The 144,179-nt window shown below is 42.9% G+C and overlaps 5 protein-coding genes across 12 annotated transcripts in view; 2 read left to right on the top strand and 3 right to left on the bottom strand.

The window, feature by feature from the left end:
• zgc:123321 (Protein YIPF5-like) overlaps positions 1–1,953 on the bottom strand; it is a 4,286-nt gene extending 2,333 nt beyond the window's left edge. The window contains exon 1 of one of the 3 annotated variants that reach the window (XM_042325352.1): positions 1,636–1,953. Coding sequence is in view for 1 of the 3 variants with exons in the window: in XM_024400180.1 (XP_024255948.1) it covers positions 802–828 (27 nt within the window). In the remaining 2 variants the exon portion in view is untranslated. Of the gene's footprint in view, positions 1–16; positions 123–801; positions 886–1,635 lie in introns of those variants that run through there. The other 2 variants (XM_024400180.1, XM_024400181.2) reach the window with 2 other exon arrangements.
• Positions 846–4,176, top strand: lamtor3 (late endosomal/lysosomal adaptor, MAPK and MTOR activator 3). Its single transcript, XM_024400182.2, has 7 exons — positions 846–987; positions 1,272–1,309; positions 1,428–1,462; positions 1,981–2,039; positions 2,149–2,282; positions 3,680–3,743; positions 3,844–4,176. Exons 2-7 carry the CDS (start codon positions 1,301–1,303, stop codon positions 3,915–3,917), a joined length of 375 nt encoding a protein of 124 aa, XP_024255950.1. The 5' UTR covers positions 846–987; positions 1,272–1,300; the 3' UTR covers positions 3,918–4,176.
• An 11,659-nt stretch (positions 4,177–15,835) lies between these two features.
• Positions 15,836–57,420, bottom strand: LOC112232903 (phospholipid-transporting ATPase VD-like). Of its 5 annotated transcripts, none has more exons than XM_024400186.2 (22): positions 57,258–57,420; positions 57,090–57,128; positions 51,393–51,784; positions 50,921–51,115; positions 44,629–44,833; positions 44,155–44,240; positions 43,940–44,046; positions 41,406–41,537; positions 39,458–39,570; positions 39,119–39,371; positions 35,145–35,350; positions 34,782–34,955; positions 30,478–31,290; positions 30,184–30,310; positions 22,579–22,763; positions 22,226–22,481; positions 21,882–22,084; positions 21,582–21,782; positions 21,373–21,453; positions 21,086–21,190; positions 18,219–18,406; positions 15,836–18,084 (listed from the first exon to the last, which is right to left on the bottom strand). In XM_024400186.2, the coding sequence occupies exons 3-22, from the start codon at positions 51,674–51,676 to the stop codon at positions 17,841–17,843; spliced, it is 4,158 nt and encodes a 1,385-aa protein (XP_024255954.1). In that variant the 5' UTR covers positions 51,677–51,784; positions 57,090–57,128; positions 57,258–57,420; the 3' UTR covers positions 15,836–17,840. The 5 variants fall into 5 exon arrangements, with proteins under 5 accessions (XP_024255954.1, XP_024255955.1, XP_024271178.1 ...); XM_024400187.2 differs by having other exon boundaries at positions 57,090–57,114; positions 57,227–57,420; XM_024415410.2 differs by having other exon boundaries at positions 57,227–57,420.
• A 12,975-nt stretch (positions 57,421–70,395) lies between these two features.
• On the top strand, positions 70,396–77,763 carry LOC112246814 (COMM domain-containing protein 8-like). The gene is made up of 5 exons (XM_024415361.2): positions 70,396–70,541; positions 71,507–71,662; positions 75,510–75,662; positions 75,958–76,113; positions 77,360–77,763. Exons 1-5 carry the CDS (start codon positions 70,497–70,499, stop codon positions 77,378–77,380), a joined length of 531 nt encoding a protein of 176 aa, XP_024271129.1. The 5' UTR covers positions 70,396–70,496; the 3' UTR covers positions 77,381–77,763.
• A 13,704-nt stretch (positions 77,764–91,467) lies between these two features.
• Positions 91,468–144,135, bottom strand: LOC112246804 (gamma-aminobutyric acid receptor subunit beta-1-like). Of its 2 annotated transcripts, XM_024415341.2 has the most exons (9): positions 143,394–144,115; positions 143,209–143,300; positions 143,013–143,080; positions 124,512–124,732; positions 112,960–113,042; positions 105,166–105,300; positions 104,768–104,920; positions 95,054–95,307; positions 91,468–94,880 (listed from the first exon to the last, which is right to left on the bottom strand). In XM_024415341.2, the coding sequence occupies exons 1-9, from the start codon at positions 143,471–143,473 to the stop codon at positions 94,506–94,508; spliced, it is 1,461 nt and encodes a 486-aa protein (XP_024271109.1). In that variant the 5' UTR covers positions 143,474–144,115; the 3' UTR covers positions 91,468–94,505. The 2 variants fall into 2 exon arrangements, with proteins under 2 accessions (XP_024271109.1, XP_024271110.1); XM_024415342.2 differs by lacking the exons at positions 104,768–104,920; positions 105,166–105,300 and having other exon boundaries at positions 143,394–144,135.
• Positions 144,136–144,179: the final 44 nt, after the last annotated feature.

Raw genomic sequence — 144,179 nt, forward strand, 5'->3', positions numbered from 1 at the left:
AATTCAGATTTCAAACCTTGAGGTAAATTCTCAGCAAGACCTCTTATTGTGTCGTCAAGGGAGAGTTTGGGAAGAAAAGTTGACACCTATGTGGGGATGTACTATAAATAGTTTACTATATTTAAACTGGGGGAATGACAAACCCTGAGAAGCAGACTAAGTAGCCCACTTTCTATTTAATTTATTTCTTAATTGCTCTCTTTTTTCTTTTTTATTCAGCTAGGTTTGGTAATAGGTATAATGCACATTACATCCATTCGCAGAAATGCAATGGTTTTGGATACTCGGTGCTACAGAACAGAATTAACCATTTCCACTGTTGACAAAACTCTTATTTTGAAACATTTTCGAACAGAGTAACCCGAATGTTGCTGGCTCAACATGGGTCAAGTCAAAGATGATCTATTATATTGACAAGATAGTTAAGTGACCGCTCTAACAATGGCAATACATGTCCTCAAAGATGGAGGAGTCAATGCTATCCGGAATCCTTGGGACGTCCCTAACCCATTGAAGTTTACATTTAAAATGGTTATGGTTATGGTTAAGGTTAGGTTTAGAGTAGGGACGTCCCAAGGGTCGCAGATGGCACTGACTTGACCAAGATGGAAGGCAGGCGGCGAGATCAGGTGGGACCATTCTAACCAATTAGAGGGAAGATACCCGTGTTAACCACATGCACAACTAAGTTTTTATTTTATTTGATCAAATATGCCGAAATTCAATTTGCATCCACTTGTATTAGTACATTTGTAAGAGCCTAAATATTACGAAACGTATATTCGATCAAATAAGCCTTACGTAATTCGGCACTCTCTCATAGACCATACAAAATTGCTTATCGCACGCAGTAAGGATTTGGGCTGAGTAAATCCTCTCGCTTCGCCTCTTCCTAGCTGAACAAGTCAGTCATGTGATTTCCTTGTGCTCAAGCGGAGTCAGAAAAGCATCGAAGATTTTGTTTCAAGTAAAAAAAAATACAATAAGGTAACTAATACAGTGCATTTTAAAAGTATTCGATAAATATTGTCATATCTTGTAGCTAGTGAAAATGACAGTAAGTAGATACATATTGAAAACAACCAAGTTCAGTTAGCTAACATTACGTAACCTTCCTAAACCCAGTAACGTTATCAGCTGGTTATAGCGTACTGTAGCTAGCTAACGTTAGCTGTCAACAAGTCAGGGGAAGCTTGGGAGAGCACAAAAAGACCTGCTGATATTCTTTAGCTTTACAGACACCCTTGCCATAATTCAGTTCTCTATTTTAGTAATTGACGGTATAAAAGAAATTTCCACCATGGCTGATGTAAGTATCAATTCTTTGAGCACTAATTAGCTATATCCATCTAGCCAGATGAAACTATAGCTAGCTACACTCGTGTAGCAAATGGCTTTGGTCTAAAACATTGACACATTTGTTGCAGGACTTGAAGAGATACTTGTACAAACAGCTACCAAGGTATGATTGTGGTGTAATTTGACTTAACGAATTGTCACGTGTAGCAGAGTAAACTCTACAGTGAAGGATGTTTCTCAACTCCACCAACCCAGTGGAGCAGACTAGGCTTTGTGCAATTCAGCTCCAATTACATTGATTTGACCAGGCCAATACTTAAATAATGAAATGCTTACCTTGTATTTTTGTTTGTCCTCTGTTGCCTGTCTTTGAAATCCATATTTTTCAAGAAACGTTGATCAAATACAGCCACCGACTTTGCAAATGCACATGTGCCAACAAGGAAATAGTTGGTGGTTATATTTGGTTTTAAGTATGGAGGACAAACATAGGTACAAGGTAAGTGTTTCATAATTTACATTTTAAGTATTGAGCTTGGGCGACTCAATGTAGGCTGAGCTGAATTCCATAAAGCCTAGTCTCTGCTCCACTCTGTTGGAGTTCATTAGAAATGTCCCTCACCATGGACTGGCGTTAAGTCGGCTATGTCAAATGCTGCTCTTTTTCTCCTTATCCACCAGTGTTGAGGGTCTTCATGCAATTGTAGTTACAGACAGGGATGGTGTCCCAGTTATCAAAGGTAGGTCTCACAACTGTGTTCTGTTCTAAAAACTAGATAATTTAGTTGACCTCTTCTTATCCATGTTCCAATGTGTTGTGCTCAATGTACCTGATATTTTATCCTTCAGTGGCAAATGATAACGCACCAGAATATGCGCTACGGCCAGGCTTCCTCTCCACCTTTGCATTGGCCACCGACCAGGGCAGTAAGCTAGGGCTCTCCAAAAACAAGAGCATCATCTGCTACTATAACACATACCAGGTAAGTTAAATCTAGAACTAACAATTGACATTGTTGCCTGGGGTGACTTGGTGATTAGTTGAGTCAGGTGTTAGTGCTGGGCTAGAATGAGTGTGCATTCCCTGGGGCTCCCCGGGAATGGCTTGAGAAACACTGACCTACAGTGCATTCGGAAAGTATTCAGACCCCTTGACTTTTTCCACATTTTACGTTACAGCCTTACTCTAATGGATTAAATTGTTGTTTCCCCTCAATCTACACACAACATAATGACAAAGCAAAAACAGGTTTAGACATTTTTGTAAATGTATTAAAAATAGTGGATATTACATTTTACATAAGCATTCAGACCCTTTACTCAGTACTTTGAAGCACCTTTGGCAGTGTTTACATCCTCACGTCTTCTTGGGTATGATGCTGCAAGCTTGGCACACCTGTATTTGGTGTTTTCCCCCCCCATTCTTCTCTGCAGATTCTCAAGCTCTGTCAGGTTGGATGGCGAGCATCCCATCAAGGATCTCTGTACTTCGCTCCATTCATCTTTCCCTCGATCCTGACTCGTCTCCCAGTCCCTGCCACTGAAAAACATCCCAACAGCTTGATGCTGCCACCACCATGCTTCACCGTAGCATTGGTGCCAGATTTCTTCCAGATGTGACGCTCTGCATTTAGGCCAAAGAGTTCAATCTTGGTTTCATCAGACCAGAGAATCTTGTTTCTCATGGTCTGAGTCCTTTAGGTGCCTTTTGGCAAACTCCAAGCGGACTGTAGTATGCTTTTTACTGAGGGGCTTCTGTCTGGCCACTCTACTATAAAGGCCTGATTGGTAGAGTGCTGCAGAGATCGTTGTCCTTCTGGAAGGTTCTCCCATCTCCACAGAGGAACTCTGGCAGTGACCTTCAGGTTCTTTGCCACCCCTCTGTCAAGGCCATTCTTCCCCAATCCCTCAGTTTGGCCAGGTCTAGGAAGAGTCTGGATGGCTCAACTACTTCCATTTAAAAATGATGGGGGCTACTGTTCTTGGGGACCTTCAATGCTTGGTTTTTGCTCTGACATGCACTGTCAACTGTGGGACCTTCTATAGCCAGGTGTGCCTTTCCCAAATCACGTCCAATCAATTGAATTTACCACAGGTGGGCTCCAATCAAGTTGTAGAAACAGCTTAAGGATAATCAATGGAAACAGGATGCACCGGAGCTCAATTTTGAATCTCAAAGGGTCTGAATACTTATGTAAATAAGGTATTTCTGTTTTTTTATTTTTTTATTTAATACATTTCTAAACCGGTTTTCACTTTGTTATTATGGGGTATATTTAATAAATTTTAGAATAAGGCTGTAGTGTAACAAAATGTGGAAAGTTGGAATATATTCCAAATGTGAGGTTGTGCCTTGTTTGATTGCCTCTCCTTTTGCCAGATTGTGCAGTTTAACCGGCTGCCGTTGGTGATCAGTTTCATCGCAAGCAGCACTGCTAACACAGGTAAGATAAAGATCTCCCCTTATCATCTCCTCTGAATGAATGAGGATGAAAAGTATAGAATTCTGAAGGGTTATTCAAGCTTAACTGATGTTGTTTATAGGTTTGATCATCAATCTGGAGAAGGAGCTCGTACCGCTAATCGAAGAGCTACGGCAGGTAGTGGAGGTTGCTTAGGAGTGTCACCTTGACGACAAAAGGACTGTTCTATGACAGAATCACAAGTTTCATTTTTCATGATCACTCATGTACATGCACCCTCACACAAGGATGGCTCTGTTGCAGAAATACTGATACATGTTTGATAGTGTCTTGATGCTGTATTCTTTGTCCTTCATGTTCTAATACTTTAATGTTACCCCTTCCTTGCTTGTTTTTTGTAATCTGACTCATGTAGACATTTTCTTAAAATAAATATTAACAGAAGTCACCCTCATACTGTGTTATCTTGCGTAAAATTAAGCTCAAGTGAATGTCAACCAGTGAAAGCTATCGGTCAATTTAGAAAAAGGAATTCCTGGAGGAACTGAAGTATCACAAAAGAGAAATCTCTACAACAGGCCAGGGCAAAGGCCGGGCCATATGCGGACCGCGACTTGATTCAATACGGAATCATGCGCAGGTCAAAGAATTTGCAATAGTAAAGTTTTTAAAAATTAAAAGCCCAATGAATACACTCCATCGTAATGATTTAACTCCCACCGCTTGTGGGATATTTATTTTGAAGGCAATTACAACAAATGCACGAGGACAGGCAGTGGCTGACACGTCAGTTACACGTCGTAGCAAGCTAGAAATTGCGCAAAAATGAAATTTTCAATTAAAGGTAAAGTAGACGATGAAGGGTTTTCCAGCAAGTGTGGACATCGAGATATTGATTTGAGGTATCCGGGAAAGCTGTGTGCAAAGTGGGCGTCGCTGTCTCGAAGGACTACAACTTCCAGACAGCATGCAGAGAAATATAGGAATGTCTTCTGAGCGAAGTGCATCGAAGGAGTTGCTTTCTCAGTTGCAAAAGCAGTAAGGACTTTTCACAAAATTGCATTCAGCAAACGACGGAATTGTCCAACAAAATAGCTAAACGAAGCAAGCCATTCGCTGAGGGCGAATTCTTTAAAGAATGTTTAATTGAGACTGCAGCAATACTTTGCCTCGACAAGAAAGAGCTGTTTGAAAATGTTTACCCGTCAAGACGAACAGTGACCGCGTGTTGAGGACATCGCAGAGAATATGGAACAACTGACAGACGAGGTAAATTATTTCTCGTCCCTGGATGAGAGCAGTGATGCACATGACGCGGCGCAGTTGTTGATATTCTTACGAGGCATAAACCCAGACTTTGACAGTACGGAGGAGCTTGCTTCAGTGCAGTCAATGAAGAGCACAACCACAGGGAAATATTTATTGGAGGAGGTTAATAAGTGTGGCAAAGCTGGGACTGAGTTTTGAAAAGTTATCCAGTGTGGCCATTGTGTGCCCAAACTTGACAGAAAAAAACGTTGGTCTTTTGAAAAGGATACAAGATCAAGTAGCTGAGCAGAACCCAGATCAGAACATTATTTTCCTGAATTGCATTATTCATCAGGTGCTCTATAAATGTGTACTGAAAATGAGTCATGTTGTAGATGGTCACTGAATGGGTAAACTTCATAAGAGCAAAATGTTTAAACTACAGGCAGTTTGTCTCACTGTTGGAAGAGCCATCGGGTCATGCAGATCTCCCCTACCACACAAACTTCAGATGGCTGAGCTCGGGGAAGATGCTTAAGAGTGTGGGACCTGAAGTCGGAGATTGCTGAGATTTTGCAAATGGAAAATATGTGGATTTCCCTCAACTGCAAGATAAATGGTTGTCTGATTTTTGCCTTCACTGTGGACATCATTGCCCTCATGAATGAACTGAATTCCAAACTGCAAGGAAAGGGCATTTTTTCCCCCACATCAGATGTACAGCCTTGTCAAAGCCATCAAGGGAAAATTACACCTCCTGACCCACCAAGTAGAAGACAACAATCCCACCCACCTTCCGACACTACTAGGCTGTTCCCTATCAGATGACCAATGGGAGAAGTATACATCGCTGCTGCATGCTTTGAACGCTGAGTTTTCTCATCATTTTGAGGATTTCAAAGTGTTGGAAAATGACATGCTGTTGGTTTCCTCTCCTTTCACCTTCAATGTGGATAACGCTCTCACTGACCTGCAACTTGAGCTTATCGATCTTCAGTCTGATGCAGTGGAGAACTATTCAAAAGAATGTCACTGACGAGGTTCTATGAATCTCTCGATGAACAAAACTTTCCAAAGATTGGGAGACATGCTCAGATGTTTGTACTGTTTGGGTCAACCTATGTGTGTGAACATTTTCTGTTGTGAAATATAACAAGTCAAGGCACAGAATCTCTTACTGACTCTCACCTCTCAGCAATCCTGCGCATAGCGATGTCAAACTATACCTGACCACTGCTCTAGTGAATGCACATCAGAGACCTCACACCGATTGAGTAGTTTAAATGTAATGTTGAGCTCTCATTTTTGTGCATACCTGCATACATTTTGTGCAAGAGTTCTGTCCGTGGTGCTGAATGCACAGTGTACCTTTCCCTCCGTGTAGTTCATAGCATTTTTAATCATGAAAATACCTACCAAAAGGAGAACATGTATGTGGTTTATTTCTGTGCATATTAAAAAAGTAAAATATGTAGCATATCTGCATGTGATTTATAGTAGATATGTCAACACAGTCATACACATGATGTATAATCCTGTAACATGATTCTGGCCTGCGATGGAAAAAATATATTCTAATGTGTCCCTCCATGGAAAATAATTGCCCAGGCCTGATTTACAACATTGTCATTGTGCATGTTCTGGAAATTGCATGGTAAAAATGGATATCGTTTAGATGTTCAGAGCCCACTTGTATTTTGTCTTGGGTTACCAGCCAGTCATCTAATCTATGTGGAGCAGAGAGGATCTCTGTGGCTAACAGGAGTGACAAGCTAGCAGTCTTGAGGTTAAGAACTTTTAGTTCATTGTGGAAATATGCCTATTTTGGTTGTTCACATCTGTCACAGCTACTTCTCTTCTCTCATCCGCTTCATGTTGTCATCTTCCTTTTATCTGTGACTGAAAACGATAAACATTCATTTGTTAGGCTATTTTGCTCTGATTCTAACCCCATTAATTAAGCATTTGGACTAAGAGGTAGCCAGTTCAAGCTTTGTTTCTGTTGAATACATTCTAATGGTGGAATATGGGCTCACCAATTTCCATCTTGTTATCGTGATCCATTCATCCACTTCCACACCACTCTTGGTACACAAAATAAAATACATAAAATGTCCTCTTGGGAAACACCACACAGACAGAATTATGATTATTGCACATTTTAAAATCATTAAACTTAAATAATACAACAGCTACAAAAAGAGACTCAGCAAGAAGAGAAAGTAGCTGCCATTTTTCCATTAAAAAAAACTTAATTTGTGTGCAAATTTGTTTACATCCCATTTAGTGAGGATTTCTCCTTTGCCTAGATAATCCATCCACCTGATGGGTGGCATATCAAGAAGCTGATTAAACAGTATGATCATTACACAGGTGTACCTTGTGCTGGGGAAAACAAATGTGACAATGCCACAGATGTCAAGTTTTGAGGGAGTGTGCAGTTGGCATGCTGACTGCAGGAATGTCCACCAGAGCTGTTGCCAGAGAATTGAATGTTCATTTCTCTACCATAAGCCGCCTCCGTCATTTTCGATAATTTGGCTGTACGTCCAACTGGCCTCAACCGCAGAACTTATGTAACCACACCAGCCCAGAACCTCCACATCTGGCTTCTTCACCTGCGGGATTGTCTGAGACCAGCCACCCGGACAGCTGATTAAACTGTGGGTTTGCACGACTGAAGTATTTCTACAAAAACCGTCAAACTGTCTCATGGAAGCTCATCTCCATGCTCATCGTCCTCACCAGGGTCTTGACCTGACTGTAATTTGGCGTTATTACTGACTTCAGTTGGCAAATGCTCACCTTTGATGGCAACTGGAAAGCTGGAGAAGTGTGATCTTCATGGATTAATCCTGGTTTCAACTGTAGCGGGCAGATGGCAGACAGCGTGAATGGTGTCGTGGGTGAGCGGTTTGCTGATGTCAACATTGTGAACAGTGTCCCATGGAGGCAGTGGGGGGTATGGGCAGGCATAAGCTACGGACAATGAACACAATTGCATTTTATCGATGGCAATTTGAATGCACAGAGATACTGTGGCGAGATCCTGTGGCCCATTGTCGTGCCATTCATTCGCTGCCATCACCTCATGTTTCATCATGATAATGCACAGCCCCATCTCGCAAGGATCTGTACACAATTCTTGGAAGCTGAAAATGTTCCAATTCTTCCATGGGCTGCATACTCACAAGACAAGTCACCACCCATTGAGCATGTTTGGGATGCTCTGGATTGACGTGTATGACATTGTGTTCCAGTTCCCGCAACTTCTTACAACCATTGAAGAGGAGTGGAACAACATTCCACAGGCCACAATCAACAGGCTGATCAACTCTATGCGAAGGAGATGTATTGCGCTATATGAGGCAAATTGTTGTCACTAGTTACTGACTGGTTTTCTGATCCACACCCCTATCTTTTAAAAAAAAGATATGTGAACAACAGATGCATATCTGTGTTCCCAGTCATGTGAAATCCATAGATTAGGGCCTAATTTATTTATTTAAATTGACTGATTTCCTTATGAACTGTAAGTCTTTGAATGCATGTTGTGTTTATACAAACACAACATGTAAAGTGTTGGTCCCATGTTTCTTGAGCTGAAATAAAGGATCCTAGAAATGTTCCATACGCACAAAAAGCTTATTTCTCTACATTTTTGGCACAAATTTGTTTACATGCCTGTTAGTGAGCATTTGTCCTTTGCCAAGATAATCCATCCACCTCCCACGTGTGTCATATCAAGAAGCAGCATGATAAAACAGCATGATCAGGTGCACCTTGTGCTGTGGACAAGAAAAGGCCACTCTAAAATGTGCAGTTTTGTCACACAACACAATGCCATAGATATCTCAAGTTTTGAGGGAGCGTGCAATTGGCATGCTGATTGCAGGAATGTCCACCAGAGCTGTCGCCAGAGAATTGAATGTTAATTTCTCTATCATACACCACCTCTAACTTTGTTTTAGAGAATTTTGCAGTATGTTCAACCGCCCTCACAGCCGCAGACGACGTCCAGCTTCTTCACATGCGGGATTGTCAAATCAGACTGATGAAATTGCGGAGTATTTATTTCTGAAATTAAAACCCTTTTGTGGGGAAAACCGTATTCTGATTGGCAGGGCATGGCTCCCAAGTGGGTGGTGTTTCAAAGTGTTGGAAAATTACGATTATCTGCCTAGTCGTGAAATCCATGGATTTCCTTATATGATCATTAACTCAGTAAAATCATTAAAATTGTTGCATTTTGTATTTATATTTTTTTATTCAGTATATACAGTATATACTATCCAAGAAGATAGATCTGATTTCAATGTATACATAGTTCTGATGACTGTTGAAATTAGCTTGATGTAACAACCTGCTCAGTCAGTTTGTCAATCAATTTAATTTGACGTTTTATCCTAATTTCAATGTTCACAACGCTGGTTGATTACTTTTTTCAAATCTCATGTATTTTCCACATTGATTCCACATTGCTGACAAATTGCAACAACATTGATTCAACCAGTGTGTGCCCAGTGGGTTACTAATTTCACACTTTAATAAACAACGCCTCTACCATAATAGGTACAACATAATTGAATTTAGTGAGAAATGTAATATTTATTTTTTACCTTTATTCAAAGGGGCAATCTGGGATTCAAACAACAAATAAGCCACTCCACAACTTTTTTTTTTTGGTAAACACCGGAGGGATGTGGCTAGCTAACTACCTTTAGCGTCTATGAATGAAGGTTTCTTCTGGACGGGGGAGTTTTGTTAAAACCTCTTTGGGCTGCAATCCTGTTCACGGGATGATATGACAACAGCCAGTGAAAGTGTAGGGCACCTAATTCAAAACAACAGAAATCTCATAAATAAAATTCCTCAAACATACATGTATCCTATACAGTTTAAAGGTAGTCTTGTTGTTAATCCCACCAGTGTCCGATTTCAAATAGGCTTTATGGCGAAAGCACCATAAACGATTGTTAGGTCACCACCAAACTACAATAAAAACAGCCATTTTCCCAGCCAAAGAGAGGAGTCACAAAAAGCACAAATAGAGATCATTTTCAAAAAACAAAAGGTTAAATTAATACACACCTTTTATAGGGTTAGTGTTCCCACACAGCCATATCTCCATGTTACAGTGCTTTTTTTACTGAAAACAGACGGAAGACAGGCGTCCACCTGTGCTAATTTGCTATCTAGTGTGTAAGCATAACCTGGAAGTGTAGCGAAAGTAGTTTCACAGATGGTGTTACCAAAAGCTGTGTGGATCTGTGCTAAACTGCTACAGTAAGTGTATTTTTTTCTATTTGAAGGATTCTTTATTTTTTATTTAACCTTTATTTAACTAGGCAAGTCAGTTAAGAACAAATTCTTATTTACAATGACGGCCTACCAAAAGGCAAAAGACCTCCTGCGGGGACAGAGGCTGGGATAAAAAAATTAATTCAAAACAAAGAAAAACATAAATATAGGACAAAACACACATCATGACAAGAGACAACACTACATAAAAGAGAGACCGAAGACAACAATTTAGCAAGGCAGCAACACATGACAACACAGCATGGTAGCAACACAACATGGTAGCAGCACAAAACATGGTACAAACATTATTGGGCACAGAGAACAGCACAAAGGGCGAGAAGGTAGAGTGTCCATGATTGAGTCTTTGAATGAAGAGATTGAGATAAAACTGTCCAGTTTGAGTGCTTGTTGCAGCTCGTTCCAGTCGCTAGCTGCAGCGAACTGAAAAGAGGAGCGACCCAGGGATGTATGTGCTTTGGGGACCTTTAACAGAATGTGACTGGCAGAATGGGTGTTATATGTGGAGGATGAGGGCTGCAGTAGATATCTCAGATAGGGGGGAGTGAGGCCTAAGAGGGTTTTATAAATAAGCATTACCAGTGGGTCTTGCGACATGTATACAGAGATGACCAGTTTACAGAGGAGTATAGAGTGCAGTGATGTGTCCTATAAGGAGCATTGGTGGCAAATCTGATGGCCGAATGGTAAAGAACATCTAGCCGCTCGAAAGCATCCTCGCCTGCTGATCTATAAATGATGTCTCTGTAATCTAGAATAGGTAGGATGGTCATCTGAATCAGGGTTAGTTTGGAAGCTGGGGTAAAAGACGAGTGATTAGGATGGAGGAAACCAAGTCTAGATTTAACTTTAGCCTGCAGATTTGATATGTGCTGAGAGAAGGACAGTGTACTGTCTAGCCATACTCCCAAGAACTTGTATGAGGTGACTACCTCGAGCTCTAAACCCTCAGAGGTAGTATTCTTCTTACCAAACCACATTACCTTTGTTTTGGAGGTGTTCAGAACAAGGTTACGGGTAGAGAAAGCTTGTTGGACACTAAGAAAGCTTTGCTGTAGAGCATTTAACACAAAATCTGGGGAGGGGGCAGCTGAGTATAAGACTATCATCTGCATATAAATGGATGAGAAGGCTTCCTACTGCCTGAGCTATGTTGTTGATGTAAATTGAGAAGAGCGTGGGGCCTAGGATTGAGCCTTGGGGTACTCCCTTGGTGACAGGCAGTGGCTGAGACTTATACACTGCACTCTTTGAGAGAGGTAGTTAGCAAATCAGGCAAAAGACCCCTCAGAGACACTAATATTCCTTAGCCGGCCCACAAGAATGGAATGGAAGCGCTGTTGCTCCTTCTTCACCACACTGTCTGTGTGGGTGGACCATTTCAGTTTGTCCATGATGTGTATGCCGAGGAACTTAAAACTTTCCACCTTCTCCACTACTGTCCCGTCGATGTGGATTGGGGGGGGGTGCTCCCTCTGCTGATTCCTGAAGTCCACGATCATCTCCTTTGTTTTGTTGAGTGTGAGGTTATTTTCCTGACACCACACTCCGAGGGCCCTCACCTCCTCCCTGTAGACCGTCTCGTCTTTGTTGGTAATCAAGCCTACCACTGTAGTGTTGTCTGCAAACTTGATTGAGTTGGAGGCGTGCATGGCCACGCAGTCATGGGTGAACAGGAGTACAGGAGAGGGCTGAGAACGCACCCTTGTGGGGCCCCAGTGTTGAGGATCAGCGGGGTGGAGATGTTGGGGCGGCCCGTCAGGAAGTCCAGGACCCAGTTGCACAGGGCGGGGTCGAGACCCAGGGTGTCGACCTTAATGAGTTTGGAGGGTACTATGGTGTTAAATGCTGAGCTGTAGTCGATGAACAGCATTCTTACATAGGTATTCCTCTTGTCCAGATGGGTTAGGGCAGTGTGCAGTGTGATTGCATCGTCTGTGGACCTATTGGGGCGGTAAGCAAATTGGAGTGGGACTAGGGTGTCAGGAAGGGTGGAGGTGATATGATGTTTGACTAGTCTCTCAAAGCACTTCATGATGACGGAGGTGAGTGCTACGGGGCGATAGTCATTTAGCTCAGTTACCTTAGCTTTCTTGGGAACTGGAACAATGGTGGCCCTCTTGAAGCATGTGGGAACAGCAGACTGAGATAAGGATAGATTGAATTATGTCCGTAAACACACCAGCCAGCTAGTCTGCGCATGCTCTGAGGACGCGGCTAGGGATGCCGTCTGGGCCGGCAGCCTTGCGAGGGTTAACACGTTTAAATGCTTTACTTACGTTGGCTGCGGTGAAGGAGAACCCGCAGGGGCCGTGTTGTTGGCACTGTTTTGCCCTCAAAGCGAGCAAAGAAGTTGTTTAATTTGTCTGGGAGCAGGACATCGTGGTCCATGACGGGGCTGGTTTTCTTTTTGTAGTCCGTGTTTGACTGTAGACCCTGCCACATACCTCTCGTGTCTGAGCCATTGATTTGCGACTCTACTTTGTCTCTCTACTGACGCTTAGCTTGTTTGATTGCCTTGGAGGGAATAGCTACACTGTTTGTATTCGGTCATGTTTCCGGTTGCCTTGCCCTGATTAAAAGCAGTGGTTCGCGCTTTCAGTTTTGCACGAATGCTGCCATCAATCCACGGTTTCTGGTTGGGGAAGGTTTTAATAGTTGCTGTGGGTACAACATCACCGATGCACTTGCTAATAAACTCGCTCACCGAATCAGCGTATTCATCAATGTTATTGTGCGACGCTATGCGGAACATATCCCAGTCCACGTGATTGAAGCAATCTTGAAGCGTGGAATCAGATTGGTCGGACCAGCGCTGAACAGACATGAGCACGGGCATTTCCTGTTTTAGTTTCTGTCTATAGGCTCGGAGCAACAAAATGGAGTCGTGGTCAGATTTTCCGAAAGGAGGGCGGGGCAGGGCTTTGTATGAGTCGCGGAAGTTAGAGTAACAATGGTCCAGGATTTTTTCTGCCCGGGTAGCGCATTCGATATGCTGATAAAATTTTGGGAGTCTTGTTTTCAATTTAGCATTGTTAAAATCCCCAGCTACAATAAATGCAGCCTCAGGATATGTGGTTTCCAGTTTACATAGAGTCCAATGAAGTTCATTCAGGGCCATCGATGTGTCTGCTTGGGGGGATATATACGACTGTGATTATAATCGAAGGGAATTCCCATGGTAGATAATGCGGTCGACATTTGATTGGAAGGAATTCTTGGTCAGGTGAGCAAAAGGACTTGAGTTCCTGTATGTAATGATCACACCACGTCTCGTTAATCATAAGGCATACCCCCCCGCCCTTCTTACCAGAGAGATGTTTGTTTCTGTCGGCGCAATGTGTGAAGAAACCAGGTGGTTGTACCGACTCCGATAGCGTGTCTTGAGTGAGCCACGTTTCAGTGAAACAAAGAACAATCTCTGCTCTCTCTGTGGAAGGCAACCCTTGCTCTGATTTCGTCTACCTTGTCAAGAGACTGGACGTTAGCGAGTAGTAAACTCGGGAGTGGTGGGCGATGTGCCCGTCTATGGAGCCTGACCAGAAGACCGCTTCTTCTGCCCCTCCTGCGGCGCAGTTGTTTTGGGTCGCCGGCTGGGATCTGATCCATTGTCCTGGGTGGTGGACCAAACAGAGGATCTGCTTCGGGAAAGTCGTATTCCTGGTCGTAGTGTTGGTAAGTTGACGTTGCTCTTATATCCAATAGTTTTGCCCGGCTGTATGTAATCAAATTTAAGATTTCCTGGGGTAACAATGTAAGAGAAAGCACATACATTTAAAAAAAAAAATACTGCATAGTTTCCTGAGAACGCGAAGTGAGGCAGCCATCTCTGTCGGCGCCGGGGTCTAGCCTCTAGCCTCCGGTAACATGAATTCAAAGCCAGTGAGAGGTGTTTAGAAACAGCAGTGCAGCAGGTAACAGGAGTAGGTGTCACCCACTTGGGAGAAGCTTTTATTTCTGGAGGCAGATTTCTTGTAGAAAATGCCAGTGGGTGGTATTTGAACAGCAGGAGGGGGCTTCAAGGCCTCTGGATCTGGGTGGGGTAGCCTGCCATTTGTTGAGCTCAAAGGCTTCAACACCTCTTGCTTCACACGAGGGCTAATTGAAGTTGTATCTCTTTGTCCTAGCAAAGCTTGGTAGCCTGAGTATTCAGTCCTTATTAAGTCAAATATATAATTGTCTTTTTTTTTTCTTTGCTTTTGAAAGTAAAAAGATTGCTTCAGACTAAGCATTACTCAGCTCCAGGTTGGATGTGGTTTTCAGGCCTCTGCTTGTTTGCCAGAGCATTTGATGTATAGTTTGGGAATAATAATCCTTGAGCGTATGAAGCATTCCAAGTAATTCCATCCAAAATCAGGTTGTTGGTTTGCTGTTTCAATTTGGAATGAAGGATATGTTGTTTAGGGTAGCATCCTATAACTCTTATCTATTTTAAAAAACATGCTGAAAAATGTGGGAGCTCATCTGCTCATGACCTCTCTCAAGTACCCTCCTTTCTAGCTGATTAAAGATTAGGGCCGTATGTTTCGAAAGCCGTATCGCAAACGATGATTATTGACGTTTTTAAACATTAAACAGCAGGATTATAGTTGACATGAGCCAGTCATGGGCGATGCTAACCACTGAAAACTGTAGGGATAAGGCAGAATTCCGCCAAGTGTTTGAGAGCTATGGGTAGGGTAGACAGTTGAACTATGCTCATGAGGCATTTCTGTTCTATTCTTCAAGATTCAATGGCTATATATCACAGGAGGTTGGTGGCACTTTAATTGGGGAGGATGGCCTCATGGTAGTGGCTGGAGTGGAATAAGTGGAATGGTATCAAATACATGGTTTCCACTGCTATATATAATTCATTTAAAAAGTCAGAAAATGGATGTACCAATCCCAGATTGTCCCTTTTTTAAATGCAATATTTAAACAATTAATATATTTTAACAATTAAATATAAATAGGCTAATTACAATACTATGATGCCTAGTGAAGGGATTCCCTTGTCTTGAAGCCTTTCAGATAACATTCCTAAAACTCACTGCCCAGGAGGAGAACTTGAATTTTGTTTGATCAGGTAGGCTATAAGATCAAATGTACAAATAGGGACAAGAATGACATTCTTACCCTAATGTCTCCACCTCATTGTCGACACTTGGCGTGTCACTGTAGTAGCTCATCGTGAAAACGAAGGCAATTAATCACCTGTGCGATTCTCCACCTGTCAGGCTACAGCGTCGACTCAACATTCTAAAAGCACCAACCGAAATCCTACACACACGCTGACCAAACGGAAATGATGAGGAAGTTCTAAGCAGACAACAAAAATGTAAAACTGTAGGACTACTGTAGTAATGTCTGTGCCATAGTCATCTGCCTACTGTGATCACCGGGTCCACAGTTTGTAGGATTAAACTGTTCTTTATCCACATTTTAAAAGAAAGATGGGAGGTAGAGGAGGGAGCTAGCAGGGTTGACTCAGGCCCCATTTACCCTTGTTTAGACTATTAGGCTAATGAAGTAGTTTGTATAATAACCCTAATTATCGTACACAAATTAACATCAGATGTTTAATAACACTAAACTCAAATAATTAACATGATACAGAACACATGAGTTGCTAATGTATTTGTACCAATATCTGATACAGTACACACATTTGGAATTAAGTTGATATAAAATAATGACTTCTAATCATTGCCTTGAAACTTTTCCAATTGGACTATATTCAAATCAGCTGCCTTCGCCATGTTGTACAGGATTTGATATGCAGGATTGTACTGTAAAAATCTATTTTTTTTTAAAAATTACATCAGTCTAATGTTACCACATAAAATACTGAGGATGATCTGTCTAAAAAAGACCAAACCAGGTCAGAATTGCATGTGGTAGAGAAAAACGTCACTTCTCAGAAGTAGATATGAATCCCAATGCCTTATCCAGGCAAACTCAAGAGAACATTTGTAAAGCCTATTTCCAGTGGTGGAAAAAGTACCCAATTGTCACACTTACTGATACCTTTATAGAAAATGACTCAAGTTAAAGTGAAATTCACCCAGTAAAATGCTACTTGAGTAAAAGTCTAAAAGTATTTGGTTTTAAATATACTTAAGTATTAAAGGTAAATGTAATAGTTAAAATATACTTATAATTTCAAATTCCTTATATTAAGCAAACCACAATGTGTTTTCTAATTTACAGATAGCCAGCTGCACACTCAAACACATAATTCACAAACAAAGCATTTGTGTTTAGTGAGTCTGCCAGATCAGGCAGTAGAGATGACCAGCCATACCTGAATCCTCCTCCTGCACTTAGGCCTACTAAGTTGCACTTTTGGTTGTCTTGCTTTAGAAGCCCCAGGCCCTCAGTCAATTCCCACATTTCATTTTCATTTTGTCAGTGTGTACATAGCATTTTGGTTCTTGTCTTGTAACTAAACATGCGCTGCCACTTTGGTCAGGACTTTCTCAAAAAGAGATTGTATCTCAACAAGGAAATACATGTTAAATAAATATATCCCATGTTTTAGTGGACTGCTTTACTCAACTAAAGATCAGAGGAAAACAGTGGTGAGAAAGGTCAGGTCCATGCCAAATCCATTTCAACTCCAGTCAAAATGAATTCAAGTGTGATTCAGGAGGAAAAGGCCACTTTACAGCATTTTGATTTGGTCTAGCCCTACAATGGGACCTCTGTGTCCAAGGTTCATATGCATCATTTACAATGTTATTTTGGAGTGTTTGTGTAAGACACGCCAACATCGAAGAGTTGTGCCTAAACACAAAAGGAGTCATAGCTTGATGCTAACTTTAAAAATAAGTGTACGCAGCTCAAGGATTGTAAAAACATTCCAAACATTACACACTCCTGCATATAATTCCACCCTTCTCAACAAAGCAGCGCTTTGATAACTAATAATGATAACGAATAGCCTTCTGTTCTCTACATGCTCAGTGCACATTGAAGAGGGCCAGAGTGGACCACACCTAGCAGTGTTCGGGTAAGGTGCACTATGAAGGGGCCTCTTCACCAGGGACACTGGATTGTGTCAAAGTCCTACCACACAGCAGACACACATTTATGAATGTGTCCACATCACCAATCTTTTCTCAAGGGACCATGACTCCATCTTAATGCAACTCTAGGCACATGTGAGAAACATCCATCTCTTTGCCCTGGATAGACAGCATGGTGATCTTAACCAACACTAGTGAGCAATGCATGCAAGCCAGCTAGCTTTGAAGGGTGTTAGGGTTGAACCCTGTAGCCACCATGTAAATAATGAATAGCACAGGCTTGGAACCTCTAACCCTTGCAATTTGACTGGTAAATTATGCTAACTGATGTGGCTCATGCAATGGAATGTATTTTTTGAAATGTCAGTTGAGTTAATTCAACAAATCACAGCACAAATTGATGGGTAAAACTTCCAGCTTTTACTTCCTTCTTTGCTCCTAAGAGTACACTCACAATGGCTACCAATTATGCCATCAATGACTTGAATGGGGACTATCCTTTTCTTTCTATTGTAGCCACCTCCTGTAGCCTCTGAGGTCAGGAGAGCACAGAGCCAGTGGCAGCTCTGCATTCCTTCAGCTCTTTAGGGAGTATAAAGTCAGGGATCTTGATGTCCAAGTCTTCCACGTTGATGATGAGACCCCTGGCTTTACTCTGGGCCTGGGTCTGGTTCCAGTGCTGCATCCTCCTACAGTAGTTGTCTGGGTTGAGCTGGTCCATCAGAGCAGCTTTCAGTGTGTCAGAGGGGGAGATGCTGTTGCGCAATGCATGGAACAGGAATCTGAAAGAGTGACAGTGAGGGAAGGTAGAAAAGGTTTAAAAAATGATTTACAAAAAATGTTTTTTTTGACATGTGTCTCAAATCGAGCAGTGATTCTGTCTGAAAAGGATTGGCACTACTGTTGGTGTGTATACCTTGGTAGCAGTGCCAGCACGGTGGTGAGGGCACATACTCCATAGAAGAGTGGTTGGGACATCTGTAGCTTGTCCACACCAAGGGGATTGGTGGGGGGACTACACGTCACACACACCACACTGAAGACCAGGGTGAAAGAGAAGTAGAAGAGAGCACTACCCACCAGCACTAACACATGTAGCCATGTCTGTAACACAGAAACATAGCACAGATCAACATAGGAATATAAATAGAGTACATAACATGGAACAGGAATATTCAGACACGATCCCAGGTGCACTAATTCACAACTTGAACCCATGAGTTGCCCCCTTCAAAATGTGAATGCATTGAGACCTAGTCGAAAGTGCTAAATACAGTGCATTTGGAAAAAGTATTCAGGACCCTTGAATTTTTCCACGTTACGTTACAGCCTTATTCTAAAAAGGATTCATTTGTTTTTCCCCCCTCATCAATTTACACACATTACCCCATAATGACAAAGTGAAAACAGGTTTTAGGAAATGTTTGCGAATGTATAAAAACAAACAATTACAGCCTCAAGTCTTTTTGGGTATGACGCTACAAGCTTGGCACACCTGTATTCTGGGAGTTTCTCCTATTCTTCTCTGCAGATCCTCTCAAGCTCTGCCCGGTTGGATGGGGAGCGTCGCTGCACAGCTATTTTCAGGTCTCTCCAGAGATGTTCGATTGGGTTCAAGTCGGGGCTCTAGCTGGGCCACTCAAGGACATTCAGAGACTTGTCCAGAAGCCACTCCTGCATTGTCTTGGCTGTGTGTTTAAGGTCATTGTCCTGTTAGAAGATGAGGTCCTGAGCGCTCTGGAATAGATTTTCATCAAGGATCTCTCTGTACTTTCCTTCGTTCATCTTTCACTCGATCCCGACTAGGCGCCAAGTCCCTGTCGCTGAAAAACATCCCCACATTATGCTTCCACCACCATGCTTCCAGGTAGGGATGGTACCAGGTTTCCTCCAGATGTGACTCTTGGCATTCAGGCCAAAGAGTTCAACCATGGTTTCATCAGACCAGAGAATCTTGTTTCTCATGGTCTGAGACTCCAAGCAGGCTGTTATGTGCCTTTTTCTGAGGAGTGGCTTCCATCTGGCCACTCTACCATAAAAGCCTGATTGGTGGAGTGCTGCAGAGATCGTAGTCCGTCTGGAAGGTTCTACCATCTCCACAGAGGAACTCTAAAGCTCTGTCAGAGTGACCTTCAGGTTCTTGGTCACCTCCCTGACCAAGGCCCTTCTCCCCCAATTTTTACAATTTTGTTTTATGTATTTCACTTTTATTTAACCAGGTAGACTAGTTGAGAACAAGTTCTCATATGTAACTGCGACCTGGCCAAGATAAAGCAAAGCAGTTCGACACATACAACAACACAGAGTTCCACATGGAATAAACAAACATACAATCAATAATACAGTTGAAAACTCTGTATACAGCATGTGCAAATGAGGTAGGATAAGAGAGGTAAGGCAATAAATAGGCCATGGAGGCGATGTAATTACAATGTAGCAATTAAACACTGGAATGGTAGGATGTGCAGAAGATGAATGTGCAAGTTGAGATACTGGGGTGCAAAGGAGCAAGATAAATAAATAAATAACAGTATGGGGATGAGGAAAATTGGATGGGCTATTTACAGATGCGCTATGTACAGGTCCAGTGATCTGTGAGCTGCTCTGACAGCTGGTGCTTAAAGCTAGTGAGGGACGTAAGAGTCTCCAGCTTCAGAGATTTTTGCAGTTCGTTCCAGTCATTGGCAGCAGAGAACTGGAAGAAGAGGCGGCCAAAGGAAGAATTGGCTTTGGGGGTGACCAGTGAGATATACCTGCTGGGGCGCGTGCTACGGGTGGGTGCTGGTAAGCTGAAATAAGGTGGGGCTTTACCTAACAGAGACTTGTAGATGACCAGGAGCCAGTGGGTTTGACGCCGAGTATGAAGCGAGGGCCAGCCAACGAGATCATACAGGTCGCAGTGGTGGGTAGTAATATGGGGCTTTGGTGACAAAACAGATGGCACTGTGATAGACTGCATCCAATTTGTTGAGTAGAGTGTTGGAGGATATTTTGTAAATGACATCGCTGAAGTTGAGGATCAGTAGGATGGTCAGTTTTACGAGGGTAAGTTTGACAGCAAGAGTGAAGGATGCTTTGTTGTGAAATATTGCTCAGTTTGGCAATGCAGCCAGCTCTAGGAAGAGTCTTGGTGGTTCCAAACTTCTTCTATTTAAGAATGACGGAGGCCACGGTGTTCTTGGGGACCTTCAATGCTGCAGAACTGTTTTGGTACCCTTCCTCAGATCCTGCTTTCCCTTTGTCATTATGGGGTGTTGTGTGTAGATTGAGGGAAATTAAAAATATAGATTTTTAGAATAAGGCTGTAACAATAAAATGTGGTAGAAGTCAAGAGGTCTGTATACTTTCTGAATGCACTGTACGTAGCCTACTGTAGGCTCCACTACTTTTTTAAAGGGGAACATATGTTCAGAACAATTAACTTGAAAGCAAAAGAATGTTGCTCTCAAAAAGTATCAAAAGAAAAGTGAAAATCGAAGTTTCAGGGAAGAATGGACAGAGAGATGTTTTCACCTTACAATATTTTCCCAATGCCAAGCCAGTGTGTATTATTTGCAATGAAAATGTCACTGTTTACAAATAATTCAATCTCAGACTTCATTATGAATTTAAGCATGGAACTTTAAAAGTGGCATTCCCATCCCCAAAAATAATTGTATCCATATTAGAATAAGGCTGTAACGTAATAAAATGTGTAAAAAAAGTCTGAATACTTTCTGAATGCACTGTAAATGCATTGTCATTATCAACCTATGGGTGTGTCAGGTAAGGTGTGTTTCTCACCAGTGTGCGGCTCTCGATGACCTGGTGTAGTAGGATGATGAGGAGGGCCGAGGCGTTGATGGGAGACCCAAAGGAGAGCATGTCTGCATCTGACCCTGCATATGCCTGACCAGAAATAAGGAAGTCCTGTCATTTTTCAAAGGCAGGGTATGACATGATGCCCTATTCAACTTAAACTACTCCTAGACTAGAGAGAACAACACCACATCACTGACCCCTCCTCAGGGTATATGTATCATAACACAATAGATCAATGGCAATAACACTATTTGTGGAAATCTACTCACAAAGTAAGGAATGAAGAAACAGACAAGGCTTTGGTAAAGAGCGTCCAGCATCGTCAGCCAGAAGGTAGAAGGGAGGTAGGCCTGGACAGATACATAAATAAAACAGATCAATGAGTGTTTGTGTTAGTGCTGGGCTACAACAAAAATATGCTCAAGGACCAGATTTGGAAATCATTGTCCTAATACAACCAGATTCCGCCTTAACACACCTTGGAATTCTGTCCGGATTTGTAGAGCTCCGGTAACTTAATGAGGGTATCTGCAGACACGTCTTTGTCCAGGATCCCGTAGAGAAGGGGAGGGGCGGAGGTGAAGAGGAGGTTGAAGAAGATGAGCACCCAGGAGTTAGTCATGACGCTCCCCGAGAAACCACAGAAGAACTGGTACCAGAACAGCAGATTCACATACATCTACACACACAGGAAGAAAGAGACAAAGGGAGGGAGGAAGAGAAAATAAAGACAGAGATGGTGAGTAGTGTGCCTGGGGTGAGTGAGAGATGTTCTTACCACATTCTTGTAGAAGAAGTAGAGAATCATGTTGGCCAGGCGTGTGTAGCACCAGTGGCCATGGACCAACAGCAGCTTGCGGAGGTGTTTAAACCTGGAGATGGCAAAGTCACTGGACATCACAGCCTGCATGCCCTCCTGGCCAGATATCCCAATGCCAACATCTGCCACCTGGATCATACTGACATCATTGGCTCCATCACCTGGACAAAAAGGACGCCCCAGACTTAAGAAATCTAGATTGGAAGCACTAAGACAGGCCTATTCCTACTGCCTTATAAATGTGCATAAATGTTTATATCCTGGACTTATCATTTATTTAAGTGTTACCGACTTCCACTGACCTATGGCGAGGGTCATGACTCGGAGCTGGTCCCGTACCAGTTGTACCACATGGCTCTTCTGAAGTGGAGTGGAGCGGCAGCAGACCACGGCCCTGCAGCGCCGGCTCAGCTCCAGGAAGTCCCCTTTCAGGTCCTCCTGCAGGGCGAAGTCCAGCGTGCGCCCGTCCACCACCAGGGTGAAGCCTGACGTGCCCTCAGCTGCCTCGCCACGCTCCACCTCCGCCCGCAGCTCCAGCAACAAGGCCTTGCAGGCCTCCTGAAGAGACACAAGACAGGATGAGGAAGACTGATAGCAGGATGACAGGAACACATTTTGAAGGACAAATAATTTAGAATAACAGGATAACATTCACCTTGCTATCACAGTTAGCAGTCAGCAGTTGGTCTGTGGTCCTGAGCAGTTTGCAGGCACAGGCGATATTTATGGCAGTCTCTTGTTTGTCCCCTGTGAGGACCCATACTTTGACCCCTGCTCTCTGTAGTGCCTCAATTGTCTCTGGCACTTCTTCCTGCAGTCTATCCTCAATCCCTGTTGCCCCTGGCGACAGAAACAGTAACACTACAGTCAGCCATTGCAATTGGTTGTTGCTAGCCCCTAACCAAGTTTAGGGGTGACCCCATTTAGTTGACTGGTCGATTGTTTGGTCGATAGGCTTTTGGTTGGCCGAAATGTCTTTAGTCGAGCAGTAGCAAAAAAATTATATATCCAGTACCAGTCAAAAGTCTGGACACACCTACTCATTCCAGGGTTTTTCTTAATTTGTACTATTTTCTACATTGTAAAATAATAGTGAAGACATCGAAACATTCCATCACTCCTCTTCTTGGTCATATAGCCCTTACACAGCCTGGAGATGTGTTTTGGGTTATTGTCCTGTTGAAAAACAAATGATAGTGGGACTAAGTGCAAACCAGATGGGATGGCATATCACACTAGAATGCTGTGGTAGCCATGCTGGTTAAGTGTGCCTTGAATTCTAAATAAATCACTGACAGTGTCACCAGCAAGGCACCCCCACACCATCACACCTCCTCCTCAATGCTTCACGGTGGGAACCACACATGCAGAGATCATCCGCTCACCTACTCTGCATCTCACAGACACGGCGGTTGGAACCAAAAATCTCAAATTTGTATTCATCAGACCAAAGGACAGATTTCCACCAGTCTAATGTCCATTGCTCATGTTTCTTGGCCCAAGCAAGTCTCTTCTTCTTATTTTGTCCTTAGTAGTGGTTTCTTTCAACAATGAAGCAATTCGACCATGAAGGCCTTATTCACGCAGTCTCTTCTTAACAGTTGATGTTGAGATGTCTCTGTTACTTGAACTCTATGAAGCATTTATTTGGGCTGCAATTTCTGAGGCTGATAACTCTAATGAACTTATCCTTTGCGGCAGAGGTAACTCTGGGTCTTCCTTTCCGATGGCGGTCCTCATGAGAGCCAGTTTCATCATAGCGCTTGATGGTTTTTGCGACTGCACTTGAAGAAACTTTAAAAGTTCTTAAGGTAATGATGGACTGTTATTTCTCTTTGCTTATTTGAGTTGTTCTTGCCATAATATGAACTTGGTCTTTTACCAAATAGGGCTGTCTTCTGTATACCACCCCTACCTTGTCACAACTGATTGGCTCAAACACATTAAGGAAAGAAATTCCACACATAAACTTTTAACAAGGCACACCTGTTAATTGAAATGCATTCCAGGTGACTACCTCATGAAGCTGCTTGAGAGAATGCCAAGAGTTTGCAAAGCTGTCATCAAGGCAAAGGGTGGCTACTTTGAAGAATCTCAAATATAAAATATATTTTGATTTGTTTAACACTTTTTTGGTTACTACATGATTCCATATGTGTTATTTCATAGTTTATGTCTTCACTATTATTCTACAATTTAGAAAATAGTCCAAATAAAGACAAACCCTTGAATGAGTAGGTGTGTCCAAACTTTTGACTGGTACTGTATCTACAGAAATAAGACAGGTCCTGCTTCTGTTGCCTGTTTGAGTGTTTGTTTAATAGCCTACTGATTCCATGTGCACCAAGCCTCATGCAACAACATGTCATGTAACAATTTCACATTTGGCTGTTTTTAATCTTCGCTTTGCTGTAATAAAGGCTTTAAACTGTTTTTCGTTAGAACAGAGCCTCTCTGGTATTATTCTTAATTGATTTAGTGCTGTTTTACGCTGTTCCAAATTGTCAAAAAAAATATTTGTAAAACAACAATAACACTCCCTTTTCTTGTAATTATTACTATTAAATCAAATCAAATTTTATTTGTCACATACACATGGTTAGCAGATGTTAATGCGAGTGTAGCGAAATGCTTGTGCTTCTAGTTCCGACAATGCAGTAATAACCAACGAGTGATCTAACTAAATTCCAAAACTACTACCTTATACACACACAAGTGTAAAGGGATAAAGAATATGTACATAAAGATATATGAATGAGTGATGGTACAGAGCGGCATAGGCAAGATGCAGTAGATGGTATCGAGTACAGTATATACATGTGAGATGAGTATGTAAACAAAGTGGCATAGTTTAAAGTGGCTAGTGATACATGTATTACATAAAGATGCAGTAGATGATATAGAGTACAGTATATACGTAGACATAGGAGATGAATAATGTAAGGTATGTAAACATTATATTAAGTAGCATTGTTTAAAGTGACTAGTGATATATTTTACATCAATTCCCATTATTAAAGTGGCTGGAGTTGAGTCAGTGTGTTGGCAGCAGCCACTCAATTATGATCATAAGTAATGTCATTATCATTAGAAGGCTTAGTATAGCAGCCTTGTATAACCACCATTGAGCTGTAGGCCTAAGAGAGCATCCCATTTAGCATTAACACCATCATTTACTTAGGCCTATATTTCAATACTTATATAGGCTACTGCATCAATAAATCATTCATGCGTTAGTTTATGTCATCACACAGCATACCAGTCATTCATAATTTGAAATGGAATCAAGCATTTTAGTTTTACAATAAATTAAAGGAGCCTTGAACAATTAGCTTAAACAATAAATAAACCGTTCCATTTAGGAAATTGCATTAATGCGACTGTTTTTAGGGAAAAATATATTTAATCAATTTTATAATAAGGCTGTAACGTAACAAAATGTGGAAAAAGTCAAGGGGTCTGAATACCTTCTGAATGCACTGTACTCAGTCAGAAAAGAGAGCAAGGGTTTAGGGAATAGGGAATGTTTTTTTCTAAACAAATTAGGAATTTCGGGAAGAGAACTTTTCAGTCAGAAATGGCTGTAATTATGTTGCAGCTTTAGCAACACGGACAGCGCGATAAACACGTTGATGTTCTGTGGTGGTCGCTGCAGCAGGGAAGAGAGAAAGACAAACGGGTGCTAGTCACACAGTCACTCGCTGTCTTTTCTTTTTTTAACACAGCGCAGCAAGTCTGAGCCAGGCCCGGCACAATCAAATCAATTCCTGGTTGGGCTCGCTCTAGTCATTTGTGTGTCTAAATTATTTAATCAAACTGTGCTTAAAGCATCAGACAAGCTCAGTGAATATATTTGATGAAAACACATAGGACAGGACTCGTCAACTAGGTTTGGCCTTCGGCCAAATTCTTTGAGATAATAGTCGAATGGTCATTCCACAATTAGCATATAATATTAGCACAATTAATAGGCCTTTAACACATCTGATTGGTACATGATAAATTCAGTGACAAAATAATTTCGATCTGATTACGCTCATAAAATCACCAATGTCTCTATTCAATTATTATTTTTGTCTATTTCTCTGTGCATTGATTGGTTGGGATAAACAGATCTACATAGCCTACTGTGAGCTGCACTACTTTAACATCAACATTAGTTCAGAACAATTAGCTTGATAGCAAGAGAATATGTCGCTCTCAAAAAGTATCAAAAGAAAGGTGAAAGAATGGACAGATAATGTAGATATGTGTTCATAGATGTGTTCATCTTCCAATATTCTTCCCAATGCAAAGCCAGTGTGTCTTATTTGCAATGAAAATGTTGCTGTTTGCAAATAACTCAATCTCAGACTTCATTATGAATTTAAGCATGGAACTTTCAAAGTGGCATTTCAGCCTTAAACAGAGGCCTGACACAGAAAAATTGAAGCATTAACTGCAAGCTACACACACCTTTTTTGGCTGACATATTCTTGTTACTTAAACGGGTTAAATATGCAGTTACAAGGAAGAGGGAAAACAGTGGTGGACATGGTGGAAAAACTTGAGGCCTTTACTAGAAAGCTTGAGTTGTTCGATTTGGACTTGTCATCTGGAAGGCTACTTCACTTCAGCACACTTCGCCATCTGGCTTGGATCCTTAGTCGACAGGGCGCCCCGCCGCAACAGCTGTGCCTTCAACCGGCCTCCGTCAGACCAGACGCGTCTACTAGCCCCGGGCTACTAACTTTAAACGCCGTGCCGCCCGCGTGCTAGCGACTTCGCGGTTGTTGTTTCACCCGTTGTTGTCTTAGTTAGCTCTCCAAATCAACACCTGTGATTACTTTATGCCTCACTTTATGTCTATCTCATATGTCAATATGCCTTGTATACTGTTGTTTAGGTTAGTTATCATTGTTTTAGAATACTGCGGAGCCCTTAGTTCCACTCATTATACATCTGATACCTCCTTTGTCCCACCTCCCACACATGCGGTGACCTCACCCATTATAACCAGCTTATCCAGAGATGCAACCTCTCTTATCATCACTCAGTGCCTAGGCTTACCTCCGCTGTACCCGCACCCCACCATACCCCTGTCTGCAATCTATTCTACCACGCCCAGAAATCTGCTCCTTTTATTCTTTGTCCCCAACGCTCTAGGCGACCAGTTTTGCTAGCCTTTAGCTGTACCCTCATCCTACTCTGTTCCTCGGGTGATGGAGGTAAACCCAGGCCCTGCGTGTCCCCATGCATCCTCATTTGTTGACTTCTGTGATCAAAAAAACCTTGGTTTCGTGCATGTCAACATCAGAAGCATCCTCCCTAAGTTTGTTTTACTCACTGCTTTAGCACACTCCGCCAACCCTGATGTCCTTGCCGTGTCTGAATCCTGGTTTAAGAAGGCCACCAACAATTCTGAGATTTCCATACCCAGCTACAACATTTTCAATCAACATAGAACTGCCAAGGGGGGAGAAGTTGCAATCTACTGCAGAGATCGCCTGCAAAGTTCTGTTAAACTTTCCAGGTCTATACCCAAACAGTTTGAACTTCTAATTTTAAGAATTAACCTCTCCAGAAATAAGTCTCTCACTGTTGCTGCCCACTATCGACCCCCCTCCGCTCCCAGCTGTGCCCTGGACACCATTTGTGAATTGATCGCCCCCCATCTAGCTTCAGAGTTCGTTCTGTTAGGTGACATAAACTGGGAGATGCTTAACACCCAGGCAGTCCTACAATCTAAGCTAGATGCCCTCAATCTCACACAAATCATCAAGGAACCCAGCAGGTACAACCCTAAATCCATAAACATGGGCAACCTCAGACATTATCCTGACCAACTTGCCCTCCAAATACACCTCCACTGTTTTCAATCAGGATCTCAGCGATCACTGCCTCATTGCCTGTATCCGCTATGGGTCCGCGGTCAAACGACCACCCCTCATCTCTGTCAAACGCTCCCTAAAACACTTCTGCGAGCAGGCGTTTCTAATCGACCTGGTCCGGGTATCCTGGAAGGATATTGACCTCATCCCGTCAGTCGAGGATGCCTGGTCATTCTTTAAAAGTAATTTCCTCACCATTTTAGATAAGCATACCCCGTTCAAAAAATGCAGAACTAAGAACAGATATAGCCCTTGGTTCACTCCAGACCTGACTGCCCTTGACCCGCACAAAAACATCCTGTGGAGGACTGCAATAGCATCGAATAGTCCCCACGATATGCAACTGTTCAGGGAAGTCAGGAACCAATACACACAGTCAGTCAGGAAAGCAAAGGCTCTTTTTTTCAAGCAGAAATTCGCATCTTGTAGCTCGAACTCCAAAAAGTTTTGGGACACTGTAAAGTCCATGGAGAACAAGAGCACCTCCTCCCAGCTGCCAACTGCACTGAGGCTAGGTAACACGGTCACCACTGATAAATCCATGATAATTGAACATTTCAATAAGCATTTCTCAACGGCTGGCCATGCCTTCCTCCTGGCTACTCCAACACCGGCCAAAACCTCCGCCTCCCCCGCAGCTACTCACCCAAGCCTCCCCAGCTTCTCCTTCACACAAATCCAAACAGCAGATGTTCTGAAAGAGCTGCAAAACCTGGACCCGTACAAATCAGCTGGGCTAGACAATCTGGACCCTCTCTTTCTAAAACTATCCACTGCCATTGTTGCAACCCCTATTACCAGCCTGTTCAACCTCTCTTTCGTATCGTCCGAGATCCCTAAAGATTGGAAAGCTGCCGCGGTCATCCCCCTCTTCAAAGGGGGTGACACCCTAGACCCAAACTGTTACAGACCTATATCCATCCTGCCCTGTCAATCTAAAGTCTTCGAAAGCCAAGTTAATAAACAGATCACTGACCATTTCGAATCCCACTGTACCTTCTCCGCTGTGCAATCCGGTTTCTGAGCTGGTCATGGGTGCACCTCAGCCACGCTCAAGGTACTAAACGATATCACAACCGCCATCGATAAAAGACAGTACTGTGCAGCCGTCTTCATCGACCTGGCCAAGGCTTTCGACTCTGTCAATCACCGTATTCTTATCGGCAGCCTCGGTTTTTCTAATGACTGCCTCGCCTGGTTCGCCAACTACTTTGCAGACAGAGTTCAGTGTGTCAAATCGGAGGGCATGTTGTCCAGACCTCTGGCAGTCTCTATGGGGGTACCACAGGGTTAAATTCTCAATGGAGGACTGCCTGCACATCAAAATCACATTCATCTCATCCGACATCATGTCCAAGTGGAAATGCAACTTTTCCCATTAAGTAAGTAACTCAGTGGCCTATATGACTGTATTTAGTAAATACTAACATTATTGTGAGTGCTTATCCAGGGCTATGTAGGTCTCAAGCTGACAGTATTTTTGGTTGTTACAGGAGCAGGTTATCCCGAGACTCCCGATACAGACATTCAGACATCACTTTTTTTCTTAAAATTATTGTTTTATGTAGGATGCAACTGTTTCGGCCAGTTGCAATTTTAAGTAGGCCTAATAAATGTTTTTAAAAAATCACTTCTATTAGGCCATATTTTTTTCTTGTGAAAGATGCTGTTAAGCCACATAACTGGCTGAGGTAGACTAAGTTGTTTTATATAGGCATAGGCTCGGAAGAAATAGACTCCAATTAAGCCCTCTTGTTATTTGTAAAGTCAAATTAAAATGAAGGTTATTGTTGAAATGAATTACTCAACTGGTGTAGTTTTTCTGCATATGTTGCTGTGCGCCACTTGCCTAACAAGTTAGCTATATTTTCAGCGCCAGGTGCTGTTGCGATTGCAACTTCACGTTTCAGCTCCACAAAATGGTTCACTGCCTGCTTTATTAGTTGACTGCCTTCAGCATTCTCTCTCATAATGAATGAAGTTCAAATGTAACTTTTGCATTATTTAAATAGAGTAACTTCCTTCTTGGGACTTTTTGAATGTCGGGTCCGAGATTTTTTTATAATATATATTTTTTAATTATGGGAGCCATAAAATAACCCTGACATAGGATGTGTCAATATATGGAAAAATATTTGAAATTCAAAAGAACAGACTCTTCCTGGTTGGCCAAGATTATTTTTTGTTGTTGGGGACAGCCCTAACCAAGTTGCTCCTTGAATTCACCACCACAGTTTATAAACAAGTGTAGGAGCAATACTTTTGACTATGAAAGTTACAGGCTGTGCCTTTAATTGATTTGTACCCTATGACTAATACTTTAGCAAGAAATTAAATAAATCATCCTTATTCTCCTAATGGTGTAAGAAAACATGTCAGTGGAGTTTTACCCAGTAGCGTGAGGTTGGTTTCCAGTCTCTGTGCAGACTCCAGTAGAAGCTCCTCTCTGTTCTCTATACTGGTCTCTGCAAATGCATGACGCTTCAACCAAATTTCATACTCCTCCTCCTCCAACACCTGTCAGCACAATGCACCAGTAAGTCACCAGTCTGTGAAAAATAATTTATTCTACTGAGGACAATCAACTATTCCAAGTTATCAAGTCTTTTTTCCATACACAAATGTGAATTAATGTGGTATTTAAGGTCAAAGCTAAAAAGCTTAACCACTGTAGACGTCTGTACCTTCTTAGCGATGCAGAGGGTGCGAAGGCCTTCCCTGGCGTAGTTGTCTAGGTGTTTCTGGGTTTGTTCTCTGATGTGACCTTGTCTCCCGTCTGACTGCTCAGCACCTTTAGGTGACTCTGCCAGGTCCATGATGACCGAGTCGGCTCCCTTGGTGTAGACTACCACCTGGTTGGTGAGCGGGTGGCGGACAACCACAGACATCCTCTTGCGAGTGGAGTCGAAGGGCAGGATATGGAGCAGGCGCACAGCCAGGCTGCCCATCCCTGGCAGCTCCACCAGAAGGCGCTCGAGTGAGCGTCCCTGCAGGGTGCAGCGGTAGGCCCTGGCCGCGTGGACCAGAGCCGCCTCGTCAGGGCTCTCCGCCTCATAGATCAGTTCATCTGCCCCAGGTTCACTGGGAGGGCCTTCGCCTCCGTTTGAGTTCTCCAGCCCGCTCCAGGCCCCCGGGTTGAGGTGTAACATCTTGTCCTCTTCACCTTTCCAAGAGCCATGCTCTCCCTCCTCCTCATACCCTTGGTCCCCATCCTCTCCAGGGACCCCATCCAGCCCTGGTTTGATACTTAGGATGGAGGCCTCAAGGTTAGGCTCCCCGTCTGGCTCTGTACCCAGCTTGGTGGGGGTAGGGGAGGGGCTGGGGGTGAAGGAGGCTGCTTTGCCCCTGGAAAAGAGCCTGCGTGTGAAGCTGCGAGGGCTCTCTGTAGTGTGGGGAGGAGAGAGTGTGGAGAAGCGGGGGAGGCCAAAACGCTGGAACAGCATCTTGATGTCCTCCAGGGATTTAAGGGGGGTACGGGAGACCTCAGGCACCTCGACCTGGGAATGTAATTGACAACATCAGTTGAAATGGAAATGGCACTAACCCTGGTCAAACATATACATTTTTGTTACATTCAGCATGTGCTTTTCCCCTTTGAGGACTACACACGGATATTGTTTGGTATTAAAACATCACAAACACAGGGTTTGTACAGAAAGTGGCAAGTCAAATTCCAGGACTTTTGTCACGGATCCCCCGGTACTGATGCTCATTCTGTTCACCAGTTCCGGAGGTCTACGTCACCGGCTTTCTAGGCTTCACTGAACGGGATTCATTATCATCAACCCCGGACTGTCTTTTCTGATTACACACACCTGGTTCCCATTTCCCCTGATTAGTATGTGCTCTCTGTTCCCTCTGTCTTTGTCGGTTATTGTTCCCATGAACGTTGGTGATGTGATTACCTATATATATATAGCTGTTATATATATATATATATATATATATATATATAAATAATATATATATATATATATATATATATATATATAGTGCATTACGGGTATTGTCCCATGTCAGTCAAGGTTTACCCTCGCTCTTTTATTGGTGGTACAGCCCAGTGTTTTGTATACGTGTTTGTTATGGGGCGGCAGCGTAGCCTAGTGGTTAGAGCGTTGGACTAGTAACCGGAAGGTTGCGAGTTCAAACCTGTCGTTCTGCCCCTGAACAGGCAGTTAACCCACTGTTCCCAGGCCGTCATTGAAAATAAGAATTTGTTCTTAACTGACTTGCCTGGTTAAATAAAAGGTAAAATTAAAATTAAATGGGTGTATTAAAAACCCCTATTGTGTATTCCTGCGCCTGTCTCCAAAATCCTTTATACCAGCATGACAACTTTCAAGTACTTTTTCAAGCACTAATATTTATTTTCAAGAACCATCAATTTGCAATAGTTCAAATAAAATGTTATTAGTCACATGCGCCGAATACAACAGGTATAGATAGATAGACCTTACAGTGAAATGCTTACTTACGAGTAAATAAAGAGCTGCAGTAAAATAACAATAGACTACATACAGGGGGTACCGATACAGAGTCAATGTGCTGGGGCACCGGTTAGTTGAGGTAGTATGTACATGTAGGTAGAGTTATAAAAGTGACTATGCATAGATGATAACAGAGAGTAGCAGTGGTGTAAAAGAGGAGGAGGGGGGGGCAATGCAAATAGTCTGGGTAGCCATTTGATTAGATGTTCAGGAGTCTTATGGCTTGGGGGCAGAAGCTGTTTAGAAGCCTCCTGGACCTAGACTTGGCGCTCCGGTACTGCTTGCCGTGCGGTAGCAGAGAGAACAGTCTGACTAGGGTGGCTGGAGTCTGACAATTTTTAGGGCCTTCCTCTGACACCGCCTGGTATAGAGGTCCTGGATGGCAGGAAGCTTGGCCCCAGTGACGTACTGGGCCGTTCGCACTACCCTCTGTAGTGCCTTGCGGTCGGAGGTAGAGCAGTTGCCATACCAGGCAGTGATGCAACCAGTCAGGATGCTCTCGATGGTGCAGCTGTGGAACTTTGAGGATCTGAGGACCCATGTCATATCCTATTCCTATTATGCAATTGTTTCTAGTCATCACTAGATGGCAGTATATCGCCACAACCTCTCAACAACAAAAAACAACCTTAGTATATTCATCACTACCTTACAAGTTCTACTCAATAATAAGTGTTTTACTACTTACATGAGTGGTAAGTCAGTACTGATGACATTGTAATTCGAGTAGCGATGAGCAGAGCTTTGGTACATGCCTACTGGTGAACACACATTTCCTATTGCAGCTTAATGACTATTGTATTTTTATTGGGCATTCGGGAATATACTACTTAATAGTTTGACAGACACTGGCAGACGAGAAGTAAGTACAGGGAGTGAATATTTAATAATGGACATGAAACAAAACAAGGACAGAGTCTGGACAAAACATTAATGCAGACACAGAAGAAACTGAGGAAGTGACAGATATAGGGGAGGCAATCAATAAGGTAATAGAGTCCAGGTGAGTCCCATGAAGTCCTGATGCCCGTAACAATGGTGACAGGTGTGCGTAATGATGGGCCACCTGGCACCCTCGAACGCCAGCGGGAGCAGGCGTGACAATACCCCCCCCTCTAGGGGCGCCACCCGGTGGCCGAGGTGTGGGAGCCCGACGAGCCGGCTGAGGCATGACGTGAGATGTGAGCCTGATGACCCGGCTGAGGCGTGGGAGCCCGAGATCCGGCTGAGGCGTGGGAGCCCGACGAGACCAGGCTGAGGCATGATGTGGGATGGGAGCCTGCCGAGCCAACCGAGGCAAGAATACCTCTCAAGCCAGCTACGGCATGGAAGCCCGACGAGCCAGCTGAGGGACCCCAGGTTCCTTCGGCAGCGGCACCCAGACCAGACGTCACAAACCCCCCCCAAAAAAACAAAAAAACGACCTGATGCTTCCAATGTTCGTGCCTGCATTCTGTGAGGACAGACACTGGAAGACGAGAAGCAAGTACAGGGAGTGAAGATTTAATTAATAACAGACATGAAACAAAACAAGGACAGAGTCTGGACAAGGGAAACAAGAAGACATTAATGCTGACCCGGGGAAGAAACTGAGGAAGTGACAGATATAGGGGACGCAATAAATTAGGTAGAGTCCGGGTGAATCCCATGAAGTGCTGGTGCGCGTAACGATGGTGACAGGTGTGCGTAATGATGGGCCGCCGAGAGGGAGAGCAGGCATGACAGTTACAAAAAAGCGTCTTGCTTCTGACAGGCAGCATAAATGTCGCCGGTCGCGAGAGGAAAGCGCCATGTGAACAGCCACCAGAACGACAAAAGTACAGCTGCCACTTGATGAAGCGTAATATCGCGAGTGCTCCTTGAACGAGGCTAAAAAGCTCTGGAGAGAAAAAGTCAATGTAGAACTGGCGCCAGAGCAGGATGCAGCGTTGTGTTTTTCCACCTTCAGGGCCGATTCACCCATGCTCGCAAAGTCTAACACATTTTTTGCACGTTACACATTGTGGATTGGTTGGGTCCATTGATGTAGTGGTAAAAAAAAGGGTAAACTATACTGAACAAAAATATAAAAACATTTTCCATACACACATTGAATCTACATTTGCCCGGCATTTTAACTATCTATGTGATGTTTGGCAGCGCCTAATCAGTCAGTTCTGTACCTGCCTGGCTGAGTGGCAGTGTGGGTGGAATGAGCGATCTCACCTGGAAACCTGAGTGCGAATGAGGATGAGGAAATAAAACTCGGCAGTCTGCCTGGAAATTTATTCGTAAGACCAATACATTTTCCAACAATTTTTCATATTAACATATTTTATAATTTTCTCTTCTTTCATTTGAATTCAAGTACCAACTGAGAACATGTCTGATTTGCAGTACTTGAATTGCTTGAATTTCAGAGTGCCAAATTCAACTACTTTAATTAAGCACCTCAAGCACCATGTGCGAACCCTGCAAACATCTACCTCCTTCTTTTATTAAGTTGAGGCTATGTTACGTACCACATGGCGGGGCTGGTTGGGAGAAGACACAACTACCGTGTTGCAGATGGCCAGAGCCATGAAGAAGTCAACGATGTAGGTGAGCTCCATACTGGCGTCCCTCAGAAGGAAGAGTGGAGAGGACAGACAGTTCAGCTTCTGAACCAGGAAAGGGTCTGGGACTATATCCTTCTCCTTGAGGGAAGACAGGAAAATAGGAATTAGACATTTCATATCATGCCGTCAGTTGTGTGTGATTCAACGAATCAACAAGTCTTGATTAGAAGAATCAGGTGTCCTAATGCTTGGCTAGAACAAAAACGTGCATCTCCTGAGGGGTCTTATTGTGAATGGATTAAGAAACACTGGGTGTATGAGTTTCACCATGGGGCTACTGAAGGCGCTGTGTTGGGGCAGGGTGGGGCTGGGTGACTCCTCCCCCTCAGAGTGGCCTGTCAGTGTGTGCAGGGACACAGAGCTGCGGTTGCAGCTGAGTGACTTGCAGCTCAGGGACTTGGCGCTGGCACGTGACTTGAGTGTATGGGAGCAACCCAGCGCCTCATCCTCCTTGTACACTTCAAGCCTCCTCGCTGCCAGAAAGACAGATAAGGAGGGACGAAAGAAATGGTTAAATACATTGTACAAAATCCTTAGTGTCATGGTATCATGGGAGGCAGGTAGCCTAGCAGTTAGAGCCACTCCCGAGGGTGTTTCAGGACAAATACACTGCTCAAAAAATAAAGGGAACACTAAAATAACACATCCTAGATCTGAATGAATGAAATATTCTTATTAAATACTTTTTTCTTTACATAGTTGAATATGTGGACAACAAAATAACACAAAAATTATCAATGGAAATCAAATTTATCAACCCATGGAGGTCTGGATTTGAAGTCACACTCAAAATTAAAGTGGAAAACCACACTACAGGCTGATCCAACTTTGATGTAATGTCCTTAAAACAAGTCAAAATGAGGCTCAGTAGTGTGTGTGGCCTCCACGTGCCTGTATAACCTCCCTACAACGCCTGGGCATGCTCCTGATGAGGTGGCGGATGGTCTCCTGAGGGATCTCCTCCCAGACCTGGACTAAAGCATCCTCCAACTCCTGGACAGTCTGTGGTGCAACATGGCGTTGGTGGATGGAGCGAGACATGATGTCCCAGATGTGCTCAATTGGATTCAGGTCTGGGGAACGGGCGGGCCAGTCCATAGCATCAATGCCTTCCTCTTGCAGAAACTGCTGACACACTTCAGCCACATGAGGTCTAGCATTGTCTTGCATTAGGAGGAACCCAGGGCCAACCGCACCAGCATATGGTCTCACAAGGGGTCTGAGGATCTCATCTCCGTCCCTAATGGCAGTCAGGCTACCTCTGGCGAGCACATGGAGGGCTGTGCGGCCCCCCAAAGAAATGCCACCCCACACTATGACTGACCCACCGCCAAACCGGTCATGCTGGAGGATGTTGCAGGCAGCAGCACGTTCTCCACGGCATCTCCAGACTCTGTCACATGTGCTCAGTGTGAACCTGCTTTCATCTGTGAAGAGCACAGGGCGCCAGTGGCGAATTTGCCAATCTTGGTGTTCTCTGGCAAATGCCAAACGTCCTACACGGTGTTGGGCTGTAAGCACAACCCCCAACTGTGGACGTCGGGCCCTCATACCACCCTCATGGAGTCTGTTTCTGACCGTTTGAGCAGACACATACACATTTGTGGCCTGCTGGAGGTCATTTTGCAGGGCTCTGGCAGTGCTCCTCCTGCTCCTCCTTGCACAAAGGCAGAGGTAGCGGTCCTGCTGCTGGGTTGTTGCCCTCCTACGGCCTCCTCCACGTCTCCTGATGTACTGGCCTGTCTCCTGGTAGCGCCTCCATGCTCTGGACACTACGCTGACAGACACAGCAAACTTTCTTGTCACAGCTCGCATTGATGTGCCATCCTGGATGAGCTGCACTACCTGAGCCACTTGTGTGGGTTGTAGACTCCGTCTCATGCTACCACTAGAGTGAAAGCACCGCCAGCATTCAAAAGTGACCAAAACATCAGCCAGGAAGCATAGGAACTGAGTGTTCTGTAGTCACCACCTGCAGAACCACTCCTTTATTGGGGGTGTCTTGCTAACTTGGAGTTACATTGTGTTGTTTAAGTGTTCCCTTTATTTTTTTGAGCAGTGTATAAGCACCCACAAAAAAATATTTTCAAACACTCAATATCACTGATGAGTAGGGTTGCAAAGCTACCGTTAATTTACCGAAGTTACCGGAATCTTCTGTAATTTTGGTAATTAACAGAAAATCTATGGCAATTTGTAACTTTGGTCATTTATACTTTAATAACGCTTTCATTTATTATAAAAATATAGAGCATTCATTTATTATATCTGTGTCCATAGAGTTTACTAGATAGGCTATTTTCTCTTGAACCATATGGTCTAATTAATGAAATAATTATCTAATCAATGAAGTTTGTAAAATAAATATAAATGATATTTCATGCTGAAACCCTCATATTAAACACCAATGGTATTCACTAAGTTGATGGTTTACATTTAGCATACTGTTTTACAGATTTCTCATATTTTATTTCAAAATATACAGTACCAGTCATAAGTTTGGACACCTACTCATTCCAGGGATTTTTTTATTTTGTACTATTTTCTACATTGTACAACAATCGCAAAGACATCAAAACTATGAAATAACACATATGGAAATATGTAGTAACCAAAAAAAAAGTGTTAAACAAATCAAAATATATTTTATATTTGAGATTCTTCAAAGTAGCCACCCTTTGCCTTGATAACAGCTTTGCACACTCTTGGCATTCTCTCAACCAGCTTCATGAGGTAGTCACCTGGAATGCATTTCAATTAACAGGTGTGCCTTGTTAACAGGTAATTTGTGGAATTTCTTTCCTTCTTAATGCGTTTGAGCCAATCAGTTGTGTTGTGACAAGGTACGGGTGGTATACAGAAGACAGCCCTATTTGGTTAAAGACCAAGTCCATATTATGGCAAGAACAGCTCAAATAAGCAAAGAGAAATGACAGTCCATTACTTGAAGACATGAAGGTCAGTCAATACGGAAAATGTCAAGAACTTTTAAAGTTTCTTCAAGTACAGTCGCAAAAACCATCAAGCACTATAATGAAACTGGCTCTTATAAAGGACCGCCACAGGAAAGGAAGAACCAGAGTTACCTCTGCTGCAGAGGATACGTTCGTTAGAGTTACCAGCCTCAGAAATTGCAGCCCAAACAAATGCGTCACAGAGTTCATGTAATATACACATCTCAACATCAACATCAACTGTTCAGATGAGACTGCGTGAATCAGGCCTTCATGGTCGAATTGCTGCAAAGAAACCACTACTAAGGACACAAGTCAAAAGAGTTCCATTACAGTTTGTAGAAACATGTCAAACGTTGTTTACAATCAATCCTTAGGTTCTTTTTATAATATTTCTTCAATAATATTCCAACCGGACAATAGTGTATTCATTACAGAGGAAAAAGAAGGAACGGCGCGCCCTCGTGACCGCTCAGTAAACAACTGATTGGCCTCAGCCTAGTCCATTTGTTGAAACAGCTCTTATGCGACACCCTTCCACAATAGAAGCCTCAAACAACTTTCTAAAGACTGTTGACATCTGCTGGAAGCCTTGGGAAGTGCAATCTGGCCCCATAGACACAGCATATTTGATAGGCAATCACTTAAATGAAACTACAAACCTCAGAGATTTTCCACTTCCGGGTTGGATTTGTCTCAGGTTTTCGCCTGCCATACGAGTTCTGTTATACTCACAGATCATTCAAACAGTTTTAGAAACTTCAGAGTGTTAATAATAGTGTTACTAACTTCAGAGTGTTACTAATAATAATATGCATATATTAGCATCTGGGACAGAGTAGCAGGCAGTTTACTCTGGGCGCCTTATTCATCCAAGCTACTCAATACTGCCCCCCTGTCACCAAGGAGTTAACACTTTTTTGGTTACTAAGTGAATCCATATGTGTTATTTCATAGTTGTGATGTCTTCGCTATTATTCTACAATGTAGAAAATAGTCAAAATAAAGACATACCTTTGAATGAGTAGGCGTGTCCAAACTTGACTGGTACTGTATATTTAAAAAAATCCAATATTTTAGAGGGCCAGAGATGATTACATACACCTGTGATAATCTGAAGTACCCAAAAGGGCCACTAGATGTCTAAAATCCCTAAAGATACTAAAATTTGGATATTTTACTGGTAAACTTTGAACATTTCCAGTAATATACCCTCCCTTTGAAACCCTAATCATGAGTACCCCTGATGGAAAATGTTGTGTAGAAAAATGTACTTTGACTTCTCACCATTTTCCTCGTGGGGGTACTCCACCCCAGCAATGGTGCAGCGCCTGAACACCATCTTGTTCTCTGTCAGCGTGCCAGTTTTGTCTGAAAACACATACTGAATCTGACCCAGGTCCTCTGTGATGTTCAGGGCCCGACACTGGATCCTGGAGTCCATATACTCATTATAGAAGTCCACGTCGTTCTGGATGAAGAAGATTTGACACAGTTTGACGATCTCGATGGACACATACAGGGAAATGGGGATGAGCACCTGCCGAGGAGAGAATGGACAATAATTTAGCATCATGAATTTAGCATATTAACACAAAGTGTTAAGAAATTTAGTGTGCTACCTACCTGTAAAACTATGATCATGGTCCAGAACAGGTAGAAGCCAGACAGGGCAGGAGACGTGGTATCAGGGATCAGAAAGGAATTGTCCTTCAGGTTCCTGAGCCAGAGACCATGGCCTGGGGGACACAAAGAATGATACGGATGTGGTCAAAAGACTTGTTTACAGCAGCGCTATACAGTTGAAGTCGGAAATGTACATACACCTCACAATTCCTGTCATTTAATCCTGTTTTAGGTAATTCAGGATCAAAAAATTTTAAAAAAAATGTGAAATGTCAGAATAATAGTAGAGAATGATTTATTTCAGCTTCTATTTCTTTCATCACATTCCCAGTGGGTCAGAAGTTTACATACACTCAATTAGTATTTGGTAGCATTGCCTTTAAATTGTTTCAATTGGGTCACACGTTTTGGGCAGCCTTCCACAAGCAGTTGGATTCATTTTGGCCCATTCCTCCTGACAGGGCTGGTGTAACTGGGTCAGGTTTGTAGGCCTCCTTGCTCGCACACGCTTTTTCAGTTCTGCCCACAAATGTTCTATGGGATTGAGGTCAGGGCTGTGTGATGACCACTCCAATACCTTGACTTTGTTGTCCTTAAGCCATTTTGCCACAACTTTGGAAGTATGGTTGGGGTCATTATCCATTTGAAAGACCCATTTGCGACAAAGCTTTAACTTCCTGCCTGACTGATGTCTTGAGATGTTTCTTCAATATATCCACATAATTTTTCTACCTCATGATGCCATCTATTTTGTGAAGTGCATCAGTACCTCCTGCAGCAAAGCACCCCCACAACATGATGCGGCCACCCCCATGCTTCACGGTTGGGATGGTGTTCGGCTTGCCAGCCTCCCCCTTTTTCCTGCAAACATAACAATAGTCATTATGGCCAAACAGTTATATTTTTGTTTCATCAGACCAGAAGACATTTCTCCAAAAAGTACGATCTTTGTCCCCATGTGCAGTTGCAAACCGTAGTCTGGCTTTTTTAATGGCGGTTTTGGAGCAGTGGCTTCTCCTTGTTGAACGGCCTTTCAGGTTATGTCGATATAGGACTTGTTTACTGTGGATATAGATACTTTTGTACCCGTTTCCTCCAGCATCTTCCCAAGGTCCTTTGCTGTTGTACTGGGATTGATTTGCACTTTTCGCACCAAAGTATGTTCATCTCTAGGAGACAGAACGCGCCTCCTTCCTGAGCGGTATGACGGCAGCTTGGTCCCATGGTTTTTATACTTGCATACTATTGTTTGTACAGATGAATGTGGTACCTTCAGGCATTTGGAATTTGCTTCCAAGGATGAACCAGACTTGTGGAGGTCTACAATTTATTTCTGAGGTCTTGGCTGATTTCTTTTGATTTTCCCATGATGTCAAGCAAAAAGGCACTGAGTGTGAAGGTAGGCCTTGAAATAAATCCACAGGTACACCTCCAATTGACTCATATTATGTCAATTAGCCTATCAGAAGCTTCTAAAGCCATGACGTCATTTTCTGGAATTTTCCTAGCTGTTTAAAGGCACAGTCAACTTAGTGTATGTAAACTTCTGACCCACTGGAATTGTAATACAGTGAATTATAAGTGAAATAATCTGTCTGTAAACAATTGTTGGAAAAATTACTTAGGACATCTACTTTGTGTATGCCACAACAGACTTGACAAAACTATAGTGTGTTAACAAGAAATTTGTGGAGTGGTTGAAAAACAAGTTTTATTGACTCCAACCTAAGTGTATGTAAACTTCCGACTTCAACTGTAGCTGTGGTAAAACAGCAAAGACCAAGAACTGTGTGGTAGGACAAGATAAGTAGTGTGTTCATATAGATTTGACCAGCAAACACATACAGCTGTGGTCAGTTAAATTGAGAGCAATACAGACATACTGTATAGCTGTGGTCGGACACATGTTTTCATATAGATGTGGTCAGTTATATTGATCAGTACGGACCTATAGCTGCAGTCAGACACATGATGACCAGCAGGACAACGCTCCACAGCACGTCCACGTTCAGCCTGCGCTCCAATTTACTGCGTTTATACCTCGGTCCATTGTTGTTCTTCATGGCTTTGGTCTCGTGACCTGCGTTCAAGATCACACAACACAAACATGGCTATATACATGTAAATGTACATGTATGTGTGCTTTTACAGCAGACCAGTAGTGCAAAGTACTGAAGTAAAAATACTTTAAAGTACTACTTAAGTAGTATATTGGGTTATCTGTACTCTACTATTTATATTTGACAAGTTTTACTTCACAACATTCCGAAAGAAAATATTGTACTTTTTACTCCATACATTTTCCCTGACAACCAAAAGTACTCATTACATTTTGAATACTTAGCAGGAAAGTAAAATTCACACACTTATCAAGAGAACACATGGTCATCCCTACTGCCTGTGACTCTGGCTATCCGTTCATTTAAAAACAAGAAAATGGTGCCGTCTGCTTTGCTTAATATTAGGAATTTTAAGTGATTTAATACTTTTACTTTTCATAGTTAAGTATATTTTAGCAATTATGTTAACCTTTGATACTTAAAACCAAATATTTTTAGACTTTTACTGAAGTAGTATTTTACTGGCTGAATTTCACGTTTACTTGAGTAACTTTCTATTGAGTCATTTATACTTTTACTCAAGTATGACAGTTGGGTACTTTTTCCACCACTTCAGCAGACCTGGGTCAAAATACCGTATTTGTTTGTGGGTGACGAAAAAACATGCAGAGGGGATAGTACCCTTACGGCATAACTCTACAACAGAGAATTTCTTTACAATAAAATTGCATAGGTATTGAAATGCAGTGCACAAGATGTCAAAAGCCTTCATTTTTGCTGCTGAAAAATGAAAGAAAACTAGATGAATGTCATATCGGCGGCGGCAGGGTAGCCTAGTGGTTAGAGCATTGGACTAGTAACCGGAAGGTTGCAAGTTTAAATCCCCGAGCTGACAAGGTACAAATCTGTCGTTCTAGAGAGAGAGAGAAAGCCATTGATTGTACCAGAACTGTTTACCTGTATGAATTTTGTAGTAAAATAATGGGATCAGAAACCTTATGTGCCTGAGCAGACAGACTGGTTTAGCCTGCAGTGTTGTAGTCAGCCCTGCCTGACTATGTCTAGTGGGGTCAGGAGCTAGGGGCAGGCTACATTCCTAGCAGCCAACTGATATAGATTATGGGGGCAGGACAATGTGGTAGTTCTCTCAACAGCCATTTTTCCATAAGGGCAGCATTATATAGGCTTTATGACAGAAGATTCAGGTTCAGTGTTATTGAGTACACGAGAGGCAGAGTAATCTCTCACCAGCATAGTCTGTTACCAGAGGTGGCACCAGAGGTCCCAGAGTGGTGTGGTGTAAAAACAATTCTGGGGCCCGTAGTCTTTCCTGATCTGGTAACCTAACCAGATAAAACTCCAGACCTTATACGGTATGACTAGATTAATCGGTTGTAAAAATATTTAATATGGGCTATGATGGGATCAGAGTTTTTCTAATCACATCACATGGTTTTAAAAAAACTCGGGGAGGATGAAAACCCTGCCTTGGGGAGGATGAAAACCCTGTAAAACTGCAGAAACCTTGTACTTGATCATATGAATTATATTTTAAAAGAAGGACTAGGAATTTTCCTCTACAGACACACAGAAAGCAACATGATTTAGCAATAAAACTCACAGGGCTGAGCATGCTTTATACAGGTTTGCATCATGTAGTCCTGCCCTATGCAACTGTAGGCCTAATTTAAAATTAACTCACAGTCTACGTCAGCTATTGTGTTTATTGATTAATTCCAGTTAATCATTTTGGATTAGCTAGGTTGCCTAGTCAGCAAAGGTTTGAATATAAACCACATTTGATCCCATTCACATTTTCTGACAAAGAAATGGGCTATAAATACACAATATTACCGCTCTGTTTACCCTGGCCAGAGGGACAGGGTGCATAGTAGGTCAGATTATGCAGCCTACAGTTGATCAGATGGAAGAATTGTCTAGTTTCCATGCAATACTGCATGTCAGATTGCTAATGTTTAGGTGTATAGGCTGCTAATAAAAAAATTTAAATTAAGAGTTTTTGCTTGTGTCTGTCTGGAGTAATGTGTTATCACGCTTGCTAAATAAGTACCGGAGGAAAGTTGTGAGCGCACTTTGTGCGTTGTACACGGCCCCCGTGACCAGTGATTGCCGTGAATCCGATTGGTGAAGACACACAAAGAGCCTGAAGCAGCACTATGATGTGAAGGACAAAAAGTGTGCAAGAGTTGACAAATCATGAAGCAAATCGGTCTAAAAAACAGCACTTTGCCCGTCTTTTCACGCTTTTCAAAGGTGCTAAACTGCCACAGTCCTGCTGGTTGTCCAGGTATAACTTGAAATATGATGAAAACCAGCTGTGGACACCCGGGTTGGATAATGGGATACTCCAAACCCTAGCAAGAGCTAGACCTGCGGAAAGAGGATTGTTTCACCATCTTACCTGCATAGACCACAATGCCTATGACGGTCTCCGTGTTGCGGATGGTGCAGCTTCGCAGAAGGAGGTTGTTGTTGTGTAAGCCCACACGAGCCTTACTGGGGTACTCCCTGTAGGAAACAAATAAGAAGAAATAATGAAGTTACCTTTCCTTTCAAAAGTTTATAAAATTACATTTGTCTTCATACAGTGTCTGTAGTCATTAAAACCATACTCACATGAAACCTCGGAACCGGCTGAGGTCGTTGTTGGGGTTCTCACATTCAATGCGGCTGTGGAAGTTCTCTGGAGTCAACTCAGAACCCTGAAACACATGACATGCACACTAAATATTTCTGTTGTCATTTTCCCACTAGGCCCAAGGACAATATTTGACCTAATCCCTATTGATGTTCTTCCTTACACCATACTTTTACAGGATACGTACAGCTTTTTACACAGATAAACAGTGCAGTTGCATAATGCAGGTAAATTACAGCTTATTGTGTCATGTTTTATCAAGCTTTTTATTGATTATTGTACCACTCCACCTTTATCTGTACAATAAAACAGCAGTGTTTTGTTTAGGCAGGGCGAGCCGCCCTGTCTCTTGCACGCTTGCTTTAAGAGACTTAAGCCTCAAGTACTTCAAACACTGAAGTGCCATCATGATGATTTAATGATAACAGCAATAACCAATGAGAGCCACATACCTGTCGTGGCAGATCTCTGACCACTTGTCTCTGTTTGAGGTTGGTCTCCCCGTCCAGGTTGGCCGTCTCGATGTAGCAGACGCCGTGGGGGTCAGAGGAGTATAGCAGCAGCATGTCTGCTGGGATGATCTCATTACAGGACAGACGGACAAAGTCCCCCACATGGACGTCCTGCCAACGCTGGTCCACATACATCTGCCGTTTCCTATGGTAAAAAAGACCACCAGATAACCTGTTAACTGCTTGAGAGCAATGAGAGTGGGGCAATGTGCGTACTATCAAATATGATGAAGGCCTGAAGTCCCCCACTGTAGTTAAAACGTTGCTAACAATTAGAGGTCGACCGATTATGATTTTTCAACGCCGATACCGATTATTGGAGGGCCAGAAAAAAGCCGCTACCGATTAAATCGGCCGATCTTTATTTATTTATTTGTAATAATGACAATTACAACAATACTGAATTAACACATCAGTAAAATCAATTTAGCCTCAAATAAAAAAGTAGAAGTCTTTCAGTGAAATACGGAACCGCTCAGGATTTTATCTAACGGGTGGCATCCCTAAGTCTAAATATTGCTATTACATTGTACAACCTTCAATGTTATGTTACGGTCTTTGTTAGGAATAAATGGTCTTCACACAGTTCGCAACGAGCCAGGCGGCCCAAACTGCTGCATATACCCTGACTGCTTGCACGGAACGCAAGAGAAGTGACACATTTTCCCTAGTTAAAAGAAACTCATGTTAGCAGGCAATATTAACTAAATATCCAGGTTTAAAAATATATACTTTGTATTGATTTTAAAGAAAGGCATTGATGTTTATGGTTAGGTACACATTGGTGCAACGACAGTGCTTTTTTCGCGAATTCGCTTGTTAAATCATCACCCGTTTGGAGAAGTAGGCTGTGATTCAATGAGAAATGAACAGGCACCGCATCGATTATATGCAACACAGGACACGCTAGATAAACTAGTAATATCAACCATGTGTAGTTAACTAGTGATTATGTTAAGGTTGATTGTTTTTTATAAGATAAGTTTAATGCTAGCTAGCAACTTACCTTGGCTTCTTGCTGCACTCGCGTAACAGGTAGTCAGCCTGCCACGCAGGCTCCTCATGGAGTGCAATGTAAGGCAGGTGGTTAGAGCGTTGGACTAGTAACCGGAAGGTTGCAAGATCAAATCCCCGAGCTAATAAAGGTAAAAATCTGTTGGTCTGCCCCTGAACAAGGCAGTTAACCCACCATTCCTAGGTAGTCATTGAAAATAAGAATGTGTTCTTAACGGACTTGCCTAGTTAAATAAAAGGTTAAAAAAAATAAAAAGAAGAAGAATTGTCCACAATCAGTGTCCAAAAATGCAGATTACAGAGTGTTATGAAAATTTGAAATCGGCCCTAATTAATCGGTCGACCTCTACTAACTATACCACAAAAAGACAACAAAATAACAGTTTCACACATATGAGCAGTATTCACACAAGCAAAGGAACATGTCCCTCTAAACAACCATGAAACGTTCCTAAACACAGACATGGTTACGTATTTTACATTGTAAAAACTCCAGGAAAGACCATTAACCCTGCACTTTTTTTGTCTACATTTTGGTCAGTGACCTGTGTTTGGGTACAGAGCAACATGCACAAGATGGAACCATGCCAACTGTAAGGTAGGGGGGTGGGTGTTAAGAAACAAGTCTTCAAGTCAATCAGAGGGAGTGAGTGAACACACAATGTTCAACCAAGGCAGCTATGAGCCACAGTGTGTGAACACACCTCAAGGTTAATCATTTATTTTACTGTCCACCACCACCACCCTTTCCTGGCAGGAAAGAGACTGAGAAACAAATGACTGAGGTACAAATGACTGTAATACCGTGGTTTGTTATTCACCCAATATAAAAGATATGTTAAAGATAGTTGGTATGGATAGGCCCTAGGAAAGGGGTCGGCAACAGGCGGCCAGTGGTCCAAAATCAGCCCGCGAGTGAGTGAGTTTTTGTTGGCCCCCTAAAGTTTTTGGTTAAAAAAAAGACTCAAATCACCAGGAATTCAGCTAAAAATGATGAGTTTAATTTAGAAAATGTGACGTGATTGTGTCTCAATGTAATCAAGGTACAAAATTATTATTTTCAAATACAGCCTCTTTTTGGGCTTAGTTGTGGTCAATTTGCAGTGTACAAATGATTATACAACACAAATGGTCACGCAGGAGAATCTACTCCTGCCCTAAGGATTGTCTGGCCTCAGTAAGCCTGAGGCTATGAACGATTGCATGGTGGGACATGTAGACCTGGGAGGAAGAACCAATAGGCTACCTCGACCACTCACTCCTAGTCTCCGGAAAAGGGGATAGATTTGATATGGGGTTAGCAATCCCATCCTGAGCAAAATAGATTATGATAAAGATACCTCAACAAGTGAGGACACAGCCATTGAACAATTCATTTCTCTTGTCAAGGCCTTATGTGCAGAGAGACATGAGAGGAATTGAGTGAAATGTGTGTGTGTCCATCTCTCACATGGCACAACAATTATGTTTGACAACCACAGATGGTATAATTTAACCCCTTGTAATTAGAGATTGTCAACTTGTCCTACTTTTAGTTCAGCATATACAGTGCATTTAAGAAGTATTGAGAACCCTTGACTTTTCAAATTTTGTTACATTACAGCCTTATTCTAAAATGGATGAAATTGTATTCATCAATCTACACACAATACCCCATCTAAAAATAGGTTTTTCGAAATGTTTGCACATTTTTTATTATTTTTTATAAATGTAAAAAAAAAAAAAAAATATTACATTAACATAAGTATTCAGACCCTTTCTCAGTACTTTGTTGTAGCACCTTTGGCAGTGATTACAGCCCAGAGTCTTCTTGGGTATGACGCTACAAGATGATGCACACCTGTATTTGGGGAGTTTCTCCCATTCTTCTCTATAGATCCTCTCAAGTTATTTCAGGTCACTCCAAAGATTTTTAATCAGGGCTCTGGCTGGGCCACTCAAGGACATTCAGAGACCTGTCCCGAAGCCACTCCTGCGTTGTCTTGGCTGTGTGCTTAGGGTCGTTGTCCTATTGGAAGGTGAACCTTCGCCCCAGTCTGAGGTCCTGAGCAGGTTTGGATCAAGGATCTCTCTGTACTTTGCGCTGTTCATCCCCATCAATGATGTTGCCACCACCATGCTTCACCGTAGGGATGGTGCCAGGTTTCCTCCAGACGTGACGCTTGGTATTCAGGCCAAATAGTTCAATCTTGGTTTCTTCAGACCAGAGAATCTTGTTTCTCATGGTCTGAGAGTCTTTAAGTGCCTTTTGGCAAACTCCAAGCGGGCTGTCATGTGCCTTTTACAGAGGAGTGGCTTCTGTCTTACCACTCTACCATAAATGCCAGATTGGTGGAGTGCTGCAGAGATGGGAGAACCTTCCCAGATGGAAAACCATCTCCACAGAGGAACTCTGGAGCTCTTTCAGAGTGACCATCGGGTTCTTGGTCACCTGCCTGACCAAGGCCCTTCTCCCCCTATTGCTCAGTTTGGCCGGGCGGCCAGCTCTAGGAAGAGTCTTGGTGGTTCCAAACTTTGTTTATTTAAGAATGATAGAGGCAAGGAACATTCAATGCTGCAGACATTTTTTGGTACCCTTCCCCAGATCCTCGCCTCGACTTAATCTTGTCTTGGGAGGTCTACGGACAATTCCTTCGACCTCATGGCTTGGATTTTGCTCTGACGTGCACTGTCGGACCTTATATAGACAGGTGTGTGCCTTTCTAAATCATGTCCAATCAATCAATGAATTTACCCCAGGTGTACTCTAATCGTTGTAGAAACATCAAGGATGATCAAAGGAAACAGGATGCACCTGAGCTCAACTTCGAGTCTCATATCAAAGGGTCTTAATTGTTATGTAAATAAGGTATTTCTGTTTTTAATACATTAGCAAAAAAATATAGAAAACCTGTTTTCGCTTTGTCATTATGGGATATTGTGTTGAAATTGATGAGTAAAATGTTTTATTTAATCCATTTTAGAATAAGGCTGCAACGTAACAAAATGTGGATAAAGTGAATGGTTCTGAATACTTTCCGAAGGAACTGTACCTGATCTAGTTAGAATGTTTGTCAGTTTGATGGCACCATATACAACCCTCGTAAGTATAAAGAAGAAGCTGCAGAACTACAGGTCTGTATGTTTTGTTTACTTGTAAAAGTAGCTGTCACATAATTACCTGTTAGTTTGCTATATAGCTATCAGAATGTTAACCTGTAAACGGATCTTGTGCACAAGCCAGAACATTTCAAACCATTTTTCAGTCAGTTTACCCCATATAAGAAGTACTAATTCCATTTGCTCCCATTCAGAGATAACAAACAACCCTATGTTCTACTAAAATTTACGCTGAGTGTATTTACCTGCTGTAAATCTCACAGACCAGTCCGTTGATGAACTTGTCCGACTTGTGTTTCCTGTAGTCTTCCCAAAGATCCTTTACTGCCGTCACTGCCAGCACCAGGAGAATGGGAATAATGCTGATTTCGGGCTGGAAGGCATTGACCACTGGAACAAAGTTCAGAGCTGCCAGGAATATGAAATAGATATTGGCAAAGCGGTGGAGTTGTTCGAACAGGTTCTTGGGGATAAATGAGAGGAAGGAGTACTTGGTGGTGGTCACCTTGTTGCTGCAGTATGACTTGAGGATTTCCGTCAGCTCTTCATCCTCTGTGAGGGAGGATACCACCGTCCTCCTCTTCCTTCCCAGTCGGTCCTTCGGACAGGAACTTTGTCCTTGGACCGGCCGCTCCAAGCTGTACATGACTCCTAAGCCCAGTGAAAGACTCCACCAGTTAAAATCCAGAGGGTTTACTTATTGGTCAACCCTTGTATCTCTCTCCGACATTTCCAGCCACTCGTGACCGACCGAGCTCTGCATCTAGATTCAAATGCCCACTCTGTTTTACTGTCATCGTCTATCATGATCCAGGGTGTTGAGTCGCCAGGGTAAAGTTTAGATAGAAAGACAGCTACTTTGCCGGGGAGAGCTTCGTTTCTGTCATGGTGGAGAGTATCTCTCCGGCACTTCACTAACACTACACCTCGCTGCCTTAGAGACCAATAGAGCCACTCCTCCATGTCATAAACAAACAACTCAAAGTTGAACTTTTATGACTTTCTATGAAATAGGATTGAGAAACCCTTGACATCACAAAGGAATGGGTAAATGAGCAAGCCCATAGATTATCTGTGCTGTATATATGGTGCTCTTTATACCACATACAGTCACACAGACAACTGAATCTACAATAACCAACATTTAATCCAGTGTAAGGATCACCGGTCCTCAGCATTAGGCTCTCTCTAGAAAACATGTTCATATTTGGTATGCTAATGGTAATACAGAACTGTAGACTGTATCATGTAAATTTCTACTTCACCTTTGATCCTACTGTTACAGGAAGTCCCCGGATGCAATTCATGAGTCTTTTCTCATTTGGGCAAAAGTCCATCCTCCACCTTCGTTACTCAGAAACCGATAAGTGGTTGAGGAGATGTCAATTTGTTAGTAGGCAAACGAAAGAGTGTCCTCCCCTCCATGATAAACCCCCGAGCTGACAAGGTACAAATCTGTCGTTCTGCCCCTGAACAGGCAGTTAACCCACTGTTCCTAGGCCGTCATTGAAAATAAGCATTTGTTCTTAACTGATCTTGCCTAGTTAAATAAAGGTAAAATAAAAAAAAATGTTTTGATCACGTTACACATTTATTTTGGGATCCACGCCTGTAAATGTCATTTGCCTGATGACGCACAAGATGAGAAGGAGAGTCTAATTTCATACAAGCACATTTTCGTTCACATTTCCTCTTCTCGCTGCCGCTCCTCGATAACCCTTGACCCTTTTCAAATGCAGGCGAGACAGAGAGGACGCAGGAGTTGAGCAAATTCAATTGCGAAAAGGCCATGGTGCTTTGGTGCTGATTAACACAGAGGACTGTGGGATATGAAGTTTGTGTTCAAGATGTTTTAAGACTTTCAGTTTGAATACTAGCCATCATAAAATCAATATACCTATGTCGTAATGCATCTGGTAACTAAGGATATTTTATTAGAACAATGTTACACAATAGTAAAAATTACCATAACTTACTCCGCTTGTGTAGTGTAATAACAAAAAACACTCAACTCCATAACTATGTATGAAGTAGTATGTAACAACACGGTGACTGTTGTTGATCTATTCCCCGTATGAAGGATAAACCCTGACCATTGTGGTCCAGCCGGCCCACTCACCCGCTGTACACTGTAACGATGTTGTTGTTGACCTTCTGGTCAAAGCGGTAGCGGCGGTAGTCCTCCAGGGCATCCTTGATGGCGATGACGATGAGCACCACTACCAGGGGAATCATGGTGATCTCCTTCTGAAAGGCCTCCACCACTGGGATCCAGTTCAGCATCACCAGGAACAGGAAGTACAGGTTGGCCACCCTGAGGAGGAGGGGCTTGATAAATCCCACATCGACCCCCAGCCCCTAAGGCTACCTGTACACTTATGGGCGCTCTGCAGTCTCCATTTGGCATCTGCTTGTTTTGAGTTAATTCACAACAAACCTAATTCCATGATTACAATCAAGTGACTCCTATGCACTCCTGCTCGAGTTGAAGTCATTTCCCAACATCAACAAACATGATTGCCTGATTGTAATCAGGTATGGTCTACCCCATCCCCTGTGTAAATCAGCATGAGGTTAGGGATTCCGCTCACCTGTGGAATTGCTGGAACAGGTTCATGGGAATGAAGCTCAGAAGGCTGTACTTGGTGGTGCGGATGCTGTTGCCCTGGCATCCCTTGGAGATGCTGTGATACTCTTGCTGGTGGCGTCCGTGCCGGGCGATGACCGTCCTCCGTTTGCCAGTGAGCAGCTGTGTGTTGTGGAGCACTGGGGAACTCTTGGTGGGTAGGGCAGCAGGGGCCGAGTACTGGCCTCGACCTGAATCTGCGGCAACCAGCTGCTGCCAGCGGCGTCTCACCCAGTGGATCTGCTCCATAGGCCCAGTGGCCAGGGCACCCTACACCCAGAACCCTGCACCCTCCCTGGGCCTGGGTGGCCAGACCTGGTCTTCTGTTGCCTTAGGGCTGCTTACAGTGCTGTTTTTCTGAAACAAATACAAAACAGTAATCAGAAAGGTTTCAAAAGTAGTGATCTCGTGGAGAAAGTGAGAAAGTAGGACAGATAGTAGGCAATAGTCCATGAGATAAGCAGTGATTAAGTGACAGAGCTATGACTAATTGTTTTAGGCAATACTCCCAACCCCTTTCTCAGGCCTGTATTTAAAGGGCAATAACTTCTAGTTCAAAATAGACCCTCACCTTGTACTTCTGACACCAATATATCCGTCACCTATACTCCCTCTCCGGCCTCTAGGTCATCAGGTTGCTGATTATCCTGTACACCTGTTACCCTCGCGCACCTGCGCCTCATGACACTCACCTGGACTCCATCACCTCCTTGATTATCTTCCCTATATCTGTCACTCCCCTTGGTTCTTTCCTCAGGTGTTATTAGCACTGCTTTCATGTCAGTGCGTTGTTTGTGTTTCGTGTTCATTGTTTATTTGATTTATTAAAACACTCACTCCCTGAACTTGCTTCCCCACTCTCAGTGCACTCGTTACAATATCATTACTTTCACTACTGATGGGAATGGTCTGAGTATGGAGATGGAAACACCTGCCACATGCCCTCCTTATCACGAACATATATCACAAGTCAAAGTAGTGCCAAAGTGAGTTTGTTGTAAAAATGTTTACTACTGGGCCTCCCGAGTGGCACTGCATGCCAGTGCTAGCTGTGCCACTGGATAACCTGGTTCAAGTCCAGGCTCTGTAGCAGCCGGCTGCAACTGGGAGACCCATGGGGCGGCGCACAATTGGCCCAGTGTCGTCAGTGTTAGGGGAGGGTTTGGCTGGCAGGGATTCTCCTGTCCCATCGTGCACTAGCGACTCCTGTGGTGGGGTGGGCGCAATGCACGCTGACATGGTCGCCAGGTGTACGGCGCTTCCTCCGACACATTGGTGAGGCTGGCTTCTGGGTTAAGCGGGCGTTGTGTCAAGAAGCAGTGCTGCTTGACTGGGTCGTGCTTCGCAGGACACATGGCTCTCGACCTTCGCCTCTCCCTAGTCCGTACGGGAGTTGCAGCGATGGGACAGGACTGTAACTACCAATTGGATACCACGAAATTGGGGATAAAAAGGGGTCAAATAAAGAAATTATAATAATACTGTTGTCTATAGGTTATTTCTGCTACGTTGAAACTTTCTCAGGATCTGTTTTCAGCAGCCTCTTAACTATCTCAAACTTATTTTCACCTGTAATTCATTATCTAAACAGCAAAGGTTGGAAAAATTCCTAAATTACATGTGGAAATATACAACTTATGAAGGGGCGCCCCTCACTGGGGAGATTTTTTTAGCTAAACATTTTCTATATTGTGTAGAAAGAAACAGTGCCTTAATTGCTAATGACAACCATGTACTGTTGACAATGATGTTAAAGTTGTCTTGGGAAGATTAGGCTACTTGTACCTACTAAGAGAGGCCGCTCAGCATGTGTGGAACAACCCTACACAATCAATTAGGGCCCCCCTCAAAGAAGTGTGCAATCATCACAGACATTGATGTATCAGGTTAATAATATAGACTGTTTGTGTTGATTAGAGTACACTTGACTGGCTCCACAACCTGACCTATTTACCATAAAACAATTATTTACTTTTTCAAGTTTTTCACTTGAAGGCTCTTCTACGCCGAGACTGCCAGTGTCTCAATGCTTTGAAATACTTGCTTTCCTTTGTCATAATCATGTTCCTGTCTTCTAAATAAGAGAAGGTAATGCAGTGAAGCTCTATTATGGCTCTATTGTAAGGCAAGGTAGACTAACACTAGCCTAGATATCTCTAAACCCAATGCTTTCCTATCAGTAAGAACTAGGGAGTAGGAAACCAGGAGGCTTCTAAAATGAGATACCCATAACCCAATGTGACAGAAGTTGTCCCTTCTCCCCATTGTAAATGTCAGATTTTATCAGGCTCGGTGTGCACGAGTCATGAGCCCATCTCAAGAAAATATGGTGGATTAGGCTGAACTGGTGTAGATACAGTATGCTTACTCATTCTCAGGAATGTGGATTTGCCACACATGAGACCGAGGCTCCAGAAGCTATACTGAACAAAAATATGAATGCATGTTTCATGAGCTGAAATAAGATAATCCATCCACCTGACAGGTGTAGCATATCAAGAAGTGAATTAAACAGCATGTTCATTACACAGGTGTACCTTGTGCTGGGGACAATAAAAGGCCACTCTGTTTCTAATAAATCATCTGAGAACTGTACTATCAGGAGATGTCATGCTGCATGAGGCAAAAGGTGGTCACACCAGATATCTGTGACCAACAGATGCATATCTGTATTCCCAGTTATGTGAAATCCATAGATTAGGGCCTAATGAATTTATTTCAATTGACTGATTTCCTTAATTGACAGATTTTTTACAGATCCCCATTAGCTGCTGCCTCCTGGGGTCCAAACACATTAAGGCACTTACATCACACATAAAACAAAAGATAAAACAGTACAACATATAATATTATTACACCACTACATATCTATAATACAAAAATGTATAATACCACCATACAACAATATTACAATGTGCATGTGTGTAGAGTGTGTGTATGAACTGTTAGTCAGTAAAATCTTTGACATGGTTGCATTTATATTTTTGTTCAGTCGCTAACAATACTGTATAACTTAAGAGCACATGATAAAAACCGGTCATTTTAGCAACATTAATTCTGTGAGTTTAGGTTTATTTGTGCAACAACATAACAGTCTCACATAACAGTGAGACCCAGCCGTAGCATAGGCCTACTACAACAGGGAAAGCTTTTGAAAAGCTATCAATGCTGACTAACAAAGTCTAGAGCAGAGTTGGACTGAAAACCTACAGGACGGTAGCTCTCCAGGAACTGGATTGGAGAACCCTGGTCTAGACGAACTGAGAGGAATGGATCCAGGATAGAGCTACCAGGCATATACTACTAAGGCCTATAGCTTTACACAATGTTGAGTGACATCTCAAACAATAAAGCTACTGGAGGATGTCCCCATTCCACTGAGGAGCTACTTAGCATAATATAGTGAACAAAAATATAAACACAACTTGTAAAGTGTTGGTACCATGTTTCCTGAGCTGAAATAAAATATCCTAGAAATGTTCCAAACACACAAAAAGCTTATTTCTCTCAAATTTGGTGTATAAATGTGTCTACATTCCTGTTAGTGTGCATTTCTTATTTGCTCTAGATAATCCATCCACCTGACAGGTTTGGCATATCAAGAAGCTGATTAAACAGCATGAACATTACACAGGTGCACCTTGTGTCGGGGACAATAAAATGCCACTCTTAAATGTGTAGTTTTGTCACCCAACACAATGTCACAGATGTCTCAATTTTGAAGGAGCAATTGGTATGTTGACTGCAGGAATGTCCACCAGAGCTGATGCCAGAGAATGTAATGTTCATTTCTCTACCATAAGCCGCTTCCAACGTCATTTTAGAGAATTTGGCAGTACAAACAATGGCCTCACAAGTGCAGACCACGTGTAACCACGCCAGCCCAGGACCTCCACATCCAGCTTCTTCACCTGTGGTATCATCTGAGACCAGCCACCCAGACAGCTGGTGAAACTGAGGACTATTCTGTCTGTAATAAACCCCTTTTGTGGGGAAAACTCATTCTGATTGGCTGGGCTTCCCTGTGGGTGTGCCTATGCCCTCCCAGGCCCACCCATGGATGTGGAATCCATAGATTAAGGCATAATTCATGTATTTTAATTGACTGATTTCCTTGTATGAACTGTAACTCAGTAAAATCATTGAAATGGTTGCATGTTGCATTTCTATTTTTGTTCAGTATACTTACAGTAACCAGTAAATCAACTCTAGTCCTTTTACTTTGTTGACTAAATGAATACTATACTACCAACAAGACATTGGTTGACAGGCTGCTAACCCACAGGTCAGAAAAAGCACAAGTGAAACCATCAAGATACTACAGCATTGTATGCTAGATCTTATCAACACAGAATAATATAAGTGTTCTATTTGAATGTTGTTTCGCTATGTGTACACAAAACCTTCATGATCCTTGAGAAAATAATTGTCACTAAGAGGAACTGAATGTAGTTCCAGAGAAAAGAAGAACTATGTTTACGGGCAAGTCCACGGTAACACAGTGACACTGACTCAGATGTGAACTTTAAAATGCCTGTAAAACAAAAACCAATGATTGCAAAGTTAAACAAACCATACAAATTGTTAAACGTAGTCCTTGTGCATAGTTTTATGGTTTGTTTAACTTTGCAATCATTGGTTTTTGTTTGACATACATTTTAAAGTGAAAAATCATTTTTACCGTGGCATTTCCTTTCTGCGCCACTCAACTCAGATATCACAACTACTCTGAGGTTACTCACTCACACGCCCACACGCCCTTGTGAGATGCCAAAACAGCTAGCAAGACAGGCCAGTATATGCCCTCGGCTGAGTGTGTGTGCTGTATTAAAGCTCAACAAGTTCTTACTTTAGTTCATTCTATAGTGTGAACTGTGTAGCCTAGGCCTAGTGCTGGGAGAGGCCTATCGTTTATATATTATTGGGCTAAAAGGTAGACTTATAAAGTAGTTCATAAACTACTATACGTTTACATATAGTTTATACATCTGTAAAACAACATAGCCTGGACTAGAAGATACAAGCACATTTATTTTCTATTGATATAATGACATATTTTCAAAGACAGGCTAATGTGTCTGTCATTTTCTTTACTTTATAAAAAAAATAATTGTACCCCCCTTATTCAACTGGCAAATCAAGAAACAGATGTTTTACAACAGACTGCATACCCTGGCCTACAGCTCTCCAGGAACAGGATTTTCTCAAACTGGTGTGTACAGTGAAAGAGAAAACAAATCATTTCAAAAAATCCACACAATGTATTCTGCTGTGTAGAATTGTCATATCCTTCACCACAGTGTGCACAATGACAATGTCCCCATTTAGGAGATACTTTGTCATTCATGCATGATGACATGGGCCAGGTCTGTTGTTGCGATAAAGCCAAGGGGGCCAAAAAACAAAAATGACAAATGTAGCTAACTAGGCTTAGCTACAAGGTCATAATGCTTTTACCGGAAATACAGTAGTTTACAACGATAGATCACACATTTTAGCTAATTCAGTTTGGGGTTGGAATTTTTGTACAATTTTTCTCTTTATTGCAGCCAAATTGATTTGAACGAAACGTAGCCTAACGAATCTAGTAACTTTATCTTTTGTTACCATGGCTGCCTATAAAGTAAAATAAAAAACATGCATAAATGTGTCAAGAACTTACCCTGTAGTATTCATTGTTCGCTGTTCTGAGGGCAGAGAGCTGTGAGTCGTAAAACAAAACACAAATACAATCTGTAGTAGTCACATCACATTACCTGTTTTAAGAATTTACATTAGATAAAGCAGGCCTACTCATACTTGCGCGAATATATTTCAAAAATAACATCACTTGCGCAGCATCATGAATCACGAGATAAGAGTGCTGTTCCAGGGTATAAAAAGACGAGCTGAACGCCACTACACACAAGAGATGGGTGGTTCATTCAGTAACATTTTTTTATTATTTATTTCAGGCCTGCCTAACGATGTTACTGTAATGAAATAGACTGTGTATGAATCACTTCTTCGATTAGGTTTAACGGGGGTTGGCATCCAATAAATATTGCATTACCGCCACCTACTAGACTGGAGTATAACTCGCTTATACTTTTCTTGAAACAATAAACACAATAAAATAATACAAATGTATACCATCTAACCCTACACTCACTAAAAACACACCACCCTACTCCACTATTTAAATCTATCTAGTCCTACCTCAGGCCAACAGCCTGAAAGGAGGGGACACCACCAGTCAACACACCCTGTAACTTTTCTGACTTAAAGTCTTGTACACCCAAATACCTCTCTGCAGCTGTCACCACGACCTTCATTTTCTGCGACTTATGTTCCATCCCTGCAGTACAGTTGATAACCATTGGTATAAATGCTAAAAATCCAATCCTCTGTACTGGTAAAGATCTACTACTCACCACTCCTCTCAGGATCCCTCCTTGACACATCTTCCTCTACTTCAAATCAAATCTAATTGTATTGGTCACACAATCATGGTTAGCAGATGTTAAGGCGAGTGTAGCAAAATCTTATTCCTCTCAAATTTTGTGCACAAATTTGTTTACATCCCTATTAGTGAGCATTTCTCCTTTGCCAATATTATCCATCCACCTGACAGGTGTGGCATATCAAGAAGCTGATAAAACAGCATGATCATTACACAGGTGCACCTTGTGCTGGGGGCAATAAAAGACCACTTTAAAATGTGCAATTTTGTCACACAACACAAGGAGTATTTTGGTCTGTAATAAAGCCTTTTTGTGAGGAAAAACTCATTCTGATTGGCTGGGCCTAGCTGCCAAGTGGGTGGGCCTATGCCCTCCCAGGCCCACCGATGGCTGTACCTAGCCGCAATCATTTTCCTAATATGAACTGTAACTCAGTAAAATCTTTGAAATTGTTGCATGTTGCGTTTATATTTTTGTTCAGTATAGATAGATGATGTTATTAGCCACATGCACAGGGTCTCAGATGTATTTGCAGGGTGCAGTGAAATTCTTAAGCGCCGAGCTCCAACAGTGCAGGTCAAAGAGAAGTGAATGAAACTATAATACAAATTATAATAATGTATACATATTTACAACTGTAACAATGATACATGTCCATTGCGGAGTGGGGGAAGGGTAAATGTCCATTGGGGGGTAGAATGACTGGGGGGCAAGAGGGGGAGCCTAATGGTGGCTATTCAGCAGCCTGGTGGTAGAAGCTATTGGCCAATCTGTCAGTTTTTGCCATGATCCTGTCACGTTCTGACCTTAGTTCCTTTGTTTTGTCTTTTGTTTTAGTATGGTCAGGGCGTGAGTTGGGTAGGTTCTCGCGCTGCCGGAGTCTCCCGTCCATTCGGGACCCATGGCTAGGGTCCCCAGTCGGAGGTCGGCGGCGAGGGTCGCCGCTCGTAAGAGGCCACTGGGGCGGTTGAGGAGGCGGACAAAAACTGTGAAGTGGGGTCCACGTCCCGCACCAGAGTCGCCACCGTGGACAGACACCCACCCAGACCCGCTCCTATAGGTTTAGGTTTTGCGGCCGGAGTCCGCACCTTTGGGGGTACTGTCACGTTCTGACCTTAGTTCCTTTGTTCTGTGTTTTGTTTTAGTATGGTCAGGGCGTGAGTATGTGGGTTGTCTATGTTAGTTTTTCTATGATTTTCTATTTCTGTGTTTGGCCTGATATGGTTCTCAATCAGAGGTAGCTGTCAATCGTTGTCCCTGATTGAGAACCATATTTAGGTAGCCTGTTTTCCTTTTGTGTTTTGTGGGTAGTTATTTTCAGTCTTTGTGTGTCTGCACCAGACAGAACTGTTTCGGTTTTCACTTTGTTGTTTTGTAATTTGAAGTGTTCGGTTTGGATTATTATTAAATAAGATGAACACTAACCACGCTGCGCTTTGGTCCTCTCCTTCTTCCACCTCTGAATGCCGTTACAGATGCTTCTATACTGCCTGCGTCTGAGTGATGGAAGCGGGGAGAACAGGCCGTGGCTTGGGTGGCTGAGGTCCTTGATGATCTCCTTGGCCTTCCTGCGACGTCTGGTGTTGTAGGAGTCCTGGAGGGCAGGAAGTTTTACAGAGAGTGGTATGCTCAGCCGAACGCACCTTTGGGTGCACCACCCTCTGTAGAGCCTTGTGGTCAGCGGTGGTGGAGTTGCCCTACCAGGCTGTGATGCAGTCCGACAGTATGCTCTCTATGGTGCTCCTATAGAACCCTAAGGGCCCTAGGGGACAGGCCAAATTTCTTCAGCCTCCTGAGGGGGGATTGCCCAGCCTGGTTCCTCCTAAAGTCCACAATCAGCTCCTTTGTTTTGGTTGACGTTGAGGGAGAGGTTATTTACCTGACATGACGCCGTCAGAGTGCCTACCTCCTCCCTGTAGGTCCTTTCGTCATTGATGGTAATCGGGCCTACTACTGTCGTGTTGTCAGCAAACTTGATGATGTCATTAGGCTATACTGTAGCTAGCGACCTACACCTAATAATTATAATAAAAAACAAATGTCATTCCCATCAGAATAAAGAAAAACAGGATGCAACAGTCATAAAGTATAAATGTGTATTATTTTTAACATGCTATTAAAATAGTACTCACCTAAAGGAATGGGTAATTGTTTACAAGTTGATAGCTATCCTATTAACCCATCGTCGAAAACCACATTTTATCTTCTTCTGTGGTTTGGTAACTTCCTGTTCTTCGATGGACTCTGGCAGTTCTTATTATACCTCAGTGTTCTGGCCTGACTGAATAACACCTTGATCGTACTGACAGCTATATTGCATTTTGGTACACCAGAAAAATATTCATTTCCAACGGAACGCTACGTTTGCCTGATTGACGTATGCGTCAAACTGTTGTTGCACACATCCAGATGACGCTGCGTAACATTTTGCGCAGAAAACACTGACGGTGTGATCAAGGCCTTAATGTGAATGGCACACTGAAGGAGAGGAGGCATCAGTTGTCACAAAAGATGAGAAGTACAGTATTTTCGGAAGGAAGAAAGAATGAAATGAGACATTTTTGGGAGGAGAACTGAGGATTTGTAATGTCAGGTGAGGTGTTATTATTCTGGAACATACTTTCAAACAGGGGGCCAGGGTACGTCTTGGAAGCACTCTTTCCATTGTGCTAAGTAGGGATCAAATTTGTTGAGTAAAAGGGACTCAAGTGCTGAAAATCTAAACTTAAACGTAATTAACCTGAATATTTGAAAAACAAACATAATTGGATGGCAAGAATCATCACAGACACCCTTGTAAACTATTGTGTGATATGTTTGTTGAATATGTAATATAGTGAAAGAAAATCGTAGATAGAGATATATCAATGTACAGTGCATTCAGAAAGTATTCAGACCCCTTAACTTTTTCCACATTTTGTTACGTTACAGCCTTATTCTAAAATGGATTAAATACAATTATTTTTCCTCATCAATCTACACACAATAACCCATAATGACAAAGTGAAAACAGGTTTTTATAATTGTTAGCATATGTATTAAAAATACAAACAGAAATACCTTATTTACATAAGTATTCAGACCCTTTGTTAAGAGACTCAAAATTGAGCTCAGGTGTATCCTGTTTCCATTGATCATCCTTGAGGTGTTTCTACAACTTGATTGGAGTCCACCTGTGGTAAATTCAATTGATTGGACTTGATTTGGAAAGGCACACACCTGTTTTATTTATTTTATTTTTTATTTCACCTTTATTTAACCAGGTAGGCTAGTTAAGAACAAGTTCGCATTTGCAACTGCGACCTGGCCAAGATAAAGCATAGCAATTTGACACATACAACAACACAGAGTTACACATAGAATAAACAAAACATAGTCAATAATACAGTAGAACAAAAGAAAACAAAAAGTCTATATACAGTGAGTGCAAATGAGTTAAGATAAGGGAGTTAAGGCAATAAATAGGCCATGGTGGCGAAGTAATTACAATGTAGCAATTAAACACTGGAATGGTAGATGTGCAGAAGATGAATGTGCAAGTAGAGATACTGGGGTGCATAGGAGCAAGATAAATAAATAGATACAATATGGGGATGAGGTAGGTAGATATATGGGCTGTTTTACAGATGGGCTATGTACAGGTGCAGTGATCTGTGAGCTACTCTGACAGCTTGTGTTTAAAGCTAGTGAGGGAGATATGAGTCTCCATCTTCAGAGATTTTTCCAGTTCGTTCCAGTCGTTGGCAGCAGAGAATTGGAAGGAAAACGACTAAAGGAGGAATTGGATTTGGGGGTGACCAGAGAGACATACCTGCTGGAGCGCGTGCTACGAGTGGGTGCTGCTATGGTGACCAGTGAGCTGAGATAAGGTGGGGCTTTACCTAGCAGAGACTTGTGGATAACCTGTAGCCAGTGGGTTTGGCAACGAGTATGAAGCGAGGGCCAACTAACGAGAGCTTACAGGTCGCAATGGTGGGTAGTGTATGGGGCTTTGGTGACAAAACGGATGGCACTGTGATAGACTGCATCCAGTTTGTTGAGTAGAGTGTTGGAGGCTATTTTATAGATGACATCACCGAAGTCCAGGATCGGTAGGATGGTCAGTTTTACGAGGGTATGTTTGGCAGCATGAGTGAAGGATGCTTTGTTGCGATATAGGAAGCCAATTCTAGATTTAATTTTGGATTGGAGATGCTTAATGTGAGTCTGGAAGGAGAGTTTACAGTCTAACCAGACACCTAGGTATTTGTAGTTGTCCACATATTCATATTAAGTCAGAGCCGTCCAGAGTAGTGATGCTGGACGGGCGAGCAGGTGCGGGCAGGGATCGGTTGAATAGCATGTATTTAATTTTACTTGCGTTTAAGAGCAGTTGGAGGCCACGGAAGGAGAGTTGTATGGCATTGAAGCTCGTCTGGAGGTTAGCTAACACAGTGTCCAAAGAGGGGCCAGAAGTATACAGAATGGTGTTGTCTGCGTAGAGGTGTATCAGAGAATCACCAGCAGCAAGAGCAACATTATTGATGTATACAGAGAAGAGAGTCGGCCCGAGGATTGAACCCTGTGGCACCCTCATAGAGACTGTCCGGACAACAGGCCCTCCGATTTGACACACTGAACACTATCAGAGAAGTAGTTGGTAAACCAGGCGAGGCATCAGGCAAACCTGTGTATATACTGTAAGGTCCCACAGTTGACAGTGGATGTCAGAGCAAAAACCAAGACATGAGGTCGAAGGAATTGTCCGTAGAGCCCCCAAGATCGGATTGTGTCGAGGCACAGATCTGGGGAAGGGTACCAAAACATTTCTGCAGCATTGAAGGTCCCCTAGAACACAGTGGCCTCCATAATTCTTAAATGGAAGAAGTTTGGAACTATCAAGACTCTTTCTGGAACTGGCCAAACTGAGCAATCGGGGGAGGGAGGTGACCAAGACCCAGATGGTCACTCTAGAGCTCTGTTAAAGTTCCTCTGTGGGGATGGGAGAAACTTCAAGAAGGACAACCATCTTTGCTGCACTCCATCAATCAGGCCTTTATGGTAGAGTTGCCAGACGGAAGCCACTCCTCAGTAAAATGCATGACAGCACCCTTGGAATTTGCTGAAAGGCACCTAAAGTACTCTCAGACGAGTCAGGATCAAGTCAAAGATAAACGGAGCAAAGCACTTCCAAGAGTTCATGAACAGTGAGCCTGGTGAAATTTGGGGAGCGCATCGTCAGTAGTGTACCTTTGATTCCTAGGGTGTTTCGGCCTTTCACACTATACACCCTCCCCAAAGGTGGCCAGCGACAGGGTGATCAATCCTACGCTTGCGTCCCATTCCCAATTAGTCATAGGAGTTGCCTTGTTGTTGATAGCCAACATCCCATGGGACTATGCATGGCCTCCTCCCTGAGTCAAGCATTGTTGACCGCATACCTCCTGGCCCTCTTACTTCGGGGCCCAGCTGGGGTCTTTCCTCTTCATCCAGAGCCACTGACTGCTGCCTTCTGCCGCCTCCGATACAGCTTTGATTGCCGAACACTTTCTCTGGCCCTTAATTCCCAGGTCTCTATGCAGTCTGGTTGTAGATGTTGCTACAAAACCTCTGCAGCCCACCTCCACTGGTTGAACTTCTGTGTTCCAGCCATGATGCCGTGCTTCGGCAGCTAGATCGGCATAGCGCAGATGTTTTCGTTCATAAGCCTCATCTACTGAGTCCTCCCAGGGTACTGTGAGCTCAATGATGAAGACCTTCTTGAGCAAACGGGACCAGAGCACCATGTCAGGTCTTAGGGTGGTGGTTGCGATCTCCGGAGGAAACACAAGTTGCCGGCCAATGTCAGCTAGCATTTTCCAGTCGCGGGCCAAGCGCAGCAAAGTACTTCAACAAAGTACTGAGTAAAGGGCCTGAATACTCTGAACACCTCCAAAACAAAGGTCATGTGGTTTGGTAAGAAGAATGCCCCTCTCTCCACAGGTGTGATTACTACCTCTGAGGGTTTAGAGATTGAGGTAGTCACCTCATACAAGTTCTTGGGAGTATGGCTAGACAGTACACTGTCCTTCTCTCAGCACATATCAATGCTGCAGGCTAAAGTTAAATCTAGACTTGGTTTCCTGTATCGTAATCGCCCCTCTTTCACCCTAGCTGCCAAACTAACCTTGATGCAGATGACCATCCTACCCATGCTAGATTACGGAGACATAATTTATAGATCAGCAGGTAAGGGTGCTCTCGAGCGGCTAGATGTTCTTTACCATTCGGCCATCAGATTTGCCACCAATGCTCCTTATAGGACACATCACTGCACTCTATACTCCTCTGTAAACTGGTCATCTCTGTATACCCGTCGCAAAACCCACTGGTTGATGCTTATTTATAAAACCCGCTTAGGCCTCACTCCCCCCTATCTGAAATATCTACTGCAGCACTCATTTTCCACATACAACTCGCGTTCTGCCAGTCACATTCTGTTAAAGGTCCCCAAAGCACACATATCCCTGGGTAGCTCTTCTTTTCAGTTTGCTGCAGCTAGAGACTGGAACGACCTGCAACAAACACTCAAACTGGACAGTTTTATCTCAATCTCTTCATTCAAACACTCAATCATGGACACTTACTGACAGTTGTGGCTGCTTTGCGTGATGTATTGTTGTCTCTACCTTCTTGCCCTTTGTGCTGTTGTCTGTGCCCAATGTTTGTACCATGTTTCGTGCTGCTACCATGTTGTGTTGCTACCATGTTGTTGTGTTGCTGCCTTGCTATGTTGTTGTCTTACGTCTCCCTTTATGTAGTGTTGTCTCTCTTGTCGTGATGCGTGTTTTGTCCTGTTATTTATTTTAATCCCAGCCCCGTCCCTGCAGGTGGTCTTCTGCCTTTTGGTAGAAGCATCCAAGAGTAGGAGTGCAGATCTAGGGTCAGGTCCCACCAGTCCATGTAATTTGATACATTATGATCTAAAAAGCAACAATGATCCTAGATCTGCACTGAGTCCAGACAAGACAAGCATGTTCCTTCACTCTGCGGTTCAACTCATCCCAAACCATCTCAATTGGGTTGAGGTCAAGTGATTGTGCAGGCCAAGTCATCTGATGTAGCACTTCATCACTCTCCTTCTTGGTTAAATAGCCCTTACACAGCCTGGGGGTGTGATTTGGGTCATTGTCCTGTTGAAAAATAAATCATAGTGGGACTAAGTGCCAACCAGATGGGATTGTGAATTGCTGCAGAATGCTGTGGTAGCCTTGCTGGTTAAGTGTCTTTTGCATTCTAAATAAATCAGTGCAGAGATCATCAACTCTCCTACTCTGCATCTCACAAAGACACAGTGGTTGGACTCCTCAGATCAAAAAGACAGATTTCCACCGGTCTAATGTCCCTTGCTCGTGTTTCTTGAACCAAGCAAGTCTCTTCTTATTGGTGTCCTTTAGTAGAGTTTGTTCACATCTGAACAGTTGATGTTGAGATGTATCTGTTACTTGAACTCAAGCATTTATTTGCGTTGCAAACTGAGATGCAGTTACAACTGTACAGCAAAGGTAACTCTGGGTCTTCCTTTCATGTGGCGGTCCTCATGAGAGCCACTTTCATCATAGAGCTTGATGGTTTTTGCAACTTGCAACTGAAGAAACTTTAAAAGTTCTTGTAAGGTTCTGGATTGACTGACCTTCATGTCTTAAAGTAATGATGTTTGTCTTTGTCTATTTGAGCTGTTCTTGCCATAATATGGATGTGGTCTTTTACTAAATAGGGTGATCTTCTGTATACCACAACACAACTGACTGGCTCAAACACATTAAGGAAAAAATTACACAAATTAACTTTTAACAAGGCACACCTGTTAATTGAAATGCATTCCAGGTGACTATCTCATGAAGCTGGTTGAAAGAATGCCAAGAGCATGCAAAGCTGTCCTCAAGGCAAAGGATGGCCACTTTGAAGAACCTCAAATATAACATTTTTATTTGTTTAGCACTTTTTTTGGTTACTACATGATTCCATGTGTTTATTCATAGTTTTGATGTATTCACTATTATACAATGTAGAAAATAGTAAAAATAAAGAAAACCGCTGGAATGAGTAGGTGTCCAAACTTTTGACTGGCAAACAAGTTTGCGGACGACACAACAGTGGTAGGCTTGATTACCAACAACGACGAGACGGCCTACAGGGAGGAGGTGAGGGCCCTCGGAGTGTGGTGTCAGGAAAATAACCTCACACTCAACGTCAACAAAACTAAGGAGATGATTGTGGACTTCAGGAAACAGCAGAGGGAACACCCCCCATCCACATCGATGGAACAGTAGTGGAGAGGGTAGCAAGTTTTAAGTTCCTCGGCATACACATCACAGACAAACTGAATTGGTCCACTCACACAGACAGCATCGTGAGGAAGGCGCAGCAGCGCCTCTTCAACCTCAGGAGGCTGAAGAAATTTCGGCTTGTCACCAAAAGCACTCACAAACTTCTACAGATGCACAATCGAGAGCATCCTGGCGGGCTGTATCACCGCCTGGTATGGCAACTGCACCGCCCTCAACCGTAAGGCTCTCCAGAGGGTAGTGAGGTCTGCACAACGCATCACCGGGGGCAAACTACCTGCCCTCCAGGACACCTACACCACCCGATGCTACAGGAAGGCCATAAAGATCATCAAGGACATCAACCACCCGAGCCACTGCCTGTTCACCCCGCTGTCATCCAGAAGGCGAGGTCAGTACAGGTGCATCAAAGCTGGGACCGAGAGACTGAAAAACAGCTTCTATCTCAAGGCCATCAGACTGTTAAACAGCCACCACTAACATTGAGTGGCTACTGCCAACACACTGTCAATGACACTGACTCTACTCCAGCCACTTTAATCATGGGAATTGATGGGAAATTATGTAAATATATCACTAGCCACTTTAAACAATGCTACCTTATATAATGTTACTTACCCTACATTATTCATCTCATATGCATACGTAGATACTGTACTCTATATCATCGACTGCATCCTTATGTAATACATGTATCACTAGCCACTTTAACTATGCCACTTGGTTTACATACTCATCTCATATGTATATACTGTACTCGATATCATCTACTGTATCTTGCCTATGCTGCTCTGTACCATCACTCATTCATATATCCTTATGTACATATTCTTTATCCCCTTTCACTGTGTATAAGACAGTAGTTTTTTTTTGAATTGTTAGTTAGATTACTTGTTCGTTATTACTGCATTGTCGGAACTAGAAGCACAAGCATTTCGCTACACTCGCATTAACATCTGCTAACCATGTGTATGTGACAAATAAAATTTGATTTGATTTATATCAGAGACATTTTCAGGAAAAGCAGCTAATAGTAAGCCAATAAAATGTATACCATTGCATTGGTTCAACATAGACGTCTAACTCTGCAATTAAGATAGAATCTGAGAGATCGCACCTTTTAATTTTTTTTAAATCTCTGGGGCAGTTTGCCGCCATTTCGTCTGGGTACTCCAACACCCCGATTGAAGCAACTGTACATCTAATCTTCTCCCCCATTGCCTGTTTAGTCGACAGGGAGCTAGCCTGTTCTCCCCAAAACAACGTTAGCCAATTTGAGCAGAGAAATAAGCTTGCTAACTAGAAAAGCCAACCAACTAACTACAGAGCAAACAATGTTTTTCTAATCTAATTAGTTTCGACCAAATGACAAGTTGCTACATAGCGTCCTCACCAACGCCTTGCTGTAACTTTCAAATTCTGTGAATGTAATTTCAACAAATTTGATTCATATTTAGCATAGTGGAAAGCGTGTTTCCAAGACGAGCCCTGGCACCCTATTTGAAAGTACTGTTTGGAAGGAAAAGCCCACCCACCAAAGCTCTAGTGTTTTTCTCTACATGCCTTTTGCGCAATGTAGCGACGCCCACTTCCTACCGATACATAGCTTCCTGTCAGCCTGATTGTAGCCTCGGAGTCGCTTGCTTTATCATTACCTCAGTATGTTAATATGATCATATTTCTATAGCGTTTTCTTAATCATTCTTCTTCAAAATGCTGTTTATCCGTTTAGTTTGTGTATTTTGTTGGTCTCTTTAGCTAGCAAACGTTAGCTACCAGTAACGTTACCTAGCTAACGTTAGTGTTAACGTTATTAGTTGTCGCGGCATCGTTATTGAAAGTTAAGAAATTAAGAAGATTTCATGGAACCTTCTAGTGGGCTTCGACGTCTGAAGAAGGGAGCCTTGCTTTTGCAATTCCAGTGGAATAACTACCATGGCCAAGAGATCCTCATGTCACTGATGGGAAGCATACCCGGCATCTGGGCTGTGGCTTGCCTTCTCACAAAACTAACAGTGTGGACCTCTTGTTAATTAAGGCATGGTCCAAGGCGCAATTAGCTACTACTGCAATGCATCTTTCCTTTTTTTGCTGTGACACCCTGTAGTCCATTTATTGATAATTAACACCACTGCTTATGTAACGGATGTGAAACGGCTAGCTTCTTTTAGCGGTGCGCGCTAAATAGAGTGTCAATCGGCGACGTCACTTGCTCTGAGACCTTGAAGTAGTAGTTCCCCTTGCTCTGCAAGGGCCGCGGCTTTTGTGGAGCGATGGGTAACGATGCTTCGTGGGTGACTGTTGTTGATGTGTGCAGAGGGTCCCTGGTTCGGTCACGGGTATGGGCGAGGGGACGGTCTAAAGTTATACTGTTACAGAACTGTAACAGAAACAATTTTACTGAATTATTTTATATTATTAATTGCGCAGACAGATTTGTTGGTTTGTTTCTCTTTCATTAATTGAAAGAAAGGAGCCTGTCCGTTGTTATTTAGTCTTTCCAGCCTAAGTTCTTTTTCATGTACACCACTGGGTCTCTATTCTCTCGACCAAAATGTCCTCATGCTCACAGACAACAAAATCACACCACTCCAACGATGTAGAGCTGACCTTGAACTTGCCAATAGTAGGCATGCTACCTCTTCAGGGAAGGTTCACCGTTATGCATGTGAACATACTTGCAATCCACAAAACCCTTTACGTTTGGGTTCTTATTCTCAACTAGGCCAAAAGGTGGATGCTCGAGAGGGTCGTAGACCAGGCCATCAGGAGAAGAGGCAAGCCAAGGGACGTCAGGATGTATGATGAGGCCACAGAGTGAGAAGTTGACATTCTGCATCTTGCAGTAGTCACTGTCATCTCCAATTCCAGTCCCCTCTTCATGTCAGCTGTTGGTGCTGTGCCTTTCAGCTAGATTGCCTGAGGAGCATTTCTTACAAGCACATATTTTCTTTTACAACTGGGAGCCAAGTATGCTTACTGTGTTCTGTGTATTTTTTCCTATTCTCATGTGTGTTATATAGTATTACATTGTTATTGATTGTTGTGTTTTCAAGGAAGGCATTTCACTGTACTTATGCATGTGACATTAAAAACTTGGAAGTATTTTAATGTCCTTATATAGATGGAAGCAGACAGGAGGCGAGATCATGTATGACCATTCTAGCCAATGAGAGGGCATAGAGCTAGATAGAGGACTCACATTTGTATCTGTACCATCATAGCGTCTGTGACAGCATGGACAGCGGTATTGAGGCTTTATATTTTAAAGTAGCCAATTTTCTTATTTTTCATTGGTTGATTGATCCCAACTCGTCGGAATTCCCACCTAGTTCACTACTTTAAAATGGCGAAAGCCCTCCATGGTAATGTACATGCAAAAACAGAGTCCTCTATCTCCATGACAACAGACAACTCCAATTTAAAGTCGTTTTCCCCCCCTAGTTGCCGAAATGTCACGTGCGTCCACTTATCAGTACATTCATAACAATCTAACCATTACGTAACTTTTATTCGATCAAATAAACCTCACTTAGCAAATATGCAATTGCATGTTTTGTTGACCAAATTCCACTCTTATTATTGACCTCCATACAAAAATTCCTCACTTCGTGGAATGATTTTCGTGGACATACTTTGAGCTGAGTAAAACCTCTCACTTTGCCTTTTCCGGTCTGATGTAGTCGGCAAATCTGAATTTTTTTATCCCCATAATGGAACACTTTGAAAGGCGGGGGTTTGACAACACGGGATACATTATGTCAGAATTCACTTTTCGTAGTAAGTAATTTTTTTTATTAAATAGCAACATGCAAAACACAAACAGAACAGCCAGAGGGATTACAGAAAGAAATAAGTAAGAGAAGAAAAAATAATACATTAACGTTATATCAAACCAAATACAGACATGTAGCGAAAACACTTTATTTTGTATACGTTTTAAAGATTCTAAATAGTTTTGCAAATCTTTTTTTTCTATAAGAAAAGGGTATTTTTCTTCATACATTTTGATTTAACTTACGTAGCAGGTTGGGAGAATGGATACTTTTGGAAAAGGGTTTGGGTTGGCTAATATGAAGGGGAAAAAATGTAGACGTCAATTTGACATAAACTGTATTCCTTCTAGTCTTGACAAAGTTATCCACATGAAGGCGCCCTTTGTTTATGGACCAATTTGAGTTATGATCATTAAAAATCCCAATGTTGAGCCACGCTGAAAAAGTACTCTCAGGAAACAGCAGATTTTCCCGGTTTACCATGTGATCACTTATCAGCTGATTCGTGACGTTTTACAAGGAAGGCGAAACTCGACAACAAAACATGGTACATTTACTTGCCAAATTACTCCCTGAAGAATGTCCAAAAGTAAGTATAATACATTAATTTCCTTGGTTCATACATGTCATTTTTTCACCACTGTCCTGGAGCTAGACAATGCAATATCAGGAGAACCCTTGCGTGCGTTTATTATTATTTGTTACATAGCAACAGGCCATTGTAATATATGCCATCTAGCAGACGTTTTTAAACAAATTGACATACAGTCATGAGTGCATACATTTTACGTATGGGTAGGCCCGGGAATTGAAACCACTATCCTGGTGCCAACGCCATGCTCTACCAACTGAACTACATAGTATTACAGAAGGAGAAAGGATTTCCATTAGGTTTACAATCCAATGGACTAAATACTCTGCGTGTGCATTCAGATGAGACGATACAACAGGCTTTTGAGTACCTTCGTGTCTGTTTATATAATATGGAAACAAGATATTATGCTCTCAATCAAGGGCTAAAATGTGATTTGTATTACTGTTGTAACAATGTAGCTTACAATGTTGTTGCAAGCTCCCCAATTCAGATACATTGTGTATTGATGATCCATTGTTTTCTGAATCTAACCATTAGGAAAGCATATCAATACTCAATCGTAACCCGCCCCTATAAATACTCCAGTAGGTCTGAAAGGATATGGTAATTACTTCAACTTTACTTATGATAGGCTTTGTGGAGCTGTCATCATATTATTTAAACCCCTCTAATCCTTTCTGATCTATGATTGCCTGGGTGTAGCTGTCGGGGCTCGATTTGGCAGTGTGCCCATGTCATTGTCATAAGCACACACTGAACCAATAATTGACCAGCAGAGGGAGCATTATGCTTGATTGTAAATCCAAAGCATGCAGATAAGTCAGTTACTCCAAAACACTATGACCTCCACACAAACATGGGCATGGCATTGTTTACTGACTTGTTTTGGTGGGTAGATTCAACCCTACCATAGGCTACCATCATCATCATGATGATGATACACATTTTCTTTCCCCCAGCTATTACACAGGGTGGTGGATAGTGTATGTGGGCGGGAGTCCCCTCGGATGGCAGACTATGGTGACATGTGGACCCTTGTAGAATGGATGGAGGTCCTCGACTCCCTCTCCTCTCTGTTCCGGCTCGTCGTCGGTAAGAACACCCCAGACGAAGAGGTGAGCTAGGAGTCAGTGAGTTTGGAGTTGTATCATGCATGTTTGACAGAGTCAGATGTGACGGCAGTTGGGTTTCTAAGGTGTACAATGCAGCGACTCACTGGTTTTTGAAGGTTCTATGTCAGTCACAGGGTGTTTGACTCTTCAGTGTGTATTGGGTTTGTGTAGGGCCTCTTGATGGCTGAAGTATAGTGTGTTGGGTTTGTTGGGTGAATATGTGTAGTGTTAGGTCAGTGTTTCTTAATCCATTCCTGGGGGATGCTCAGGGGGTGCTGTGGTTTTGTTGAGCAAGAACAAAAATGGGAGTGCTGCAGTGTGTGGTAGGCTGTGTTTGTTATGGCTGCAGAGTAGACCATGGGTTGAGTGTGTCAGGTGTATACAGTGTGTTGGTTTCAAGTTGCTGTGTTGTTTGGCACTCAGGAGGAAAGTTCAACCAGGCATCAATCATACTGTTCCCATAGAATTGATCTTTGACACAGCATAGTAACATTCAATGCTAACATCTAGTTCTACATTTTCAAGCGCTAAAAGTGACATAGTTATTTCAGTAAAGAGTTACATCAAATCTTATTTGTCACATGCGCCGAATACAACAGGTGTAGATCATCTTAAGATCAGCCATTAACCAACAATGCAGTTTTAAGAAAAATACGAAATAATTAAAGAGCAGCAGTAAAATAAGGCTATATACAGGGGCTACCGGAACAGAGTCAATGTGCGGGGGCACAGGTTAGTTGAGGTAATTGACGTAATATGTACATGTAGGTAGAGTTAAAGTGACTATGCATACATAATAAACAGAGTAGCAGCAGTGTAAAAAAGGGCGGGGATAATGTAAATAGTCTGAGTAGTCATTTGATTAGCTGTTCAGGAGTCTTATGGCTTGGGGGTAGGAGCTGTTAAGAAGCTTTTTGGACCTAGACTTGGCGCTCCGCTACCGCTTGCCGTGCAGGAGCAGAGAGAACAGTCTATGACTAGGGTGGCTGGATTCTTTGACAATGTTTAGGAGCTTCCTCTGACACGCCTGGTATAGAGGTCCTGGATGGCAGGAAGCTTGGCCCCAGTGATGTACTGGGTCATACGCACTACCATCTGTAGTGCCTTGCGGTCGGAGGCCGAGCAGTTGCCATACCAGGCAGTGATGTAACTGTTTACAGTGATGTAAACAGTTCAGCTTAGTGATGAACTGTTGATGCTCTCAATGGTGCAGCCTTCAAACTATTTAAGGATCTGAGGACCCATACCAAATCTTTTCAGTCTTCTGAGGGGGAATAGGCTTTGTCGTGCCCTCTTCACTACTGTCTTGGTGTTTTTGGACCATGATAGTTTGTTGGTGATGTGGACACCAAGGAACTTGAAGCTCTCAACCTGCTCCACTACAGCCCCATCAATGAGAATGGGGGCATGCTCGGTCCTCCTTTTTCTGTTGTCCACAATCATCTCCTTTGCCTTGATCACATTGAGGGAGAGGTTGTTATCCTGGTATCACACAGCCAGGTCTCTGACATCCTCCCTATAGGCTGTCTCACCGTAGTCGGTGATCAGGCCTACCACTGTTGTGTGATCGGCAAACTTAATGATGGTGTTGGAGTCATGCCTGGCCATGCAGTCATGAATGAACAGGGAGTACAGGAAGGAACTGAGCACGCACCCCTGAGGGGCTCCCGTGTTGAGGAACAGCGTGGATGTGTTGTTACCTACCCTTACCACCTGGGGGGCGGCCTGTCATTAAGTCCAGGATCCAGTTGCAGAGGGAGGTGTTTAGTCCCAGAGTCCTTAGCTTAGTGATGAACTTTGAGGGCACTATGGTGTTGAAAGCTGAGCTGTAGTCAATGAATAGCATTCTCACATAGGTGTTCATTTTATCCAGGTGGGAAAGGGCAGTGTGGAGTGCAATAGAGATTGCATCATCTGTGGATCTGTGGATCTGTTGGGGCGGTATGCAAATTGGAGTGGGTCTAGGGTTTCTGGAATAATGGTGTTGTGAGCTATGACCAGCCTTTCAAAGCACTTCATGGTTACAGAAGTGAGTGCTACGAGTTGATAGTAATTTAGGCAGGTTACCTTAGTGTTCTTTGGCACAGGGACTATGGCGGTCTGCTTGAAACATGTTGGTATTACAGACTCAGTCAGGGACAGGTTGAACATGTCAGTGAAGACACTTGCCAGTTGGTCAGTACATCCTCGGAGTACACATCCTGGTAATCTGTCTGGCCTTGTGAATGTTGACCTGTTTAAAGGTCTTATTCACATCGGCTGTGGAGAGAGTGATCACACAGTTGCTCCAGAACAGCTGATGCTCTCATGCATGCTTCAGTGTTGCTTGCCTCGATCAGAGCATAGAAGTCATTTAGCTTGTCTGGTATGCTCGTGTCAGTGGGCAGCACGCAGCTGTGCTTCCCTTTGTAGTCTGTAATAGTTAGTAGTATGAGTCAATCTTAGTCCTGTATTGACGCTTTGCCTGTTTGATGTTTCACCGGAGGGCATTGCAGGATATCTTATAAGCTTCCGGGTTAGTGTTCCACTCCTTGAAAGCGGTAGCTCTACCCTTTAGATCAGTGTAGATGTTGTCTGTAATCCATGGCTTCTGGTTGGGGTATGTACGTACGGTCACTGTGGGGACAACATCATTGATGCACTTATTGATGAAGCCATTGACTGATGTGGTGTACTCCTCAATGCGATCAGAAGAATCCCAGAACATATTCCAGTCTGTGCTAGCAAAACAGTCATGTAGCTTAGCATCTGCTTTATCTGACCACTTCTTTATTGACCGAGTCACTGGTTTTTCCTGTATAGTTTTTGCTTGTAAGCGGGAATCAGGAGGATAGAATTATGGTCAGATTTGCCAAATGGAGGGCGAGCTTTGTACGCGTCTCTGTGTGTGGAGTGAAGGTGGTCGAGTTTTTTCCCCCCTCTGGTTGCACATTTAACATGCTGGTAGAAATTAGGTCAAACGGATTTAAGTTTCCCTGCATTAAAGTCCTCGGCCACTCTGTACGCCACCTCTGGATGAGAGTTTTCCTGATTGCGTATGGCCGTATACAGCTCATTGAGTGTGGTCTTAGTACCAGCATTAGTTTGTGGTGGTAAATAGACATTTACGAATAATTTTTATGAAAACTCTCTTGGTAAATAGTGTGGTCTACAGCTTATCGTGAGATACTCTACCTCAGTCGTGCAAAACCTCGAGACTTCCTTAATATTAGATTTCATTCACCAGCTGTTTACAAATATACACAGACCGCCACCCCTTCTCTTTCTCCTGCGAATGATGGGGACGAGGGCCTTGTCGGGTGTCTGAAGTAAATCCTTTGCGTCCAACTGGTTAAAGAAAAAAATCTTCCAGTATGAGGTGAGTAATCGCTGTCCTGAGCTCTTTTCGGGCATAAGAGACGGTGGCAGAAACATTCTGTACAAAATAAGTTGCGAAAAAACCTTGGTTAGGGGACTGTAAAACGGCAACCATCTCCTCCAGCCATATTGACAATATTTATGAACAATTACAGGGACACACAGACTCATCTGTTTCAGTTGAGAAACTAATTAACTGAATATTTTATGTGTAAATAGAATTACAGGCAGATTGAAACAAGACCAGCCATTTGATATTCATTGCATAATCACCAGGAGCTGTTGCACCAGATGAGCAAAGGAACATATTTACAAAAAACATGTTTAAATTAATATTGTCCTGTGTCTTCTGTGTTGACAGTTTTTGTGTAATGTCGGCCAATATATTATCCCACACAATAAAATCCTATTTCCTATGTTATTTTGAATTTTAACTGTACAGTATGAGTGATTATTTATTAGTGCAACTGCCAGCCTGTTCTGCTTTGGGCAGGTGCTGGCATCGTTGGCAGACGTGGGCCGGGGGTACGGAGAGGCCGTGCTGACCGTCCTGAGGGCCAGACGGGAGGAGATCCGCCAGGCGCTGGTGGAGAGAACCAATAACGTGTCTAGCTCCACCCTCCAGGACTTTGACTGGCATATAAAGGTGAATTCCCTGGACTATAGTGAGGAGACCACAATATTTGTTTGATTGGTAAACTGATTGATCAGGACTCCCTTGAAAAATATATTTTATTTTTTATCTCAATGGGACATACAGGTCAAATGAAAAAAGTGGTTATGCTTTTTTTTTTATAGTTGTTTCAACTGGGTTTTACACATTGTGATATCAGTCATGAATTAATCCGGGGTGAAATGCTGGTATGTATGGTTCACCATGTCTACTGCTACCACAATGATTTCTATACACTAGAATCGTAAGCCTCTCTGTCTCTGTTCAGCTGGCATTGGCCAGCGATAAGATCTCGTCTCTCCAGACCCCTCTACTCAACCTCAGTTTGGACGTGAAGGAGAACGGGGCCCTGAAGCCTGTGTCTGTCGAGATGAACCGAGAGGAATTACAAACACTCATCAGCTCAATGGAGGCTGCCAATAAGGTAAACCTTCAGGGACACACGTACATGCGCACATATTATGACAATTAGGGTATTATCATTGCCAATCAAATGTGTTTGTGTCAGCATGTTTGTCTAATGTTTTAGTGGTGCATAGTTATGCACAGTATGTGTGTATGAGTGCTTGCGCGTGTATGAGCGTTTGGTCAGCATCAGCGGAGGGTGTGATTTGGATGGCTTGAGAACAGTTTTCTTGGCAGTTCCACCAATAGTGTAATATCATTATCTTTTCACCTACTGATGTCAGGAGCATAATAGCTGGTGATTTCTGCCAGTTTTTGCGCTCTCATTCACTTAAAGGGACAGTTCTTTCCCAATCGTTCCATATTCCCTCTGTCCTAGAAGACATTTGTGTATTACAGAAGGGCTTTTATCCCCCAAAATATATTTGTATCCCAACAGCAGTTTAGTCTGACTGTATGTTATTTTTTCTGTGTGTGGTTTTTGCAGTGCTGGCAGTGTACATTTGATACACACTTATTTTCTTCGGATCCCAGTTAACTGTTGAAGAAGCAGCAGCTATTCTTCCTGGGGTCCACACAAAACATAGAACATGCCAAAACACACTAATGGACAAGAACAGCAACACATTTAAACTAAGAACACTGCGACTATTTAAAAAAAAAAAAAAGAGAATACGTGTGTGTCTCCACAGTCCGCGTTGTTTCTCGAGGTGGTTTTTATTGATTTTATTGCTTGCCTGAGTTACCTGAGCTGGAAGAGAATTTGATGCAGTCATTGCTTTATACAGCACTGTGTCTCCCAGCTTCTGTTGTTGACTTGGGAAATGTGAAGAGACCCCTGATTGAGTGTCTTGTATGGGTTTTTGAGCTGTGTTAACTGGCTGAATAGACATTTCGGTACTTTCAACACGTCAAAACCTACAGCCCTCAATGGCGTTGCCCATGCTATCTCCTTTATAAAGTAGTCTACTTCTGAGTGTATTGGTAGTTCATAAATAAACAAAAAATGTGCATACCACTGTCTACTGTGCTGGAGTGTGTTTTGTCTGAATAGGTATCAATCAAATGTTGGTGATTTACTGCCACCTGTTTGTTCAGGAGTATAATTCTTTAGTTGACCACTCCTTTCTTAACCCATAGTAAGTCTCATCCAGTTGACTACTTTAAAATGGTGGAAGCCCTCAATGCCACTGTCTATGCTAAAGCAGGCTCTGTGGCACAAGAGCCCTCTATCCAACTCTGTGTGTGTATTTGTGTCCTTACAGGTGGTACTACAGCTGAAGTGATGGTGGCGATAGACATTTATTTCACTGTGCCCTTTCAACTATGGCTCTTAAGGGGACGTGCAATTTCATCATAGATGGACACTGAACTATGATGCAGTGTCTTTCTGGAAACAGTGGTCTGATACAGCTTTTAGCCTTCAACCCCCTTAGGCACTGATTCCTACGCTTCCCCTAATGAATTCAAAATCATTGAATTTGTGTAAGCATGGGATTGTGGGTGTTGCGCCATATTCCATTTATTTTCAATCCATGAGGGGGTGTGAATGAGTGCACATTTTAGGGAAAAGGATATAGAATCATACTGCAGCAAGAAGTAGTCTTTTGTGCTGTTTCTTTTGTAATCCATTCTATTACTGTGTAATAAATATTAACGTTTGACCTTTTCTTCAATGGAATATATATTAGATGTAGACTGTCTCCATACTCTGAAATGGCTTCATTTCTTTCTCTTGTCCTTCCTGATCTCGGATGATTGGCTAGGTGAAAAGATTGTCAAGGTCATCCCCAGAGGCAATGTTATATATCAGACCAAATAATACCCCTTCCATCTTTTTCTGTCTGTTGAATATTTAATACAGATCACACTGTGTGCAAAATCTTCCTTTGCGTACGCCTGGTACTAGGCAGCATGCCTATGATGTTATGCACCAAAACAGCAGCGGGGGGTAGAGTCATGGCGGACCTAATTTTCCCTTTCTCTTCTTAAATTCATCACATCTGGACCACAATATGGCAGCGTTATAATGCATTAATATTTTAATGAGTTATATAAAAAAGTCCAAGTCTCTAGTGTTGGATGAGAACCTGGTGCGTGTTCTAGTTGGGAATATACGGGACTTGCTATTAGAGCAGTCTTTTTTTAATGGAGGTAACCTGACTTTGCAAGCTTGGTTAGATGTGCAAAATGCCTGAACACGTGCAACCAGAAGCATAATGCCTGAATGCGCGCACACAACCAGAAGCATAATGCCTGATGGAGTACACACAACCAGGAGCATAATACCTGATGGAGCGCACACAACCAGGAGCATAATCCCTGAGGGTGCACAAAAGTATAATGCCTGAAATTGCGAGAGTACACAACCAGAAGCATAATGCCTGAATGTGCGAGCGTGCACAACCAGAAGCGTAATGCCTGAAAGCACAAGCGCAAACAACCAGAAGCATAATGCCTGAACACACATAACCAGAAGCAAAATGCCTAAACGCACACAACCAGAAGCAAAATGCCTGAAAGCACACGCACACACACAACCAGAAGCATAATGCCTGAATACGCACACGCATAATGCCTGAATACGCACACACACACAACCAAAAGCATAATACCTGAACACGCGAGCGCACACAACTAGAAGCATAATGCCTGAACGTGCACACACACAGAGGCAAAATGCCTGAACGCGCGTGCACACAACCAGAAGCATAATCTGAATGCGCGCACACAACCAGAAGCATAATGCCTGAACACGCGAGCGCACACACAACCAGAAACATAATGCCTGAACAACTCGAAGCATAATGCCTGAATGCGCACGCACAACTAGAAGCATAATGCCTGAACGTGCACAGAGGCAAAATGCCTGAACGCGCGTGCACACACACAACCAGAGGCAAAATGCCTGAACGTGCGTGCACACACACAACCAGAAGCAAAATGCCTGAACGCACGTGCACACACACAACCAGAAGCAAAATGCCTGAATGCGCGTGCACACACAACCAGAAGCAAAATGCCTGAAAGCGTGAGCGCAAACAACCAGAAGTAAAATGCCTGAACGTGCACGCACACACAACCAGAAGCATAATGCCTGAACGCGCACACACAACCAGAAGCAAAAATGCTTGAACGCGCGAGCACACACAACCAGAAGCATAAATGCCTGAACGCGCACACACAACCAGAAGCAAAATGAATGCTTGAACGCGCGAGCACACACACACACACACACACACACACACACACACACACACACACACACACACACACACACACACACACAAAACCAGAAGAATAATGCCTGAATGCGCTCGTGCGCACACACAACCAGGAGCATAATGCCAGAACGCGCACGCACACAACCAGAGCCAAAATGCCCGTACAGAAGCATAATGACTGAATGCATGCGCACACACACACAACCAACAGCATAAAGCTGAACGCGCGCACACACAACCAGAAGCATAATACCCGAACACGCGCATGCACACACAACCAGAAGCAAAATGCCTGAATGCACGAGCACACACAACCAGAAGCAAAATGCCTGAGCACGCACACACATAACCAGAAGCAAAATGACTGAACGCACAAAGACAATCAGAATAATTTTGCCTGAATCTGCGCACACATACACACAACCAGAATAATTATGCCTGAAGGCGTGCACACACACAACCAGAAGAATAATCCCTGAATGTGCTCACACGAACACACAACCAGTAGTATAATGCCTGAACGCGCGAGCCCACACAACCAGGAGCATATTGCCTGAACGTACACAACCAGAAGCATAATGCCTGAAAGCGTGAGTGCAAACAACCAGAAGTAAAATGCCTGAACGTGCACGCACACACAACCAGAAGCATAATGCCTGAACGCACACACACAACCAGAAGCAAAATGCTTGAACGCGCGAGCACACACACACACACACACACAACCAGAAAAATAACGTGCGCACACACAACCAGGAGCATAATGCCTGAACGCGCGAGCGCACACAACCAGGAGCATAATGCCTGAACGCGCGAGCGCACACAACCAGGAGCATAATGCCTGAACGCGCGAGCGCACATAACCAGGAGCATAATGCCTGAACGCGCGAGCGCACACAACCAGGAGCATAATGCCTGAACGCGCAGCGCACACAACCAGGAGCATAATGCCTGAACGCGCGAGCGCACACAACCAGGAGCATAATGCCTGAACGCGCGAGCGCACACAACCAGGAGCATAATGCCTGAACGCGCGAGCGCACACAACCAGGAGCATAATGCCTGAACGCGCGAGCGCACACAACCAGGAGCATAATGCCTGAACGCGCGAGCGCACACAACCAGGAGCATAATGCCTGAACGCGCGAGCGCACACAACCAGGAGCATAATGCCTGAACGCGCGAGCGCACACAACCAGGAGCATAATGCCTGAACGCGCGAGCGCACACAACCAGGAGCATAATGCCTGAACGCGCGAGCGCACACAACCAGGAGCATAATGCCTGAATGTGCGAGCGTGCACAACCAGAAGCGTAATGCCTGAAAGCACAAGCGCAAACAACCAGAAGCATAATGCCTGAACACACATAACCAGAAGCAAAATGCCTAAACGCACACAACCAGAAGCAAAATGCCTGAAAGCACACGCACAACCAGAAGCATAATGCCTGAATACGCACACGCATAATGCCTGAATACGCACACACACACAACCAAAAGCATAATACCTGAACACGCGAGCGCACACAACCAGAAGCATAATACCTGAATGCGTGCACACAACCAAAAGCATAATACCTGAACACGCGAGCGCACACAACCAGAAGCATAATCTGAATGCGCGCACACAACCAGAAGCATAATGCCTGAACACGCGAGCACACACACAACCAGAAACATAATGCCTGAACAACTCGAAGCATAATGCCTGAATGCGCACGCACAACCAGAGGCAAAATGCCTGAACGCGCGTGCACACACACAACCAGAGGCAAAATGCCTGAACGTGCGTGCACACACACAACCAGAAGCAAAATGCCTGAACGCACGTGCACACACACAACCAGAAGCAAAATGCCTGAATGCGCGTGCACACACACAACCAGAAGCAAAATGCCTGAAAGCGTGAGCGCAAACAACCAGAAGTAAAATGCCTGAACGTGCACGCACACACAACCAGAAGCATAATGCCTGAACGCGCACACACAACCAGAAGCAAAATGCTTGAACGCGCGAGCACACACAACCAGAAGCATAAATGCCTGAACGCGCACACACAACCAGAAGCAAAAATGCTTGAACGCGCGAGCACACACACACACACACACACACACACACACACACACACACACACACACACACACACACAAAACCAGAAGAATAATGCCTGAATGCGCTCGTGCGCACACACAGCCAGGAGCATAATGCCAGAACGCGCACGCACACAACCAGAGCCAAAATGCCCGTACAGAAGCATAATGCCTGAATGCATGCGCACACACACACAACCAACAGCATAATAGCTGAACGCGCGCACACACAACCAGAAGCATAATACCCGAACACGCGCATGCACACACAACCAGAAGCAAAATGCCTGAATGCACGAGCACACACAACCAGAAGCAAAATGCCTGAGCACGCACACACATAACCAGAAGCAAAATGACTGAACGCACAAAGACAATCAGAATAATTTTGCCTGAATCTGCGCACACATACACACAACCAGAATAATTATGCCTGAAGGCGTGCACACACACAACCAGAAGAATAATCCCTGAATGTGCTCACACGAACACACAACCAGTAGTATAATGCCTGAACGCGCGAGCCCACACAACCAGGAGCATATTGCCTGAACGTACACAACCAGAAGCATAATGCCTGAAAGCGTGAGTGCAAACAACCAGAAGTAAAATGCCTGAACGTGCACGCACACACAACTAGAAGCATAATGCCTGAACGCACACACACAACCAGAAGCAAAAATGCTTGAACGCGCGAGCACACACACACACACACACACACACACACAACCAGAAAAATAATGCGCTCGTGCGCACACACAACCAGGAGCATAATGCCTGAACGCGCGAGCGCACACAACCAGGAGCATAATGCCTGAACGCGCGAGCGCACACAACCAGGAGCATAATGCCTGAACGCGCGAGCGCACACAACCAGGAGCATAATGCCTGAACGCGCGAGCGCACACAACCAGGAGCATAATGCCTGAACGCGCGAGCGCACACAACCAGGAGCATAATGCCTGAACGCGCGAGCGCACACAACCAGGAGCATAATGCCTGAACGCGCGAGCGCACACAACCAGGAGCATAATGCCTGAACGCGCGAGCGCACACAACCAGGAGCATAATGCCTGAACGCGCGCACACACAACCAGAAGCATAATACCCGAACACGCGCATGCACACACAACCAGAAGCAAAATGCCTGAATGCACGAGCACACACAACCAGAAGCAAAATGCCTGAGCACGCACACACATAACCAGAAGCAAAATGACTGAACGCACAAAGACAATCAGAATAATTTTGCCTGAATCTGCGCACACATACACACAACCAGAATAATTATGCCTGAAGGCGTGCACACACACAACCAGAAGAATAATCCCTGAATGTGCTCACACGAACACACAACCAGTAGTATAATGCCTGAACGCGCGAGCCCACACAACCAGGAGCATATTGCCTGAACGTACACAACCAGAAGCATAATGCCTGAAAGCGTGAGTGCAAACAACCAGAAGTAAAATGCCTGAACGTGCACGCACACACAACCAGAAGCATAATGCCTGAACGCACACACAACCAGAAGCAAAATGCTTGAACGCGCGAGCACACACACACACACACACACACACACACACACACAACCAGAAAAATAATGCCGTGCGCACACACAACCAGGAGCATAATGCCTGAACGCGCGAGCGCACACAACCAGGAGCATAATGCCTGAACGCGCGAGCGCACATAACCAGGAGCATAATGCCTGAACGCGCGAGCGCACATAACCAGGAGCATAATGCCTGAACGCGCGAGCGCACACAACCAGGAGCATAATGCCTGAACGCGCGAGCGCACACAACCAGGAGCATAATGCCTGAACGCGCGAGCGCACACAACCAGGAGCATAATGCCTGAACGCGCGAGCGCACACAACCAGGAGCATAATGCCTGAACGCGCGAGCGCACACAACCAGGAGCATAATGCCTGAACGCGCGAGCGCACACAACCAGGAGCATAATGCCTGAACGCGCGAGCGCACACAACCAGAAGCAAAATGCCTGAATGCACGAGCACACACAACCAGAAGCAAAATGCCTGAGCACGCACACACATAACCAGAAGCAAAATGACTGAACGCACAAAGACAATCAGAATAATTTTGCCTGAATCTGCGCACACATACACACAACCAGAATAATTATGCCTGAAGGCGTGCACACACACAACCAGAAGAATAATCCCTGAATGTGCTCACACGAACACACAACCAGTAGTATAATGCCTGAACGCGCGAGCCCACACAACCAGGAGCATATTGCCTGAACGTACACAACCAGAAGCATAATGCCTGAAAGCGTGAGTGCAAACAACCAGAAGTAAAATGCCTGAACGTGCACGCACACACAACTAGAAGCATAATGCCTGAACGCACACACACAACCAGAAGCAAAAATGCTTGAACGCGCGAGCACACACACACACACACACACAACCAGAAAAATAATGCGCTCGTGCGCACACACAACCAGGAGCATAATGCCTGAACGCGCGAGCGCACACAACCAGGAGCATAATGCCTGAACGCGCGAGCGCACACAACCAGGAGCATAATGCCTGAACGCGCGAGCGCACACAACCAGGAGCATAATGCCTGAACGCGCGAGCGCACACAACCAGGAGCATAATGCCTGAACGCGCGAGCGCACACAACCAGGAGCATAATGCCTGAATGCGCGAGCGCACACAACCAGGAGCATAATGCCTGAACGCGCGAGCGCACACAACCAGGAGCATAATGCCTGAACGCGCGAGCGCACACAACCAGGAGCATAATGCCTGAACGCGCGAGCGCACACAACCAGGAGCATAATGCCTGAACGCGCGAGCGCACACAACCAGGAGCATAATGCCTGAACGCGCGAGCGCACACAACAGGAGCATAATGCCTGAATGCACGAGCACACACAACCAGAAGCAAAATGCCTGAGCACGCACACACATAACCAGAAGCAAAATGACTGAACGCACAAAGACAATCAGAATAATTTTGCCTGAATCTGCACACATACACACAACCAGAATAATTATGCCTGAAGGCGTGCACACACACAACCAGAAGAATAATCCCTGAATGTGCTCACACGAACACACAACCAGTAGTATAATGCCTGAACGCGCGAGCCCACACAACCAGGAGCATATTGCCTGAACGTACACAACCAGAAGCATAATGCCTGAAAGCGTGAGTGCAAACAACCAGAAGTAAAATGCCTGAACGTGCACGCACACACAACCAGAAGCATAATGCCTGAACGCACACACACAACCAGAAGCAAAAATGCTTGAACGCGCGAGCACACACACACACACACACACAACCAGAAAAATAATGCGCTCGTGCGCACACACAACCAGGAGCATAATGCCTGAACGCGCGAGCGCACACAACCAGGAGCATAATGCCTGAACGCGCGAGCGCACACAACCAGGAGCATAATGCCTGAACGCGCGAGCGCACACAACCAGGAGCATAATGCCTGAACGCGCGAGCGCACACAACCAGGAGCATAATGCCTGAACGCGCGAGCGCACACAACCAGGAGCATAATGCCTGAACGCGCGAGCGCACACAACCAGGAGCATAATGCCTGAACGCGCGAGCGCACACAACCAGGAGCATAATGCCTGAACGCGCGAGCGCACACAACCAGGAGCATAATGCCTGAACGCGCGAGCGCACACAACCAGGAGCATAATGCCTGAACGCGCGAGCGCACACAACCAGGAGCATAATGCCTGAACGCGCGAGCGCACACAACCAGGAGCATAATGCCTGAACGCGCGAGCGCACACAACCAGGAGCATAATGCCTGAACGCGCGAGCGCACACAACCAGAAGCATAATGCCTGAATGTGCGAGCGTGCACAACCAGAAGCGTAATGCCTGAAAGCACAAGCGCAAACAACCAGAAGCATAATGCCTGAACACACATAACCAGAAGCAAAATGCCTAAACGCACACAACCAGAAGCAAAATGCCTGAAAGCACACGCACACACACAACCAGAAGCATAATGCCTGAATACGCACACGCATAATGCCTGAATACGCACACACACACAACCAAAAGCATAATACCTGAACACGCGAGCGCACACAACTAGAAGCATAATCTGAATGCGCGCACACAACCAGAAGCATAATGCCTGAACACGCGAGCGCACACACAACCAGAAACATAATGCCTGAACAACTCGAAGCATAATGCCTGAATGCGCACGCACAACTAGAAGCATAATGCCTGAACGTGCACACACACAACCAGAGGCAAAATGCCTGAACGCGTGCACACACACAACCAGAGGCAAAATGCCTGAACGTGCGTGCACACACAACCAGAAGCAAAATGCCTGAACGCACGTGCACACACAACCAGAAGCAAAATGCCTGAATGCGCGTGCACACACACAACCAGAAGCAAAATGCCTGAAAGCGTGAGCGCAAACAACCAGAAGTAAAATGCCTGAACGTGCACGCACACACAACCAGAAGCATAATGCCTGAACGCGCACACACAACCAGAAGCAAAATGCTTGAACGCGCGAGCACACACAACCAGAAGCATAATGCCTGAACGCGCACACACAACCAGAAGCAAAATGCTTGAACGCGCGAGCACACACACACACACACACACACACACACAAAACCAGAAGAATAATGCCTGAATGCGCTCGTGCGCACACACAACCAGGAGCATAATGCCAGAACGCGCACGCACACAACCAGAGCCAAAATGCCCGTACAGAAGCATAATGCCTGCGCACACACACACAACCAACAGCATAATAGCTGAACGCGCGCACACACAACCAGAAGCATAATACCCGAACACGCGCATGCACACACAACCAGAAGCAAAATGCCTGAATGCACGAGCACACACAACCAGAAGCAAAATGCCTGAGCACGCACACACATAACCAGAAGCAAAATGACTGAACGCACAAAGACAATCAGAATAATTTTGCCTGAATCTGCGCACACATACACACAACCAGAATAATTATGCCTGAAGGGGTGCACACACACAACCAGAAGAATAATCCCTGAATGTGCTCACACGAACACACAACCAGTAGTATAATGCCTGAACGCGCGAGCCCACACAACCAGGAGCATATTGCCTGAACGTACACAACCAGAAGCATAATGCCTGAATGCGCGTGCACACACACAACCAGAAGCAAAATGCCTGAAAGCGTGAGTGCAAACAACCAGAAGTAAAATGCCTGAACGTGCACGCACACACAACCAGAAGCATAATGCCTGAACGCACACACACAACCAGAAGCAAAATGCTTGAACGCGCGAGCACACACACACACACACAACCAGAAAAATAATGTGCTCGTGCGCACACACAACCAGGAGCATAATGCCTGAACGCGCGAGCGCACACAACCAGGAGCATAATGCCTGAATGCGCGAGCGCACACAACCAGGAGCATAATGCCTGAACGCGCGAGCGCACACAACCAGGAGCATAATGCCTGAACGCGCGAGCGCACACAACCAGGAGCATAATGCCTGAACGCGCGAGCGCACACAACCAGGAGCATAATGCCTGAACGCGCGAGCGCACACAACCAGGAGCATAATGCCTGAACGCGCGAGCGCACACAACCAGAAGCAAAATGCCTGAATGCACGAGCACACACAACCAGAAGCAAAATGCCTGAGCACGCACACACATAACCAGAAGCAAAATGACTGAACGCACAAAGACAATCAGAATAATTTTGCCTGAATCTGCGCACACATACACACAACCAGAATAATTATGCCTGAAGGCGTGCACACACACAACCAGAAGAATAATCCCTGAATGTGCTCACACGAACACACAACCAGTAGTATAATGCCTGAACGCGCGAGCCCACACAACCAGGAGCATATTGCCTGAACGTACACAACCAGAAGCATAATGCCTGAAAGCGTGAGTGCAAACAACCAGAAGTAAAATGCCTGAACGTGCACGCACACACAACCAGAAGCATAATGCCTGAACGCACACACACAACCAGAAGCAAAAATGCTTGAACGCGCGAGCACACACACACACACACAACCAGAAAAATAATGCGCTCGTGCGCACACACAACCAGGAGCATAATGCCTGAACGTACACAACCAGAAGCATAATGCCTGAAAGCGTGAGTGCAAACAACCAGAAGTAAAATGCCTGAACGTGCACGCACACACAACCAGAAGCATAATGCCTGAACGCACACACACAACCAGAAGCAAAAATGCTTGAACGCGCGAGCACACACACACACACACACACACACACACAACCAGAAAAATAATGCGCTCGTGCGCACACACAACCAGGAGCATAATGCCTGAACGCGCGGCGCACACAACCAGGAGCATAATGCCTGAACGCGCAGCGCACACAACCAGGAGCATAATGCCTGAACGCGCGAGCGCACACAACCAGGAGCATAATGCCTGAACGCGCGAGCGCACACAACCAGGAGCATAATGCCTGAACGCGCGAGCGCACACAACCAGGAGCATAATGCCTGAACGCGCGAGCGCACACAACCAGGAGCATAATGCCTGAACGCGCGAGCGCACACAACCAGGAGCATAATGCCTGAACGCGCGAGCGCACACAACCAGGAGCATAATGCCTGAACGCGCGAGCGCACACAACCAGGAGCATAATGCCTGAACGCGCGAGCGCACACAACCAGGAGCATAATGCCTGAACGCGCGAGCGCACACAACCAGGAGCATAATGCCTGAACGCGCGAGCGCACACAACCAGGAGCATAATGCCTGAACGCGCGAGCGCACACAACCAGGAGCATAATGCCTGAACGCGCGAGCGCACACAACCAGGAGCATAATGCCTGAACGCGCGAGCGCACACAACCAGGAGCATAATGCCTGAACGCGCGAGCGCACACAACCAGGAGCATAATGCCTGAACGCGCGAGCGCACACAACCAGGAGCATAATGCCTGAACGCGCGAGCGCACAACCAGGAGCATAATGCCTGAACGCGCGAGCGCACACAACCAGGAGCATAATGCCTGAACGCGCGAGCGCACACAACCAGGAGCATAATGCCTGAACGCGCGAGCGCACACAACCAGGAGCATAATGCCTGAACGCGCGAGCGCACACAACCAGGAGCATAATGCCTGAACGCGCGAGCGCACACAACCAGGAGCATAATGCCTGAACGCGCGAGCGCACACAACCAGGAGCATAATGCCTGAACGCGCGAGCGCACACAACCAGGAGCATAATGCCTGAACGCGCAGCGCACACAACCAGGAGCATAATGCCTGAACGCGCGAGCGCACACAACCAGGAGCATAATGCCTGAACGCGCGAGCGCACACAACCAGGAGCATAATGCCTGAACGCGCGAGCGCACACAACCAGGAGCATAATGCCTGAACGCGCGAGCGCACACAACCAGGAGCATAATGCCTGAACGCGCGAGCGCACACAACCAGGAGCATAATGCCTGAACGCGCGAGCGCACACAACCAGGAGCATAATGCCTGAACGCGCGAGCGCACACAACCAGGAGCATAATGCCTGAACGCGCGAGCGCACACAACCAGGAGCATAATGCCTGAACGCGCGAGCGCACACAACCAGGAGCATAATGCCTGAACGCGCGAGCGCACACAACCAGGAGCATAATGCCTGAACGCGCGAGCGCACACAACCAGGAGGATAATGCCTGAACGCGCGAGCGCACACAACCAGGAGCATAATGCCTGAACGCGCTAGCGCACACAACCAGGAGCATAATGCCTGAACGCGCGAGCGCACACAACCAGGAGCATAATGCCTGAACGCGCGAGCGCACACAACCAGGAGCATAACGCGCGAGCGCACACAACCAGGAGCATAATGCCTGAACGCGCGAGCGCACACAACCAGGAGCATAGTGCCTGAACGCGCGAGCGCACACAACCAGAGGCATAGTGCCTGAACGCGCGAGCGCACACAACCAGAGGCATAATGCCTGAACGCGCGAGCGCACACAACCAGAGGCATAATGCCTGAACGCGCGAGCGCACACAACCAGAGGCATAATGCCTGAACGCGCGAGCACACACAACCAGAGGCATAATGCCTGAACAACTCGAAGCATAATGCCTGAACCCGCACCCAGAAGCATAATGCCTGAACGCGCGCACACACAACCAGGAGCATAGTGCCTGAACGCGCGCACACACAACCAGAGGCATAGTGCCTGAACGCACGCACACACAACCAGAAGCATAATGCCTGAACGCGCGAGCACACACAACCAGAGGCATAATGCCTGAACGCGCGAGCACACACAACCAGAGGCATAATGCCTGAACGCGCGAGCACACACAACTAGAGGCATAATGCCTGAACGCGCGAGCACACACAACCAGAGGCATAATGCCTGAACGTGCGAGCACACACAACTAGAGGCATAATGCCTGAACGCGCGAGCACACACAACCAGAGGCATAATGCCTGAACGCGCAAGCACACACAACCAGAAGCATAATGCCTGAATGCGCACACACTACCAGAAGCATAATGTCTAAATGTGTGAGCGAGCACACACACACAACCAGAAGCATAATGCCTGAACGTGCACACACACAACCAGAAGCAAAACGCCTGAACGAGCACACAAACAACCAGAAGCAAAATGCCTGAAAGGGCACGCACACACACAACCAGAAGCATAATGCCTGAACGTGCACACACACAACCAGAAGCAAAACGCCTGAACGAGCACACAAACAACCAGAAGCAAAACGCCTGAACGAGCACACAAACAACCAGAAGCAAAATGCCTGAAAGCGCACGCACACACACAACCAGAAGCAAAAAAAGCATGAACGCGCAGGCAAACACACAACCAGAAGCAAAATGCCTGGTTTTTGCTGATTCAAATAATCAACTAATCATCAAGCTTTGATCATTTGAATCAGCAGTGTAGTGTTAGCGCAAAAACCAGAACGTGCAGACCTAAAGCTTGTTTAATAGAAGTGTCCAAACGGCCTGTCAAATGTTGCTTATGATTTGATCATCTAGCAGCTTATGTCATTGTCCTCATGAGGCTGTCCTAATAGGTCATGGTAACCATGCAAACTGAACTGCGCTGATATGTTACATAGGCCATAAAAACAAATAACTTTTTTTCCCCCCTCAATGCAATAAGGTAAAAATGTCCGAAGTCTTTATTTTGAAGACCCATCCCAAAATTGGCACATGGTTTCGGACACACACACACTGCCCACTTTGTGGAATAAAGGCAATTAAATCCAAAACTCGTAAACTCTGAGTAACTGTGGATCGTTATTACAAGGTGACGTTTGTGTCATAGCCGTGCCCCTACAGTAGATTAGATGGCAGCCTGTCTGATTTTTTATGATTGGCACTAGTGCAAGACCCTACTAACTGGTCTGTCATTACTCTGTCTTTGTATGATTCCACAGGACGTTTTTGTGATATTTGCGTACAAATATGCGTTATTTTGCTGCAGCAATTCAGCGTGGCAATATGCAGTGATTTTGTCCAATTTGTTGCCAAAATGTGCTGACAAGGGAAAGGTTTGTTGACGTGTCGCTTCAATGAACCATATTATGCGGTGATTGGTTGAAAGTGCAAGCCTTCTTTTTTGTACTGAGGTGTTGAGTCAGGTTCATGCAATAATACGGCAATGATTTTACTGTTTTATGCAGAAATAGTTCGGTGATTTGTCAAATTTGCAAGCCCTCGCATAATATGCAGGGAATTGTTGATTTTGCAAAAAAAAAAGCAATCACAGAATCGTGGAGAGACGGATTCCTCTTTGCTCAGTAGCTTAAGTTTTATCTTAGATCACTTGAGGAGAAAAAAATGTACTTCTAAATATGCCAGTACAGAATGGGTGTATACCAGTGGAAGTTCAAGTTGTGTCTCCCAGGCTTCAAGTTTTAGCACTGAATTGAAGACACAGTTTAGCAAACAGCACTATATCGCTGACAAACTAAGCCACTTTTGCAGTTAATATTGTTAAATGAGAGTGAAGCTCAGTCTTTTATTGGGTTGGTGAGATGTCAGTTATTTTATTTGAATTCTATTTTGATCAAAGTCCTTACAATGTCAAACAAAGGATTTGTACGAAGATGTTCTCTCACACGCAGACACAAACATACTTGCACACACATTCCCAGTCGCAAATGCTTGCTTGTACACGTTACCAAGCAGAAAAACACATGCTCGCAGTACAAACACCCTAGCACACTCAAACACACACTCTCAGAAACACACACTCTCCTTTACTCATGAGAGCACATATAGAGCATCAGAATTATTTTTACAGTAATTTTACACAATAGAGTTCAGTACATTTCCTTATCCCTTGGAAGCTTGAGGGAAGCCAGTTGTTAAGGCTTCCATTTTGCTATGGCCATCCAAAGAAAACACGTCCCATCTGTTAAGCGAGTCTTTGCTGAGTGGAAAGCCAATATTTTCTTTCACCAGTCCATAGAATTCCATTCCACCTGAAAACAATGACAGTAACAGCAACAGAACCAAACTTGCAGGACATTTTCTGCATTGAATTTACAGATTGTCATCATAAATGCTGGAATGTCTGACCACTATCTAATTTGAATATGTATTTAGAGCATCATAAAAGTCAGTCTCAGTCTAGTTGACCACAGTTTCATTTCTTCTTCTTCTCTAAAAAAAGTACAAGTTCTTTCTTTTAAATTCTACACACTAGTTATAAGAAGTTAAACCCTGTGAAAATATTGAGATTCTTGTTAAAGGCACAATATTTAGCCATGAGAAGAGAGCACACTGCTACTTATTGTGTCCTGTAGAAGCCTATCTGGTTTAGCTTTTTTTGTAAGCCCTGATAACACAAGCAGTTCACATGTCTACTTGGAATCCACCCATTATTATAATAATAAAGTAGTTACATCAAAATAGTCACTGGCCATTGTGATAGCAAAGCAATAGTCATGAGCAAAAGCATTTTAGCCATGGTAAAGTACCCTGTTATATTATAAAGGGAAAGAAACACTACCATTGTTATTCAGAAAAATTCAGATATTTTAGTTTCAAATGTGAGAAATTGTCATCATCTGAGAGCCGTAGACATTCACTGGCCAGATCTGAATGTAACATGGCCTGCCAAACAGAAAGAACTGCATGATGTTATCATTGTGTAAATAAAAAGGTAGGATTGCTTAGAATACTGCCGAGGCCAGTTTAGCTTTTTTCCACATCATCCAAATTGTAAGGTTCAAAAGGATGTAATAGAGTCCAACCTAATCTAATTTAAAGCCACATAGCATACTTTATAAGCTTACTAAATGCATCTATTGTGACACTAATTGCTGCCCTTTAATGCTACCAAATTACACCGTTACAAGGCTATAACTACTTATCTTATTTGTTTTGTTGAACTGATATAGTACCCATTCTGGCACAGCCTTTTCTACAATAGCAATGAAACCAGCAATGAATCAAGTGGGTATTACAGGGAATTGTTCAGGTTCATACAATTGATCATCAGGTTTGAGTATAATTACAGGGAAGTGAACAAATTCATTGAAATCAAAATAAATAAAATAACCTCAGCGCACCACTCCTGTTCTTTTTATGCACCAAAGCAATGAGGCCAAAGGATTTCCATGGCAAATCTTATAGCTGTCGAATATCCCGTTTTATGCTTTGCCAGTTCTTCTGATGCTGGAACAGTTTTCACAGAGGCCAAGGCGTTTATGAGTGGAGATCATTTAGTATAATGTTAATATATCTACTTGTGTTTGCCATTTAACATATAACTTTTTGAATAGCTGAGCTGCACTATAGGTTACTATACTATGTGCAAATATGCTGTACAGTACTGTGTATTTGAACAGAGATTTTGTGTTGGCTGCACTTGGCTCAACCATCTACAGCATGTATTATCAGGGCTTGCGCATTTTGATGTGGTTTCAAAAGCATGGTGACATCATAAGTCATTCTTTACCTGATTTCTTTTAAAGAAAATTACATTTTACATGCTCACAGACGCTGTGAGAATAGATACAAATTTGAACAAATTTTGATTTTTAAGATTAGTTGATTTCCAATTCACTTGTCCTGTAGTTACCCTAAATGCAATGATTGTTCAAAAGCATACAGTAATACATGTAGGCTCAACTATGGAGCCTTTGCTAAGGTTTCATACAAAGGAAAGAAAACGGGCTTTGTTTTACAGTGCAAAAAGCCACTAAGCACACATGCATCTAGCATTAACCAACAAAATCAAGTCACACATTAAGAACATGCAAAGTAGCATGTTCTTCAACTCACTGAATACCACCTTAGTCACAAGGTGTGGACTCAACACAATGAGAAATGCCTTAATCATGGGAGGAAGAGTAAATACTTAATTGAGGATGAACTTATTCATAGTTAAAACAAATGAGAACTACCTTATTCACAGAGATGAGTTCAACCAAACAAGGACTTCCTAAACCACAAGATGAAGTTTTACTCAGCAAGGATTTGCTTCAATAACAAGATAGGGTTTAACTAATAGAAAACTGTATTTGTTATTACCCACAGTTTTTGCAATGTTTTTTTCTCTTTAGAAGCAAATAAAAGTTGTGTTACGGACCACATGCAGAGGCTGAGAGAAAATAAGGTGAGAACAGGATTTCTTAATAAATAAAATGCAGTTGCAGCCTAAGAGTAACAATGAAGTCACCAAAGTCAATTTTTGGCACAAAGTTCAGACTTACAAATGCAGGTGAACACCTTCACCGCCTTTTAATTCTGTACTAATTTTCACTATTTCTATTTTGTACGGATAAATACAGCAAAAAGGTGAGAGAATTTATTAAATTATACTTCTCTTTTTTTATATTATATATATATATATATTTTTATATATATATATATATATTTATTTATATCATATAATAAATTGTATTTACATTGAAAAGACATCCGCTTCGCCTCGCATTCCTCAAACAGAAGTCATACAAACTGGGCAGAATTTAACTCCCCTCTCTTTTACCCTTGCTGTACAAGAACCTAGCTAGCTAAACAAACCTCTAGCGGGAATAGCCACGCACCCTAGTGGACGTAGTACAGCCAGTAGACCAGGTTGAAGAAGGTGAAGGCGATAGGGAAGATGACACGGGACCACTTGTCTATGGCGTTGACGTCCGTCAGGTCAGGGATCTTGACTTTGAGCTGCGATGCCCTCCTCCTCAAACGACTCTTCTTGTGGCCGACTGGCCGGTCGAGGGCTGGTCGACCGTACAGGTCTCGGCTGGCCATGGGCTTACGGTACTGTATGCTGGCGCTGTCGTAGGAAAACATGGTGGCCCGTGGGTCGTTGAGAGCCCCTATCATTTCAGCCCCGGTCATCCCGGCCATGCCACCCATCCCGCCCATCTCGTTACGGATCTCCAGATTGGTCAGGAGGATATTGCCGTGGGCGTCCACCTGGTGAGGGAGATGGGGACAAGGAAGTGAGGTCACAATATATTACAGAACACAACAGACCATGAGCTTTGATCATTTGAAGTTTGGAAAATATTTATGCCAACTCGTCTTTTTTGTTGATTTTCATATGCCAGAGACTTTGAATATCGAAACGCGAGACCCCCCACTCCTACCTGCACTTTGTTACTCTCCAATCGGCTCTTATTTTCGTTATTGGTTTGAGCTGCTTTCTCTGCCACCTTTTTCTGCAAGTGAGGCCCCCGTCCGAAGAAGATGTAGTTGACAAAGGCGTACTCCAGCAGAGCGAGGAAGACGAACACGAAGCAGCCCATCAGGTAGATGTCTATAGCCTTGACGTAGGGGATTTTGGGTAAAGTCTCTCTCAAGTGGGTGTTGATGGTGGTCATGGTCAGCACAGTGGTTATGCCTGGGGGAGGAAGGGAAAGGAAGGAATGGCTCAGAGTCATGGTTAGTTTAAGGTTTAGATGAGGGATCTTAAGCTCCTATACACGGTGCACAGGCTTTTGTCTTTCAAGACACGTGCCCTAAGAAATGGGAGACTTCTGGGTATCATAGAAACAAGGATGTGGAAAAGACCTCTACATGACTTGATCTCGATAATTCAATCCAGTCCCAAGCTGCATTCTAAATGCATGGACTTCTGTATAGGGAACACGGTCAGAATGCTAATATACCACTCATATTATTGTCTCTGTATTAAACCAAGGTGTGGGAACAAGGGGGGAAAAAACCATTTCTTTGGTCTGAAGGTAGTGCATACCAATATGTTACCTACGTTGACCTGATACATACCTTATTTACATTTACCTGTGAAAATGCCAAATGACAGTTGCCATCAGTGCGCGTCACATGCATGACACCTCTGAGCTCCAGGCGAAAACACTGGACAAGCATAGATCCAGAACAGTGTTATATTGTATTCAAGTGAGATAGTTCTCAGAAGAGCAATGCACAACTAGATAGTGCCTTGGTGTGAAGTTGTCACTCAGCCACAATGCTACATTCAGTGTGACACTGACTCTTGGGAGTTAACAAGAACAAGCTGACCCAACTCAACATGGCTCAGCACACAGGCATTCCAATCACTCACTGCTCATACACTTCACCTCATCTCACAACTGCTCACTTCATACAAACAGATGGATGTAAAAATGTGCCGTGTGTTCCTGCATTAGATATGTGAACTGGGATCACAAGATGGAAGATCACTGTTCGTTTAGGCATTGTTTTAGTCTATACATACAATGTTTGGTCTACACAAAACTGTTAGATCAAAATAACGACATCAGTATATAAGACTAATAGATTTGTTAGACTTTGGTTTACAAAACTATCTACACCCATGTAGGCTACATGTATGAACTGTATACAATTATGTATATTACTCACTTAGGCATGAGACTCATGTAAGATTAACATGTAAAGTAAGAAACAAACTCATATTATAATCAGCCATGCACAATCAGTTCCACATTATATACTTAAAGGACAAAATGCCACATTTTTGCAGGTACACTACATGACCAAAAGTATGTGGACATCTGCTCGTCCAACATCTCATTCAAATATCATCGGCATTAATATGGAGTTGGTCCCCCTTTGCTGCTATAACAGCCTCCACTCTTATGGGAAGGCATTTCACTAGATGTTGAAACATCACTGCGGGGACTTGCTTCCATTCAGCCACAAGAGCATTAGTGAGGTCGGGCACTGATGTTGGGTGATTAGGCCTGGCTTGCAGTCGGCATTCCAATTCACCACAAAGGTGTTCGATGGAATTGTGTTCCGGGCTCTGTGCAGGCCAGTCAAGTTCTTCCACATCGATCTCGACAAACCATTTCTGTATGGACCTCGCTTTGTGCACTGGGGCATTGTCATACTGAAACAAGGGCCTTCCCCAAACTGTTACCACAAAGTTGGAAGCACAGAATCATCTAGAATGTCCTTGTATGCTGTAGCGTTAAGATTTCCCTTCACATGAAAAAACAACCCCAGACCATTATTCCTCATCCACCAAACTTTACAGTTGTCCCTATGCATTCGGGCAGGTAGCGTTATCCGTTGAGATTTCCCTTCACCGGAACTAAGGGGCCTAGCCTAAACCATGAAAAACAGCCCCAGACCATTATTCCTCCACCACCAAACTTTACAGTCTGTAATTTGGTAGCGTTCTTCTGGCATCCGTCAACCCCAGATTAGTCTGTCAGACTGCTGGTGAAGTGTGATTCATTACTCCAGAGAATGTGTTTCCACTGCTCCAGAGTCCAATGGCGGGGAGCTTTACACCACTCCAGCCGACTCTTGGCATTGTGATCTTAGGCTTGTGTGCGGCTGCTTGGCCATGGAAACCCATTTCATGAAGCTCCTGACGAACAGTTCTTGTGCTAACATTGGTTCCAGAGGCAGTTTGGAACGCGGTAGTGAGTGTTGTAACCGAGGACAGACAATTTTCAAGCGTTGCGTGCTTCAGGACTCGGTGGTCCCGTTCTGTGAGCTTGTGTGGCCTACCACTTCGCGACTGAGCCGTTGTTGCACCTAGACGTTTCCACTTCAAAATAACAGCACTTACATTTGAACGGGGCAGCTCTAGCAGGGCAGAAAGTTGACAAACTGTCTTGTTGGAAAGGTGGCTTCCTAAGACAGTGCCACATTGAAAAATCACTGAGCTCTTCATTAAGGCCATTCTACTGCCAATGTTTGTATATGGAGATTACTGTGTTAAATCGATTTTATACACCTGTCAGCAACGGGTGTAGCTGAAATAGCCATATCCACTAATTTGAAAGGGTGCACACATATATTTTATATATATAAAATATATATCACACACACACACACACAGTTGAAGTTGGAAGGTACATACACCTTAGTCAAATACATTTAAACTCAGTTTCACAATTCCTGACATTTAATCCTAGTACAAATTCCCTGTCATAGGTCAGTTAGATCACCACTTTATTTTAAGAAGGTGAAATGTCAGAATAATAGTAGAGAGAATGATTTATTTCAGCTTTTATTTCTTTCATCACATTCCCAGTGGGTCAGAAGTTTACATACACTCAATTAGTATTTGGTAGCATTTCCTTTCAATTATATAACTTGGGTCAAATGTTTCGGGTAGCCTTCCACAAGCTTCCCACAATAAGTTGGGTGAATTTTGGCCCATTCCTTCTGACAGAGCTGGTGTAACTGAGTCAGGTTTGTAGGCCTCCTTGCTCACACATGCTTTTTCAGTTATGCCCACAAATTTTCAATGGGATTGAGGTCAGGGCTTTGTGATGGCCACTCCAATACCTTGACTTTGTTGTCCTTAAGCCATTTTGCCACAACTTTGGAAGTATGCTTGGTGTCATTGGCCATTTGGAAGACCCATTTGCGACCAAGCTTCAACTTCCTGACTGATGTTTTGTGATGTTGCTTCAATATATCCACAATTTTTCTACCTCATGATGCCATCTATTTTGTGAAGTGCACCAGTCCCTCCTGCAGCAAAGCACCCCCACAACATGATGCTGCCACCCCCGTGCTTCACAGTTGGGATGGTGTTCTTCAGCTTGCAAGCCTCACTCTTTTTCCTCCAATCATAACGATTGTCATTATGGCCAAACAGTTCTATTTTTGTTTCATCAGACCAGAGGACATTTCTCCAAAAAGTACAATCTTTGTCCCCATGTGCAGTTGCAAACCATAGTCTGGCTTTTTATTGGCAGTTTTGGAGCAGTGGCTTCTTCCTTGCTGAGCGCCTTTTCAGGTTGTGTCAATATAGGACTCGTTTTACTGTGGATATAGATACTTTGTACCTGTTTCCTCCAGCATCTTCACAAAGTCCTTTGCTGTTGTTCTGGGATTGATTTGCACATTTAGTACCAGAGTACATTCATCTCTAGGGGACAGAACATGTCTCCCTCCTGAGCTGTATGACGGCTGCGTGGTCCCATGGTGTTTATATTTGCGTACTATTGTTTGTACAGATGAACGTGGTACCTTCAGGTGTTTGGAAATTGCTCCCAAGGATGAACCAGACTTGTGGAGGTCTACAATTTTTTTCTGAGGTCTTGGCTGATTTCTTTTGATTTTTCCATGATGTCAAGCAAAGAGGCACTTAGTTTGAAATACATTGAAATAGATCCACATGTACACCTCCAATTGACTCAAATATGTCAATTAGCCTATCAAAAGCCATGAAATAATTTTCTGGAATTTTCCAAGCTGTTTAAAGGCATAGTCAACTTAGTGTATGTAAACGTCTGACCCACTGGAATTGTGATACAGTGAATAAGTGAAATAATCTGTCTGTAAACAATTGTTGGAAATATGCACAAAGTAAATGTCCTAACCGACTTGCCAAAACTATAGTTTGTGGAGTGGTTGAAAAACTAGTTTTAATGACTCCAACCTATGTGTATGTAAACTTCCGACTTCAACTGTACATAATATATATATATATATGCGTATCTCACACACACACACACAAAAGTATATCCATGCATTTTATATATGCATCTGATATATATATATATATATATATATATATGCGTATCTCACACACACACACAAAAGTATATCCATGCATTTTATATATGCATCTGGGGTTTACTATGCATCATTGGGTAAAGCACACCTCCAGGCGTGTCATCGTATTGATAACAGTAAGTCTGCCAGTATGCACACTATAAACAGTAGACAAGCTGACAGAAGAGTGTGAAATACTTGGAGAATGCAACCACTTACCATTCAAAGCAAATGCAGTGTCTGTGTATGCTGTATGTGTTTTATTTAAACCCAATAACCTGTGAAAGTTGATACTTCACAAACAGCAAAATGTTAACAAAACTGGAGCCACCCTTTTTGTAGACAGGAACAAAGATCGGAAGCAACGTTATGGTATTTTGCTCAAAAATATAGGAGAATCAGTGGCTCTAGCTAGCTTAATAACTGTGGCGTGAAATATTTACACTTTTACAGTTAGTTAGCAACCGTTTATTCGCTAGCTACGGTAACGCCCCCTTATAATGCCTCAAAATGTTATTTACTGATTCTTTAGTTGTTCTACAGATAACGTTCTCTGCTTTGGTATATTTCAGCTCTCACCTTAAACTCAGGTTATATCACTGATGCTCACCAATGAGTCAGTAGCTAGTCCACTGTGTGTTTTGTAAGGGTACAAACTGCCTCAGGGGTAGGGCAACCATGCATGTGAGGACACAAGGACACACTCTGCTGAGGGGTGTGTGTGTGTGTGTGTGTGTGTGTACACTCAACCTTGATGACAATGAGCATTTCAGGATTCATCTCTGACCTCCATGTCGTGGCTGCAAGGAACCCCATATTGGATGAGGTAGTAAGCACCTAAAGAATCACTATGCTTTGGAGGATGAATAGGTAGCCCTCAACTGTGCCTTTGGGGCTGTGTGTGTCAGTCTATCTTAAGACTGTGTCCGTGTGCATGGATGCATACCGCCTAGGGTGCTGTGTGTAAGTGTACACCAAGGTTATTATAGTTTTGTGTTTTTAGATTAGTTTTTATTTCTGTTAGTTTTCAGATCTGATTGATAAGTTTAATAAAAACATTTCTATTTAGTTTTTATATGATTTCATTTCAGTTTTAGAGACAAAAAAAACCTATGCTTGGGAGACTGAGCCATGTATGTGTTGTATAGTTTTTGTGATTTTTGAGAGGTCACTTCATGTCACTGTGGGGCAGTAATGCACAAGGTGATACAAATAATAATAATACTTTATTACATTTGTAAACGCGCTTTTCATTATACTGAATAATCGCAAAGTGCTTAAATTTAAATGTAAAAACCAAATACAAAAAATGACGCTTACAAGTAGGGTTGCAAAGGGTCGGAAACGTCCTGGGATTTTGCTTAAATTCATCAAAAAGGTTAGCTTATAACAGTGAACTTTTTTTTGTGGAATACACAAGGCAATTCTAGGTTGTGTGTTATTTTGTTTAAACTATCCCCAATTCAATGGAATTGCAACCCTCTGCATGCAGAGTGCATTTTTCCACCACAGCTGATTCTCAAGATCTTGCACACCAATGAGATGCTATTAAGCCCACACTACTACACTGTCTGAGCCAAGGACTACATGCTTTCTGGTAAGTTTTGATTACAATACTGGGTGGGGTGTATATTTTCTATATAACATACATACATTTTTATTAACTAGTAAATAGTAGCCTACAGCAAAGTGTGTTTAAATCATATCTAACTTGTTAACCATTTCCGCTAGTTAGTTTTTGCTACCATGTGTGTTTTAGCTTGCTTGAGCCTGCTAATTGAGGTGTTAATTCCATACATGTTCCATTTTAAAACATTTATCTTACAAAGGAGTTGTTTAATCTAACTATCTGTACATTGAGTTGTATATTTTATTTAAAATTTTAAAAAATCAAATCTTTACAGGAAAATGCAACAAGCACTATCTGTTGTGTGGAGACATTTCACTGCAGCCAATGTAGAAGGAAAAGCTGTGTACATTTGCAAATACTGTGCCAAATCATATATGAAGAATCCCACAGAGATGCAGAATCATCTGGCCAAGTGCATAAAGTTCCCTCAGCGCTCACAACAAGCAACCTCTGACAAAAGTCCCTCAACTTGATGAAAAATTATGAATCAAACACCTTATCGATAACAACAGCTCATGGTCCTCCTGGAATCAGACTTTTTTTTTTACTTAATGGAGGAACGTAGTCAGAGAAATGCTGAGGAATGTCTTGCTCGAGCTGTGAATGCAACTGGTTCACCGCTGATGCTCACAGGCAATGTGTATTGGAAGAGATTTCTGAATGTTCTTCACCCAGCATACACCCCTCCAACCAGACATGCTTTATCTACTCATTTGCTGGATGCAGAATTCAACAGAGTTCAAGTGAAGGTCAAGCAAATCATAGAGAAAACAGACTGTATTGCAATCATCTCTGATGGGTGGTCGAATGTTTGTTGGCAAGGAATAATTAACTACATCATCTCCACCCCTCAACCAGTATTCTACAAGAGCACAAACATAAGGGCCAACAGACACACCGGTCTCTACATTGCAGATGAGCTGAAGGCAGTCATCAATGACCTTGGACCACAGAAGGCATTTACACTGGTCACAGACAATGCTGCGAACATAAAGGCTGCTTGGTCTAAAGGGGAGGAGTCCTACCCTCACATCACACCCATTGGCTGTGCTGCTCATGTATTGAATCTGCTCTCCAAGGACATCATGGCACTGAAAACAATGGATACACTCTACAAGAGAGCCAAGGAAATAGTTAGGCATGTGAAGGGTCATCAAGTTTTAGCAGCAATCTACCTCACCAAGCAAAGTGAGAAGAATAAGAGAACCACATTGAAGCTGGCCAGCAACACCCGTTGGGGTGGTATGGTCATCTTGTTTGACTGTCTCCTGGAGGGGAAGGAGTATCGCCAAGAAATGGCCATATCACAGTCTGCCGATATGGACAGCCCCATCAAGAGGATCCTCCTGGATGATGCATTTTGAGAGAGAGTAGTAAGCAGCCTGAAACTCCTGAAACCTGTAGCAGTAGCTATTGCACTGATTGAGGGAGACAATGACATCCTGTCTGAAGTTCAGTCTCTGCTTGCAGATGTACGGATTTATTCTCTTACTTCCCTGCCCACTTCATTGTTGTTCCAAGCAGAGGAAACTGTAGTCCTGAAATGCATCAAAAAGCGTGAAGACTTCTGCCTGAAGCCCATACACGCAGCAGCGTAGATGTCGGACCCCAAGTGTGCTGGCAAGAGCATCCGGTCTGGTGCAGAGATCAACAAGGCCTATGGTGTCATCACTACCGTGTCTCGCCACCTTGGCCTGAATGAGGGCAAGGTTCTTGGCAGTCTGGCGATGTACACTTCCAAGCAAGGGCTTTGGGATGGAGATGCAATATGGCAGTCGTGCCAACATATCTCATCAGCCACCTGGTGGAAGGGACTTTATGGATCTGAGGCTCTTTCCCCTGTTGCCTACATCGTCCTCCAAATCCCACCAACATCAGCTGCCTCAGAGCGCAACTGGTCCTTGTTTGGGAACACACACACCACAGCACCCAACAGGCTGACCAATACAAGGGTTGAAAAATTGGTGGCCATCCGGGCAAATTTGAGGCCTTTTGAGCCTGACAACGAGCCATCCTCAACAGGGTTGGAAAGTGACAGTGAAGATGAGGCCTCAGAGTGGACATTGAGGAGGTCCAGGGAGAAGACATGGAAGCCTGAGAGAGGGACGACCAAAGCTTTAGTGTCTAGACTATCATTTTACAGATGTATGTTGAAAATGTTTTTGGGAGATGCGATGGATCATTGTGGATCATTCAGTATTCCCTTTCTTTTGTTGTTCAGTGAAATCATCCCATGTGAAGAGTCAACTCATTTAAAGTTCAATTCGTAACCATTTTTTAAATGTTTTATTTCTATTGGAAGGATTTAATCATTTGCAATTATGTCTACTTATGTTAAGGTAAAATGTTTGTCTCCATATGATATGGTAAACATATCCAATGCAAAAAACATTGACATTTAAAATGGTATTAATTAAGGACGCACAATATAAATCGCTGAACATATCGGAATCGGACAATATTAGCTAAAAATGCCTGATGTCTAGTTTAACGCCAATGTCAAAAACTGATGTCAAAACTGAAGTGAATACCTATATAACATGACATAATGACGCCACTTAATTTTGCACTACACGTGCAACACAGCATTCCGAACCTAGCCCACAATGTCTGCTGTGTAGATCGAGTAGTCAACAAGTCGAGCAGTCATTTGAAAGAGTAAGAAAATTTCAGCTAGACAACGCAAAGGGGTAATCCATTAACGGTAAGATAATGGAATTCATTGCCCTTAACAATCAACCGTTCTCTGTCGTGGGTGATGATGGCTTTCTTTACTAGTCGAGCACCGGTACAAACTAACGTTACCAAGTGCGCTATTGTTCAGATGTTGCCCTACCGGAGTTACAGTAATAGCATCACTGCTATTAGCTTCACAACATACTATGGAATGCCGTTTGGGTCTTTGCATGTCAAAAAAGATACACGTCAAATAACACTATTTGACGATAACACTACTTCACGTGTTAAATAAGCTTTTCATTTGACATGTCAAATAACACAGTTCTATTATAGAAATGTTACCTGTTCTGAATTTGCGCGTGCAAGCCAAGCACCACCACTACTATCAGTAGCACTGTAAAAGCTGTACAGAAAAGTCTGCAAACAAGCAAACACTGGCCACGAACATTGTGTTTACAAAACCGCGTTGGTAATAAAGCATTATTTGTTCGACCGCAACTTCTGGGGTAGCTAGCTAGCTTTATCTTGGTACCTAGATAGCACCAATACAACCATCCTGAAAACAATGACCAGTAGAAACTGCAGTTATTTTCACTATTCTTAGCAATGATTTAGGAATCATTGTGAATACGTATGAGCTAGGTAGCCAAAATTATTTGTTATTTTTAGTTTCAGTTTACTAAAATAACCTTGGTGTACACTCTGCCTAAGGGGAACTGTGTGTGTGTGTGTGTGTGTGTAAGTATACTCTACCTAGGGGGCTTTGTGTAAGGGTACACTCTGCCAAGAAGGGAAGTGTGTAAATATACACTCTACCTAAGAGGCTGTGTGCAAGTACACACTGCCGTGGGGACTGTCCGTCGAGGGACTCACTATAACTAGAAGTATTTGCTCGGCTGTGTGAAGGGGCACATTCTGCCTGCCTGGAAGGCAGTACAACACATGCCTACACCTGGTAACCCAAAGCTACTAAAGACATTCAGACGTGACTCTTTATTGAACCCCTCCACAAGGACAACCCATAGAATAACCCAAAGACACCGACCTAAAGCGACTCTGGCCGCAGACGCGTCATAGTTGATCCAGAAGGAGACCCAGGATAGGATGGTGATCAGGGTCGAGGGCATGTAGGTCTGTAGGATGAAGTAGCCAATGTTCCTCTTCAGCTTAAAACTCAGAGAGAGCCTCGGGTAGGAGCCTGGGAGACCAAACACAGTTTTCACGTCGGAGTAGGATGAAGTTTCCCACTAGACGCTGAACTAAGGTCAGTTTAGCATTTAGGGGTAAGATTATCCTATTTTCTGTGCCTGAGAGAACTTCTACCCGGTGCTTATGTGGCAGTTACAATCTGCCACACTCTCTAACGTTAGACACTCTTAAGTGGAACATCAGAAACTTTAATTAATAATACACTCTTGTAAGGGTTAGTAATCAGATTGTTACCTGTAGCAAACACTGCTTTTGTGGATTGGATGTGGTAGTCTATTATAGAGAATTGGGGCAGTTCGATGTTCTCCACCCCAGTCACTGAATTATCACCTTTCCAGTAGAACTCGATGTCATCAGTGGTGTACCCATCTGCGAGAGGGAGAGACTGTTACATCATCTAAAATGGACAGACGGCCAGTGTACCCAGCTGAGAATCTAACAGAATGGAACGTCATTCAACATGAACAGGCAGAAACCTGTGTCATTGAGAGTTTACTTGTCTGAAGTGGTGGCTCAAGTCTTTTTCTAACACTTCTCTTTGCCTGGTCTTAGTTGGAAAATGAATGAAACAGTCAGTTATTGGCCTTTCAGTAATTAGGCAAACTTAATTGGACTGGGTTGGCTTTTTCTCCCGTCAGACTCCTCCGCTTATCTAAAGGGAACCGCAGGATTTCAGGGAATTAGTTGCTTCTCATTACTGCCTGTACTCAATCAGTGGTTTTGTCTTTCTTTCCCATTCATTTAATTTATGTGTGAGAGGGTCTTGGGTTATCACATCACCCCTGATGCCATAAGAGTATGGGAGAATGACATGTAAAGAAATGTGTAGACCAATATGGAGATAGTTGATTTCAATGAGACTACGAAGAATAGCACAGCAGCACTGGAGATGTGTTCCCATGTATCTGCGCCCACTGCCAGAAACTGGACCAGATTGCCCACTGCCAGAAACTGGACCAGATTGCCCACAGCTACTAACTGGACCAGACTGTACACAGCCAGAAACTGGACCAGACTGTACACAGCCAGAAACTGGACCAGACTGTACACAGCCAGAAACTGGACCAGACTATACACAGCCAGAAACTGGACCAGACTGTACACAGCCAGAAACTGGACCAGACTGTACACAGCCAGAAACTGGACCAGACTGTACACAGCCAGAAACTGGACCAGACTGTACACAGCCAGAAACTGGTCCAGAATGCCCACAGCTAGAAACTTTGCACCTGCTATTTCCGTGAGGGTATAACATGAAAAATATATAATGACATCCACGCTAGCAGTAACCTTAGTCTTGATTGTTCTTTTATTTGTATTTTTTAGAGGGTAGATCGGCATTAATATTGTAGATACTGTACAGTATATTGTGGCTTCTATCTATGTAATTGTCTGCATCATTTCCAATGACCCATATTTTGGGGTGGGAATAATAAAAATATAAAAAATAAAATATATATATATACACACACACACACACACACACACACTACAAGTAAAAAGTTGACACACCTACTCATTCCAGAGTTTCTTTATTTTGACTATTTTCTACATTGTAAAACAATAGTGAAGACATCAAAACTATGAAATAACACATGGAATCATATAGTAACTAAAACAGTGTTAAATCAAAATATATTTTATATTTGAAATTCTTCAAAGTAGCCACCCTTTGGCCTGATGACAGCTTTGCACACTCTGCATTCTCTCAACCAGCTTCATGAGGTAACCTGGAATGCATTTCAATTAACAGGTGTGCCTTGTTAAAAGTTCCTTCGTGGAATTCCTTTCCTTAATGCGTTTGAGCCAATCAGTTGTGTTGTGACAAGGTAGGGGTGGTATACAGAAGATATCCCTATTTGGTAAAAGACCTAGTCCATATTTTGAGAAGAACAGCTTTAATAAACGACAGTCCATCATTAATTTAAGATATGAAGGTCAGTCAATCCAGAAAATTTGAAGAACTTTGAAAGTTTCTTCAAGTGCAGTAGGAAAAACCATCAAGTGCTGAAATGAAACTGGCTCTCATGAGGACCGCCACAGGAATGGAAGACCCAGAGTTACCTCTGCCGCAAAGGATAAGTTCATTAGAGTTACCAGCCTCAGAAATTGCAGCCCAAATAAATGCTTCACAGAGATCAATTAACCGACATCTCAAAATCAACTGTTCAGAGGAGACTGCGTGAATCAGGCTTTCATGGTCGAATTGCTGCAAAAAAAACACTACTAAAGGACACCAATAATAAGAAGACTTGCTTGGGCCAAGAAACACGAGCAAAGGACATTAGACCCAACACCCCTCCAGGCTGTGCATGGGCTATTTGATGGAGTGCTGCATCAGTTGACCTGGCCTCCGCAATCACCCGACCTCAACCCAATTGAGATGGTTTGGGATGAGTTCGACTGCAGACTGAAGGAAAAGCAGCCAACAAGTACTCAGCATATGTGGGAACTCCTTCAAGACTGTAGGAAAAGCATTCCATTTGAAGCTGATTGCGAGAAGAAAAAAAATGTCCCCTTTATTTAACTAGGCAAGTCAAAAACAAATTCTTATTGACAATGATGGCCTAGGAACTGTGGGTTAACTGCCTTGTTCAGAACGACAGATTTTTACCTTGTCAGCTCGGGGATTAGATCTTGAAACGTTTCGGTTACTAGTCCAACGCTCTAACCACTAGGCTACCTGCCGCCAAGAATGCCAAGAAGGTGCAAGAAGGTGGTGAAGGTGCAAAGTGCACTTTTTTGGTTACTACATGATTCCATGTGCGCTACTTCATAGTTTATGTCTTCACTATTATTCTACAATGTAGAAAATAGTAAAAATTAAGAAAAGCCCTTAAATGAGTAGGTGTCCAAAATTTTGACTGGTATATATATATTTAAATTCTTTATTATTTTCCCATAACCCTCTCCCCTTATTGGAATAAACCAATGGACAACATTACTTAGGCTTCTACTTCCAGCTTATATATATATTATATACAGTTTACACAGAGGGATGTCTCATCGCTACAACTCCCGTACGGGCTCGGGAGAGACGAAGGTTGAAAGTCATGCGTCCCCTGATACCCAACCAAGCCGCACTGCTTCTTAACACAGGGCGCATCCAACCCAGAAGCCAGCCCCACCAATGTGTTGGAGGAAACACCGTGCACCTGGCAAACGTGGTTAGCACGGCCTGCCACAGGAGTTGCTGGTGCGGACCTCCTGTTCGCGGCCGGTTACGACAGAGCCTGGGCGCGAACCCAGAGTCTCTGGTGGCACAGCAGTACAGCGACCTTAGCCACTGCGCCACCCGGGAGGCCCCAACACAGTACATATATTAATTATCTTTTGTTTGTTTTTAGTCCCAGCCTTTAGCTACCCTCAACCCCTACAAAATATCTCTGAAGACCTTAGAGTTTTGATTTCTAGCTGCCATATATTTTTCCACTGTCATGTTTCACAAAATATCTGAATCTTCCTATTCTCATAGCTTCTACAGATTGCATCTAAAAAAAGTCACATTTTTGCTAAGAGTATTATTATACTATTGATCAATTGATTATGACTTTTCAATTCACCCAGCAGTGCTATTTGCTGAGTTAGCACCAGGTAAATGTTGCGATTTTTCAGACATTCCTGAATCTGCGACGAAAACAAGCTAAATATGGGCAGTACCAAAACAAGTAATCTAATGATTCTGTCGCTTTGCAAAATAATCTGCAGAGATGGTTATATCCCCTATATACAGGGCATTCAGAAAGTATTCAGACCCCTTCCCTTTAGCCACATTTTGTTACGTTACAGCCTTAATCTAAAAAGTATTCCATTTATTTTCCCCCCTCATAAATCTACACATAATGACAAAGCGAAATCAGGTTTTTTGAGATGTTTGCAAATTTATACAACATACAAAACAGAAATACCTTATTTACTTAAGTATTCAGACCACTTGCTATGAGATTTGAAATTGAGCTCAGGTGCATCCTGTTTCCATTGATCATCCTTGAGATGTTTCTACAACTTGATTGGAGTCCACCTGTGGTAAATTCAATTGATTGGACATGATTTGGAAAGGCACACACCTGTCTAAAAGGCACATGACAGCCCGCTTGGAGTTTGCCAAAAACAAGTTTCTTCTTTCTGATGAAACCAAGATTGAACCTATATAAATGTCCCACAGTTGACAGTGCATGTCAGAGCAAAAACCAAGCAATGAGGTCAAAGGAATTGTCTGTAAACCTCAGAGACAAGATTTTGTTGAGGCATAGCTCTGGGGAAGGGTATTAAAACAGTTCTGCAGCATTGAAGGTCCCCAACACAGTGGCCTCCGTCATTCTTAAATGGAAGAAGTTTGGAACCACCAAGACTCTTCCTAGAGCTGGCCGCCCGGCCAAACTGAGCAATATGAGGAGAAGGGCCATGGTCAGGGAGGTGACCAAGAACCCGATGGTCACTCTGACAGAGCTCCAGAGTTCCGTCTCTGCAGCACTCCACCAATCAGGCCTTTATGGTAGAGTGGTCAGACGGAAGCCACTCCTCAGTAAAAGGCACATGACAGCCTGCTTGGAGTTTGCCAAAAGGCAGGTAAAGGACTATCAGACCATAAGAAACAAGTTTCTTCTTTCTGATGAAACCAAGATCGAACTGTTTGGCATATATATAGTGTCATGTCTGGAAGAAACCTGGCACCATCCCTACTGTGAGGCATGGTGGTGGCAGCATCATGCTGTGGGGATGTTTTTCAGCGGCAGGGACTGGGAGACTAGCCAGGATCGAGGGAAAGATGAATGAAGCACAGAGAGATCCTTGATGGAAACCTGCTCCAGAGTGCTCAGGACCTCAGATTGGGGCAAAGTTTCACCTTCCAACAGGACAAAGACCCAAAGCACACAGCCAAGACAACACAGGAGTGGCTTCGGGACAAGTCTCTGAATGTCCTTGAGTGGCCCAGACAGAGCCTGGACTTGAACCCGATCGAACACCTCTAGAGAGACGTGAAAATAGCTGTGCAGCGATTCTCCCCATCCAACCTGACAGAGCTTGAGAGGATCTGCAGAGAAGAATGGAAGAAACTTCCCAAATACAGGTGTGCCAAGTTTGTAGCATCATACCCAAGAAGACACAAGGCTGTAATTGTTGCCAAAGGGGCTTCATAAAGTACTGAGTAAAGCTTCTGAAGACTTGTGTAAAAGTAATATTTTAGTGTTATGTTTAACAATTTCTAAAAACCTGTTTTTGCTTCGTCAGTATGGGGTATGGTGTGTAAAAAAGAAATACAATTTTAGAATAAGGCTGTAATTTAACAACATTTGCAAAAAGTTATAGGGTCTGAATACTTTACGAATGCACTGTATATAACATTCTATTGGTTGCAAGACTTTTGTATCATCATTTAAATTGAAATACTCTTAAGATTTGAATCTGGCATCATTTTGACTATCAGTTCATAAACCATGTTCCATGGAATCGGTACATTGAAAATCTCCTCCCAACTATTTTGCAACCTGTATTTTTTATTTATCTGTTATTTTACCAGGTAAGTTGACTGAGAACACGTTCTCATTTACAGCAACGACCTGGGGAATAGTTACAGGGGATGAATGAGCCAATCGTAAATTGTGGATTATTAAGTGACCGTGATGGTTTGAGGTCCAGATTGGGAATTTAGCCAGGACACCGGGGTTAACACCCCTACGATAAGTGCCATGGGATCTTTAATGACCTCAGAGAGTCACGACACCCATTTAACATCCCATCCAAAAGACAGCACACTACACAGGGCAGTGTTCCCATTCACTGCACCTGGGGCATTGGGAATTCTATTTTAGACCAGACTGCCTCCTATTGGCCCTCCAACACCACTTCAAGCAGCATCTGGTCTCCCATCCAAGGACTGACCAGGACCAACCCTGCTTAGCTTCAGAAGCAAGCCAGCAGTGATATGCAGGGTGGTATGCTGCTGGTAAATGTATGGTGCATCTAATTTTTTTGGTCCTTAAATGAAACTGGTATACTTTTTTTTTCTTTAGCCAATTTTGGTCTTTAATGCAGGGCCGACAGACAAGTGCCTTACCTTCTCCCTTTCCACATGCTTCCTCCATTTTTGTGTTAATGCTGCAATCAGTTGGTTGTAATTTTGGATAGAGCAGACGTTTCCATAATTTTTGTTAACTGCATGTGTGACATAACTCCACGAGTCCTATTTATGATATAATTTACAAAATGTATATAAAAAACATTTATCAAAAACTATATTTGAGTTCAACCATAATATTTGTTCCTGCTTTTCAGGTGGATTAAACTGAAATTGGAACCAGTTTTCTATGGCTTGTTTTAGAAATAGCAATATTTGGGATTTTCATTTTCAAATAACTAAAAGTTAGAGGTTGTAATCTGAATGAAGGGAAAAAGGCCATTCTTGAACACAGGTGAGCCATTCTTACTCATCTGCTAGAGAACCAGTTCAAATGTATGTATAGTTTGTGTATGACTGAAGCCTTTAGTGAGAGGTCCAATGTTTTAATATTTAATTATTTATGCCCTCCAAATTAATATTCATTATATAAATAGGCCAGTTTAATTTTGTCTGGCTTGCAGTCTTGTTGCAAAAATTATTATTGCGCCTAGGTAACTATCTCATATTTAAGACCAATGATATGATAGAGGGTTTGAGTAAAGTGTTGTCAAAATGATTATATACACATCAACCCGGTCAATCCATGAATCCAGCAGCTCCACAGGGCCTTCTAGTGATTGCTATAACCTTGTCATAATGACCAAAGCTAAGCATCCATGTCTGTTGCACTGATTTAACAATCCATGCAGGTAACATGTATTATCCAACTGAAACACTCCGGACAAGTTTGATTTAACAAAAAATGCCAGTTTGCATAGTTGACGTAAAGTGCTGTTTGTTTTCCTGCTTAATGTCATGTCCTCAATTGGGAAGATATTTTGCCATGATTTGGAAAAAAGTTATCCCTTAAATGAGGTACATAGACCTGTTTAACAGAATAATGTGTGAAAATATACCAACTTGGGAGAAAGTTGTCACGAGATGTGTAGATTAATTAAAACAGAGCGAGAAGAATGTTATAATTGAAGGATGTAGCTAGTGCCGGTTTCAGTGACCCAGATTAAGTTTATTCCTGAATTAAAAAGCATGCTCAATAGAAAATCTCCATTGAAAGTGCCTTTTAGTCCATGAATAGGCTCAATCTTGGTCAGGGAAACTGGTCCTTAGGATTTATTCAAAAGCACCCATAGTCATGTAGACCTTTGATTTATGTATAGGCACAAGCTTTCAAAAACATACCCAGTAATCAGTGCCGCCTCTGCCTATACGCAGACTACGCATTGTGTGTAGAGCCCCGTGGCCGCTAGGGGGACTCGACCCCAAAAAATATACAAAATATATATATTTTAAATGTTTTGGGGAACTCAGTCAGAGTCTCAACTTACTGAAAAGTAGAATACATACGGTGCAACTTCCCAATACATTCAAAATTTGGTTGTGCATCAGCAGTTTTCACTTGTTATGTCAATCACTGACAGCCACTCTTAGCCCATGTCAGCAATTTTTTGTAGATTGCTTGGTACGGTAGTCTAGCCAGCTATCGAAACATTGTAGTAATCATCACCAAATTACTGACCAGTGCTCGCAGGGCATGCGCCCAGGGACCCTGACTTGTCTCCCATTGATATCTCTCTCAGATACTCATTTTGTGATGGGGTGGAGAGAACATTTGTTTTTTTAAATATTTTTATTTTTAAAACAATTTTAAAGCAAATTTCCTGCAATTCTACACATTTTGGCATGAATGACTTATGCCATGTCCACATGTATAGAATTGCAGGAAATTATTCGCTGCCAAGGGGGGTGACACTAAAATGTTTTGCCTGCGAGGTGGGAGGGGCCCACCAAACAAATCTAGCTTAAGGCCCCCAAAAGGCTAGGGGTGGCTCTGCCAGTAGTGGTAAATAGCCCACATGAAGCTGAGATAAGTCTCTACACTACAGTGATTTTACAGTGATGTCACTCACAGCTCTCGATCTCCAGGGTGCAGTTCTGCTCATCCAGTGGGTATCTACGCAAGTCCATCATGCAAGCTGCAGTAGTGGTGATCCTGAGAGAGAGAGAGAGAGAGATAAAGAGTGAGGGGGGGTGGGTATGTCGAGAGAGAGATCATTTGCATATACTGTATCTAGCACAGAAATGTGAAATATACCCCCACATCCGATAGGACTGCTATCTCACTAACTTTTACCATAATGTACAGATGTAGGATCTTAATTTGATCACCCTGTTTGCCATTAGACTTGCAATGCAGGAAACTTGAAAACTTGTAGTGTATTTGATGTTAAAGGATTCTAAAGTTTGCAATTTCCACTTTATTTTCATTAAGAAAAATGTATCAATCCCTACAAAAAAGTGAATTCATTATAATCCACATAACTCACAATTCCTGTTGTTGCAGGATTATTTTCCTGCTGTAGCAAACTGGTTCAAATTAAGATGCTACATCTGTGTGTCTTTATAAGCGCAGGGCATATAGTATACAATATGTGTGAAGACATAAATCAGGAGTAGTATGTTATGGTCAGGAACACTTGAGAAACAAGAGTTAAATATGAGACCTACGTAAAATGTTTTTTTTGGGGGCGGAGGTGTATTACATTTCATAAAATGTCATGTAAACCCTTCCAGGTGCAGTGAAAAAGGTTGACCTAATAACAGAGAGAAATGAAAAACGCATCCATCTCGCACACATTGACTCAGGAAGCACACAAAGTACATACTGTACTCAGCGTTCTGTCGCACAAATCTCTCCATGGTTTCACTGGAAATTGAACTCTTTTTCACTCCCATAATTGCCTTCATACTGCGCCCTCCCTATTTAAAATGCTCTATGTTACATCTTAATTACCACTACGATTAATTAAGAATGAACACCGGCGGACTTTAAAATCTGTGACTTCTTCACTTTTAGGTGTCATTTGAAAGAGCACACTTCAATTTGACAATTGCGGATTGTGAGTGCTTTTATTCTTGTAGTATTGATTAAACCCAAAATGTTGGCAAACAGTGAAGTAAGTGGCTGTGCTTATGTATTCACGACGTTTATTTGGTCTCTGACAGAAAAGGGTCAAGGTTGTGACCACATTTTATTACAAGCTGCTTGCCGAGGGGTTGGCTGGCCCTTGGGGGGGAAAAGGTCAGAGTCACATCCCTTGTGGAGTTCTCAATGTTTACAAACCACATACGATGAGAATAGGTAAATTTCATAGATTTTTATGTAAACCGCTTATGTTGAGTAAAGGATTACTTTAGATAGTGTGCTGGTGTCATTGTTCACAGATAACATTAGACGTTCAGAGAAGTCCATTTGTTTATACAACATATGCACTTTACTGTTCTGGCTCATAATAATGGCCGGAACAGAGCAAATGGAATAGCAACAAACACATGGAAACCATTTGTTTGATATATTTGATACCATTCCACTGATTCCGCTTCAGTCAATACCACAAGCCCGTTCTCCCCAATTAAAGTGCCACCAAGCTCCTGTTGCCCTGTACAACTAACATGTTTGCACATTGGTTTATCATTGTGAAAAGGAAACTACTACTGTAAAGTTTGTGTCCATTTTCCACTGCATAACCCCTGTTTAAAATGAGAGGAGACCTGAGACAGAAAAAGAGCATGCAGACACACACACACATACACACACTCATACAGTGAGACTGCCGATATATGAGTAATAGCCAGCAATGAATTCACCTAACCCAACCTGAGCCCCCTAGCTGTTTGAGACATTTCCATTGATCCTCTGCTGTTTCCCCATTACTCTCTAGCTTCTCCTGCCGCAAAATGTCAAACAAACATCGCTGAGCGCCTAAAACTCACTCAAGCTGCCACTTGCTCATTTTGGGTGAAGAACCTATTGCCAAAACCTGGAAAGCATAGTAGTACATGCTACATTTTGAATCCTCCCCTAGCCCCTACTACCTACGCTGATCTGAAAGTATTGGATAGTTATTGCCTATTAGAGGGGAAGGCTGAGCTATAACCATGCAGTTCAGTATACCAATCCAATCCTTTCAGATCCAGATGTAGTGCCAAGGGGCTAGAGGCTAGGAATCGATTTGGAATGTAGCATTAGAACCATGCACAGGTAAAGGGCATCCCAAAGTCCAGTGGCTGTCTGCAGTGCATTAGTTCTGGTCTTCGTCCAATCCAAGAGCCCTGCCCTGTAAAAGCTAATCTCACTGGCCCATAGCCACTTTCCTCACCAAGTGATAGCGAGTGTCCAGTGGGACCAATATCTGTCAATTTCAGCCGCAACGATGTTGTGAACTAAAAAGCTCTGGGCATAATTTATCTTACACTGCAGCTGAAAATTCTGTGACTGTGGACCATGTCTCGGACACACCAAATGCATTAGGGAAGTCTGGATGAATTATAAAGCAGCTGCAGAGATGGGGTAAAAATAGAGCACCGTAGGGGCGTCAGTAAGGGTGTACCCTACCGTCCAGCAGAGAGCTCGCTATAAGCGCCAAACCCACTCCCAATTACCCTGGTGTTTAACATCCCCTCCACAGCAGATCAATACAGATCAAACACACATCAGGAACAGAGGTGGGCTTTGCATCCGTGATGGTAATGAGCGTCATGATTGATAGATGTTACGGGCGTGACTGACTGCAGCATTAGTATTGGATTGTGTTTTCTGAGATGGCGAATGCAGCTGGCGAGAGTAATGCATTGTTAATGTGAGAGGAATCATTACTGATATTGGAGAAGTGATGCTATTGAAATGTCTGCAGTTATACTAGTATAGTGATTTAACCAGGATAGTCCACTCAGTAACAATAGATACTGTTTTCCAGGGGAAGTTGAAGGTAAGACATGCTCAACTCTATTGTCTTACTGTGTTTGTTTTTTTACTGAAAAAGTGTGCTAGCTAGAGTGCTGATCTGTTAAATAACCTGTCAAATTTGGCTGAGCATAAAGCTTTTTGTTACATGACCGCTATACTTCATGAAATGTTAAATCACACACTCTTTTCCTTCACATGCTGAAGCACCGGGAGAAGAAGTGTCAAGTGCTGCCTAAAAATGAGTAATTACCAGATATTAACGTGATGCTAGATTGATTAAAGGTTGAACTAAAAATACGTTGCAATATTCAATCAATCTTCATTGAGCATAACTAATAGGCCTACTGTTTGATAGCATGTGCAGTGACCATTCAGACCATATGCATATGGGTGGATACTATAAACACGTGAAGGTAACAGCAGACATGTGTACACTACAGTAACTGGTGAGGTCATTCCAGTCAGCCTAAATATAGCTGGCTCACTGTAGACAGCAGGCAGCAGCACACTGGCTGAATAAATTTGTTAGTCTGCGGGGAATAATAATTCTGCAGCATTTGAATGTGAAGAGGTCTCACTGCTCAATGTGAAACTGTGAGAATTGTGTGTGAGAAGCAAAGGAGAAAAGTTGTCATAATGACATGCAAGTTATTTCTGGGTGCGTTTGTGAGGGAGGCGGGGATAGAAGGGAGGAAGACAACGAGAGGCAGAGTGGTATTCACATTATACAGAGAAAGACATGAGAGCAGGGGAAACACTGACACTGACAGATAGCCACATGAATTACATGCTCATGGTGCAGAGTAACTGTCTGTTAGTGCAATCTAGTATGACAGTGCTTAAGACATTGCCGTGGTTCAGGACGTTAATAACTTAGTAATGTTGTTTTCTGGGTATTTTTGTACATTTTGTAAGTCTTATTGTCCTCAGTACTACCCAATTTTTTTTTTAACATTCACTCTGTTCTTTTTTAAATTTTCCATTTGTTATGTGGCTAATTCCTAAAGAGGATGCTCCTCTCGTGGTCATGCCATAGACTTATAGGGGTTTTGGCTGGGCACTTGAGGGGTGGCAGTATAGAAAACAGGTTTATGGGAGAGTCCCGGGTTTTTACCTGGACCACACGGATAGGTGGTTGAAGAAGTGTTTTAGGATGCTAAAGGAGAGTTACAGGTACAGGGGTGGTATGATAGGATCAGTGACAACACCCCCTTCTGGGATGGGGGAAGGCGTTCACGGGAGGGATATTGGAAGACAATTGGAGGTTTACTTAGAATCAGTTGCAGCTGCAGTATGTTTAGCAGTGCATATATTATGGTAGAGGTACATGGCTAGATGTCAGACATAGATTCTGGTAGTGTTGGTAAGTATGGATAAATTCTAGCAGCTTGATCATCATGGTCATTTGTGGTAGTACGTTTACAGGCATATCGTATGGTAAGTATTGAAACATTATGCCATTATGGTAAGTGGTGAAATAAGTATAGCTAGTTATAATTGTAATGACTTAGGAGATAATAAGAAAAGGACGATCAGTCTTTAACTGGCTAAAAGAGAAGGAATATAATATCTATTGTTTACAGGAAACTCACTCTACAATTACAGATGAGGTTGTATGGAAAAAAGGACTGGGAGGGGGAAATATATTTATGTCATGGTCAAAGAAACTCAAAAGGGGTGATGATATTAATAAATAACCATTTTGATCCGAATGGGCAAACTGTCCAAACAGATCCGAAAGGAAGGTGGATCATTTTAAATATGCTATAGGACAATAAACACATTTGGCTAATTAATCTATATGGTCCAAATAATAATGATCTATACTTCTTCAAAATGATATATAAAGTACTAATCTATCGAGCTCAAAAGCAACCAATTACAATACAGTTTAAGTACCTCAATGGATCGTAAAGGAAATCACGCTACAAACTATCACCCTCGTGCAATTAAGGAAATTACGAATATTATGGACACATTAGAACTAGTGGATATATGGAAGCTTAAAAATCCAGACTCAGGGAGATAAACATGGAGGAGGCTTAATCAAGCTAGCGGTCTTGATTACTTTCTTGTATCCTTCGCGCTGGCACCAAAAGTAAGAAAAGTTTTGATAGGGGACAGAATGCAGTCAAGCCATCAAATACTGTATTTGGCATCCGCATTTATAACTGACTTTTGCCTGCATAACATAGACAGCAGATCCCCTTATTGTATGGGACACTATTAAAATGTGCCTTAAGAGGTCATGCAATTCAATATTCATCTTTAAAAAATATATATTTGGGCCAAAAGAGTTCATATTAACAAAGGAAATAGAAGAAATAACAATACAGATGGATAGCAATAAAAACTGTACCATAAAGGCACAGATTAAGTTAGAGGGAGAAAAAAAAAATTGAGGAACTTATTCGGGAACAATTAAGTATAATGCATTACAAAAATAAACCGAGTTGAATGGAAAATGGTGAAAAATGAACCAAATTATGCTCAGCGAGGTTTGATTTCACTATTACTGAACCAGGACCCAGGTGGTAAGTATAAATATCCAGTCTATCTTCAGTGTTGTGATGCAAAAATACTTGAAAAATGCATAGAAATAATCGCATAGAATTAAAAAGGTGTTGTCGGATATTATTCATCTTGACCAGACAGGGTTTTTTCAATAGAATATTATGAAAAATCTAGGAAACCAGGTCTGGTATTCAGAGCAGATTTTGAAAAAGCTTTTGATAAAGTACGGCTAGAATTTATATATAAATGCCTGGACTATTTTAATTTTGGCGAATCTCTTATAAAATGGGTTAAAGTTATGTAGAGTAACCTCAGGGGTAAAATAATAAGTAATGGCTTCTCAGAAAGTATTAAACTGTCAAGAGGAGTAAAACAGGGTTGTTCACTGTCAGCATATCTATTTATTATGGTCATCAAAATGTTAGCTATTAAAATCAGATCCAATAATAATAATAATAATAATAATAATAATAATAATAATAATAATATAGAAGAGCTGGACATCCAGGTCTTAAAAACAAAAGGTATACTGATGACTCCCATTTCCTATTAAATCCACAATCTGGATCCCTGCACAGCCTCATAAAGGATCTAGATCATTTTTCTAACCTCTCTGGATTACAACCGAACTATGATAAGTGTACCTTATTACATTTTGGATCGCAAAAAAATACAACTTTTACATTACCGTGTAGTTTACCCAGTGGTGTAAAGTACTTAAGTAAAAATACTTTAAAGTACCACTTAAGTTGTTTTTTGGGGTATCTGTACTTTAATTTACTATTTATATTTTTGACCACATTTACTTCACTACATTCCAAAAGAAAATAATGTACTTTACTTCATACATTTTCCCTGACACCCAAAAGTACTTGGTTACATTTTGACAGGAAAATGGTCCAATTCACACACTTATCAAGAGAACTTCCCTGGTCATCTCTACTACCTCTGATCTGGCAGACTCACTAAACACAAATGCTTTGTGGGAGTGTGCCACTGGCTATATACGTCAATAAAAAATAAAATGGTGCCGTACTTTGCTTAATTTAAGGAATTAGAAATGGTTTATAAATTTGACTTTTGATACTTAAGTACATAGCAATTCCATTTTCTTTTGATACTGAAGTATATTTAAAATCAAATACTTAAAATGCTATTTAAAATCTTTTACTTTTACTCAAGTAGTATTTTACTGGGTGACATTCCCTTTTACTTGAGTATTTTTATTTATTAAGGTATCTTTACTAAGTATGACAATTGAGTACTTTTCCTCCACTGAGTTTACCAATAAAATGGTCTGAAGGTGAAGTGGACATACTCGGTATTCATATCCCTAAAGAAATAAAGGAACTTACTACAACAAATTTGAACCCAAAGTTAGCAAAAACAGCTAAGGTCTCGCTGCCATGGAAAAGTAAATTCCTGTCTTATTTGTAGAAAAATCACCCTGATAAGTTATTTTGTCAAAACCCAGTTTACTTATTTACTTATGGCCCTGCCTACGCCAAACAATGTCTTTTAATTTATTTAAGCAAGAAAGATTTGACTTTATTTGGAATGGCAAGCCAGACAAAACGTGATTATTTCTATAACGAATATGAGTTCGGGGGGCTAAAATTATTAAATATTAAAGCATTAAACCTCTCACTAAAACCATCAGTCATACAAACATTATACTTACACCCGAACTGGTTCTCCAGTAGATTAGTAAGAATGGCTCATCCCTTGTTCAAAAATGTCATTTTCCCCCTTTATCCAGATTACATCCTCTCACATTTATTTAACTAGGTATTTCAGTTAATTGAAAATGGAACCTTTATCAAAATATCTCCCTTTCTAAAACAAGCCACACAAAGCTGGTTTCATCTTCCAGAAAAGACAACAAATAATATGGTTAAATTCAAATATACTAATGGAAAAAAAAATGGGGGAAAAACTATGTAAAAAAAGAAAATAATTATCTTTGCCGATGATATCACAGGTGCATATAACAAACATTTTTGGAAATGTTTGCTCTAAAATAACAACCAACTGAATGCAGCATTACCACAAAAAAATGGAGGAGACAAGTGGTAGGTGGAGAAGGTAGGGAACTTGTTTGTTTGCCCATTATTAAAGACCAAATTGTAGATTTGTATTTTTTCATTAAAAAAAAAAAATCTGTTTTACTAAAGGACCAAAATGTTGATCACGGCGCCATACAGGTTGCAAAATATTTGGGATGAGATCTTCGATGTGACGATTCCATGGCACATGGTTTATGAACTGATAAGCAAAAGAACACTTGATTCAGAATTTAGTTTTTACATTTAAATTACTATACAAAATTCTTGCCACAAACTGAATGTTATGTACAGTGTATTCAGAAAGTATTTGGACCCCTTAACTTTTTCCACATTTTGTTACGTTACAGCCTTATTCTAAAATTGATTAAACCCCCCCCCCCACATTAATCGAAACACAATACCCCATAATGACAAAGCAAAAACTTTGTTGAAAAATTTGCAAATGTATTACAAAATAACAAACTGAAATATCACATTTACATAAGTATTCAGACCCTTTACTCAGTTCGTTGTTGAAGCACCTTTGGCAGCAATTACAGTCTAGAGTCTTCTTGGGTATGATGCTACAAGCTTGGCACACCTGTATTTGGGGAGTTCTCTGCAGATCATCTCAAGCTCTGTCAGGTTGGATGGGGAGCATCGCTCCACAGCTATTTTCAGGTCTCTCCAGAGATGTTTGATCGGATTTAAGTCCGGGCTCTGGTTGGGCCACTCAAGGACATTCAGAGAATTGTCTTGGCTGTGTGCTTAGGGTCGTTGTCCTGTTGGAAGGTGAACCTTCACCCCAGTCTGAGGTCCTGAGCGCTCTAGAGCAGGTTTTCATCAAGGATCTCTCTGTATTTTTCTCCATCCTGACTAGTCTCCCAGTCCCTGCTACAGAAAAACATCCCCATAGCATGATGCTGCCACCAACATGCTTCACCGTAGGGATGGTGCCAGGTTTCCTCCAGACATGACGCTTGGCATTCAGGCCAAAGAGTTCAATCTTGGTTTCATCAGACCAGAGAATCTTGTTTAGGTGCCTTTTGGCAAACTCCAAGCAGGCTGTCATGTGCCTTTTACTGAGAAGTGGCTTCTGTCTAATCACTCTACCATAAATGCTTGATTGGTGGAGTGCTGCAGAGATGGTTGTCCTTCTGGAAGGTTCTCCCATCTCCACAGAGGAACTCTGGAGCTCTGTCAGAGTGACCATCGGGTTCTTGGTCACCTCCCTAACCAAGGCCCTTCTCCCCATATTGCTCAGTTTGGCCAGGCAGCCAGCTCTAGGAAGAGTCTTGATGGTTCCAAACTTCTTCCATTTAAGGATGATGGAGGCTACTGTGGTCTTGGGGATCTTCAATGCTGTAGAAATGTTGTGGTACTCTTCCCCAGATCTGTGCCTTGACACAATCCTGTCTCTGAGCTCTACGGACAATTCCCTCGACCTCATGTTGTTTTTTCATAAATGTGCAAAAATGTCTAAAAAAACAGTATTCGTTTTTTGCTTTGTCAGTATTGTGTGTAGATTGATTTGGAAATGAATTTATTTAATACATTTTAGAATAAGGCTGTAATGTAAGAGAGAGAGTGTGGGAAAAGTAAAGGGGTCTGAATACTTTCCAAATACACTGTACGTATAAAGTATCCTAGGAAATGACAGCGCCACAACAAAGATATATTGTTTATTGTTAATAAACAAATTATTATGGCAGTGGTCAGGGACATGGGGAGAACTATGATGCTGAAGCATTATTAGTTACTGTAACTCTAAACTGGTACCAACACAGGATCTACACTTCAGTACAGTACCACTGGATAACTGCATGCACTGGGTAACATTTACCTCTTAGAGAGACAAAAGAGATGGGGACTGGAGATGAGAGGCGAGCGGAGCAGGTTTTCCTGGTAGTGCTCCTGGGGAGAGCAGCGTATGGTTGAGGCAGACTGGAGCTGCCGGCGCCAGCAGGGTGAATCACCTGATCCTCCTGAGAGGCATGGCTATCGCTAATGAATGTCTCCACAGGCCTGTGCCAGCCAGTACCCAGGCCACTGCTGCTCAAGCAACAGGCAGACCACTCAACTCAAACCAAGCTAACGTGGTTTTCTACAGTAGGCTAGCTTGAAATGTCAATCAATAGGATTTGTTAAAGGTACACAAGGCAATAAGACGTCATCATGCACAGAGGGGCTACTTCCTGCTTACAGACGTCAATAACAACAGAATACAAATCTGCCAAGACTATCAGTATGTGGGCATGCCCAAACTGGGAAGAGCCAATAGTGGCAATCTGTCCTGCTGTGTAGGATGATGTCATGTTGATCAGTCTACCTTTAAATGTGCCCTTCAAAAGGACTAAGGAAGGCTTAAGGTGAGTTGAGTGTTTGCCTAAAGACGGGGATGGTGTGTATTGAATTTGAATTCAGTCCATTCATGGAGTGAATTGGAATTCGGCGTGTAAACAAAGCAGTTGCATAAACATTGCTTTGGCAGGTTTCAATCCGGTCCTAATAGTTACCTTGATAATCATGTTTTTATTGTCATACATGTTCATGCCAGTAAACAATCAGGAGCATGCTGTTCAGCCATCTAATACATATTACCAAATCCTTTAGTGACAACTGAAACAAGAACAAATGATCTTAAATTTGCCTTGCCACAAAATGATACTACAGACCTATACACCAAAAATAACCCCTCAGGATGTATTATGGGCAACAGCCAATATGTATGTCGCCTAAACCAATGCTTAATCAAATGACACAAAGACCTTTTTTCCACCACATACTAGGTTAACTCCATGCACGACTCCCCCTCAGCCCTAATTTACCTAACAAGTCACATGGAGTTGAAGAAAACACTGCAGCTCCATCACAAAGATCTGAACCACACAAACTGCCCTCATCTAGACGTCGATTGCAGTCACAGAAACTCATGCTAACGTAGCTCATGGGCTTGATTGCCTTGTTGTCATTAACTTCTGCCGTGATGTAACCTACCCCGGAGACCCGAAGACAGATGTTGGCGCCAGATGTTAGCTTCCAGAGCTAATGGCTAGATCAGACTTAACACTGTCCTTTTTGTGATGGGCCCATCTCGCTGTCAACACGGGTTTGATTTCAGTTGACGGTCACATTGGTTCCGTGACTCAGATCACACCTCCTAGTGTCTTTTCAGCAGATGAGGTCAATCTGAGTCAGATTATTGTGGTGATGTAATCTTGCCTGAATTTTTGAGACAGATGTTATCTCCCAGAACTACCAGCTAGCCTTTAACTAAGTCAGTTAACTTGCTATGGCAGAGGGTGACTAACTTCTGTCCTCAAAGGCCTCAGTGTCCACTGGTTTTCTTTTCTCCCTCACACTTAATTGATCAATTAATGTCAGTGATTGGATAGAGCAGGACTACTTTAATCCAACCCTGATGGTCCAGGGTACTGCTGGATAACGAAAACAAAACACAAATGTCTTCCCAAACAAACTACACCTTTTGGCTTGAACAAACCCACTCAAAAGAGCACGTTTGACAGAATCCACATTCAGCACGGGCATGATTACAAGAAATGCCCCTGACTGAAGTAATAAACATGTATTGGATCTTCCCTACCAACCCTACAGTTCTGCCTCGTAGCTCCAAAAAAGTATATCTAACCAGAAAAACTGTCAAGTCATCATTCCCCCTCACCAAAGCGCTGAAACCCTCTGATCTCCACAGCATTATTGACAGTGGCTGCCCTTCAATTCCATTCGTTAGCTCGGCGCGGCTGGCTTCAGCACGGCTCAGCCCTGCAGTGGCGAGGAGGGGAGCATGCAGAGTACGAGGCTACACTGCTGCTGTGCTCTGGACTGCAGGGGAGCACAGCTCCATAAATAATTCACCACCTGGGTCTTCCTCTCACGCTCCAGAGGCAGAGGAGAAAGTGCAACGGCTGTTTGAGAGGGCTTTGAGGAATGGAGGGTTTCCTTGCCCATGTTTCTGCAGTAGAGTTGCAGCACCCACACACTAAGAGATGTTGTGGAGGAGCTATGGTTGCATGTTTTTCAACCAGCCACCAGTCACACACAGACACGAAGACAAAGACACACACACAAACACACACAAACAAAAACACTGACATAGGAGCCCAAGAACACATAACGTTGATGCACACGCACTCACCTGAGGCCGTAGAGCACAGTTCCGTCAGGATGAAGTCGGATCATTCTGTTCTTCACTGTGACCCCGTGCACAAAGGACTTCTTATCATTGATGAAGTAGGTGTCAGGGACCCAGAGTGAGTCTGCCACCCTGTTGTCCAGTGTCAGGTTGAGGGGAATCCCTGTGTAGGACAAGCGCTTGTCCCTCCAGGACTGTTGGAAGTACATAGTGATGGTGTAATCCTAGGGGGGTGGAAGATGAAGAAGAGGAAAGGGTGGGATGATTAGGCACACAATAGGAAAGTACATGGTGTATAGTGTTTATGGGAGGGATTAGCGCTCTGTTGTTGGAGTGTTCACAGTGTGCCTGTTGGCTGTGGCACTGTGTGTGGGTGTGTACAGTTCATTTGTGAAGTATTCAGACCCCTTAATTTTTTCCACATTTTGTTACGTTACAGCCTTATTTTATTTTAACATTTATTAATTTGTTTGTTTTTTCCTCAATCTACACACAACACCCCTTAATGACAAAGCAAAAACCTTTTATTTTTTTATTTTAGCAAATGTATTGAAAATAAAAAATGGAATTATTACATTTACATAAGTATTCAGACCCTTTACTCAGTACTTTGTTGAAGCAACTTTGGCAGCGATTAAATCGAGACTTCTTGGGTATGACGCTACAAGCTTGGCACACCTGTATTTGGAGAGTTTCTCCCATTCTTCACTTCAGATCCTCTCAAGGATCTCTCTGTACTTTGCTCAGTTCATCTTTCCCACGATCCTGACTAGTCTCCCAGTCCCTGCCTCTGAAAACATCCCCACAGCATGATGCTGCCACCACCATGCTTCACCGTAGGGATGGTGCCAGGTTTCCTCCAGACGACGCTTGGCATTCAGGTCAAAGAGGTCAAATCTTGGTTTCATCAGACCAGAGAATCTTGTTTTTCATGGTCTAAGAGTCTAGGTGCCATTTAGCAAACTCCAAGCGGGCGGTCATGTGCCTTTTACTGAGGAGTGGCTTCCGTATGGCCACTCTACCATAAAGGCCTTTTTGGTACAGTGCTGCAGCAATAGTAAAACTGGAAAGTTATACCATCTTCACAGAGGAACTCTGGAGCTCTGTCAGAGTCACTATCGGGTTCTTGGTCACCTCCGACCAATGCCTTTCTCCCCGGATTGCTCAATTTGGCGGGCGGTGGTTCCAAACTTACTCCATTTAGAAATGAGGCCACTTCAATATTGCAGACATTTTTTGGTAGCGCAGACATTTTTTGGTAGCCTTCCCCAGATCTGTGCTTGACACAATCCTGTCTCGGAGCTCTACGGACAATTCCTTCGACCTCATGGCTTGGTTTTTGCTCTGACATGCTCTGTCATCTGTGGGACCTTATAGACAGATGTGTGCCTTTCCAAATCATGTCCAATCAATTGAATTTAGCACAGATGGACTCCAATCTGGTTAGAAAACATCAAGGATGAGCAATGGAAACAGGATGCACCTGAGCTCAATATCTAGTCTCATAGCAAAAGGTCTGACTACTTACGTAGTTATGTACTTATGCTTTATTTTTTGTACATTTGCAACAATTTCTAAAATCATGTTTTTGCTTTGTTATTATGGGTATTGTGTGTAGATTGATGAGAAAAAAACAAACTATTAAATCCATTTTAAAATAAGGCTGTAACATAACAAATGTGGAAAAATTCAAGGGGTCTGAACACTTTCTAAATGTACTGTATGTCTTGTGTGTGTTGTCTGGTTGGGTTGTCTCTGTGCAAGACTCCCTGGATGAGTGTATGACTATGCTGTCAGTCGGGGTTGCACTGCAGTCTCCCACACAGTGCGCACCTTCTTTTTAAAAATGGTAACCACAGACTGCAATAAGGCCACATACTGCTGAGGTGGATTCTGTTGTGTAACGTCAGTTCTTATTAAGCGCAGCAAACAGTCGACTCTCGCTCGCTCCACTTGGCTCCTCTGCTCCTTGGAGAGGCTGAGCAGCTACAGTACTCTACTTCCATCACCTGCCCCACTGTCACTCCTGTCAAGCCCTCCATCCAGTCCTGCCCTCAAACTCTCCCCTTTCTCTCTACCCTTGCATCAGCACCCCAAACGTCAATCTGAACATTTGCCTCTTTTTACCTGTTTACTCTGTTCTGTTGTTCTCTCAGGTTTACATGTATACTCATAACAGCTACATGCACGAGCATAATGAGATTAATGCCGTTATGAGCTATTGTTGTGACTATCAATGGCTAAGTTTGAACGTTCAGTCAGGTTTCAAGCTAGTTTAGATAAGTCATTGGGAAGTTACTGATGAGAGAGAAGAAGGATGATGTGTCAATAAACCTGGAGGTGCAACATGAAGGTCTAACATTTTGGCTCTGCCATAAACACACTGCCCAATATCAGAGGGTATCTTCCCTTGCATATCGAGTGGTGTGTATCACAGTGCAAGAGAGTGAGAGGAGGGTGCGGAATAACAATAACAGAGCTGATCATTAGACGACAGAGACAGTTGCCAAGGTGCACAAGGTCCTCAAGATCACTCAAGGTTGTTGAGAAAGAGATGTGCCAGCAAAACCAGCTAAATGAAAAAGACCTTAACTGTGTTTGTTGTAATTTGGTACTGCGTTGATATTGAAAATGGTGTGCCAGGTTTACCCAGTGTTTGCACCAGTGTGAAATTCCAGAGGGAGTAACAAATAAAGAGAGGGCAAAAAGTAAAACATACTGTGGGAAAGAAATGAGAACTAACAAGACGGTACATTTTAATACCCATGTCTCATTTCAAAGTTCTTTGTTATATACAGTATACAATAAATGCCATTGCCTTTGAAGATATTAATAGTAAATGTTTAATCTGGCAGGATTGAATACGTTATCTAATGTTCAATTAGCTCTCTTTAGATTTTTTATCAAAAGGTCAAGTGAGGTGTTCCCCAGGGCTCTTTTCTGGGCCCGTCTTAAATATGGCTCTTTATGAGCCGCTGCTGCGGTTTGATCTTAGTGACAGCACTGCGGCATCTTTTCCCAATCTGAAGATTTGCTGTTGACGGGACAGCGGGAGCAGGGCCAACCAAAAACAAAGGATTAACAGTGAATGGAGTTCATTTGTATCAGCCATCCAAAAAGCCTTGCAGGCATTTTAATGAAACGCACTTCAAAATGCTTCACTTAACTGCTGGTAACATTCTTTGAGGGCTGGCAGGGCAGAGTTGCATCACTCGGGTTTCTATCAATCTAATCTGGGTTGCAAAACTGCAGTTAAGATTCCACTCACAGCGTTCAAGCTTTCCAGTATTCGTTGCAGTTTGCGAAGATGATTATACAGGCATTTCAGAACATGCTTCAGGGAAATAAACTTTCTGGGAAAAAAGCTTATTGGAGTTACATTTTCATGTTTTATTCTCTTATTCAATTATGAAGGAACAATTTGTTGGTTATTCATGGACAAACTAAATGTTTTACAATACGAACACACTAAATAATGTGTCTGCTTTAAAACATGCCTGCTGCTTGGGCTTAGACTGCACTAGTAATTAAAAGTAGTTTCTTCAGACAGTTGAAAGAGACAACATGATGAATGCAATATGAGATTGATGTGTATGATCAGGGCCAAGAGATCTGTACCTGTCAACCCTCCACCAGGTGTCAGATATAACCGCTTCTAGAATGCAGATGTTACAGTAATTATTTTCACTATTTTCACTATTACCCAGAATAATGGAACCCTCCTTCAATTGTGGGGGTCCTGATCATACACAGCAATCTCACATTGGATTCATATAATAAATTAAATACAGGCTCTCTCACTCAAATGTGCATGATTAAAGGCCCAATGCTGCCGTTTTAATATCAGTATCAAATCATTTCTGGGTATCAATTAAGTACTTTACTGTAACAGGTTTCAATTAACATTGTCAAAAAGTAACAAAAATGGATTTTTAGCAAAAAACTACTTAGCAAGCAAGAATTTTGCTATGACTGTCTGGGAGTGGTTTGAGTGGGGAGGGGAAAACTAGTTGTTATTGAAAATCATTTTGGAACTCGCTTTGTTATCGGTCTATTAGTAACTAACTTAACGCCTGGTAATGTCACCAGACAAGCCGAAACTCCACCCTTGCAAAAACGGCTGATGCAAAAAAACGGCCTTTGCAGATTGTATTTTCTATGAGGAAATAACACTGATCACATTTTTAACATGTTTATAGTGTCAGTTTCATCAGCTGTTGTACAATAGGACACTTACACAGGTAAAACTGAATTTTGACAGCACTGGGCCTTTAAGATGTGAGCAAGAAATAAAAAATGAACATAACATAGTTGATTTGCTAATTAATTGCTGTATAGGAGAACCTGCAACCTGAATTTAAAAAAACATGATAGATGTGTAATGCTCACTCTATCATCATAACACAGGTATGATTACATAAACCTGGAAAGTACAGCTACAAGCCTCTTACTGTACCTTACATGCAAACCAATAAATAACAGATAGGGGAATTAGAAATCCACAGGAACTGTGAGTGAGCAACATAAACCTGGGATGACATAACTTTAAGTGAGAACTGCTGCCTCATAAGGCTGGGAACAGAGAAACGGAGGAGAGGAAGAGAGGAGAGGAGGAGAGGAAGGGGGCGTTGCAGCTCTGTCCCTCATTGGGGATGAACACTTTCCTTGGAGCCTATTATTAGAAACAGCTGTTTCCCTCGACGCCCGCTTTCCCATCATCACTCTGGCACCTCAGCGTTTCCACAGCAGAAAGTCTTAAACGTGAGTGGAATACCGTTATGCATTTGAGAGCGCTAAAGCAGAGCGCCCGCTGCTGCACTGTAAACACACACACACACTCACACAGGAAGGGAAACAGGGGCAGGCGATGCCCTTGGCATGTTTCCTCTCACCCCCATTTCCTTTGTTGATGTATGATAGGCAGACCTTAATTGAGTGCTCCTCTACTCCTCTCCATATTTCACCGCACCGCGGACAACAACATGGGCTCTCTCCTACGCACGTCTGCACCACGCTATCCCCTCTGCAGTGTGCTTCTTCATGACCTAATTCCTCCCAATCCATGCCCATCTACGGGTGCAGACATCACAGGATAGAGGGATAGGAAGAGAGGGTGGGAGGAGAGGGGTAGAGATGGTGGCGCAGTCCTCCCTCCCAGCCTAGTTACTGTCAAAACTTCTGCGGCTTTTGGCAATCATGATGAAAAAAAGTTGCTGGCAACTGGATCTGCAGATATTCATTGGATGAATGGTGTTCATTGCATGAGAGCAGACTTGCTTCAGATTTAGCTGGGCGTCATTGCAGTGTTCACTCATGCGTGCACACATGGACGCGCACACACACAAGTAAGCGAACCAACACAAACACAAAAGTACCAAATTCCACTATGGTGTGCAGCACCCTCAAAAGACTACAAACATCTGCATCTATTCATCTATTCTTCTCTATCAATAGTATGCTCTACTGATCGTTCCCGGTGTCTTGTGTGGAAATGTTGCATAGGACTATTCCTGTTGTAGTTTGGTAACGATTTGCTGTCTAACTGTCCCATGGTTCAGCTCTTGCATATGATGTATTTAGCTGACATAAGAGGATTCTGAGGTAGGAATTCCTCCATCTTGGCTGACACTATCCAAACGGGGTTGGATCCCTGACAAAAACAAACATGATATGCAATTCAGTCCCACTGAGGAAAGTTTTTGACAAAGGTCTCTGCAGCTTCTTCTGCTGTCGGACGTGCCAATGAAGAAAAGTGAAGGACACAACTCAAGACTCATCTTTCAATCAAATTCGAAGATCCCACCAAACGGTTCTCACAAGTCAGAGGAATCTCCAATCTGCTTAGTGTAACAGAGAAATGTCAGCACTGGTTGCAGTTAAAAACCTGTATAATGTTCTGTGTAATTATGTTTCAAGGACGTCCAAGACTAAGGGCTCTATTCAATCTGATCCGCTTTAGCCGACATCAGCATAGCTGTTGTTTTGGCGGTGTCAGAGGTGCAACTGCATTTGAGCTTTCAAATCTACAAGCTTCTGCCGTTTACCTAAAGTGCACATTGCCATTGGCTGCACGGTGTCACATTAAGATAAACTCCATGCAGCCTTGTTTAGAAGTTCGAACACTGGAATGTGAGATGTAATCTACACCTTGATTAGGCTGATAGAAATCCTCATTTTTTTGTTCAATGATTTTCAATTTGAGCATCATTACTTCTATATAGCCTACACCGCCAAAATATCAACTATTCGGGTGTCGGCTATTGCCAGGTTAGTGCTTGATCTGATTGAATCTAGGCCTTATTTTCATACATTTACTGTCAATGAGTTATTGATCAAGATTTTAGTAATGTCTATGTCCTTTTGAGACATGAGTGCAACTTGGGTATACAGCATAACTAAGAACTTGTCAGATTTTGTCACCATGTGTTACTGCAGGCGACTGACTACATTGCTGTTTGAGTGGACTGAAGCCTGTGTTATAAGTCCTTGGATAAGACTGTGTCTGTACAAGAATGTACAAACAGACAGGCATGGCAAGGAATTGATATGTATGCATACCAGAGACGGTGTCAAATTAATTGACTAAATAAAGTCTACTGGAACTCCCCCCCCTCACCACCCACCCACGCCCCACCTCTTCCTGTCCCTTAGACCAATAACCATCTCCTCCTCTAGTCCCGTCTCTCCCCTTGTTTCCATGCCAACATCTCTGCATGAAGTCATACACATGTAAGAAAGTGACAATTCAATAAAACTATCATGGAGATTCTCTTGGTGGTGAATAGAGCAGAAAGGCGTTTCTCAGACTGTCTTCCTCTCGTGACTTTCTATCTTCTAGATATCCTGAGAGGCTTGGGTCAGAGAAGAAAGATTCCATTTAGCATTAACCCTGAGTGCCCTCTGTCGCGCCGCCTCCTATTTTATCCCACGCTCCTACTGACTGAGCAGTGCCTGTGATGTTCCTTATAGGAAATGCCTCTTGACATCTAATCAGATGGGGAACCATTAACTTCCAGTCTAACGGGTCTTACTCTGGTATGGAATTACACTAGAACGGTGGTCAGGTCTAGCTGTTAAAAGGCTCAGTGTGTACTCTATGTGTGATGAAATCCTAGCTCTCACTCTTATTCAGAAAATGGATCCATGGAATGCTAAATCTATCATTTTCTCACTAGCTACCAAACACAAGTGCTTTCTAACATGCATTAGTTGACTAAAAAGGCTTACAAATAAGCAGCAAGACGCCCTCAAAGTTCCTTCACACTAATATTCAGTGAATTCTTAAGCCACTTCTGCAGAACAAGATGGTGAACAGAATGCACTCGTACTGCTTTATAAAAAGGCCCAGTGTTCTGTACTACAGATAGACAGCATCAGCACTGTATGGTACTGTATCAGTACAGTGCAGTACAAGACAGGACTTCACAGTACAGACAGAGCCAAAGGGACAGATTAGATAAAACGCAGCATTCACCCATCTGCTCTGCTTCAGGCTCACCAAGGGGTTAAATAAAATTAAGTTACTTGCTTTAAATTAATCTCACAGAGCTCTTAGCGCAAGAATGTCTCAACTCATCTCTTCACCTGCATTATTTCCAGGACTGAATGGTGAGAAAGCACAAAGAAAGAGTGCAGTTCCACTGCAGCAGTCTGCCTCGCACTGGGAAATGTCACCTATTACTGTGAATAGTATCAATGAGCCCCCCAACTTTAATATGTCAAATGACAAAAAGATGGAGAAACAGACTCTCTGACAACCTCTTTGTGTTGTCGTCATCTCAGTCTATAGTGCCGGTGACGCCCTACTCCCTCACTGTTTTCATAGAGATCAAATCTATACAGTACAAGGACCTAATCAGACACCCCATGACACTCTCATACTGTGGTTACTGCAGTGATATACAGTAAATGGTGTACCAGAGACTAGAGGTCGACCGATTATGATTTTTCAACGCCGATACCGATAATTGGAGGACCAAAAAAGCCGACACTAATTAATCGGCCGATTTTTTAAAATGTATTTGTAATAATGACAATTACAACAATACTGAATGAACACTTATTTTAACTTAATATACTACATCAATAAAATCAATTTAGCTTCAAATAAATAATGAAACATGTTCAATTTGGTTTAAATAATGCAAAAACAAAGTGTTGGGGAAAAAAGTAAAAGTGCAATATGTGCTATGTATGAAAGCTTACGTTTCAGTTCCTTGCTCAGAACATAAGAAAGCTGGTGGTTCCTTTTAACATGAGTCGTCAATATTCACCATTTGTATTTCATTAACCTTTGACTATTGGATGTTCTTATAGGCACTTTAGTATTGCCAGTGTAACAGTATAGCTTCCATCCCTCTCCTCGCTCCTCCCTGGGCTCGAACCAGCAACACAACGACAACAGCCACCATCGAAGCAGTGTTACCCATGCAGAGCAAGGGGAACAACTACTAGAAGGCTCAGAGCGAGTGACGTTTGAAACGCTATTAGCACGCGCTAACTAGCTAGCCATTTCACTTCGGTTACACCAGCCTTATCTCGGGAGTTGATAGGCTTGAAGTCATAAACAGCGCAATGCTTGACGCACAACGAAGAGCTGCTGGCAAAACGCACGAAAGTGCTGTTTGAATTAATGTTTACGCGCCTGCTTCTGCCTACCACCGCTCAGTCAGATACTTAGATACTTGTATGCTCAGTCAGATTATATGTAACGCAGGACACGCTAGATAATATCTAGTAATATCATCAACCATGTGTAGTTAACTAGTGATTATGATTGATTGTTTTTTTATAAGATAAGTTTAATGCTAACTAGCAACTTACCTTGGCTTACTGCATTTGTGTAACAGGCAGTCTCCTTGTGGAGTGCAACGAGAGAGAGGCAGGTGGTTATTGCGTTGGACTAGTTAACTGTAAGGTTGTAAGACTGGATCCCCCGAGCTGACAAGGTGAAAATCTGTCGTTCTGCCCCTGAACAAGGCAGTTAACCCACTGTTCCTAGGCTGTCATTGAAAATAAGAATGTGTTCTTAACTGACCTGCCTAGTTAAAATAAAAAGGTATAAAAAAATCTAAATGTAAAAAAAAATATTTCAAAATCGGCAAATCGGCGCCCAAAAATATAAATTTCCGATTGTTATGAAAACTGGAATTCGGCCCTAATTAATCGGTCGACCTCTACCAGAGACTATAGGAAAATCCCCATAGGATCTATTGAAGTAAATTTGGGGGGGCAGTTGGACAAACCTCTGCACCCACACTGTACAGTGCCTTGGTTTCTCTATTCCAGGGGGGAAATAAAAACAACTGTCAATCAAATCCAGGTGGGCTCCTACGTCCTCAGTGCTTGGACCCCTGATCATGGCACAGCATGGGCAACAGATTTTGAGTTCAAATTAAGTTGTTTGAACAGAGAACCCACTCGTGACACCTTGATCTTTCTCACTGGTGAGATGAAGTGCTATCGGCAGAGCATCACATAAATCCTCATCCTAAGGAGGCGGCGGACACATCAATCTCCCAAACAGATCAATAACTCCTGACCACAAGCCACTATGAGGGCTTCATAAGGCGCTCAATACAGGAGCTGCTGTGGACATACATAAGGTGCCATGACAGGAGGAATAGTGAGGGTTCGTAAGCTTCCTCATACTAACAACTAGGCCTACTATGAGGAGTTCTCACAGTATAATCACATTGTTGGCTAACCAATGCAACATACGATACCTGCATTTTCATTAACACCTCAATAAAGCGATTATTGCCTTCCTATCTGTGCTGTTGATTGATTTTGGCACAAGTGGGCTTCCATAGGGCCTGGGAGAGAGTTCTACAGTATGTTGAGTGTGGTCGTCACTGTCACGATTGTCGTAAGAACATTCAGACCAAAGTGCAGCGAGATATGGGTTCCACATGTTTAATGAATGAAACGCACAAAAACAATAAAGAACAAACAAAACGTGAAGAAAATGAAGTGCTCACAGGCAACTACACATAAACAAGTTCCCACAAAACACAGTGGGGAAATGGCTGCCTAAATATGATCCACAATCAGAGACAATGATAAACAGCTGCCTCTGATTGGGAACCATACCAGGCCAACATAGAAATAAACTCCCTAGATGACCTACCCTAGTCACACCCCGACCTAGCCAAAATAGAGAATAAAAAGGCTCTCTATGGTCAGGGCGTAACAGTCACTTTATGAGAGTCATGGCTGTACTAACCGTGCACTCCTACCGCTCTCACCTTGAGAAACTGAGTTGCCGCTTTCAAATCTCCACAAATATATGGACTGTGAGAGAAAGTCAAAGCAATTCCACTGTGGTTGTCATGATAACAAAATAGCTTTCACACGTTGCTAACAAACACCACTTTTACTTGTCGTCACTCAAGCTTGTAAAAGAGAGACCTTCACATGTCCAGCAAACAAACCACAAAAATCTAGGTACAGTCCGCAATATGAAAACTCTGACAGTTAAAGGAAGAAAACCAAGAGAAAAAAGAAAGGGAGTTGGAGTGAGAGAAGAGAGAGAGAGAGTGCAGGGAAGAGGGAGGGAGAGAGAAAGATAAAGAGACCAGGACTAATTCATTACAGTATCTCACACCAGCCACAAGGTGAGAACTACCTGCTATTTCAGCCCAATACTAAGTCTTAAAGTCTTAAGTAGAGCAAAGAGTTCTCAAATCTCTCTGCCGCTACAATCCTGCAGGAATCAGACTATCAAATCATCTGAAAAAAAGACCGCTCACCTCTCCCTTGATCACATCCGTCACGGGCCGTTATTTGAAGTCTCCAACACAAACTAACTTAATCAAATACTCCTTTAATCTCTTGAAATTCATTCTTGACTGAATAGAAATCATGCAGCCTTGACTATTACTACTACTGTAGCATACTGCCCCATGGGGAAGCACCACTATCATGTGTGACATCCTGACGGCATTCAACAATGTAGGCTATCGAAGTCCTGAACACATGCAGCAGCCCCTTTCCAATGAATGTCCGAGGTCGCTCAGGCAGAAATGTTGCCACAGACAACCACTCAACTCGAGGGGAAGAATACGAGTCTGACCCTTGGTATCTCACAGCAAACCTCCTACAGCTCATGTCACATCAGTGTTGTCTGGTTCACTAGCCGGTTGCCTTTGACAGCACAGCATAGCATGTATGATTACTAAGGTCAGTAAGAGTGAGAGCAGTAACACACTGACCTGAAATATACTTGTATAATCATTCTGGTATTGCCACGGTCGGGCGCTAACTCAGCATACAGCCCGCCTTTCGGACTAATTTCAATGTTACCGCAAGGTTGTATGATTTGTTGAAGAAGTAAGGGTATCAGAAACCCCTCTGTGATATTTGGTAAGAATCAAATTAAAACCAGTTTTTGCCTGGAATTGTCATGCTTAGGCTAGCATTAAATCTCTTGGAAGAATCTCAGTGTAGCAGACTAACAGTACTAGCATTATAAGAAAATAATACAGTACCACTGTTGGCATCAACAGAGTATCTGAACTCAACGCTAACATACAAGTCATGTGCACTTAGCTAGTCTATGTAGGCTAGGCTGGGTGCTTTTAAGATGGATGTGTAAATATCTATTTTAGTTCGTATTCGGCACTTGCGATGCATTTTGGCCCATTTTCTTATATACAGTACACATGCTGAGCATTCAACATTCTAGGGTTCGATAGTAAGCAGCCGATTGACCTTATAATAATAAAAATCAACACATTTACTGTCTCTTAATGATGTCCCAATAACCCGTATTCAACATATTTTATTGCATGTGTAAACTGCACTTCCAAACCATGATTAGCTCACATACTATATACTTTACCAGTAACATTATTTGGCTGTTAATTAGCTCACTTGCATTTGCGGATCACATTTTCTAAGGCATGTCCTTTTTTGTTCAAAATGGAGTCTTTCCAAAGAGCTATTTGAATAAAATCATAATCTTAGTCAGCTGTGTCTTGCTCCTCTACATTTTTATTTAGCTAATCTATCAGAAGTGTATTTCACTTTAGGTTAGACCAAAGAAGCACATTGGCATCCGTCAGGGATAGTCAAGCGGCTTTAGCTGAGGAGCTTTAACAAAAAGCTAATGGGGTGTGAAGTCTGCAGAGAATTTGACAAAAGTGGAAGAAAAGGAGTTTCATTAAGAGGGACATCCTTTATGACTGAGCAACGTCCATTTTCATAACTACAAAAAAAAACACAGTTTCTATCCTTTCAAGCATCAAACGCTTAAAAGTTTACACCTAAACAGTACATTATAAATAAACTGGGACCTGGTCAAATAGGGGAGAGGCATTATCGTTTTTTTAAAACCAGGTTTGTTGTTAATTTGAGAAATAATAGATGGAAGGGAGTTGTGTAATAATGGCTCTCTATACTACTGTACACTTTCTTCAATTTGCTCTGGATTTGGGGACTGTAAAAAGACCCCTGGTGGCATGTTTGGTGGGGTAAGTGTGTGTGTGCAAATATGCTACAGTATGGTAGTCGAGTGGAAGTCAGGTATTTATTCACAATCTTTATTTAACCAGGAAAGATCACAGATGTATTTGATCAATTTTACAGACGTGACTGACCATACAACAAATGCCATATAGCTGCATTATCAACAGCACATAATCTGATCTCAAAATAAACTTCCTGTTGATAACAATACAAGCGAGTTGGAGAGAAATTGAGAGGGGGGTTGGGATCTTGCCATCAGATGAGAACAGGTCCAAAAAAGGCACAGATGATCACACAGCTCTTAGCTTAACCCAGAAGAGCTATAATTTGGCCTTTTAATTAAGCCACAATCAGGGTGCTGCCCCTGCATTTGTTTGTACACTTTGCAACTGGTTCTTATACAAATGTAATTGCCACTCAGTTATTCTGTAGTAACCACCCTCAAAACCCAAAACTATGGTGTGGTTTTGCGATGTGTGATGCAAAAAAAACACAAGGTTGTACATTCAGAACCCTTTCTAGATGCCAACATCCAATACAGTCAATCTCTGTATCACGTAGTTTGTCATAACTGCAGTGCTTGCCCCCAAAAAGTCTACTGGGTGACAGTGATGTTGCTGAAGCAGGGTGCGAAGTACATGTAATGCCAGCAGCATACCACCCTGCATACCACTGCTGGATTGTTTCTGAAGCTAAGCAGGGTTGGTACTGGTCAGTTCCTGGGTGGGAAGTGGTGTTGGAGGGCCAGTAGGAGGCACTCTTTCCTCTGGTCTAAAAAAATATCCCAATGCCCCACGGCGGTGATTGGGGACACTGCCCTGTGTAGGGTGTCGTCTTTCGGATGGGACGTTAAACGGGTGTCCTGACTCTCTGAGGTCATTAAAGATCCCATGGCACTTATCGTAAGAGTAGGGGTGTTAACCCCGGTGTCCTGGCTAAATTCCCAATCTGGCCCTCAAACCATCACGGTCACCTAATAATCCCCAGTTTACAATTGGCTCATTCATCCCCCTCCTCTCCTCTGTAACTATTCCCCAGGTTGTTGCTGCAAATGAGAACATGTTCTCCGTCACCTTACCTGGTAAAATGAAATAGGTATAGTATATAATCAATTTATTGATGGATATTTATATTGTGACCAGTATGACCAATGTTTCGGTGTGGCCTTTCTCAAGGAGAGCCGGTGCCAAATGTCTCTATCAGACAGAGCATAAAACCCCTTCCAGCTTCCCAGTCGCATACACATTAAAATGCTAAACCGGGAAGAGGCCACAGAGGCACAATCAATGACCCGTCCAGGCTGTTAGGCTTTCCAATCAGAAGTCCTCTGGGCCCGGCTCAAAGAAAGAAGCACCTTCCATTTTCCAAGAGGGGATTTTGTCGGTAGGAATTCAACCTAATAAACAATTCATAACCTTGGCTCACGATGACAGCACATCATTGACTCCACAAACTCTGTCTATATTTACTTGACAAATTCAGTATATCATGTGGAAATGACTTATGTATGAATGCTATGAACGTAAAAGGCTTTGTTCAGGTGCAAGCCTGTGACTTCCAATTTATAATTTTATGAAGCCTTTTACTACCCAAGAATAAAACGCAATTTCAGAAGGGCAGCTCACATGTGAAAAACTACTGCAGGCACTCTACTATCAGATATAACTCAGTAGTAGACTGCTCAGTAACGGGACCCATTTCTTTGAATGAATGGGTTTCAGACAACCAAAAATATAGAAATGTGGAATGTATGAAGGCAATGTCATTGATACTCAATAGCCAGTTAAATGACTGGAAACACAGATACAGTAAGTAAAAATAATTTGGTATGTCAACGTGCAAATAGTCTGTTGTTCATATGTGATCAATGGTGTTGAAACCAGATACAATAATCCATTACAGATATATTACTATTATTACATCTATTACTTTGGAATTATCATGATTGAACTAAAAATGTTCACCAATCAAAAACCTTGCTTCATTATGGGTGTTTGAGAGACCGTTTTGAATACCATGTGTGTGTGTTTCAAAGAACTATAGAGATGAGAATCTTCGGGACCCGACCAATGATGAACATTGGACAAATGTTTAGCCTTTTTACATGAGTTATTGTAGTGTTTTTGGCTAACCTGATTTTCCTACAGTTATGATTTGCAGACTATTTGTGTGCACTGGTGGTTATGTCTCCCTTGATGAGGTAGAAATGTTACATGTATTTTCACACGCACCTTTACTGGACCTTTAAAGGTAGTAACTCTATAAACTTAATATGATCGTCGAGTGAAATAATGTACTCAGATATTTGTTTCCTTACCTTGTAAGCAGTCTATGGACTGCTCTTAATTAATCTGTTGTGTAAACCGATTCATCGGTTGCGACAGGATGGAATGCGCAGGATAATGCAGGAGTAGTTCCGGTGTTTTGGTTTTCGTCACTATTATTTCGACGTACATCACTGATTATTTCGACAATCGCAAACCGGAACTCCCAATTTCTATCACATATGGACCCAGAATTGAATCATGCAGCTGACCAAATTATGCAATATTTTAGATCTGGGTTAACCGATATTAGAATGCTCTAACGAGTGACTGCAATCCACACTTTGGTTTTGGTAGAAAAGTCACTGCCAAGAAACACTTATGTTAGCATTTCTGGGTTAAAAATGTTATTTTACTCAGCATAGTGTGTCTGAAGTTACACATCACACTATTACAACAGTGTGACTGTTTTGGGATAAAATGTTCTATATAATTCATTTAATGTCCTGTGTTGTGTCCTTATACTGTTACCATTGATATGTTCTGGGGGCCATTTTGAGACCTTACGGAGCATCAGGTAATGCTGGAATGTCAACCAATGGCATGTCCATCTTTTTGTGAGAAATTACACCGGTCACTCAAACATTTATAAAGTATGAATAGCCCACACTTTAGATGAGTCCATACAAAAATATGCAACTAATGGTTTCATGAATGATCTTATGAATCAATATTAAATACTTTAAAGTTTGTTTATAATTTGTGAATAACTAGGTTACTAACATGCACACATTTGGGAGTAATGATTAACAAATGATGAATAAACTATTTACTAATCTATTATAAATACTTTATTATAGGAGTTATTATAGTGTTACCGACACATGAGTTCCAGTGTGTATAGCGTCACTCTAATTTACAGTGCATTCGAAAAGTATTCAGACCCCTTCATTTTCCCCCACATTTTGTTACATTACAGCCTTACTCTAAAATGTATTAAATCGTTTTTTTCCTCAGTCTACACACAATAACCCACAGCGGCAAAGGAAAAAACTGGTTTTTAGATTCTTTGCAACAAAAAAAAATTTTTTTAAAGAAAAGATCACATTTCGATAAGTATTCAGACACTCTACTCAGTACATTGTTGAAGCACCTTTGGCAGTGAATACAGCCTCAAGTCTTCATGAGTATGACACTACAAGCTTGGCACAGCTGTATTTGTGGAGTATCTCCCATTCTTCTCTGAAGCTTGGACGGGGAGCGTTGCTGCACAGCTACTTTCAGGTCTCTCCAGAGACGTTCGATCAGGTTAAAGTTCGGGCTCTGGCTGGGCCTCTCAAGGACAATCAGAGATTTGTGCCGAAGCCACTCCTGTGTTGCCTTGGCTGTGTGCTGTTCTTGTCCTGTTGGAAGGTGAACCATCGCCCCAGTCTGATGTCCTGAGCGCTCTGAAGCAGGTTTTCATCAAGGATCTCTCTGTACTTTGCTCTGTTAATCTTTCCCTCAATCCTGACTAGTCTTCCAGTCCCTGCCGCTGAAAAACCACAGCATGGGGATGATATTGCCCAGGTGATGAGCTATGCCTGGGTTCCTCCAGACGTGGCGCTTGGCATTCAGGCCAAAGAGTTCAATCTTGGTTTCATCAGACAAGAGAATCTTGTTCTCATGGTCTGAGTGTCCTTTAGGTGCCTTTTGGCAAACTCCAAGCAGGCTGTCAAGTGCCTTTTACTGAGGAGTGGCTTCCGTCTGGCCACGCTACCATAAAGGCCTGATTGATGGAGTGCTTGCAGAGATGGTTGTCCTTCTGGAAGGTTCTCCCATCTCCACATAGGAACTCTGGAGCTCTGTCAGAGTGACCATCGGGTTCTTGGTCACCTCTCTGACCAAGGCCCTTTTCCCCTGATTGCTCAGTTTGGCCGGGCGGCCAGCGCTAGGAAGAGTCTTGGTGGTTCCAAACTTCTTCCATTTAAGAATGATGAATGAAGAATGATGGAGGCTGTGTTCTTGGGAATCTTCAATGCTGCATAATTTGTTTGGTACCCCTTCCCAGATCTGTGCCTCGACACAAACATTTCCTTCGACCTCGTGGCTTGGTTTTTGCTCTCACATGCACTGTCAACTGTGGGACATTATATAGACAGGTGTGTGCCTTTTCAAATCATGTCCGATCAATTGAATTTACAACAGGTGGACTCCAATCAAGTTGTAGAAATATCTCAAGGATGATCAAGGAAACAGGATGCACCTGAGCTCAATTTTGAGTATCATAGCAACAGGTGTAAAGAGTTATGTTATAAGGTATTATTATAGCTTTTTTTTTATTATACATTTGCTAAATTTTCCAAAACAACTGTTTTGCTTTATCATTATGGGGTATCGTGGATAGATTGATGAGGTAATAAAATTATATATATATATATATATATATATATATATAAGAATAAGGCTGTAATGTAACTAAATGTGGGGGAAAAACATCAGGGAGTCTGAATACTTTCCAAATGCACTGTACGTCCTATTCAGAGTAACAGTAAAGCTATCTCGTGACAAGATTTACAGTATGTGTTAACTTGTGATTTTAAAAAAACTTAATGGGCATGGCCAGTACATAACCAGTATGTCAACCTAATTAAGATGGTTTGGAAAAGCATTCCACATGAAGCTGGTTGAGAGAATACCAAGAGTGTGCAAAGCTGTCATCAAGGCAAATGGTGGCTACTTTGAAGAATCTCAAATCTAAAATATATTTTGATTTGTTTAACACTATTTTGGTTACTACATGATTCCATATGTGTTATTTCTTAGTTTTGATGTCTTCACTATTATTCTACAATGTAGAAAATAGTAAAATAAAGAAAAACCCTTGAATGAGTAGGTGTGTCCAAACTTTTGAGTGGTAATGTATCTCTGCAGACCAAGGTTCTACAATCAAAATGGGAATGCCAAAGCTCCCTGAGCAATATGACTGTAAAGACTGCAGTTTTCTGTAGCATCATGAAAACATTGAACTACCCGACATTCCATAAACACCAAGTGTTTGCTTGGAAGCTGAGTAGAAAAAAAATGTTCTCCCTCGCCACACATGCACAGACAGTACACACACACACACTTTACAGTCATGCCTGCTGTTATTATTTTTTAAGGCAAGTTGATCCAAGCATAAATGAATTTGTATCAATCACTGACACCATGCCAATACTCATATGCACACACTAAGTGCCCACATTCAGCGTCACAATTTGGCTTTTCTGGGCCTCCTTGTTGAGTCACTGACAACATTATGTAATTACTGCATTGAGGCCAAAGCAGCAAACAAGCACCATTTTTTTTGTCTCCTCCTCGTCAAATCACCCTGTTTCATAGCTCGTAATGTGTATTTTTAACACCTCACAATTCTGTAAGGTACGCGCTTGTAAATCCATGTGCATCACCAACGCCCCCCGATTAATTTTCTGACTTTAGTGGTTCTGACACCACAGGGAAGTTTCTGCATATGGATTGGATTTCACACATTGCGGTAGCTCTCCTTTGGTGCTGAAATGCAGCGAACCATTTTGGTCAAAGGAAAAACGTTATACTAGTAGCCAAACAAGGGCAAAGACAAGAATACGAGGATTTATCACTACATCTAGAGGACAGTGGTATGAAACACGCAAATACGAAGACAATTACCACAGCCATAATCACGTGTCCTGTGTTCTCACACTAACATGTGTTGCACGAGGCACATCTCCCTTTAAAAAAAAAACATTTTGTAGGCTAGGCTACTTACCATGTTGACTTCCGAAACCATGTCGATACTGGCGATATCTATGCTCATGCCAACGTCCACAGGGGCACCTTTAAATCACATGTAAAACAGGTATCAGTGGCTTTTTAATAAGACAGCTCGCTGGCGCGATAAATGAATCTGTATGCGACTTATTAGCCAACATTGGGTAGACTTCATCACCTAAAAAGGTATTTACCTCCAAAATCAGGCCTCAGACGAATGTCATACCCCTTCAGCAGTTTGTCGACGGTCGCTTTCACAAATGACATGTTGCTTTGCTCGTTGGCGCTAAAGGAAACATATATGGTATTGATTCAGAATCTTAATAAAAAACTGCAAAGGGACAGGCAGAAACAAGACATCACACCCGTTGGATCTCACCTTTGAGCGCCGCAGACCATGGCGACCATGAGGAAAAGACAAAAAATCCCCCAGCGTCCGCGGTCCAAAGCCGTGCACATCACTAACTTTGATCAGAGAGATGACTTTGAGCTAAGATTTAAGGAATGCTACCTACTTAAGTCACAGGCTGTCCAATTATTCCAAGACCAACGCATGCGCGTCTTTTTACCAACATCAAAACTGTATTTGCACAAAAACCACGCTATTTCGTAGAAATTTCGGTGGCTTTGAAATAAAATGGGTAGGCTATTCGCGTTTCACCCGAGGTGTCGATGATGGCGCAAGAAGCCCGCGCCGGGATGCATGCAGTAGCTGAACGGTATCAATATGCTAGGCAGATCCCATCCACTCCGGTTAATTCGAGCATTTCAGCAGACACAGCAGTGTCCGGAGCAGATTTGCATCAAGCAGGTCTCCCCGTGTTGATCGGCTGAAGATCTTAAAAGAATAAGCATTGAACACGGCTCTCAGTTCACCTTTAGTCAGCGCTATGTGGGGCATCGTGCAACACAAGCACGTCTGAGGAGCTGCGCATTTTCTGAGGTGTACCTGGACGCTTGAGCTCCCTCGCAGCGGATTGCATTCCCCACGCGTCACGGGCTACAGCACAAGTTAATCATTAGTTAAAAACCCAGAAAACGCATAAAAATCGCAACCGCACCTATAATTAATGAAAGGAGATAAGATACGCTATAGGTTATGCAATGTCCCTTGCAGCAGCATGACGTGCTATATACCACATAATTAATAATAATACACGTTCTG

Source organism: Oncorhynchus tshawytscha, linkage group LG08, assembly GCF_018296145.1.
Source record: "Oncorhynchus tshawytscha isolate Ot180627B linkage group LG08, Otsh_v2.0, whole genome shotgun sequence".
Lineage (NCBI taxonomy): Eukaryota > Metazoa > Chordata > Actinopteri > Salmoniformes > Salmonidae > Oncorhynchus > Oncorhynchus tshawytscha.

Excerpts from the sequence above, each read along its gene's own strand:
- lamtor3 (XM_024400182.2), top strand. Across the intron at positions 2,040-2,148 it reads TGGTGTCCCAGTTATCAAAG|TGGCAAATGATAACGCACCA; the intron begins GTAGGTCTCACA and ends TTTATCCTTCAG. Across the intron at positions 3,744-3,843 it reads AAGCAGCACTGCTAACACAG|GTTTGATCATCAATCTGGAG; the intron begins GTAAGATAAAGA and ends TGTTGTTTATAG.
- LOC112232903 (XM_024400186.2), bottom strand. The coding sequence starts at position 51,676 with ATGGAGCAGATCCACTGGGTGAGACGCCGCTGGCAGCAGCTGGTTGCC. Across the intron at positions 22,482-22,578 it reads CTGCTAACTGTGATAGCAAG|GAGGCCTGCAAGGCCTTGTT; the intron begins GTGAATGTTATC and ends GTGTCTCTTCAG. Across the intron at positions 22,085-22,225 it reads AGTCATGACCCTCGCCATAG|GTGATGGAGCCAATGATGTC; the intron begins GTCAGTGGAAGT and ends CTTTTTGTCCAG.
- LOC112246814 (XM_024415361.2), top strand. The coding sequence starts at position 70,497 with ATGGTACATTTACTTGCCAAATTACTCCCTGAAGAATGTCCAAAA. Across the intron at positions 70,542-71,506 it reads TCCCTGAAGAATGTCCAAAA|CTATTACACAGGGTGGTGGA; the intron begins GTAAGTATAATA and ends TCTTTCCCCCAG. Across the intron at positions 71,663-75,509 it reads AGAACACCCCAGACGAAGAG|GTGCTGGCATCGTTGGCAGA; the intron begins GTGAGCTAGGAG and ends TGCTTTGGGCAG.
- LOC112246804 (XM_024415341.2), bottom strand. The coding sequence starts at position 143,473 with ATGTGCACGGCTTTGGACCGCGGACGCTGGGGGATTTTTTGTCTTTTC. Across the intron at positions 105,301-112,959 it reads CACCCTGGAGATCGAGAGCT|ATGGGTACACCACTGATGAC; the intron begins GTGAGTGACATC and ends TCCCTCTCGCAG. Across the intron at positions 95,308-104,767 it reads TGCGGCCAGAGTCGCTTTAG|GCATAACCACTGTGCTGACC; the intron begins GTCGGTGTCTTT and ends TTCCTCCCCCAG.